Below are 116,318 nucleotides of genomic sequence, written 5' to 3' on the forward strand. Positions count from 1 at the left end.
ATGAGTAGCTCTGCTCTGGAACATTATTACATAGACACACCTTGGTCGTGCCTGGCGAGTAGTTATCGAGCAGCCTCTAGATCCTTCTCTGCACAGAGTGTCCCGAGTGGGCGTGGTTTTGTAGCTCTCTCGACAGAGCTGTGCCCCAGGCCCGCCTGCTCTAGGACTATCGAATACTGAGACTCTATAAACGACATGTACCGTGGTGAGATAAGATGATGGAAGGGATGAGGAAAGGAATGGAGGGGACACATTTAGTCTGGCAGTTTCAGCTCGAGCGAAATTTATTGGCTAAAACTATCACTGTGTAGCGTATGACGTCAAAGCCGTCATAGGCGTCATTGGGACTACGGGAGCGTCAGAGGTGGGGATAGTCAGGCCTAACGATAGACCCCTCATGCCCCTGTGCCATCCCGCGACTTATCTTCCTATCTCGCCACGGTAGCAGCGTTAGCATTGTACGCGTGGCAAGGATCAACGGCTGCAACGTCTTTTACGAAACTAAGGAGTGGTTCGTTCTAGCCTTTCCATACGATGAGCAATTAGCAGCCGCTGCTCGATGAAATGAACTATGCATTTGAGACCGGCGGGGATCCGCAAATTCCGCGATAGAGCGGGCGCGGCTGCTGAAGCGAATACGATTGGTGGCGTTCCAAGGAAAGTGTTCCTCGCATTCGTTGGATCTGGAATGTCACTCGCGCGGAACGCGGAGCTGCACGGTTCTGCTCGAGAATATTTGAGCGACGCTGCCGGATGTCCTAAAGGACATCGCTAGGGAGGAGTCGTAGCTGATCAAGGTCCGCCGGGCGTCCTCGCACCAATTCCAGAAGACGAGCTTCTGGTTCCTCGCCTCCAGGTCCATCAGCAGCAGGGAAAGGTTCTTGGCAACGGTCGCGTCGATTCTGTGCACGTGACGGCCCTCCACTACCACCGGGATCATCTCCAACTTGCCGTCACACCTAAGGGAACCATAACCACCGCGGCATACGGAGTAAATAAAGCGGTACTAGACGAGCCGGAAGGATTTACGGTCGAAATTGCAGAGTTATAAGAGACGTGTGTCTTACTCACCAGGACATGACGCACTCGCGTAGATACTCCGCGGCCGGGTAGCTCAGAGACTGTTTCGGCGATACAAACAGAATCGTCAGTCCATCGACAACGCGCTCCTCGATCAATAAGCCCGGCCTGGCCGCGAAATAGAGCAGGAGAATTAAATTTACCACGATCCCGGCAATCATCCCGTATTCCGGCCCGATCACCAAGCAACTCAGGAAAGTCACCGTCAACGGTATCAGATCGATCTCTACGGGCAGAGGTAAACATCCGGTTTATCGAACCGTGAGCACATCACCATCAGCCTCTCTTTGTTAACGGGTATCTTCTGGTCTAGAACCTTGAAAAAAATCGATTTTTGTCGAACCAGACTGGACATTGACTTTTGCACCAACAGTTCCTTTTTTTATACCTATTACGTTCGTCAACAATAATCCTATGGCAAGTAAGCAAAATTGTTTCTTGTCTGTTCTAAACAGATTAATAAAGCTAACCGTGTCCTAACAAGCCTTATTATTATATATTTACTCCTGTTACTAAACTGCGAATTTTATGCATTTAAGAAAAACAAGACTAATACGATAGTTTCATAAAAATAAATATCAAAAATTAGGAAAGTTGCAATCTTTTGCTGCGCTTGTGCGAGTCTCACCGATACTCGACTCCTCGTTGGCGATTGACTGGTTCCATGGGGGATTCCCCCAGTGGTGGGGATAAAATGTGAACAGTTACGGTAGAGATCATTGCGACAGTTACAGAGATGCGATCGGATATCTTACTTTTCGTTCTCCAGAGCACGCCGAAAATGCGGAGCTCGAACATGTAGTACATCGCGACTATAATCACAGACGCGAGCGTCGCTTTCGGGATGAACTCGAAAGTCGAGGTCAGGAGGCCGCACGCTAAAAGCACCAGGCATCCGGTGATTAAACCGCCCATCGGTGTTTTTACGCCCGACGCGTTGTTTACGGCGGTCCTTGTGAAGCTGCCCGTGGCCGGCATCGAACGGACCAGGCTACCGAAAATGTTGCAAAGTCCCAGAGCGAACATCTCCTGATTAGCATCGACCGTTTTCCCTTTCGCTGAAACAAAAAATCCGTTTCGAACGTGAGTGCCTCCGCGGATTCACCGGAGCTTCGCTGCTTTTTAGAACTTTAGCTCTTTCAACGAGCACTGTGATGCATCGATATACCTGAAAACCTCGGCACCGAACTGTCACTTACAAAGTGTACGGACAATGTTCCTCAATCTCTTGCTGTTAGCGTCATATCAACCAGTATTGCTGCAATACCGGTTCGGTAATATAACTTTTTCGTTGCTAATCATTTTTTTATGAAACTTTTACCGACGCGTTCGTGACGTTTTTCTGGTTGAAATGATACGAAACACGACACCATTTTGATCGTATTTACTCATTTAATTAACCTTAGAATAAAACCTCGATTATCCGAACTCAGTATTCATGTTCTAATCAGTTAAATATGCGTGTACAGATAATAGATCCCATTATCTAGCAATCGTTGGATTAAATCTTTACTGATATGTCTATTAAATCGTGTAATATATGTATCAGTTTAAGTGCATGGTTCCGTTAATCAATGGTTCCGGTAATCAAGACTCTCTAAATCGTCGATTGATAAGCAAATGTGCTTCGAATTATGTCATGTTCGGTCTCGTTTTAATCAGAAAAATGTCACGAATATGTTGGCGAAAGTTTCATGAAGAAATAGTTATGCCATTATTTGCAACTCGAAAATTGATTCCAATTTTTAACGCTACTCTACACAACGGGAATTTTCATGCCCGTTTTATTGGTTTTATTTTTTTTATTTTGTAGGACTCGGTTTTATTGAACTGTTTGCTCCTATTATTTTTTCCTCGCGCTTTTCACGGATTAAGTATTTTTGTTGTGTTTCATATATTTAATAAAACGTCAGCTTCCGGCATTAAATGGTGGCCTTAACTGACTTTCCTCTGCATGAAAATTATTAGCTTGAAAAGAATTGCAGCTTTTGTCAATTTAAACTTCAGTTGTTTGTTTTCGAATAAATTTTTATTGAAATCGGTTTACGTAACGGACCATTTTAAAGCGCAAGTTCGCTCTATTGATTTATGCAAATGGTTTTGTTTTCATTATTTCGCGCTGTTCATTCGACCCTGTCAAAAGTAAACACGGGGAAAAATGCGAATTCGAGCGATTCTATTGTGCGGTTCGGGAATTTTTACAAAATCCGCCAACCGAAAAAAAACCTATATCCTTTCGTGATTACGGTCGACTGCATGTCTCGCGAGTGACTCTGCACAAATTGAATGGACTGGGTTAAGAGACTTTATCTCATCCGATTTATTCCCCCTCTTTTCGATCAACTACTATCTTTTTCCGGCATTCTGACAATTTCTTGCGATAAGAGGGATTAACGGACCTGTTTCTTCTCGTTAAAATCTGCGAATTTTCGTGGTTCTTCTGTCAATTAGTAAAACACGTTTTAAGCCGAGATGTGCCGGCGCTAAAGTTAATACGATTTAAAACCGCAACTGTTTTTGTCCGAATTGAATGTCTCAAACGGCGTAACGTCGAAAGAGGGATGCGAAAATGGTTCAATCCGCCTTTGAGGAACTTACCGAAAGATTTCGCGATGGCAATACTCTCCAAAATGGCAACCAGAGACACTGATACGACGGTGCTTCCGAGTTCGCTGACCGACTCCAGGAAATTATATGTATGATTCCCGCTTGTGATGGAGAACGGTGGTGGGCCGAAAGGCGGTAAGCCTTCCGTGATGTTTCCAGTAATTTTGAAAGGTTCAATACCGTTCGAGAACAATGAATAGCTTAATATTATTCCGATGATAACGACTATGGCGTTCCTAGCCATCGACACGAGCCACAGGAACTTCTGGAACGGTGTTCCGTTCTTCTTGCCTGGCAAATTCTGTTTCAACATTTTTTAAACAAACTTTTATCTTGCTACTTCGGAAGAGAAACTTTTCATATTACAGGATTTAATCTTCAGCGTAACAGTGTATAGATCGAATCCGACAACATCTAACTTTCTTATCCGCGTGTGTCAATAAATATAATTCTTTAAGGAGAAGTAACATAAGTAAAACAAAATTGTATTCAGATTACCAAGGTGTTCTAACAAAGTTTGTGGAGTATTCTCCTGTGGAGGGATGAAAATGATTTGATGCGTTTATGGAAAAATTGAGTAGTTGCAATTGAGATCAGTAACGAAGCAAAGATAGTTTTATTTGGTTCCTGTCTTTTGGAATTGTTTCTCTAAAAAGTGATGCCTCCAGAGTAGAGTATCTTTATTATCGGAACAAAACGATGACAATCATCTTCGTGGATCGTACAATCACTGAAGGGTTAAAGACGATTTAGATAGAGTAAGCATACCTTCAAGCAGACAAGTACGATCATGGAAGAGACTCCTAGCACGGTGTCCCAAAGGGTGATCTCGTTCACGTGATCGACAACTTTGACAATGGCGTCGATGAACGAGTCGCTTCTGCCGCTCAGGCCAAGAAGCGTCCCGAGCTGAGACGTTGCAATTATTAACGCGGCCGCGTTGCTAAATCCGGAGATCACCGGCATACTAACGAATTCCACGAGGAATCCCAAGTGCAGCAATCCCATCAGCAGAATAATGCAACCGGACAAGAAACAGACGAACACCTGGGGGAAAGAACGTCCTCGTCGAACATCGTACAGTACAATTTTCGGCTTAACCCTCGCAAGGCGGATGCTTTTGACAATTTCATCTTAACTATAACTGGAATAACCAGAAATCCTTTCGAATTCCGACGCATCCATTTCGTTCTACATATTTTCTTCGAAACGAAGAAGTTCGCCTTTACTTCTTCGAGATCATCTTCTTATTGGACCTAATGCAATAACGACGCGAGCTGGCTACTGCAAAGCTAGAATCTAAATGGAACGTTTGTAACGCTGGGTCGAAATGAACCCGAGCCCCGTCATCCGAGGGTTAAACGCGAGTCGGGAGAGGGTGAAACGAATTTTCCAGCTTAAGATAAAGAGCTAGACGACGGAAAGCTCGCGGGAAAACGATGGGGAAAAAGGAGCGTGTAAGTGCACTTACGGCGACGTCCTCTCCGAGCCTTATGACGTTGTGCTGCGATAATAAGGCCATTATCGCGGTAGGACCGACGGTGATGTCTTTGCAGCTACCGAACACCAGGTAGACGAAGCATCCCATGAAACTGCTGTACAGGCCGTACTGAAGTTTTCAAAAGTTCACCTAAACGGGAATCGGTTTTTTGCGCAGCTATCGTGCCGGTTCGACAAAACGGTCCACGCACGTTCTCGACCGATTCTCAACGAATATCGCGTGAATTTCACCGGTTTCCGTGGTGTTCTTACTGTCACACACAGGCGCGCGCGCGCGCGCGAGCGCATGCACGCACAACGGAAACTGGCAAAGGTCGAACCGTTCGATTCAAACTTTGTTTCCGAGCGAGTATCGTTCTCGAACGTAGAAACTTTCCGCAGGAAAGAAAAGTTGAACGCTATTGAAAACGGGCGTACGCACCTGAGGTGGAAGTCCAGCGACAATCGCGTAAGCTATACCCTGCGGTATAGCAGTCAGACCGACTGTCACCCCTGCCAAAGTGTCCTGCAAAAGTTTGCTCCAATTGTAGACAGGCAGCCATGCCAATATCGGTATCCTCCGCAGAAGGAGCCGCTTCAGATCGATCCTCGAAGTCCCGCTTCGCCCTGGAACTCGGCAAATCGCGACGATTTATTTACAACGAATTAATTAGTTCGCAACTAATTACCGGACCGAGCCGGCCCGAAGTAATTACGCGGCCTCGCGGTCACGATTTTTCAACGGATCGCCGGAATTTTACGGCTGTTAATTCTGTCGCCTCTTTCCGGGAAGTTTGTGCATCTTGAATCGATGAAACCGTAACTTTTCTTGCGTTCGAGGGATACGATGAACACTTCGAGGAATGTTGCATGTACCTTATGGAACATGCGGATGATGTCCCCTAGAAAGTCGGTATCGTATCTACCGACGAGGACAAGCTGCACCTTGCGATTGCAGCGTTAACGGCGAATGGTAACGATATTCCTGAGCATAGATCGATCTCGTGCTGCACTCTGATTGCGGAAATACCGCGGAAGAAGAAGATGAAGATAGTACGAAGTGCTATCAAGCCGAACTTACGTTTCTCTTCGTATAGGAAATGCATTAAATCTGAACGGACGAAGCACAAAATCGAAAATGTAATATCCTTACTTGTCGACACCGGTGAGTATACTACTCCCGACATGTTTGCGAAGAAGCTGCACAATTTTCACCAACAGAAATTATAGTTTTCTCGGTTGGAATCGAGCGAGTATTTTTCGCGCTGTTACAGGTAAATGGCAGAAACGATAGAAATCGATCGCAGCGAGATAATCCTGTCTCAAAGACGAATGGAAGAGCACTCCCAGGCAAGAACAATAGACACCGGATGAGAAACGAGGAGGACTGCAATTATGTCCGAAGTAGGAGACATTGCAACATGTTGATTATCATCGGCTATAACCCGTTAGTCGTTAATGTCCTCGTGATATCAGCCTATTCGTTTGAAATTGCCAGCAACCTTATCATTTCCTTCCCATAAAACAAGACCCATTAAGCATTAGCCTGAGCGCATAGACGAGGTACGGGCGAACAATGCGCGGCTGTTCGCGTGTGGTGAAAAATAAATGCGTTTTCGGTTCACGGTGTGCACGTAAACGGGAACCGATTGCCTCGCGGACGCGAGTCGCGCCAAGGAACCTACAGCGAGGAGCAAAACCGGTAAAACCATTTTCCCAAAAAATACCTGGCAGCACTATTGACATTTCCTGACGAAAACATTCATTTAAGTTAACCATTACAGAACTGTCGACTATTTTTCACTTTGTTTCTCTAATATCGTTAATTTGTAAATACCGCGGAACGAAACGAACGAAGTATTACATTTTTTCATTCGTTTCAGAAAAACCTTAAGCACTGGGGGAACTACCCCCGTTGCTTCGCATGGAACCACTGGGTTTACGGTCGCAGCACCTGTTACGAAACATCCTGTACAAGTGTCCGAAGGTACCTACACAGCACCATAATTTTGGAGATCGCCACCGGATCACGTTCGGTCCAACGAGCCCGCGCTGCTTTCGCGATGGTCCCACCTCGCCGACTGTTCTAGATCGCGAAACCCTCACCGATCACATCGATCGGTGCTCGATGATCGGACTCGCCTGAAGGAGCCGCAGAAACCACGGACAGGTTTTCCGATAGACTGGCACGCATAACGAGCCCGCGGTTCTAATTAAGAGACGCGATGAACTCGACGACTTTTTTTTTTCTTTTTCTTTTTTGACGAACAATCGTACGCCGATAACATTTACTGGATTAACCGGATCGCTCAGATAACACAGCATTCGAAGCTGCATCGTATTGACACTACGATTCCGACTGATAACGGATCACATGACTAATCCTGATGGTAGGGTCTTGTTCAAACTCGCCCGAACTCGTGATCGGTGGTTAACAAAACGAAACGACTCGCATACCTGGACGCGACGTCTCAGATACCGGCTATTATAAATCGTGGTAGCTGGCTGGTTTTAGAGAGCCGATTGATCATTGGCTGACGGTCGGTCCGCGTCGACTCTCTTATCGCGATGTTACGAAAACGTCGGTGTAATTACCAAGAGGCGATTGATAGCCGCTATCGACACAGCAATCTCTTGATTGTACGTGTTAAAACTTCGGGACCGAATTGTCACTTATGTCGTGTACACCAGCGTACCAGTCAGACAATATTCATATAGTGGCGAAACTCGATTGTTTTTAATTATTTTTTTAAGAAGCTTTTACCGACGTATTCACACACCTTTTTTCGATTAAAACGACACCAAACACGACACAATATACCAGAACCTCGATTATCTGAACTCAGTATTCATGTTTTGATCAATTGAATATGCGTGTCCCGATAATAGAACAGTTATCTGGGCATGCTGTTAGATTAAATCTTAGATTAAAGCTACTTATGAAGAATTCAGATATTATCGGTTCGGATAATAGAGGTTCTACAAATATATCATGTTTGGGCTCATCTTAATCAGCAAAGTGTCGTCAACACTTTGAACTCAAAAATGAAAAGGTTTTCGCATTGAATCTATATTATGTCATCCGGATAGATCTAATCTCGCGGAGATAATTTTTCACAAATGTCGTGCACTTTCGCATACATATGTCAAAGCGCGCGCAAACTGTATCCGTATTTTTCGGTCTAGATTCTGCGGAGGGAAAGTCGTAAACGTTTCATGTGAAAAAAATGTGAAGTAACGAAGCATTGATTTAATCTTCCAGATCAACGATTCGACACTAATGAAGATCGATAATAGTGGACTGATGCACGACTCTAACAAGTATGGATGAGTGCATACGAACGCATTATCAAAGTACACGTTGTTTTCAGATAAAGAATCGAAATAAACCGAATTTATGGAACGGAGTCGGAGGGGCGAAGTTAAATCGAGGATACATACCTGCGAATGCCATCTGAACGGTATTAGATTAAAATTAATCAAGAATTGATAACGCGAGCCGTGCTCTCGACATCTTTGTGTGAAACCCGGTGCAGTAAAAGCGGAATGCTGAGCCGCGAAATTAGGATTGTGTGTCACTTAAAGTCACGAATCAAATGCTCCAAATGAACGTCTCTACCTGATCGTTAGATTCTTGGGTCGCTGACCTTCATCGATGTTTTTCATTATGAATTTTCCAAGGTGACAAACAGACTGTAGTATTGACGCATGTATTAATCATCTAATACATATTGACGCTTCTTCAACGTAGAACAATGTTTCAATAATCTTTTTACAGCATCCGCGAAATCTTTGGCTGTGTTTGCTCGGATCTGATCCTGCGACAAGCAATAGGAAAGCGTACGATAAATAACACAGCGTCATTGACACGGAAAACTTTCTGATTTTTGTAAAGTATGATAGGTGATCGTAAAATGGATATTTATTTTCAGCGATTCTCGATAGACTTCGCCAGCGAGTTCATTGGCGCCGGTATGTATCGATCGTTTCTAACTGAAAGAAAGTTTGTAAATGACGAACGAGACGATTTTGTATCGGAATAGAACAAAGCATTGTTGTAAGCAGCGGTGTGCGTCACGTGTCGCGATCCATTATCTTTCTATTGATTGCTCAGTTCGGAAGTCTGCGGTATTATCTATCCACACTACGATGATCATAATTCCTACCGAATCGACCGATTTATCGAATAATTGCCCACTAAATCTCATCGGCGGCTTCGCATCTTTATGCGAGGCTGCTACGGACATGAACGACCGTTATCTCTGACCGATACCGTTTCGGATGTCGCACGACAGAAGGGAGTATAATTTTAACACCGCCCCATTATCTTCTGATCTCGTGTAAATAAATAAAAGTTATACTGAATTCTCTGGCCGACTAGAGGAAGACCTCTTTAACGGCGATAAGCACTCGCTCTTCTCTTCAGATCACGAGTCAAAACTTCGTTTTTTATTATTTTGTTTTACGAGTTACATTGTTTTTCGGAATCAATCAGCTGCAAACTCGAACGGTTGGTTGTAAGAACGTCGCAATTTATAGTAGCAAAACGAAAGGCTGGGAAGAAAAAGTTTGATTCATTTATCACGGCATATATTCTGCGTTCTATAATATTACTTCGCAATAACATCGTTCACCGATAGAGGATATACACATTTACATGAATCTTCTAAAAATTCTTTGCTCGTGAATAAAATTAATTTGCAAAAATTAAAAGGTGAAACAAGTGGTAAGGAAACGGATTATTTGGTAAAGATATTTGATAGAGCATTTCAAAAAAATAGAAAAAGTAATCAGAAGCGTACTATAAAATGGTGGAGGCTATTTAAAAATTCCAAAATGTAGAAAAAAAAAATAAGAAACCCACTTCGCAGTCGGTAGGACTCGAACCTACGCTCCCAGAGGGAATCTGATTTCTAGTCAGACGCCTTAACCACTCGGCCACGACTGCTACGATTTACAGTGCCTCTTAAATTGAAGAAATGTTAATTCTGTCTGTACAACGAGTACACAGCATTAAATAATAATATAATTGACACCGATTGTCATCACGTTCCGTAGCTTTCACGTTCGCGTATAACGGTTAATCGAATCAACGAAACAGCATTTTCGCACGGAGGTTTGAAAAGAGATCGAGAAAAATGATCTAGCGACTAATAACTCGTAGAAAAACGACAACTGTTACGGAAACGAATCGAGAATTCGCCAATAAAACTCACTCAACAACGGCGTCGATTCTCCGATGCTCCTTTCGTACAGCATTGCTGCATAATCAAAAACTATATCAAGGCGGTTACGTGTGTACACTGGGGAACACAAAAGCCTCGCGTGTCCCAACGGAAAAAAAACGACGCGAGAGCATACTGTCGATAAGGCAGAGCATGATTGTTAAAGCGACTGCGGCAATGTTATCGCGAGGACGCACGCTCACAATGTCACCGGACTTTGTCGCACAAAGTTTCTATGGAATAGAGTCGTTTCGCTTTTTTTCGAATTACGATGCCCAATCATGAAATGATGCCGATTATAGACGACGCACGAGTATACATACCACGGATAATCATGATCCGGTTCTGCGAATCGTTTCCCCCGACTAAAATGGTCCGTGGGTAATTTCCTCGCAGAATAGATTATTTATAAATTGTTTGATGGAAGGCAGTATCCTGCAACTAGATTTAAACTGTGACTAATTGAGGTTGAAGTATTTTGACTCTAGAAACATTTTGGAATATGGTACTTCTATGAGAACTCGTGGTACTTATGAGTACGTTTGCCGATTTTCATGCAAAATAAAAATTATTTGCCAACAGGTCGAGAACTACATGTCCGTATTCTTCAATTATCAAAATCTATGTACTTATAAGCATTTTACTAAAATTTTACTCTTTCGAATAACTGTTTTATTAGGTTTAGGAGCAATAATGTAAATAGCTAATCTGCTGCTATATTAGAAATGGAAAATTAACAACTAACTCAAGTTAACTGTTTCCGAAGTGTGACGAAATGCGGAACAACTAAATCTGTCGTCAGGAGGCTACGGTAGATGATCTTACTTCCTACTGGTTATCGAATCGATAGCCTTGATCAAAAAGATATTGTCCCGTGTGCCGTGATTCGCGAAATAATTGTGTCAACAGATCGTCTTTTTAATCGACAGATATGACGACACCACGGTGTCCTTGCATTTCAGTGCAGCAACGAGCGCATCGTGTGGAAATATATTTACGTATTTTGCTTTGTTATCGGCCCGATGAATAAATCAGAAATTTTTTTCCTTAGCTATTGATTTTATTAAGCCGAAAAGAAAACGGATCGATGCGCGACACGGTTTCTTTTCAACGTTCTCCTCGTGCTTGAATATATCTTTTTAATAGTCATTAGCGACAAGGTACTTAGATCTTATTGATCGTTACGCCTGTTTCCTTCAACGTTAATGAATCGCTCGTATAATTAATAATATTAATAATATCATTACTCTGTTAGAACCATTGACTTTATATGTTTTTCGTGCGAAGACGCAACATATTATTTTCCAATAAAATGAGTTTTCCGAATCACTGATTGGCTGTCGTTCGATCGGGTACAGGTAAAAGTATGTCGTTATGTCCTTGCTAAAGTGTAAAATTCTGATTTCGTTACAGGCTGAATTCTATCGCGTTAGAAGTGACAGGAGAGACGCCAACATCGATATTGCAATCGAGCGACTTACTTGTATTCATTCATACATAATTACTCATTCATATACATTCGCGTAGCTCGCGGGTGTATGCCAGTATAACAAAGGTGACTGGCACTTGCACGAAAACAATGCACCTTGCCTTGTGTGAAGTGTTTTCATATATGCACGTGCCACCGAGTCGAACAATAGTTAAATCGATCTTGCTCGTTGATCACTGATATTTTAATTGGTGACATTCAAAAAACTGTAGACTGCACGTCCAATTTTGTTTTTGCGTGGCGGATAGGCTTCATAAAACATCCAGCAAAAAAAGAATACCGCACACGTGAAACAATAGGCGATTAATTCCGGAACAAGTAACCACAAACAACCTAGGAAACCCAATAAAAAGCGTAGTAATAATAAGCCATTTTCGAACTAACTTATACCGCTAATTATACACATATGCATGAAATCAATTATTCCTCGTAAAATAAACTAACATGCACTAATGCAAGAATGCAAATAAAAGACTCAAAAATTTTTATTTTGTACATTTATAGAATTTAAATTATTTTGAAAAATATTGTCAGAAAAGTAATGTCCTTGCTTCAAATATAAATTGTAGTATATATTTTCTGACTAAGAACATTTTTCAAAATTAAATTGAAATTTTCAAAACGACACTGTTTGAACCACTTCAGTTGAGAACATTGGACTGAATTATAAATAACTTCTCCTGCAAGCATAAACTGACAATAATCATGAGAATAGTTGTATAGGATAGTAAGTTGAACATTTTACAGCGTCGTAAATTTTAAAAAAAAAGCGGTAAATTATTTTTTATTCAACTTAATAAATCACGCGCGAAAAGAAAACGCTTGTTCCACAATCTACATTGTTCCGTTTCCGAAAACAACAAAAGTTACGTTCTACTACATAATAAAAACGCATCACGATTGGAAATAATTTACCGCTAACGCGCAGTTGATGCTGCAAATGGATTATTGCCGTAAGGAAAACCCATTTATCACGGACTCGATCGTCACCAGTGCTTCATTTCATGAGCTCCGAACGATTTTATTCCGATAAACGATCGAACGTAAAATAAAACGACGACTCGAAAAAAAAAGTCATAATCAAACGTACAGTACATTCCGCGTTTACGTAATCGATTGCGCAACGCCGATCGACGAGAAACCGATGCCTATATTCGAGGAAAATGCATGAAAACTCGGAGACCGTTAAATATTCTTTCCCGTATTCTTAATTAAATGCAAAACAAAATGTAACAAACATTTCATTCCTTTTCGCGCGCCCGGCAAGACTTTTTGCCCGAATTCCTTCCTCATCTTTCTTAATCCATACAAACATATTGTTTACGCTGCTGTAAGAAATAATTGAGCTCGATTATTACGTCAAGTGTTTCGAAGAAACGATCCGGTTTGCAACAAAGTGACACGGACGGCGCGCGCACAATTACGGTTTACGAGTCGTCATTTTTCTTCGGTATAAAGAATTTTCGTAACCTTGAAATTCCGTTTTTCTTTGCGGACGCGTCGATACAGGTGGACAGGAAGCGTGCCGAATTTTCGCTAGTAACAAAAAGCGAAACGACGAGGATGGGATTCGAACCCACGCGTGCAGAGCACATTGGATTAGCAGTCCAACGCCTTAACCACTCGGCCACCTCGTCCAGTGACAAGCGCTTCTTCATTGAGTCTATTTTTACTTCGCCGTGTACGTCGCATCTTTTCTCGTCAGTGCACCGTGCCCCGACGCCGCCCTTGCCCCTGACACTGTCCAAATGTCCTCAACCTTGCACGGCACAATCGATAATATTTGTTCACGGCGTGCGAAACGATTCTGTCGTTCCGACTCATTGAACGGGAACAGCCGCAACGTTCGAACGAGTGCACCGGCCAGAATCAATCTGACCGTTTCGCCAGTTCGACGTGCAGCCTGTTAATTACGTAATAAACAGTCTACCTGCCGGAGGAAATTGCTTGGTATTTATTTAAAATGTTCCGCTCAGTATTGACACGTACACTGCCGCGCAAAAATTCGAAACAGTCGTTGCCGCTCCAACCTTTTATTGCTGGTTTGTTGCTACTGATATAACGTATTTGGCGTACGAATTGATTTGTAGCCCTCCTACGAAAATTTATTGACCGTGTTTGAGCAAAAACCATCAGCCGTCACGGTACCAGCTGTGCGAAAGCCCGAATACATTCGCGCGACGTACCATCGTAAGCGTGTATGTGTACACGCTCACCGATAATAAGCGTGGTGAACTAATTGTTCTAACTTCTGAAGAAAATTCAACTTATAAACATTAAAAAAGTTATCGTCTTTTTAAGAGTGTCCGAATATTATTGCGAGTGACTGTACGCAGCTAGCTGTATTGTTTTAATAATAGGATTCAGGCAACGTGTAGAAGCTATAATTAGCACTGTTTGATTAAAAGAGAACAGCGTTTAAAAAAGGATATGCGTTTGACGGGATCGCTGCAGAATCGGGGAATCCGCATTACATACATTTGAACAGCGATTCAATAAATGCGTAATCATAAAAAGGATATACAAATATTGGGAGAGAAATATGAAACGGGGAATAACGGATTCAGATATTGCTGTAAACAGATATTGGTTTACAAGAACTTGTGAAGAATGGAAAACTAAGAGGATCGCCATCTGGAAACAATGCGAGTTCGATCCTAAATAACGGGAAATCACGTGCGTCCCGTTTACTCCTACAAATGTACATTATACATATATATTGTATATGTATGTATATCGGCCGAGAAATTCAGGATTCCTTTGATCACGAGGTTGTCTCCCGTGCCAACGCACTTAATTTCCATGAACTTCACGTATTAGCTGAAGAACGCTTTCTAATCAGCCTCGGGGTAATATTATCGCCAAACTATACGTAACGGATGATTAAGATTAAGAATTTATCAGAATAAATGGTCGAAAGAACACAATTTTACGGTACAATGTGATAGAAAACTGTTTATTTGCTTGGAAATCTGCAATTTTTCTCGCGCGTTATATCGGATTTTATTGATTCTGTATTCCGGTCGAGTACAAGTTTACAACGAAAGTTTAGTGCGCAAGAAAACGTTGCAAGAGCCGAAAAGGACTGCGATTGCGCCAATTAGATTTGCACGACATTCGAGCTCGAATTTTACACTATGCGTGCAGTTAATATTATTTATTTATCGATACCTCGTCTCGTTTTTTAACAGTCCTTTAAAAATCAAACATGAGGATTTCTTAATAAATTATCCAATAACAATAGTAACGTTATTTGTAGCCCAACAAATCGTATAGTCTACTAACTTCTTTCAAGATTATTACTCAAGGAAAAAATGATTAAGCTTCTAATTATTAAATTCCATTGACATATAACATAGTCATCTCAACTAATAAGCCAGAAAATAAGGTTGTACTTACAAATCACGTTGCTAATAAGTAGAGAGCTTACAAAATGATTTACATAAATAATCTTATGGTTAGGTATGCAGTCTACGCAACACATTCTACATTAATCTTTCATAGATCTATCAAGGACATTTCCAGGAAGTCATTGTAAGTGGGAGTTGCATTGCTAAGTACATAATTCTATTAAAAAAGAACTGTTTCATTGAAAAATTAAAAAATATAATTTGTGAAAAAACAAAACAGTTCGAAGATTTTAATCTCCAAATCTATTATAATTACAAGTACAATCAAAACTCCGGGAACTTTCTAACACTAACCAAGAAAGAAAAACCAATTTCCGAAGTGTAGCATTGTTAGCATGAGCAAGTTCCCCATCGAGAATTAATGACGAAGCGAATTATTTAGCGTATACGTGTTCAAAATTGCCTTTTATCACGACTCGGTTTTCCGACTCAAGGGAATCGAACTAACAGAGATATCCAGGAAATTCGTTAATTAATGGAAGTTGTAGGTGATTATGGCGTGTCGTGAGTTCCGTTTTCAATTTCATGCGGTCGGGGAAAAAACAGCACAGAACCTCTCTCAACTATGCATCCCTGCTGGAACTATAGGTCGGAAGTTTCACAACGAAACAGCGATTCGTTTTCCTCGATCAGGTTTTCCGTGGTCAATTATGCCCAGGAGTTTGACGTAGCGTCGAAAACCACAGCCCACGCAACCTCGTGAAATTTCCAAGAAGGCAAACTTTTGCCACAACGTATTCCGCGAACGCGACCCAAACATTCGGCGCATCGAATCGAAACCACCGATGTTGGTAAACGATCGTACCTTGGGATCGTTGATTCGCTCGATTCGCGACACAGTTACGAGACGACACATATTTTTGTCTCATTTTTTTTTTTCCCTCTTCCGCTCGATCCGATCGCGCTCCCACAACGATCGCCGGTTCACGCGAACTTCATTCGCCGCGAAACTGCGCCAGTATGCATCGCTCTGACGTAAGAGAACGGAAACGGAACGCAAGATAGGATACCCAGACGTGAACGAAACGATCTTCGGCTGGTAAATGCGCTTATCGTTAACGATCCGCGCAATTACCGGGCAAATGATGTAACATTCCGCCTGGTAAATAGTAATTAATGGTATACCGGTGAAAAAATTTTCGAAGCACTCCCCCCCGGACGATGTTGCACTTGAACTTGAATCGTTCCGCGTGCCTGCAGCGGATAGAAAAAGTGTTTGAACACTTCGATTCTCGAGGAATATTTGAGCTATGATGATTTAGTGATCATTTTTTTCTAGGATACCTGCGCATGATGTAGCAGGTGAAAAACTGAGAACACGTTTCTGAAACAATTTTTTCTTGAATCTATTACGAAGATCTATACGACTGCATAATCATTCATCAAAATTATGAGAAAAACTATTTGTGATAGCATCCGTTCATTGTAGGATCGTCCGCGTACAGTTGTATTTATGAATAAAAATTACTCAATGTTACAAGTCTAAATACGGTCGGCTCGGCTCTCCTGCTGTGAAAACAAGCGCCGAAATTTCATTAAAAATTTGTTGAACTCGTGCAGGATACGGAGCGGTTTCGTCCCTGGTACAGTTCAACTTCTGTTACGTTCGAAAACACTTTTCTTTCGCAAGAAACAGGTTTCGGGAATAAAAAGATCCGTGGCAAGCACGTGAGATGCGATACAGCGAGGATGCCCGTCACAATACCATAATGATTTGAACGCTAAAATGCTCGTTTTGGTATCGTTGGAATGTGTCCTGAATCTATGAAATATTTTTCCATCGTTGATCATACAAGAACAGGTAAAAATGCACACATAAAATTATTAAATATATTATACATAATTCGTTATTTTCATCGAAAAAGTAAAGAAAGGAAGTAAACGAGAAACAACGGAGAAGCTTTATTATCTTTCTTTTCCTTCTGTAGTAAATTCGAAATCTGCAGCATTCTGCATCGTAATCCTTTACGAAAATATTATTCACAGAAATGCTATAAATTCCCCGAATATCGTGCTGTACGTTATAATTTTAAATAACGACATGCACGAAATTAATTTGATTTTCGTTGTCGGCACACACGTATGACGCTAGTACCAAACGTGTTAATCGAAAAAGCAAAGGAAGAAAGTCAACGAGAACAGCAGAGAAACTTTATTATCTTTTCTTTATACGATTTTCAGCAAACTATAGTTCTGTAGCATATTCCATAATACTAAGCATATTATACTAATACTAAGCACGTAAGAAATAGTAAAGGAAGAAAGTCAACGAGAACATCAGAGAAACTTTATTATCTTTTCCGTATACACGAGTGACTTTTAACCAAATATTTTTAGCAAATTCCAAGTTTCTCATACAAATCTCTATTATGAAATATATTATTAAATATATTCAATATATTATTCGCTATTTTAATCGGAAAAGTAAAGGAGAAAACTACATAAGAACAGAACTAAGCAGACAAACTTTATCATGTTTCCTCGCACGATTTTCAGCAACGAATTTTTCTGTAGCAAATTCCAAAGCTTATCTGTTACATGTGCATAGTAATCTCTCACATACATACATTACTCACCGCGGTGCAGCAGCCGATAGGCGAGTAGTGTGGAAAAACGCGTCTACAATAATGATTCCATGATTTTTTGCAAATGAAGTCTGTCCGTTCTTCCCGTTTAATTGAAAAATAATGAATATGTTTTTCTGCCGAGGATCGAACCCAGTGAAACGTAAAATTTACGAGCGATGTGTTTGCGCACGCGACATCGCGAAAAGTTCCATTATTCGCGATCGGCGTTGCGGAGAACATGCGCTTCCGAACAGAATCTATTTAGTAATTCGAGTCCCGCTTAGGAAATCGGAGTAACGCGTTTTCAACAGGCCAATCTAAACGCATCGTCATCGGAATCGATTCCCGGTTCGTTTTCAATATTCCGTCGTAACGACGACATTTCGAAATCGCTCGCAAACGAACCTAATAAACGTGTTTTTCCCTAACAAGCAAAAATTGGACGATTGATATCAATTTCCAAGTGCGCGCTCGATTTTTTTTTTCTTTGCTCTACGGATTCTACGAAACGGAGGCTACAGAACGTTAAAGTCTTTCAACGTTTTACCACTGTTTTTTGTTTTGTTCGTACACTTTTCTGTTCGTCTGCTCGATTTTTAATTATTCTTTCTTTCTTGTTATATTTATTAATAGACTGCGGATTTTTGTGTAAAATAAATATCAGCCTACATCAATTGCAAATTCTTTTAAACGCTTTATGCAAATTCTTTTAATTTTTCTACTCTTTTTAAACATTATTAAGATTTTCTTCTCTTAAAATTATTAAGAGAGGAAACTACATTCTATTTGGTTTCTATTTTTTTCAATTAATTCAGGCATATTTGATTTTGTATAAATATCCGAAGTGTATTTGTCGCAAATGCATGAAATCCACAGTTCATTAATGAGGCGCATAAACAGGACTGTGATCGTTTACAGACGGTATTACTATCTGTAGATCTAACCTGTTAACCATGTGGTTTATCAACTATGAATATCTGAATAAGTCCAAATAAGGAGAAATGATAACGATCTGAAGCGATTTATTCCAAGATGAATACAATCGTGTTGTAATTTACATTCCTATGGAGATTACGATGTCATCAAATGTAAGAATCTCTAAATAAATAAATAGAAATCAAAGATACACATATAAATACAAATCACGCGTGTACCTTTCATTTCTGATTAAAAGGTTAGCAACACAAGCGTGAAAAGGCATTTATTGTCGTTAGACTAATTCAAAATGGCGCCGAGACGAGTGAACAGCTGTTCAGGATATCTTGGTAACTCTTGTAAACAAAATATTTGAAAGGCTGCTTGTAAGGAGGAAAATAAGCAAAAAGCGATAAGCGAAGATATTAATAAACGGCGTGAAATTTTTATAAAATCTGTGTGCACCGGTGGACAAAAATTGCAGAACCGAGAACAGGTTCTACTGGATCGATCACGTGCGCGTTGGCGAGAAACGAAAAGTTATCGATAAGATTTCGTAATGAAAGCCTGTAACAGTATAGGAATTGTTTATATATGTTCTGAGTCATCTAGATTCTCAATGTTTGTATCAAGAAGAAATAAGGAAAGTTAAGGAAGAAGCTACTTCAGCTATTTACTTAGAAATGATGTTAGACACGCTGCTTGCATTTATTCATTAAAGTATTCACGCTAAAATATATTTCAAAGATGAACGGAAGAAAATATTGTAGTTATTTTGAAGTGCGCTCGTGTTACAGTTTGTTTACTGAAGAGCCATAAAAAGCATAACAACATTTTTATTCTCGCTTCACCTCCGATACATGCACGTGACCCTAATCTTGACATGCTAAGCACCGAATCGATCTCTTTTGTGTATTCGAGGAAAAAATGGCTGAGAAAAAAAACACATTCAGAATTGTCATCCTCTTTCCTTCTAGAATCTTTTGTTTCTTTTTTTCGCTGCTGTTACTGTATTTTTCCATTTTTGCACAGTGTCAAATGTGGCAGTGATTCATGAATTAATTGAAATAAAAACGTCGTGTAAAAATTGATTTGCAACTAAGCATAAAGCTTGTGTTTCACCAAGCATTTGCTAAAAATATTTTCTTTAATAAACATATGAAAAATAAGTGTTTAGTGTCGACCCCTACTATAGTACAATGAATTCGCACTATTGCAACAAAGTCACTTTCACTGTTTCAGAAAAAGTGTTAAAAGAATCATAAAACTGTGAATAAAATCTGTTAAAACCGTTTCTTGTTAGCCGGTTTCTATTATAGTATAACGAATGTGTTTTCATACTATACTGGCACAAAATCGCTTTCACTTGTGAAATAAAAAGTGTTAAAAAATCCGTAAAATGCGCAAACAATAACGTTCATAATTCTGTGCATGCAACTAATGAGCATATTTTTATTTTGAGTATTGCAAACTCAAATGTACAAAATATAAATACACGGTGTGTTAATTTCTATCATTTGTCAAATAATTTATTCGGGTAATCCCCAAGACCTGAAGTCGTCGATCGAAAAGAAAAGAAAAATTCCAAAGCCCGTCCCGTCCTCCCTCCCCCTTTCCCATTATTTTGATCCTGTTCGAAAACAAGAAGGAGCGTGACAGCATGGAACAGCGTGAAGCGTGCTCTGACTCAGAAGCACGTGACAATGTTTTAGGGAGAGTAGGCGCGAGTGCGCAGGCGCGTCCGCGCAACCGCGTAAAGGCGAATTCTCGCGGCTTTCGAGCGTCTGCACTCAGGTGAGAGTTTCCCCTCGTCGAGGCACGGTGTTCGCGGTGATCGGGCCTTTATAAAGCTTTTCGTTCGTTTCCCGAAACAATTTTCCCGGAAAAAAACGCCGCCACATCACTTTTTCAAACTACCGGCGATACACCTCGCGTTCTTCCATTTTTCCACGGTTCGAGTTTCCTATTTTTATTTCGCGTGTACATCGACACCGTCCAACATCACCGCACGTGGTTTTGAACAAGTTCGAACCTGTCCCCGCGAGCTGTTCCGTTCGGGATTCAAGAATTTGTCGTTGACTCGTTAGGTGAACAGGCGATTTGTTTCTTCGGATAAACTAACGAAGAAACGGACCGGAAACGCCGCTGTCAGGTTCCAAGCGCAAGCGGCACGCCAGCAGACGCGCTACTGGCTATTATGGCTTCGAGAGGCCCGAACGTTCTGGTTCATCGTTCGATGTGATGTGACGTTACACTCGAGGTATTTTCCGTAATATTACATTATTTTGTTCCCTTTTAAGGGAATCAAACGTTCGAGATTTGTTTTTTTAATTCTTTTCCCGCTTTCGGTAATCCGTTGCGCTATCGAGTCGGACTCTTGACGAAGATTTCCAACAGAATTTAATATATTTTTTATATTTGTTTTTAGTACATTTTTATATATATATATATTCTTTTTCTTTAAACCGAAGTCACATTCTATTTTGCTGATACACAGCTACTGAAGAATACGTAGACAATAAAGTTTCTTTTTTCTTCTCAGAAACTATGAACGACAAAGGTTTAACTACTACAACCGTAAAATAAATGATAGTGAAAGGGGTTAAGTGGAATTTTTTTCATTGTATCGAGCGAGTTTAGAATGGGAATGTGGAGAGTTGAGGAGATTAGAATATACTTTGAACTGGCAGATGCAGTTATCTTGACTGTCGGAGGAGTTTTCTCGATGTTTAGAAATTGCTTATTTTCAGCTTGTCGTTAATCGAATAACCCGGACATCAAACTTGTTTTAAAGGCAGTCTCCTCAGAATTACAGTTTTTTTACGATGGCCAACAAAACACGCGTCGTGTGCTAAATGATCTCATACTATTTTGAATATGAGTTCACAATTCGGATCTCAGTCAGAACCATTTCTTTAAATCTGATTTCGAATATGTTAATTCGAAAGGTGAGAAGCGAAATGTTTCGTCGAAAAATGTTGATATTTTTCATTCACACGTGATTTGAGAACGTTTTCACGACCACTATGTAGTGTTTCAAAACTGAAGTATCCTTGTAGTGTAGAATCAAATTTAAATTCAAAGCATGCCCATCTACCAAACTTTTCACATAATTATATCACGCTATTATATTCTATAATAAAAATATATTGCAAGTTTTAAAAATAACATAATACATTTACGGTATCCCAAATCAAATAGTACCTGTATCCACTATTTTAGAAACAGAAAAAGTATATTTCCTATTTTAAAAATAAAATAGTGCATTTGCTATTTTAAAACTAAAGTAGTCAACTACTTGAATGGGAATAACGAGCCGTATGAGCATTTAACCTTAAAATACCGGCGCATTCTGCGAATGCAGAGAGGAGAGATAGAATAGTAATTAATTACCTCCGCGGCTGTAACGCTATGAAAACAATGCGGCCGTTATCTCTCAATCAAATTGTAATTTATAGTGCAGCGCTTCTTCCGACTCGTAGCGAATTACGATTTTATCCGTAGCCTTTGTAATTTCTTTTAATGTATCTCGACGGCGAATAGGTACACATTATCATTTATCGCGATAGACGTTGTTTGGATTGAAGAAAAAAAAGGGAGATGTATAGTCGTTCAGCTTCTGCATGATTCAATTTCGTTCTATGTAAAAAAGCTTAAGTCACGCTGCAACGTTGATCTCGTAATCTTAATTCAGAGCGTAATCGTAGAACCAAGACACAGTCCGGCAATTACGTTCGCAATACTTCTTCTTTGTTGTACATTTTGGAAATACTCAAAACAATATAGCCAAAATACTCAAAATAATTATACTCATTTTTAAAGCTTAATGAGTATTAAAGAAATTTTTTAATATTCATTATGCTTTAAAAATAAGTATAATTAATATAGGCACAGTAATTGGGTACCTTACCAAATGGGTTGAAAAATGGCAATCATTATTGCGCAAATAGAACAATGTCTTAATTGTCTTTGTAGAAATACGTGCAAATGATTTTACATGAAAACCATTCGCATAATTGAGAGAACATTGTGCCCGTAAAATGGTGTATGTACTGCGTTTGGACCAAAGAAAAAAGATTCTAGAGAATAGACGTTCTTTTTTTCATTTATTAATAACAACGTAACGAATGAAAACCGCGGTGATAATATTAGTTCATCGACTCGCGCGTAACACGCGTCGAAATTGCTCAGAGAAAGCATCATCCGCTTTTATGTAGGATTATAGGCCTTCTAATAAACTTTCGCACGCAGTTCGGTCTAACGCGTGATCGAAACGAATGACAAATCGAGCGAATATGGTACGACTCTTGCGATTGTCACTATTCATCGTTAATTCGCACTTTTTACTGAGCGTTCCGATGAACAAAAAAAAAATTGCAGCAAGATTTCGTGACACTAAACCTACAGAGCATTAAAACTGATTACTTTACGTCAGGGCTGCTCAACTGGTGGCTCGTGAGCCACTTGTGACTCTTTCCCCTACCTTCATCTGTCGACAAAAAATCCCCACTGCGTACGAGAGGGCCGGTGTCTTCCCAAAAGCTAGGCAGTCACAGGGGAAAGGAGAATCATAGTTGTATCCCATTTTGTCCCGTTCCGCTTCGCTCACGTTACAATTTTGCACTACATACTCGGCGAGCGAGCTTCATGGCGTCTCAAGGGGGTACCCCTCGGTAGAGGAGGGGGGAATGGCGGGAGCGTCGTGTTCCTGATTTCTCAACATTTTTTTGTTTTTAATTATTTGTTTAATGTTGCTTCAACACCAAAGGTCATTAGCAACACGGTACATTTTCTTACAATATATTATACATATTTGTATCCTTGATATACTTGGCAAGACCGGCTATATACTCCTTAGAACTTAACAGAATGGGTAAGGATCTAGGCAACTTAGCATTTTTCCTTTCATTCTCATACTTTTTGCATTCTATTCCCAACATTTTTCATTTCTCGTGAAATGAAAAATAAGACTATATTTCTCGAAAATTCTCGAGAATTTTTGATAAAATCAGAAAAATATTGGGAAACTTATAATATTTGGTATATCGTTAATAATATTTATCGAAAGGGCAAAAAACTTTAACTCGGTGTTTATTCCTGTTCAATATGTACATAACTTTAAAAACAAGGAAACAATAGACGCTGAATGTAACCGATAAATGTATTTATTGAAAACCAAGCTTTCATAAAGTGAAACATTACGCATTTGTTTCGAAATGACTACTTAAGAAGCATAATGCGTCTAATGTAGAATCAAACAATCTACTTCTTTTTTTTTTGTAACAAAATCTGTAGCCGTAGAAAAATTTCTTTCATTTTGTGTGGATGTTGGCTTTATCGTATACAGAACATCCAAATTGGGTGTACTCTTGGGTGTGCATTACCTCACATCGACATGCATTCGCAACAATTATTATAAATTTTCACATTGCAAACATGCATACGTAGGCATTGTTATGCTGCCTGTAGATATGCTTATACGTACGCGATTGATTAGTAATATGCAATTGGAGTTACCTGAAAATTCATTTCCGAAAATATGTTATGAAATAGATGAGACTCATAAGAATTTTCCTAGATTTAAATTTCTCGAGAAGGAACACTACTCGCGACGGAAAATAAGACCTGATCGAAGCCCAATCCTCGGGTCCATGCTGTGACGTAGTCGTGTACGGCTACTATTTTTTCGTGACTGACTCGACCGCGCCGAACGTACAAAACAAAACAACAGCACGTGTAAACACGGATCGCTCGGCGACTGAGGCAGCTCGAGCTTCTTGGCTCCCCTTGGCAGCCCTGCTTTACATCACTTCGTAAAAATAACGAAGTAGTTGGGACTTCGATATGCCTAAGAAAAAGAACGTATTTACTCAAGTTTTTAGCGATTGTCTTCATAGCATATGTCGAAGAAATATTTGTCATTTCCTAATAAATGAATTGTACCGTTTTAACCCCTTTGCATCATTAGTGCATATACAATTTTCCGGACCACTATCATTATTAGCTAAAGAGTAGAAATGGTGGGTGTTGTTGGAGATGAAAGTAATTCTGATTTTCTCTTATAATGCTGAAATATCAAGTTCTTTTACTTGTAGTCATTTTTGTACTTAAATATGATAAAAACAAAAATTTGGTGATAAAGGTCTTCTTTTCATATATCCTTATGATGCAAATGGGTTAATCATTAGTTCGCAAGATACTTCTTGTCCGTTGTTCCAGTAAAGTGTATTGTAGGAAGATTTCTAAAAATGCATCGAGAAAAGAACTGTTCACGCACACACATTGTTGAAGGACGACGCGACACGTTGGAAAACTGAAGCAAAAAACGTTAGAAATGAATTAAAACACCGTTTTAATCGTTAATTCGCATTGATGCTTTTTGCCCGTTGTTCCGGTGAAGAAAATTGTAGGAAGACTTTTAAAAGTGCTTCGGAAAAAACTGTTGAATACACAGAAGGACGCTGGCGACGTGCTAGAGGACTGGGAAAAAAAGTTAAAAATGAATGAACACTTCCGTCGCGTCGCTACGCTCGTGAAGAAAGTATGTACATACGTCCAGAAGAAAATAGACCTTGTTGTACACGCCGTCCGTCCAGTTCTTTTCCCCGGCACCGTTCCGTAACTGTGAGACGGCGGGCCCAACGCTCGTGTCCTGATTACGTGTCTCTTTTCCGCGGAATCGTGCGTTTTTCATTTAATGTTTACAAACGCGAGCGACAATCGTAAAAAAAATTCCTTCGCTCACACATACGCACACACGCACTTTACGTGTCGATTTAATCTCGCTGAATTAATTCGCCCGAAAACATACGGCCCAACGATCAACCGTTATCGTTCATTAATTATTCAACAGCAATGATAGTTCGTCTCTTGATTGTAAGCCGATGGGATTCATGAATGAAAAGTGATCGATCGGGTATCGTTCGATATTATTTCCGAAGCATCCCGAAACTCGGCTCGTCCTTTAAAATTGTGCAACACTCGACTCCGCGTCCGAAGAAGACCTTGGGGACTATTTATAAAATGTATTTAGTGGTTGTGCATGACTGAAAGATTCGTGACTGAAAATAGGGAAAAACGGAAAACAAAACTCCCGACCGAAAAGCCATGAAAAAGTAAAACCGCAGAGACGTAACTGTGGCCTTGACTAGCCTAATTGCCGCCGCAAATTGGATAAGATCGAGGATACCTGTGCTCAGAAAATTACTCTGAATATTTTCGACTGAACAGAGGAAAATGCAAATGGACGGAAGCCATTCGACGGGTTCTTCGAATGATACCTTTGAAACATTACGATTAGGTTCTCGGCGATCCGTCACCGCACAATTCGTGCTCCATAAACTGAACTCTCTGAGAAGTATTACAAAAATATTGTAAGTCGATCGGGCATCCGTGGTCCGAATTGATAAATTTTCACTGTTCAAATACGACAATTTCCAGACGACGATAATAAAAATAGTGAAATGTTCTGTTACACTATGGAAAGAGATATAGTTACAGGTACACTAAAAAATAACAGTAGATGTTGTATACACATGCTTATGAAATATTTATTTTTTCTGCACTAATTGTGTTCCTCCAAACGAATGAACACCCATGTTTTATTTAATGGAAAGCGTAACTCGAAGGAATTAATTCGAAAATAGTAAAACTTTTCGTAAAATTGCGAGACATAATCCTAAAATTTATTTTCGGTAAGCAGACATTCATTATTTATCATTCATTGGTTAAATATTATTTATATACCGTGGATTTTTATCCAAAACAAAAATGATTTTCACTAATTGCAAGATACAAGAGCTACATATACATTTATTTAAGTGAGCTGAAAATACTTTCTAAATTCTTTAAATGCATAAATTCCCCGCAATTTAACTATCGTAAACGTTTCTCATGTAATTCCGTAGTAAATGATTAAATTTTTCAACCAAATAATAATCATTCTACTATGCTATTAGTGTCGCGACTGACTCACATCTAAACCTATAAAAAACGTAGTAAACCCAATGGCAAATGACAACGCTTTAACCGCAACAAAGATTTAAAATGCTAATGCGAATAAAAGAGACGGTAATTTCGTAATTTTTCAATTACGAAAAGACGCAAGATTTTATCCTTTAAATTTACGATACATAATGATAGTAGTGAATGAGATTACTCAAGGAAGTTCACAGACTTATTATACCACGTTAATTGCGAAGTAAACTGGTTTCACATCTTTTGGCTGTTTAGAATTTCGATTCGGTACATTGAGCAACATTCAGATGAATTATTTAACACTTTCACGAAAATAATCGCCTCTCGGACGACGATCCTTAGATATATGCAAAACGTGTACGACATCGACCCCACCTTCCACGTTACATCAAGGTTTACGATGCAAATAAATTTTCTAAAACACTTCGATATTAATCAATTTCCATGTAATCAACTCGTCACGTGCGCTGACAATACGATGACGAATTCTAACACGTGTAGATACATACACAGAGTACTCGAGTGGTCGTTCTTTTAGAGAAGCTGACTTTCAAAATCTAAATGACAAAAAGATTGACAGTGATGAAATTCTGCACCGCATGCTTTGTAAATAAGTGTATGTAAATGATACTCCTTATAATTACAGTGTTTTGTCAACCTTCATGTACTCTTCAGTAATAGTTGCATGGCGGATCTTAGGATAATACTTCCTTTTTGCTTTACATTTGAAATCAACAAATTGTACTTCATTTGTGATTTCACATTTCAGTAAAGTCTTCTAACACCAACAAACATTATTTTACAGTATATTTTAGAGCAATTTAAAAAAAGAACTAAAATTGGTGGCTTTTCTGCTGGAGGAATTTATGAAGATTAAATGAATTGTTTGTAGAAAATATTTAAAAATATGGCTGAGATGTCTCATCAAATTTTTGGATGTTATGTGCTGTCGGTTTTAATAATGTACGTATAATTTGGTTTCCTTTACATAAAATATGTAGTGGTGATCATCACAGATGTATGACGTTGGTAGAGTAGCTATTAACAATTCAAAATCCACCAATAACGGCACGCGAGTTAAGTTTATGTTTCTTTTTCGCACGGTAGACACGTCATTGTCCACGCTGGTACTGACCTGACTCACGCATACCATTATTGTCCAGTCGTCATAGTTCACAGAGATTTTTAATCGCTAATTGTTCGAAAAGAGGTCCTCCATTGTTGCTTCGTCACCTTCTTAATAATGGTCCCGTTTTTGCTTAGTCACGAGACCCTAAAGTGACGAACAAACGTAATCAAACACCTTATCAAATACCTTACTATAGAGAATATTATGAGTATAGAAAATATTTTATTAATATTTTTTGTAATACAAATGTGAAGGCAATAGTTTTATGTATATTCTGAAATGAAAATATTATTTCACATTCTAAATTATTATGATTTTTCTGTGAAACTTTTAAAAATCTACATCTCTAGGGAAAGTATACATGAAAGAATTTTTTTTAAATCTCCAAAATTATGGAAATTGCAAAAGTTTGACAATTGCGTGGGTGGTAGAGAAACTAACCTGACGCCAGAATTTAGAAAGACTATTTCGAAGATGTTTTATGAACGATTTTTCAGCTGAATTAATTCAATCAGATTATATTAGCATATAAATTCCTTATATTAGAATTAACGATTGCACATGTTTTGTGGACATAGTTAATGTCAGCGTCATTAAAATCTTATTAAAAACTGGACTTTGTTAATGATAATGTTCTTTCTTAATGGTAACGAAAGAAGTTCTAAAATTCTTTTATCAAATGATACATTGATAAGTCTTCAGAATTCAGTGTCTTAAAATCCTAAATGTTTTAAGAGTTAATTAAATGTCTACTAAAATTGATCACGTATAATAAAATTTAGTAGACACAAGAATATTGTAAAACATTTCATAGACACAACAAAATGACGCCTAATAAATTGCTAAAAATGTGAATGGTGTACAAGTAAACAGGTTCAATTTCAAATAAAACAAACGAGAAGAATCCTACAGAGATATTCTAGGCCGGAAGAAATTAATATTGCCTAAAGCAAGAAAGTTAATCTTTCGAAGTCGGTAAACTGGACTTCCCCGTTCAGATACCATAACTCGTCAAGTCAACTTGAAGAGGCAACGGTTAAGCCCAATTGAGCCTCTCCGTGGTACAAGGAAAATACCTTCTTCTCGAGGGATTCCCCTGCAAAAATTTCCAACGACCGCAAGAAGTGAAAAATGTGAAGAGATTAAGCGACGTAAGCGTGCCACTTCCTTCTGCGAAACGAAAGAAATGAATAAATGACTAATGATAGGAGAGTACATTCCTCGGTTCGTTTCAGCACTATTGTTCGCCAGAGGTTCTGAGACGAAGTCGCCCGATCGAACTTCTCGGAACCGAGAACGCGATATGGAAATTCCTAAGGAGTCGGCAAAGTGTCTTCCTCGATCGGAGATAATTTTGCTGGTTGTATGCGTGGCCACGCGTCCGATGAATAACGGCTTATTAATCGATCAACCGATTAGATTCTCGCGAGAGCTTTCGTATTACCCGATGTGAAAACCACGACCACACAACTGCCACGTGTGCTCGTCGTTACCGGTCGTAGTTCTATGTGTGTATGTATACTGATGTATAGCGAAGCGAGAAACATGAACTGCTGAGCAGCCGGAAAAAATCTTCGGATACACGTGGTACCTGACGCACAGAGTGATTCGAGCAAAACACATAATTGCGGGTCGACAATCTTCGAGATTTTTAACGATCACCTTTTATAATTGCGTCGCGGGTGTTGCTCAGTGGACAAAAATAGCACATACAGATGTTAGTTAAAAATATTAATATCACAATATTATTTATTAATGTTGTACAAACATGAAATTATGACTTTTGTATCCGAACATTATGCGTAGGAAGGAAACACACGACGTTCTTTTTTTCACTTTTTTTGCGGCATCGATCAGCGAACGTTATAATTGCGGAGTGGAAAACACTTCCATGCGCTTCGACTCCCGCAAAGACCTCAATTGCAAATTTTGTTAATATTCCGCACGAGATAACCGACTGATAAAATCAGCAATCTGTGCTCTTCAGCCCAAATATTGCAGCTTTCATGAATCCGTAACCTACGTGGAAACTGTTAATCTAATGCTCGGCCTCAGCTTACTTAAGCCCCACCGCTCGATGATCCGACCGAGCAAGAATTTCCTTTCTTTTTGTTTTCTGCGTCGTAATGCGTAATTGTATAATATGTAAGAGTGCATTTTTTCGAATTTTCCACTTTGAATTATAGTTTGAACTCAAATCAATTCAGTTCTTTCGCGGTGTTCGCTGAAATCAAAATCGCAACAGTAACAAGAGCGGAATAAAAAAAATCAGAAATCAAACTATCGCACTCTTAATTTAAAGAAAAAATGTTAGTAGAAAAAACAAGGAATAAAAAAAGCCGATAAGAAAGTCAATACACGTGTTTCCATAAATGTGCAATTAAACGATCAAACATCGTGAACCTGCTCCCCACCATAGGGTTCTATTCCATCATTCGCAAATCTTAAGTGAATTGCATCATCTACTAGTTAATAAGTCAATTAAACGTTAACTTAACTGCGTATCCGCGTAATCGAGTCCCCCGCACCCAATGACAATCAATACCGTTACTTTGAACCGGTGAGACGCATTGAATCGTGTTTACGATTAAAATTAACGGCATTTAACGGAACTCGTCAAATGCGCGTTAATCCCGAGCTGTAGTTTCACTGTTTAAACAAGCATAATTGTTTAGATGGCGAAAGAGTCGGGAGTTTGTAAAAGTTGCACGATTGTACTTACGAAACATTTGTATGACGTTATTTATGACGATAATCGTGGGTACACTTTCGTCCATAAGTCGCCGGATTATTTACACTCTCCAACAATTTTTTTTTTACGTTTGAAAAAATAATTGAAAAATATTTCTGTTCAAACTTTGTCGAACCTACTGCGGAAATTCTTCACACGGATTCTGATTTTTAAAAAATAATTAAAAAATGCTTAGAATATTTTACGTAGATTTTATATTTGAAGAAGGAAATAGATAGGTCAAAATTGCTATACGTATGTATCTCGTGTCACTTAGATCATCTTTAGAATAGCCAGGTATCCCGACAATTTATGAACGGCATTGTATAGGTCGGCGGAAGACAGGAACGAACACTAAGAAACGTAAACAGGAAGACACCCCGGATACATGGAAGAAAAAAAGAATAATAACTCATCGAGAGTCGTGCGTGTCCGATTTTACAAACCTAAAAGAAAAGCGCTACGTTATGTGTACAACAATCAGCATAATTGTTACCGCGGAAGTAACGCTCTTGTCGGTTTTTCGTGAAACGTGTTATGAAATGTTGACGAGCCAGCGAAATTTTATGCGATGCAATTTTTCTGTTGCTTGGGAAATCATAGCTTATCCGTGCACGGATCGAAAGACGTTACACCATTAGTCATCTACTCGGTGTATGTTTTATCTAGATGCAATGGAACATCCTTATACTTTCTGAACACCGTGTGATTCCCTTTCTGCTTCTTTTTATTCGATATGATGACTTGGCAGCAAATTATTCAAAATACAAAATGTCAATCGTGACAAATAAAAGTTAAATGAAGATGTATTTTTTCGTACAATAATTTCGATAAGAGAACGTAACAATATCTTTACTATTTTCTAATGTCTTCTCAGTTTTGTGTTCCACTCATCCATTTTTGCTGTAATTGAACCTTTCCTTTATGAAACTATTTTCATATTTCAGAAAACGTCCAATGATAAATTAGTTATTTTTTTGTTCAAGAAATTTATTGCTACAGTAAAAGAATTACAGGTTTGAAGTTAGTAGTTGTAATTTTCATAGTATCAATCACCTAGACCGTGCCAGCTAAAAATATTGCAGGTAACAATTTCACAAAGATACGTACATCTTAAACAAACAGTACTTTCTCTTATAGACAGGATGATGCATTTAATTTGACGGTTGCGAACCACTCGTACACTGTTCGTCATACGTAGAAACATTGAAAATGAAAGTTGGATACGGTTTCGAGAGTACCACTCGATATGCTAATTTCTTCGTTTCTACAATCTACAGAAATTCTATGAAACGGCGTTTTTTCCTTTATTATAATGTTTCGTTCGTACATTCACACGAAAATTGCCTTGCAGGCTGACAAAATGATATGACTCCCTAAAGTCAGATCTCTAAAAAAGAACTTTACAAAAATGTAAATGAGAAATAATGCAAAATAAAAAAGAGTCTATGTCTAAAAGATGAAACGTTGCTATAGTTTCATCAGTTTTGGTGATCGTTTTTTTTTTCAGAACATTTTCGCAACGCTATTCTTTTCAAAAATGCAGGAAAACTCGGAATTTTTAAAACTTTCAGACTAGAATATACCTGGCTCTCTTGTTAGACTATGTTTTTACTCGATTTGTTCTTATTTAAATTTTTACACGGTTTTTTAACGAACGTGTGAAATGTTACGCAGTTTTGCACGGTTTTTAACTTTAACACGTTTTCCACGATGTAGAAAGATGTGCTCGGGACTCGGCTGATTTTCATAGATAAGAAAAATTGAAGCAACTCGTATTAGCACACGATTTTTTCTAGCACGTCCTACTTGCAGCGGGTGATCAAATTATTACGAAAAAATTGCACAAAGATAGCTCCTGCCATTATGATTATTGTATTGTAATGGTGTACAATATAAAATATTAAAAAGTATATTTCTAAATGCATTACCAGGCTGCAGATTTTTATGCATTTACGGAAAAATTGGCTGAGTAAAATATAAAAGCAGGAAAATATTATAATAATTTAAGGCTATCGTAATGTTTTTAATGTAACAATGTGATTAAGGGATGAAATCAAGTTTTACTTAGTTCCTGCTTTCCACGACCGCTGCAAAGTATTTTTATTTTGCACGAAGATCCGCAATCTAATTATAATTCCATTTGTTTCAAATAAGTAGTCGGTTCGAAGGTGTTCAGAATAATCTGATCGCCCCCTGTACCTTTACGCGATTGTCAACACGTTGTTCGCGCTGTAAAAGGTAGACCCCAGGTGTATTCAGGAGAGAAAAAAAAATGGAGCAACTGGAACAACAGTGAAGGCGGTGCAGCGAATAAATACAAAGATCCTTGAAAGCGCTGTTGCGAGATTCCGCACCTGGTAAAAGGTTTAACGAATCGAGGGAAAAAGAGTCCGACGCGGATAACGTCCGAGAGTCAAGGGAAAAGACTGCGTCGCCGGTGTGTGCGTGTGTGTGTGTGCGTGCGTGTAACGGGCACAGGCGAATGCACTAATCCGCTTGTTTCTATTTTTCAGGGTCGAGAAGAGTACGGGATATCGGACAATGGAGTTTGTTTGACGAGAGCGATACGCAACACCTTCAAATTGAAACACCCCTGGTAAAACTAGAGGTCCCCGAAGAACACCGTCCCGTTCCTCCCCTTGTCGGTTCTTTCTGCGCGTTTCTCCCCTCCGCGATCATGTCGAAATACAACATTCAAGAATTCGACCTCGAAACCGGTAAGCAGGTCCAACTGACCGGCTACAGCAACGCCGCTTTCGAAGATCCGCTTCGGACCGATAACAACAATCCTAATCAGACCAGCAACCTCGAGAACAGGCTCAGCAGCATCCATGTCTGCAGTAAAAACGACAAAATCGTGAACAATGACGGTGAGTCCCGAGCTTGGACGGGCCCGCTTCTCCGGCACTAGTGCCGTAGTTTCTGACCATGTGCAGGCTTGTAATTTGATGTTCGACTCTTTTTTCCACACGATTTTGATATACACGGTCCAAAAAGACACGTAAAGACACTCGGTCCACTCGTAAAGACAGCCTTTTTAATGTTAGACTATACAACTTGGATTTGTTTTTAAAGTTAGAAGAGTTAGTTTACTACATGTCGCGAGAAAGAATTTTGGAAAAATTGCAATTGGTAAAGTGCAAAATACTAAAATTTGCTTTTCACAACTTTTTATGTTCTATATTGAAAATGTTTAAAAATGCGTTTTGTAGATCTGTGACTACCATTTGAAGCGGTCTCTGAAAACACTGAAATTCAGACGAATTTTGTAAAAATAATCGTGCAACATCTCGACGAATACGGTTATTCTTATTATTTTAAAATTAGATTAGTGTCCACTAATATTCTGCCTACCGATAATCGAGCAACCCAATCGCATAGTAATCCCAGACTTAGTTTAACGACTAATTGATCGATCGCTTTGATTGATTCGCCGGCATTGCGGATTATCCGAATGAATATTTTTTGGAGCGAATGCTCGGTGGAAGCGCAAATCCATTTTCATTATCGATGTTCTCGCACCTAGTCGCATTCTCAGTCTGCGAAGCTTCCAAGAAAACTTCGTTATTGATTACAATTCATTATTGATTCGCATATCTCATTAAATAGAAAAGACATCGGCTCGTAAGATATGTTGTCGAAACGTGTGAATTATTACTTCGTTGAATCCAGTTTACACCGACTCCCCGTTTATTATTCCGAGGAATGTTTTAACAATGCGTCGATCGTTATCTTACGATTCCAGTTTAACCTGTAGTCTCATTTAATTGCACCTCGATGCATTCTGGAAATTCTTTTCCTGCGATGTAACAAACACTGAAAGTGAGTTATAATGATTGATCTTGATCCGTGACGAATTCGTAAATGCAGACAGCCAGATAAGACGAGAAATATCGTCCAGAACCGAATTCGTTGTATGTAGTCAACAATTTTAAAAATTGTATTATAACTATCGAAATGTTAGGATATTTTTCCAATTACTTAATATCCTGGTTAAGCAAATTTCAAAAAGTGAAAAATATTTAAAATTACAGATTTCTTATTAAAAGCAACGACGTTCAATTATAACCATCAATTTTTTTGAGATAGTCATCATAGATAAACAAACTAGAAATCAATATCTTCAATATTTCTCGCATAACGATACAATTGTCCTCGTCAAATGAAAAAAATACTAGTTAAAGCTGATATACCGGTAGATACATTATTTATGACTAGACTGCGAATTTTATGCATTTATAACAAAAATTAATAAGTCAAGAGCAAAACTGTAAAGATATTAAGGAATGTAAGAGTATCTGTTACAATTGACAATTTCTATGCTACATTAAAATCCGCAGTCTAATGATGTCATTACTGCAAAAACACAGATATCCTTACATTGTTAGATTTTCTTCTGTTTATGACGAAAAATTGCAAATTGTTATATTTTTTTTTGGCCGAAGTATTCTATGGTCCCCCATTGATTTCATTCTATTCAAGGACACTTGCCAGACGAAGGGGTTTGCTAAGCAAACCGTACATGTCACGGGCACTATCGTCACAGGATTAAACGTGAATCGAATCAATGGCAGTTGCATTCTTAATCGATCACTTTTTCCGCATTAGCATCACGTGCCGTCGTTTGAAACCAGTCAAACCTGTCTCACCTTGCTTTTGGACGTAATTGTCGCTGGTTATACGCCTAACCAGATGCATATACGCACGATATATAGTATACACTTTGAAAGTCAGCGCACGATGGTCATAAATTAAAATACCTCGTGACCGCAGTTTTTTAATATTTCTTTCTTTTTTTTTCCATACTTTCGAAAGCTACTGGAGAAGTCACGCGCTCCGGGTGACGTATAGATCAATATTTATGGGAAAGTTAGCCTTCCGAACATGGGAACTTGGGTCCGTCTTGACCCAGAGTTACAAACGTTCCATCTAAACTCTAATCTTCTAACTAATTCGTATAACTAATGGACTGCAGATTTTGTACATCTATAATATAATTGAATAGGTGAAATTTGAAATAGCAGGAAGACTGAAAAGATTTAGGGTTGTCAATATATCATTTGTAATATAAATTCTATTTGGTTTCTATTCCTTGCAATCGATAGAGACAAGATTTATTTTGCATGAAGATCCGCAGTCTAATAGCTATTTGCATTAGGTCCAATAACCTTGATCTCAAAGAAATAGGTCGAAAAGTATGTGAATTAAAATTGGCGAGAATCTAGCCATGGCTGCCATAAAATCGCGAAAGACATGTCCCTCGGATATGCTTTTTCAAAGTTGATTTTCGCTAGCAGATAATCGTCCGTTTCAGTTTCAGCGGGTCCTGAGAATAACTTGTTGTGCTCCCTGGGAAGGCGGTGGTTGTACCAACGGATCAAACGGTCCTGCAAGAAAAAGTTAATCTACAAAAGGCTGCCAATTGTAACGTGGTTACAAATGTATCGCAAGGACTACATAGCGAGTGATCTGGTAGCCGGTATTACCGTAGGCCTTACCGTTATACCGCAAGCGATAGCTTATGCGAACGTTGCAGGATTACCTCTACAGGTGAGGACATTGACGTTCCATCATCCTTCAACTTCACCCTTCAAATTGCACGACCTTGCGATAGAGTTCTTCCTATGACGTTGTAACTATAAACACTATTTTCTCTCGAAAATTAACTGTTTTTGCTCATGTGTTTCCTATTAATTTATAGCCACTCCTTTGTTCTGCCGAATGCATTTTCAAACTTTTAATTCGATTAAAGTCTGTCTCTTTTGTAAGCCGAAAACCATGATCTTTCTTTACCTATAACCGGGAGACATATTAATTCGCACAATACTGTGCCCTTCAATGGAAGAAACAAAAAATTTGGGACTATTACAGCGAAAGAATAACAGAATGTTATGTCAGTTTAATCTTTGATTGTTTAATGCTACGATGCTAATTGTTGGAGTATTATTTATTAAGTGGTTCGATGAAATCTATATTTACTTCTACTATCATATGCACGGTTGAATTCGAATTGGGCTAAAAGTTGAGTAAATGATGTTAGGCGGAGAAAATTGTTCATAGAACGTTTGGGATCGAAACGAGAGGAGCAAACGAAGCTATGTTTTACTTTGCAGTACGGTTTGTATTCTTCTTTCATGGCATGCTTCGTGTACACCGTCCTAGGATCCTGCAAAGATGTGCCAGTCGGACCGACAGCAATAATCGCGATCTTGACTAGGGAAACGTTGCAAAAAAGTGACTTGGGACCTGATTTCGCGGTCCTGTTAACCTTCGTGTCTGGTTGTATTTGTCTACTGATGGGTATCCTGCAATTAGGTAATTAACGAATCAAAATTTGTTAAACTTTACGGACAACAAACACTCGAGCAAAACGAACGAACTAATAGGCAAATTAGTCACTAATTCGTCTCTTCAACTAGTCACTAGAATTTGTCTAGTTTTTGAGAATCAATATTCTGAAACGTTAGGCATGCGAAAGTATAAAAACTTGTCGGATTGAATAATCATTTATTTAATATTATATTTCCGCGTGTCTTTGACCAGGTTTCCTGTTGGACTTCATCTCGGGACCAGTTTCGGTCGGTTTCACGTCAGCAGCGGCGATCATAATCGCAACGAGCCAAGTAAAGGACATCTTAGGTATTCACATCAGCGGCAGTAAATTCGTCGACGTATGGCGAAAGATATTCGAACAAATCGGTGAAACGAGACTTTGGGACACCGCTTTGGGCATCACGTGCATAATCGTTCTTCTCCTGCTTAGGGTCAGTATCCTTTCCTTTTTTTCATTTCATTATACTCTTTTCTTCGTTGACAGAACGCCTATAGCTTCGTTCGTATTTTCACTTTCTATTCTTTCTTACATTTGTTAACCTTGCGGTGCATTAGTCAATCATATTCATTTTGACGTTTCTTTAAAAAAAAAATTAAAGAGCTTCTCTTATAATTGTTTTACACAGATCACACAGACCCAATCCATGCATCGAAAGGTTGATAAATTACGATTTCATCTTTCGTTAACGTTCATAGATTATGCCATTTTTTACCAATTTTTCGACATTTTTTCAGAGGAACTGTTTCAATCTATTCTTCAAACGGCTATAGCTAAATTAATGTTACGAATTCAAACAAATCCTTTCGTACACATGTTCAAGAACGCTCATACTTAAAGAAAATGCAAAAAGAAATTGAAGAGTGTAATGGTAAAATTAAAGAGACTGGAGTGTGACGGTTCGACTTTCTGTTCTCTGCAGAAAATCAAAGACATATCGGTGACGCAAGAGGGTGCGAAGACCCCGTCGGGGATGCGAACGATCATGGAGAAATCGTTATGGTTGATCTCCACGTCCCGCAACATCCTCGTAGTCCTCGTGTGCGCGGTGATGTGTTGGTTTCTGGAAAATCATTTGGGTTCCTCGCCGGTGCAACTGACTGGCCACGTGAAACAAGGACTTCCGGAGTTTCAGCTGCCGCCATTCCAAACGATCCACAAGAACCAGACGTATAATTTCGTCGACATGGTTTCCGCCCTCGGTTCCGGGTGTATGGTCATCCCTCTGTTGAGCCTTTTAGAGACCATCTCCATCGCTAAAGTATTCAGTAAGTGTTCAGTAAGTTAGCTCGTATCAAGGCTAAAACATACCGAGAGAAACGAGAAACTGTACAAAACGAAAATTTCCTGCGTCAATTACCAGAAATAGAAGATACGTACCTAATGTGTACAAAGTAATGTAGCGTCGGTCTTGAATTCTTCCAATGTTTCAACTCTCTTTTGTATTCGTTACTAATGAAACTGTAATAGCACCATTTCATTTTTCTTACATGAAACTTTTACATACGTTTCCCTATGTAGAAACGTCTTTTTTAATTATGTCGTAAGACGTTATTGTATCATTTTATGTATCTAAAAAACACCGTATGCGTCCGATACTAGGAAAACAGTTTTCGTAGAAGCCAGCGATATATGTATACGCAGAACGATTGTTGCAGATGAAGGTAAACCAATCGATGCGACTCAGGAAATGCTGGCGTTAGGGGTGTGCAACGTCGCGTCGGCTTTTGTCTCTTCGATGCCCGTCAGCGGTGGTCTCAGCCGTGGAGCTGTAAATCATTCATCCGGTGTAAAGACTACAATCGGCGGCATATACACCGGTATTTTGGTACTCTTGTCGCTCCAGTTCCTCACCCCGTACCTCTACTTCATTCCCAACGCCGCCCTCGCAGCCATCATCATCGCCGCGGTCATCTTCATGGTGGAACTGCACGTGATCAAGCCGATCTGGCGAACAAAGAGTATGTTCTCAAATTTCATAACTCTCGTACGTTCCTTGGAATGAGAACTCAACCATTCTCTCTCTACGTCTAGATACTATGAAATGTTTGACTCCTTTCTATCTGTAAGATGCATTTCATCGAAATGCTACACTACAAATGGAACATAATTTCAAAGAATAAAACAAGAAAGACTACTTCTGAAGGACGTACGAGTGTTACCTTTTAGAGGACCCGGATAGTCACTATAATGACCAGGGACAAACTTGGAGATTTTGAGTAACATGTTGGTTGTTATATAGATTTTTCATAAAGAAAATTTAAATGTTCATTGGAAAAATGCCGGCCCTCTAAAGGTTAAAAGAGCGAGCACAACATTCAATCTGAATTTCTTTTTTCAGAAATTGATCTCATACCAGCGCTGGCCACGTTTCTATGCTGTCTATTCATAAGACTCGAGATAGGTATAGTGATTGGTATCGGTATAAACGTCCTGTTCCTACTTTACGCTTCAGCGCGGCCGTCGTTACGAGTTCATAAAAATACGGTAAGAGTTTTATTTGTTATGTTTTACAGCATGATTCGTTCAGCAATGAAGATTCGTGCGGATAAGAAATCGGCTCACGAGCCGAGTTAAACGGTGTCTAATTTATTATGGTAATAAATGTTGTCACAGAGCGTGAACGGCTGCGAGTATCTGGTTATAACGCCCGATAGAAGCCTCGTTTTTCCGAGCGTCGAGTACGTGCGAGCTGTGATCAGCAAACAGGGCACCAAGCAGGGAACCGCGGTCCCTGTGGTCATCGATTCGACGCATATCCAAGCTGCAGACTTTACGGCCGCGAAGGTACTTGTAATATAGCTTGTATTTTGCAAAAGAAAAGACCCGAGACGCGCTAATGATCATAATAGCTGTCCACCTGGACCTCCAACTACTCTAAACCAAGCATGTAAGCGCTCTTTGCCCCGAAAGTGCCCTGAATTGTCCTCGGGGACAACCTTTCGGAGCAAATGACGTCAGCGGAAGAAGAGACTCTCAGCCGAGTTAAGTTCGGCATCGACAACGATAGGAAGGTTGTCTTGCCTTGTACTCTCTGTGTAGTGTAAAACTAGCAACTTCAACTGAACACGCGAGATACTCGGCTACCCTAGGTTGACGAGATTTCATTGCTCTTGGTTTTTGTGGTGCCAACGCAGTGCCTCACGGGAAGGCGAGAGGGGGGGGGTTGCTCTTTCCTCTTCTGCTCTAAACTCATAACTAGACTGCGGATTTTATATCATAATGGGGATATTATAATAAAAGAATTTAAAAGCCTCAATATACAAATCCCAGCTTATTAAAATTATTAAAGCAACAATGAGATTTCCATTTGGCTCCTGTTCATTGTAACCGATTCAAATATTTTTTATTTTCCGCGGCCTACTCGTGACTATAGATGTATCTATCTAACTATAGATCTCAGATTATTTCTGTCGAAAAATTCGTTATAGTCAAATCTGCAATGTATATTTACACGCTATTATACATTTTTTTTTTTGCATTTACAGGGCGTCAAAAATTTAACAGAGGATTTTTCGAAACGCGGCCAACCCTTAATCTTCTACAACTTGAAACCGAGTGTTATTGAAATTTTCAAGGGCGTGAAACCGTCTGGTTTAAGATGTAGTTCCAACGAGCACGAGCTTAATGACAGCCTCAAAGGTAAACAAACCTCACAGCCTCATAGTTAAACTGCCAAACTTTTTAAGTGTCTGTGCGCGTGTCTTCGTTGAATTAATATATGCTAAAAATATCTTATTTCCTTTGCAGAACTTTCGAACGTTTCGGCAGCTACTGCGAATAGATACTAACAGCAGTCAGATGTCGATGAGAAATCCGTCCTGCAACTACTCTTCTTTTATATGTTCTAATCATCAGTATTATATTAACACGAAGACGAACGACTACATAGATCGTACTGTTTTAAGGAAAATGATGTTTATATTAGTCGTATATATTATTGTTATGCCATGTTCTGTTACCACTCTGTTTGGAAAACAGAGAAAGTCTGAACGCACTGGTTTATGTGTGCATGCAAAGCGAACAGAAACACGTTTCTCACGATTCCTTATCGATAGCCTTAAGCCACTGTTTGATCTTAATTCGACAGCAAAATGTACGTAAATGTACATATACTACATGGATATGCCTGAACATATCTACACGTGCATGTATATATATATATGGTAATAGATTTACATGTTTTTTGTACATAAAGGGGATAACAAAAGGTGGGATAAATGTTTAAAACATCACTCTAAACTATGAAAATTCGTTAGAGCAGATATCAATATTCTTGGGTTTTGTCTCTTTTTGTTGTGTAGAATCAATCCTCAAAATTTATCCCATCAGTTATTGAACACCCTATATACACTATTATACATATCTCCACTTATTTGTTAGTAACATTTTATTATCTTTGGTATGTGTTTTCTAAATGCACATCATTCGAAAAAATATTATCAGACATTGACGAACATGATTGAAGTTTACATTACACATGTCTGCATCAATCTGCTTTCTCTGAGAAATCTGTCTGTATTTAAAAAAATATTTTTTTAACAAATTTTTCGAATGAAAAAGTCCGGAATGGTTTTGTTTAAAAGACCTGACTCATGTATACTCGTTATTTTTCTCTCTCTTTGCTAGTAAATGTACCGTTTCACTTATACGGTCAGAACTCTTGCTCCCATTGCAGGTTGTGCAATGTAAAATGTTGCGTTACCGGGATACCTACAAAAAAACGGTACTTAGGTAAAATCATTTTTATTCAATAGTAAAATTTATAGTTTAGAAAGAAAATTAAATCTTACTTAGCTCTAATGTGATCAATTACTTCATTGATCACATCTTTTTTTAGTAAAGATACTGTACAACCTCCAAAACCAGCACCAGTCAAACGACTCCCTAAAACACCTTTTATCTCTCTTGCTGCTGACACCAATGTATCGAGTTCAACCGAAGAAACTTCATAATCATCTTTTAATGAGTCATGACTTTCATTCATCAATTGTCCAAGCTTAATAAAATCTCCATTCTCGAGTGCAATCACTGCATCAATTGTTCTTTGAATTTCTGTAACTACATGGCGAGCTCTTTTTATCATAGTTTCCGATACATTTTGTGATTCCAATACTGAAAAAAAACCCAAATTTAATAAAATAACACTTGTTCAATGTTAACTTTTTTTCTTACCTTTAATATCACTCATAGATGCCTCACGTAAGCTTTTTTTATTCAATTTCTTTGCAGCTTCGTAGCAACTATCTCTACGGTCACAGTATGCACTGGAACTTAACTTATGCGGAGCATTGGAATTAATAATAAGAAAAACATAGTCGTCGATTTGTGACATAGGTATTAGCTTGGTGCTAAGGTCTCTACAGTCAAGAAGAAGGGCATACCCTTCTTTTCCCATCACAGAGATAAATTGATCCATTATGCCACATGGTACATTAGCAAAATCATGCTCAACACGTTGACATGAAGAAGCCTATGAAATATTGTATATCTACTTTTACTTTGTGTCATTTTTCAGAAGAAAATTTTGGAGAATAGCAAAACTAATGCAAATTAATGTGTTGGTTGTACCTTATCTTCAAGCTTCTTTGTCTGCTTTCCAATTAATGTTTCTAAAAATGTGTATGTAGCAACTTCTAAAGCAGCAGAACTACTAAGGCCAGCCCCAACCGGTACAGATGATGCAATTACAGCATTAAAACCTGGTACATCGCCTACAAATGAACATGTAATTCAATTTCTATCAATTGAATTCTAAATTATTAGAAATGAATAAAATATCGCTCACAAAAGAAATAAGCTATGCATCCTTTCACATAGTTAGCCCATTTTGGTTCTCCTTTCTTTATGCTCTTACGAGGACTTGGTTCAAATTCAACCCAGTTTTCAGAACCAAGTGTCTCATTAATTGAAATAATCTTGCATTTATTTGTATTATTTCTTTTACCAACTATAACTGTAACCATAGGTAATGCCTAGAAATATAAATATTGATTACTATAATATTCTTGTTTATTGCTATGAATTACATATATATTTGAAAATGAAATATTTTTTTCATTTTAACAGACTATTGTAATACCAATATTACTACTATAATGATAGAATGCAATATTATGGAATACAGATATATTTAAAAAATGTATTACAGGTTTGTACATTTTTTGTTATGTAATCGAATAAACGCGATAAAGATTATCACAAATTAGATTACATATCTTTTGATATAAAACGGCATCAAATATTGAAAAAATAAATTTTATACCAGTGAAAAAATTAGTTGTAACAAATTTTCAATTGAATCGTTGAATAAATAATAGTATTATTATTGAAATAGTAAGTACAGCGAAATAATGTATTCATCAAGTAATAATATTTATATGCTGAAATAACAAGGCCAAAGAAAAATATTAAAATATCCGAAACAAATATTTTAATTGTTTGACGAGATATATATGTAAATATTCTATAATACTATATTCATTTTAACATTTCAAATTTTTACCATCGGCAAAACGAAACCTTCATTATAGTCGGTGTGCTCTCCGATCAAATTTACGCGGCCTGGCGCGCATGCACAAATGTCTGCCTTCTCAGCAAATTCTTTCGCGTAGACTTCCAAAGCCTTCGATTTAATTTCGTCCACAATAGGTATCACAGTTGCCATTTTTACCGGTCCTGAAATTTGTTTATATCTAGTACCAGTGGACTTTTATGTATTTAACAAAATTACACAATTTGTAATAATGGAAAAAATTACACTAACGTCGAAAGATGACGTTTGATTAATTCAGTAATGAAACTTGTAAAAGCGAACGGACAGTAGTAAAACTTTATACGATACAAGATACACTGATGAAGAGAGTGTCGATTGCCTTCAAGCGTTCATCATAGTACACGCAGAAATGATACTGCACGTTATCATATGAACTTTGTTTTCCCGCATACATGTGTATATATGTATTATTGTTCCGTCACAGGCGCAACCGAATTCACCCGAACACTTCATCGATATTACCCGAAGCATCCGATACGAAGTACTGTTCGAACATTTGATTTTTCCTATGTGAGAGTTGAAATTGTTTAGAAAATACATTTTAAAGGTAAATTTATATTCCGTAAACGCTGTTTTCATCGTTTGAATATACGCACCGCCGCGCCGTCAACAAACATGTTGCTGATCTATAGATCAGAGTTAAACACCTATTAGCATTAAATTATTAAACACTATTCTACTAATAATTAAACACTATTAAATTATAAACACAATTTCTACTAATAAACCTGAATTTACGAATTATTGGTAATATCGAACATGACATTAAAATGGTACGTGCAGGTACGGGAGTCCTGAGGATCTTCAAATCTATAAATAGAAAATTGCACATACAATTGTACATATATGAGCCTGCAGTGCAGAGTACTGCACATGCATATGTGACGTTTGTGCAGATTTTAAGTTTATGGCACAAGCCATACGTACATATGCCATAACCACTAATTAATAATATATAATATGAATTTAAATGTATTCAGTAAGCAATTGAACTGTTTCAGAAGAAGTATGTAATTACAAGTTGCACAACTTTTCTGTCAATTCGTTATTGAAAAAGTTTTCATTTTGAGTTAATGGTGTGGGATGGATGACTGTGCTTCCGTCGTGAGTCTATAAACATTTAAAACTGACAAAACAATCATATGCATGAATGTCGTTTTAAATCGATCAATGTTTTGTATCACTACGAATTTCTAACCTATAATCCGATTTACTTATTAAAGTAAGTTAATTGTCATCTTATGACAATAAGTTCACTCGACAATGCGATGACGGTCTCAAATCCACTTATTAAAGAACTAAAGGGTAACTAATATTATTTTCATAATTTAATATTAGCTTATCGTTGTTAGTTGTTAAAATTTTTACTGTCATTCTTTAAACTTGATAAATCAATCGTTCAATTTTAGGTTGGACACGAAAATTAACAGAATGTGACAGGGGAATTGATGACAGAAACTTAGATTTACCTTCGTTCTGTAAATGTTTAGAAAAATGTTTACAACAAGGTGTATTAATGAGCTTGACTCCTATAGGTTTCCCAAAGTTACCTGATGCTTGGTATTGGATGGAAGAGATTGCAGAAAAACATTTCAGGTTCTAAAGAATAACTTACTCATTATTTTTGATTATACTTACATATAATGTACTATATTAAACCAACTGGTTACATTGTTTCAGTTCCTCTAGCACTTATCCGTTAATGGTTGAACAAGTTAAACTAAATCCAAAAGTGCAAACATCTACTGGTCGTCTTAGGCTGTTAATTAAAACATGTTTGATGCGAAAGTGCCTTCATATGCCAATCGAAATGCTGGTACACTTCAACTACGTATAATATCGCATTGCTGACTGGTCACGAGTATACTCATGTTTTCATGTTCGAAAGTTGCTCACACAAAGAATATTGGTATTTTTAAGAGCATTTTAGATATTCTTAGTTATGTTAGTCTAGGCTGAAATTGTTAAAATACAAGGCTTTAATCTTACATTCAAATGAAGAACAGTTTCTCACTGCACAGGCTGGTGTTAATTCCAAATTGCCAGTCAGCAAGTGTTAATTACTGTGCATGATCTTGTTTAAAAAGTGTAATCATTTATTAATAAGTATCCCCTATAAAATTATTTAGGTGAGGACACCATTGATGGCTATAGATTACTATGCTAAAAACAGTATTTTAGGAGATGAAATTCTTGGTGAAATATTTTTATCTGTATTACTACAAAGTAGTAAACTAAACTTTAAATTAAATTTACGGAATTCTAGTTTTTTGGATGAGAGTTGGGACCTGCCAGAATGCATGGCGCTAGAATTAGTGCCGTGTAAAAGCTTAGGAATCTCTGTATGGTAAGAAATTGAAATTATACAAACAAATTCTTATTCCACATGACGCTTTTCTTTCTATTTCAGTTTTATCAAGGGAAAAGCATTAATAATAAATTTAGGCAAAAATTCTGTAGCTGCTGAAGATGTAAGAAGTAGATTATTTCCTTTCAAACTTTGATATAAATGAAATGAAAATGTTGATATTTAAAATATTCGTGTTGCTGTAATTCATAGTTTTATTCGCTTTGTTTTTTTTTTGTTTGCTAGGATAAAATTGAAATCGGTGACATTCTGGATGAGATAAATGGATATGCTATAACATCCAGCACTAAGGGTCAATTATCTAGAATTATGAGGAAAACTGTAGGTCAACCTGTGAGCTTATATGTAATTAAAGTACGTATTTCTGAACTAAATAGTGAACCTTAAATTATAGAACAGTACAGTTTCTTAAATATTATAATTTTTTAGCATCGCAATAAAGATACACAAGAAATATATGCTCCAATAATACATCTCATACAAAGTTCAGGTGTCGATTGTCTGAAGAAACTTCTAAAAAAGCTGAATTCAAACAAACAAGATCATGAAGAAAAATCTGATGTATCTAAGCCAATACAGAAGTCATTAAATGCAGGATTTTCGATTAAATATTGTGGTTCTATGTATATTGGTACACAAGGAGATGTTAAACAAATTGAAAGGGCAATAATCCAAGTTTTAAAATCAGAAAATTTAAAACTAGTGCCTGTTAAATTTGAATGTTTAGAAATTGGCATTAGAGTGACTCAAGAGACAGACGATAAGGTATGTATATAGAACTGTTCGTGTATACAAGTATATAATATATTAATGGTGATATTTATTTAAACGTTTAGGTGATATGCAAACAAAGTTACATGGAAATTTCTTCTTGCGGCCGTACTGTAAAAATTCCAAACTATTTTGCTTTTATCGCAGGGTAAGGTAATATTATACTCCCTTTTGTTAATAACGCATACATGTGTCATTATATTTTTACTTGTGTTTTCAGAGATACTAACTGCAGCCGAGCAACCAAATTTGATGCTTATGTCTTTCATCATCAAAATGAGCATGTGGTGCAGACTATACTACAAAGTCTGGGCCAAGGATTTCAACGTACTCATTTTGCAGTTTAATTGTTCTAATAAGAAAAACGATTCTATAGCAAATTATTTTCCATGACCTTTAAACACTTGTCCAATTTACTTATCTAGTCAATGCATTCTTTGCTTACTTTACACCTCGATTAGCTTTTCCAACCAAATCAAATTATTTTATTTTAAACATATATATGTATACACGCAAATCATATATTTTCTAAAAATATATGTAAGATTTATGGCTTTTCCAATATTTTCTTTCTAGAAAATTGTAAAATTCTCATGTGTCAATTATGTGGGGATTACTCTTTGATCTGTTCTTTGCTCTGTATAGAGATGTCTATCATTCAAACAATAACGAAAATGTATTTTCGTATGAAGATAATAACACTAGACGATGTGATAAATTTCTGCAAATTCCACTATGTATTTTGTACATATAAAATAGTCTAGAATCTTCTAATAAATTGGTTCTGTTCTATTTTATTATGTCTTCGAATTTTCTTGATAGACAAATCAACTCCGGCTTTTCTTCGCCAAACAAATAAAAGATAACTCTCTTATAGCTCAAACTTAAACATATAATGTAGTTTAACAAATGCACTGTCAATATTGCATGTGACAAGGGCGTATCATGTCCGAGTTTTAACTTTTCCAGAAACTTTTATCTCTTTGGTTGACATCGTCGTTAATTGGTAATTGATGAATATTACTATATGTCGAATCAGCCTGTATCTACGAACCCGTCCCTAAAACTTGATCTCGTTGAACCATAGTGGCTCAAAACTTTTTCAAACTTAATTTAACACAAAACTTGTTATCAATTCCTTTCTATTATTATTTTTAATGAACATACGTTGTAAACTACATAAATGAGAAAGAGATTAATAACAGTAATTTACGTAAAATACAATTGATTGAAATATGTTCCATTTTTTCCCGCAGAGGAAACGCTGAAGTACGAATGGCGGTCGCTAAATTTTTTGGATTCCGTCATTCATATAATATTTCATATTGCACGATTTAATACTTGTGTGTGACAAAATTTGACCAAGTGGCACATGTGGCATTGTATGAATATCGGGTGGCCTTGATTGCGACACCCTGTATATGCGTACGTACACACTATACAGTGTGCAGGTATAGTTCAATGTGACATTAAATCAAAATATTTGTATAGACGGTGGAAAGTGACGGTTGAAAAATGCAAAAAGAATCTCGATTGAAACAGAGTCGATAATAAATCGACCGGAGAGAAACAATCAAGGGGCATCCCGAAGGTGATCCTTGGATCGGGGTTGGGGTCGGGTTCGGGGTCGGAGTCGAGTTCCCTGGTTGCGACGTGCGCCGTAATCGTTGCGCCGTGTAACCTTCTGTCAGTCGTCGCCGGAGACCGAATACCATTCGGTGATCAGAGGAAAGATGGCTACGAACTTAGGGGTAGAGTGTCAGTACTTTTTCGAGGATGTTGTCTACCGTGTGGACAAGAAGGGCAACGTTGTGTTCGGGATCGTCATGGAAAACGACGACGAGGATTTGTCCGAGGAAAGTTCCGACAGCGAAGAGAGCCCGAAGAGAAAAAAGGGCGAGATTCGCGTGGTCTGGCATCCCTCCGGTGTCGAGGAGTTGGTCAACGCGAAGAAGGTATTCGATACTTCATAATACAATATACCAGGGACTCGTCACTGGGCGAATGATTATCGGTCCACGTAAAACGAAACCTTGTAATTTCATTCTATTATTCCTTCTTTCTCTAGTATTTATGTTTTTAAGTTTCCGAACAGCGACACCTGTCACACGAACCATATCTGCGACTGAATGTTCAATTCGAATTTGAATTCGATTTCGACGTGTAAACCGCGATCGTTAAAATATTACGGGTTTAACGAATGTTAGATATTTCATTCATAGGTATACTTGGCGGACAGAACACTTATGCCAGGGGATGTCGTGCGCCGAATGATCAAAGGGAAAGACACGCAAAGAGGATATTGTAGGGAAATCGAACTGACTGCTTGCATACAAGCGACTGGTACTAAACAGGTCCTTACAAATATTAGGAGCGAGGATTTAGTTCCTTTAGAAGTATGTAATCTGTCAATGGTACAGTGACAGCTTTTGGCCATATACGTTCTTGTTAATAATTTCTGTTTGCAGGAGTTTGCGACAGATATAGCTGTTTGCATGGATTCGTGGGTCGGTGGAATTAAAATGGCACACTTTAAATTATGGCTCGCTACGCCAGACGGATCCCGTTGTGTTGTGAACGAAATGGATTCTCGTGTCTTAGGACAGTTAGAAGAGAAACGAGACAGCGTAAGCATTTGAACAATGTTTAAACGATTTCTTGACATTAGACATACAATGAAAATCTTTTAGGATAACGACTTTCCTCATTCCTCCGAGTTTTACCCTGGTCAATGTTTGTGGGGACCAGTTCACTGCCTAGAAGATGCACAGTGGATTACATGTACAAAAGAAATGAAAGCGAAAAGAAAAACTAAGCCATTGAAAATGACAAAAGTAACTGTCGAAAAGGTAGAGACAGATTGGGTAGGAGTACATTGGCAGTGCAGAGCCTATTCGAAGGATGGTGCTTGGTCGGATCAAGCGCAACCAAAGTTCGTAGTGGAAGGAGAAAACTTGAAAAAATTGAAATTATTAAATGTATTTGAACCTTCAACTGTACAAGTGGGAGATCGAAATTTCTATGTAATTAAAGGTGATGAAAGTGTCATTACACGAGAACAATGGAGGAAGCTGCAAAGAGGTGTTTTTCCAGTTCCTAAGCATAGTCCAAAGAAAACACGTCCAAACATTAGTATCACAAAACCAGTTGAAGACAAAAAGAAGGATAAGGACAAGGACAAGGATAAAGATAACGAGCAACAGACATTAGAGGAGAATGCTCAAAATAATATTAATAACCTACAAAATGTGACAAGCAATAACACCCTAATGCCTCCAGCACAAAACCAAAATACTGAAAGTTCAGACGATTGGGATACAGAAGACACAGGTTCGCAAAGCGACACTGCTTCGGTAAGGCTTCTTGCGACCTTTTGCATTGTTCCAGAATCAGCGGATGTAATAAACAACTTTGTGTACACAGGTATCTAGTGGTTGTTCCAGTATGTGTTCTATGGGCAAGAAGAAAAAGGGTCCAGCTTTAATGACTAAAGTTTTGAAAAAGAAAAAACTGTGCAAAGCAAAGAAGAAAATTCCACCGGTCCCACTTATTCCAGGAACTAAAATCGTGGTAGAAACATTATCTACTAATACAAAAGCTAATGTTGTATGGCAAGATGGCTCGGTAGAATTCGGTACTGTACTAAACAAATTTTGTTGATTACTGTGGGAACCCGAAAATGTTGGGTCGGGACGGGTCGAGAATTTTATTCGGGCTCGGAACGGGTTACCCGACGTTTTCGAATTCTCTTACATAATTATATATAACACGTTCAATCTCTACCGTTATATTTATTTAGGTATTCCATCGACGCAACTTTACCCAATTCATCACTTAGATGATAAAGAGTTCTTCCCAGGTGATTTTGTAGTCGATCAAAAGGAAGAATCGAGAATGTATGGTGTAGTTCAAAGCGTTGATCACCAAGGTAGAACAGCGAAAATAAAATGGTTCAAAACGTATACTTCTAGTCAAAGCCCACAGTAAGTAATCGTTTCTATGCCCGCAACTGGAATTTAAAAAATTTCGTGGAAAACGATATTAATCTGCGTAAATATTTGTTAGACCAATTTTGATAGAAGAACGCGAGGTCAGTGTATACGATTTGAAGGATCATCCAGATTTTCAGTACAGACCTGGCACGTTAGTAATTCGAATAGCCAATTTCGAAGGAGAAGACGCTGGATGCACTGCTGGTCAAGTGCTAGATAATTATCCAGAAGGTCGAGTTAAAGTGTGGTGGGTTGATGGGCACGTAAGTATGTGTTGGCCTCAAGATCTGTACAAGGTAGGCGAGTATGACAGTGACGAAGGTGAATTATGGGATGACGTGTCGTCGGACGCATCGTGGGAAACAGAATTGGAGGATTGTTTCATCGCCGACACTGACGGAACAGAACAAACGGAGTTAGTAAATATAAAGCCGAAATTGGCCGCGCACATTGAGAAAGCCCGAATCGCGATGTCCAGGCTGGAAGAAATCTTCACCCAGAACCCATCGCTTCAGACGACCGAAGTCATGAGGAAATTATTAGAAGTATATAAAGATTGTCGATACATGGACAAACTTATGGGTACTTCCTTTTTTCACGAAAGCCATTTCCAAGGATTATTGGAAAGAGTTCGAGAACGTGGTCGAGCAAACGTGGCGCAACGTATGGCGGATCAAGTAACAAGATTATTTACTCATAAACCCGGCGAATCCGAGGAAAACATGGAAAAGAATGATACAGAAAATAGCGAGAAAGTAATTACAGTAACGGATATGACAGAATCTGTCGATAATAAGAACAACGAAGACACTGATAAACAACACCAGGACGAGAAAGTTGAAGAATCGAGCGATCGATTGTTCATCAATGTCAATCCAAATCCAGAAGATTCTGGACTATATTCTGCTGATAATTCGAAAAAAGAATCCGGTTCGAGTGAGTCGAGTGGAGAATTTCTGCTTAGTGAGGATGCAAACAACGTGCACGATCGTTCAACAGAGAAACCCGAAGCGCACAAAGCTACGAAAACGCAGACACACGTAACTAGTTCTCGTGTGGCAGGTTCTCAAGTCTGTGTGAAATTGTGCACCTTGATAAAGGCTCAACTTGTCCTGGCACACGCAGAAGTTTCCAAGAGATTTGGATTATCGAAAATGTCGTTGTCCGATGCTGAGAAGGGTTCGTCTCCTCTGAAAAAGCAGAAGAAGGAAGAAGAGACACGTATAGAATTAGTACAGGAGCCGTCTGAATCTTCTGTAGAGATTCCACCACCGATATATGCAGAAGGAGAAGGATTTTCTATAGAGGAAACGGCCCCGGATAGTCATAAATTTAAATTAACTATGTTCCAACCTACAGATCCCACAAACTTTTTCCGCACTGTATCCAAAGAATTAAAACTCTTGAAGAGTTCGCTTCCACCAGGTATATGGGTGAAAGGATTCGAAGATAGGATAGATTTATACTCGGTAATGTTTCGTGGACCGGAAAAAACACCATACGAGGACGGTCTCTTCCTGTTTGATTTCCAATTGTCCGCCGATTACCCGGTCGCTCCTCCGCTCTGTCATTATATATCCTATTGTAACGATAGATTAAATCCCAATCTCTACGAAGATGGTAAAGTATGCGTGAGTCTGCTTGGAACGTGGTCTGGTCGTGGAACGGAAGTATGGACAAGTTCTTCTACATTATTGCAAGTTATAGTCTCAATTCAGGGCCTTATTCTAGTACCCGAACCGTATTTCAACGAAGCCGGGTTCGAGAAACAGAAGGGCTCCCAAGAAGGAAGAGAGAATTCGAGGATGTATAATGAAATGGTTGTGCTGAAGTTAGTTCAAGCCCAGACCAAACTCCTACAACACCCACCAGCTATTTTCAAAGACATCATTGTCGAGCATTTCAAGAGACACTCGAAGAAATTTTTACAGAGGTTAGACTTGTGGATGGAAATTTCAGAACAACACAACAATCAACATCCACTGTCTCCGGTAACACCCACTACGTTTAAACAGATATCAGACGTTGGTACGTCGTAATCATTTTCTCATTCCTTCTTGTTACCTGTATATTAACCCTCGTACGATCTTCATTTAAAATAACATTAAGGATATTCATGGTCACTTCTGACCACTTAGATTAAATGAAAAGGAAACACATTCAGAATTTAGTATTTTAGTTTTTTGTCTCTAGTAATAGTGAAATCAGATAATTATAATTTGAATTTTATTTAATGGTAATTTTTTACCACAAAGACCAACAACAACAACAATGTAACAATTTGTAACAATTTTTGTTTCGTGAAAACGATATTTGTTTCGGGAAACATTTTTCTTGCCATTTCTTCAAAAGCAAAAATAATTCCTATCAAAAACCAATTATACAAAAAAAAATTTTAAGTGGACAGAAATGACTCACAGAACGCGTGAGGGTTAATGTAACAGTCCATAAAGTAATAGTCTTTTTCTTCCTTTAGACGACAAGATTCTCCCGGAATTTCCGTTGATACCGGCATCTAGAGGTTTTTGCATAACGCTCCGTAAAACCTTGGCCACGTTTAGAGAAGTACTGTTCAAGGAAGGCATCTTTGAAAGCGGCACCAGTGTAGAAAACAGTGAAATGACGAAGGAACAAACAAACAGTACTAAGCATGAGTGTAATGAACCATGTAAAGTCACTGATGGTAGCGTGAAGGATTGTGACAACAATAAAAAGAGCAGCAATTCGCAAGATAGTAGCAACAAATTAACACCGAATGGTAGCCTGTCCAAGGACATTGTTTCATCTTCCTCGACGAATATTTCCACTACGCCATTAAGCGAAACGAAGAAAAACAGCTCGGATCGTACCATCAGCTAGCCACAAGGTAAACCTAAGTTTAAACCTAAAAATTTAGTATGTAGAACGTACCCGACTATGCGGTAATATATTCAATTAATTTATTCCACACACACACATTACATATATATGTATATATATATATATGTATGTATGTATGTAATATATATTATATATACATATGTTTAAAAAAAGTATGTTCAATGATAATTGCGGTATCTATTTATTAAATTATTAACACTATTATTAACGAATGATAACATTGTAACAGAAACGCCGCTGTCTTTGCTCCGCAGCTAGGAATATACTTGTTACTCTGAAGTAATCACAATAGTAACATAACTGAATACATTCTTACGAGTACGGCACGAGAGCTTTCGAAGATCTTTGCTCTTGCGTAGAAAATATTGCAAACTTGCAGAATATATTATGAAATAAATTTATAATGTTATATGGTATATTATACAAATGGAACGTTACATATAATGTATAACAATATAAATATTAACTAATGATAAATTAATATTTTGTCTGGAGATAAAAGAATTGGAGGTCGCAGCTTTAACGTGTATTAATTTCACGGGTACACGTGAAACGAAAGTATCCATGTAAGTACATGCGTTGCTCGTATTTAGATCTCCAATACGTGTAACGTTTACTACATGGCTACCTTGCGTATTTAGAGATTCCTATTTCACGTTTGTTAATATATTCGTATTTTAATTTGTTTCTTTTTTAGTACATAGATACCTGTGTATTTACATATAAGGCAGTAACTTGCAGTAATAAAATAAGGGTTTACATATTTCTAGGTTGCAGATAATAATAACGTTTATAAATCGTATTTAACTAACTGACACTCTCGGGACGGGTGAACAAAATGTCAAGTGTGAAGCTTAGAAAGACAATGTGCGTCGAAACCGAACTCGAGAGCTGGAAACATAAAAGCAAACGTTGTGGCATTAATTGATACAGGATTTTTTTATTTTCAATTTTATTTGCGGCTTCCTTTATCACGAGGTTCTGTTCGGATTATCAGAGTTGTCCCGAGAGTATTAACTATTAAAAAGTTCCCAATCGGGAAACACCGCATTGAGCTTGCCGATGCTGCTGACATCATTACACATTTAATTAGAAGTTCTTTAACTTGCGAGTATTTGGTTACCAGCATCTTTCACCATTGGACAAATTAAAATACGAATCTGTTGGTACACGTGTATTTGTATATCCGTTAAATAGAGATTTCTAAATACGCAGATACCCGTGCATTAAAAACTATACGGATTCCATCACGGATACGCTTAACATGTGTGAAATAGAGACCTCTGAAAAGAATACATAGAATACCACATGCATTTAGTTATGTATAATTCTGCAATGGGGATAGAGCGTTCGTTGAAAACGCAATAACAACTCGACTGATTTAGTAAACAGGAGGTAGGGGCGGAAACAATCTCGGGTATTGAAAAGACAAAAATGAATTGTCACTTTGTTAAAAAAAAAGAAAAAAAAGAGAAAAAGAAAAATTAATAAAAATTAAGAGAAAGGTAACATGGCTGGTAGCAATACGTCAACATAAAAAGAGCCAACATAAGAAATACATCGCAATAGTGTTTAAGGGACACAATAATAATAGATATTAATTTCGAATGCATTTCAGTGAGCATACTAAGAGTAACAGCATCACCAATTCGACCTTTTTGGTACGGCAGAGACATCCACGAAGTGCAATTCAATGGCCGAAACTCTAGGGACGACGAAATTGTATATCGTCACGTTGAATTCTTTTCTATGGTCGCATTGATAACATCTTGTTGACCGGTTACAAGCTATATACACGTGTTTTCATGCACAAACTTTGTAGCCTGGCCTAAACACTTATGTTTTGTAATTATTGAAGGCCAAAATCTGTAAGATTTCAATGTATTATTATTTATTGTGTGGGATAATGTTTACTCGATTATTTCACCCGATTACGAAAATAGTCAGTGACACGCGTTAATTTTTGCATAAAACAGCTGATCAGGAAGGTTTCAATAATGTGCGAACAAAGAAGTATATATATGAACACAAATTATCGGATGGGAATGCATAATCTACCGAATACGCATGAATGCCAAATTAAATATACTGAAGACAAATTACAACAGTTATAAAAAAGGAAAAGAAATCAGTAAATTTTAGTATTTGGTGACCGTGAACTAAAATCTGCAGTCGTACCGAAAAGGTTAATTAAAAAAGACTCATTGACCTTCAACTACTTTAAAGTCATTATGCCATCCACTAAATACAGTATTTCAAGTGAAATTGCGAAGTGACTTTGATTGAAACTAGATTATAGCTTAGACAGAAAGATCCATATTTAGATGAGAACCTGTAACAACTAAGTCCAATGTTAGAGACACTTCTAACGTAGCTTGTAAAGTCTAGCGAGAAATTACCTTAGAGATGCTCTATTACCTAAAGTACAGTTTCATTTATCAATGCTTTTTTTCGTACATTTGTAGGGAATTAAGTGTCATTATGACTCTTGCTGAGCTTTCTTTTGATATGTTATGAATAAAAGTATAATAACGAACTGTACTTATAGTATTATCACAACAATTGCAGAAAGCATGAGTACTTACCCTGTGACACGAGCGTTTTACAATATTATTATTTATTTTTTTATTTAATTCCATACACCTTAGCTCTGCAAATTCCAAAACCGGGCACATATAATTGAAATCAGAAAGTTCATTATGAAAAGATACTGAATGCAACGAAGAATCTATGAATGATCACTGTGTTAAGACAAAAGCACTTTGTTTTATTTTGTTACGCGATTATTAGTATATATCATTATTACATTGTATTTATTTATTACCTCGAAACCTAAGAATTTATTAATTTAGAATAATTATTTATGTAACCGGTTGTTCATATTGTTAAGATTCTGAATGATTTCGTGTACAGATTATTTTTCATTTTAAGTAACGTTTATTTCTAAATGCTTTTGTATATCAATTGATAACATTTGTCATGCATTTTTTGATTTACACACTAAATATTTATATATTAATAAATAAATGATTATGCAGTTTTTGTTATCAGATAGAGGTCGATAGTATACATGTATTGAAATGTGTATACAGTGTTGTAACCCATAATTTGAAACATTAATGCACGGGTCTGTGTTTAATGTATACGTATAAACAAGCCAGTTTCAAATTACACTGTTTCAGCAGAATTAAACAATTTGTTTCTATCATATAAACCCAGAAGTAAACGCGAGATGTGAATGTAAACAAATGGAGTATGACCAGGTATACTGTAGATGTATTTATATATGTACACACAAAGTTGTTTTTCAACTATTGAAAAATAAAAGAAGTTGTTTTTACGGAAACTTACAATGAACGAACTTGTACGGGATAGTATAATTATTGGTCTTGAACATTTTCTGAGAATACTGTGTATGAAATATTTAAATGCAGTATTACATTTCCTTTATTATACCAAAACAATTTTCTTAACAATTCTATCTCGAATGAATTGAATCTATTGTACTCTCAAGTCAAATATCGTGTAGATTGTAACGTCAGAGAACTCCTTTAAAATGCAATAACTTTGGAATTGTCATGATAATGGGACTTACAATCAGTTGTGGCAGTTAGGTGGCAACTTGGTTAAAACACTAAGTACATGTATTTATTCGCGCGAAGATTTCTTCGAAAATATAATGGTGCTGAATAGAAACAAATGAGGAAAAATTATGAGGAGGGGGTGGAGGGAGAGTGATGGAGAAACTTCAACCTGTTCGAGCTTGCAAACGCTGTACGCGTCTTTTTCTTTTCACCAATCCTCGAGACCATAAGGGACAACGCGAGGGCGCACGATGTATTGTATTACGCACCTATAACTATTTAAACTTTTATATTGTTCACTGTATTATGATGAAAAAGTAATGGACTGTTTGGCAAAACTCGCTTGCCAAGATAACATAGCATACTATTAAAAACTATTCGTTCAATTCAATTTTTGTCTTGATAAGATGAAAGCATTGATAATGCTTTCATTCTAATATAGTGAAACATATAAAAATTTAAATTTTGTTCGCGGTGGTTTAAACATTCAAGCCGCTTATATATGTTCGAACTAGAGATGTAAATATAAAGTTCAAACTAAGTTTGAAAGCTATCAAGTTACTTAGTTACCTAAAATCAAAGATTTTGAAAGTTGATTAGTATTTGGGATGAAAAAGAATTAGTTTGATAAGAATTTATAGTAGCATATAATATACTGTCGAAGTATTAGAGAAGATTAAACAAAATCCAAGTAAATATTTTAAATCGGCAGATATATAAATACGATCGCTTAATATATATAGTTCATGATAAGAATAATATCCGAATAGTTAGAAAAATATTTGGTAGAATTCCAAATTCGAGCTTTTGAATTTTTACAACACTAGTTTGAACATTAAGGCGCTTGAGCGGGCTCGAGTTTTAAGCCGTTAACATTGGTTTAAATACCCATCACTAAATTATGTCATACCAATGAAATTACAGTTTCCATATAAGAAACAAAGAGAGAGAGAGAGAGAGAGAGAGAGAGAGAGAGAAATTGAGAGATTGAGAGAAAGAAAGGAAGTGAGAGAATGTATTAAAGTAAAAAATAGAGTGATTAGACGAACAAAGTAAAGAAAGGAAAAAAATACGAGTGCTGCTGCATCAGGCGGATCAGATTGTTATGTGAAACACGATGTTTTAGAATGCCTTGTATATATATATACATGCTGTATATGCCAGTTGTTTCTATTTGTATTATTACGGTAATTATGTATTTGCAAATCTACAGAAGCTCTTATTTTCACGATATTTGCGTTGAATAATGTTGTTTGAAATACAAAGAATGTATTGATTGTCAAAAATTAATATATAATGCTGATACCAACAATTTTAAATATTATCCTTTGAAATTGAAATTTCACTTGTTTTTAAAGTACTTTGGCTGCGATAAATCATTTATATTATATAAATTTAAACTAATATTCAAGTAACCATTTCGAAAGATTATAGTAACAAAACTAGGAGAGTATTAGTTACATACGATGTTCCTTCTAAATTGCTTTATACTATGTACTCAGGATATATGTTATAAATAGGGTATGTTTATGTAATATACTGCCATAGTACAGTAAAAGGTCTTTGATTTCACATTTGATTCGAGGGTCCTTTTTGTGAGTTTGACATCCACCGAAATGGTATCACGACGATCATGTAACCGGCTGACATTTGTAACTTTGTTCTCTTGATTTTGAATTGAATAAAAAGTCCATATGCAATTAAGAGATATATATTATAATTGACCGTGAATCTTTTCTGTTCAATAGATCCCACTCCTACTCACCCGATTCTTCAACCTGCACCCCCCCGCACGATTAAATACCAGCTGCTTTTTGGATATCCAGTTTTTTTAAATATTTATTATAAATTTGTACAAACATATGTTTATCCTTGTATTATAAATCCATTGAAACGAAACCAAGCTGTTTTATGTATATATATATATACAAATATATAAACTTTTAAATGTTATGGATGTAATATACACGTAAAATTACGTAATACTCGAATTATACAGTTAAATATCCTCTTGCAAAAAGAAATATAATCGATAAGCAAAAACTACTAAAGTCCGTGAAGTATGTCGATTACATTACAAGTCCTAGTAGAGCTACATAGTGAGTATACTTTTCTTTATCTCTTACGAGAACAGATAAGATGCATTTTCCACCTGTTATCAGATACACCTTATCAAACCGTTGATTCACAGCGGATTCACGTTCATATCGCTTTGGTGTCCTAACGCGATTTCACCTTACTCACACAATTATTTCTGTCCCGAAGTGGTTTTTAATTTCGTTAATCTTGAAGGTTTTCATCTATTTGATGAAAAAATGTGTTCGAAAAAGTTTTTGTGCTACTTTACTATAGGTCTACGTAAGTAAACACATGAATTTTTGTGGTGTTTAACAATTAATAATCGTATACGATCAATTTACACCAAAACTAGTCGACAATATCTCTACAAAGTGCGAAATTAAGTATATCTTTACTACAATTGTATAAATTACTAATAAATTTTATTTTAACACAATAGTATTATCGACAATGTTTTTCTATATAGCACAGAATTTATAAGCTGCATAGTACAAAAATTCATATTATGATACAAATCACTTCATATTAATCAAATGACTTTAAACAGTGATCGCAGGACTTTTTATGGATGAAGTAGAAGCGAGGCGTAAAATTTTAAGGGGTCGGAAAACAATTAATCGACGTTACTACTGTAAGTGAAACATATATGAATATAATTAAAAGAAGAGTGACAGCGAATATAATAATAAGTATGTTGAATGTTTTAGGGGGAACTGCTATTCCAGCGTGGTCTATAGTTGTATTAATAGGAATTGGTATGCTGCTTGCTGGCGGTGGACTTTGCGTAGTGCTACAAAAATTTGTGGTTGACAATGCTGACACCGGAGAAGGACATATGTATACACCTGCTTTGCAAAATGATGCTTAAAATTAAGGATATACCAAAACTTGGGTATAGGTAAAAAAAAAAAAAGATTTTATATGAACACAGTAACAATGTGTTATTGATTCCAAAACATTCGAGACGATGTGACCAGTAGGTCATTGAGTGATGCTTTCATTTAACAATCATGTAAAAAACATAAAATAAACGTCAGCATATTTTGATTTTTTATAAAAAAAAAATCATTTGAATTAACTGGTAATACATGCTTCAGTGAAATATGATTTTATGAATTCTTCCTGTCATCCTAAACAGTGTTAGTATAACTCCGCCCTTGATTATCAAGTATTTTAATCTTTTTAATTGATTATCGAAATTAAATAATATCGCTTGTCTAATTGTACCTTTCGTACTACTTTTTATTCTTTTACTAGCTCAAAATTGTGAATTATTATGTCTCATAAATTACACATTAATTAAATACGGTTATATCGTTATCGAAAGATTCGCAAGTTACAATAAACATCATTCAATTGGACAATACGATCGGAAATCAGTTACAATTGGCTTTGTACAATCGGATAAAAGAAAATTATTAATTTTCGAGCTTGTTAGATTAGTAATTCATTATATATATTATACATTGGTAGTTAATTATTATTCGGTATGAAAAGAGAAATAATTCTATTTAAAATTCTCTGCGGTGATACTTGTCAGAATCGAAATAAGATGTCACAACAACACGATTATTGAATTTTCGTCCTGTAAGTGTTTGCTGTGCTTTCTGGCAATCGATCACGCTATTAAATTCGACGAATACCTGAAAAAAAAAACAGCAACAATGTTAAAAAAAATATGTTTTATATTTAATAAAAAACTGTGTAAGGAAATTGTGTATACATTATTGTAAAACTTACTTTTCCACATCCAGGTACATCGACACCTTCTATAGGCCTTGGTATCTCCACTGATCGAACTACGCCATATTTGTTACATTCTTCTTTAATGTCCTCTAGAATGTCTTCATATTCTTCTTCTTCCATTAGTTCCTCGGGAGTTACCATGTTCAGTAAGCAAAGCACCTACGTACATTATTCGAACAATTCTTATAACATTCGAAATTTGATTAAAACAAAGTATATTTGAAATTGATTATGTTACCTCAGTTGCTGGTCCACTGGTGCCCACCATAGACAGTCCAGGCACCTGAATTTGTACTGGTGCTTGTGCACCGATCATAGGATTTTTGGCACCTACGCTAGCCCGTTGAACGATCAGTTTCTTATCTCCCAGCTGCATCCCATTTAATCCAGCAATTGCTTGGTCAGTCATTGACACATCAACATACTCGCAGAATGCGTAACCCTTGGACAGACCTGTAGCTGAATCCTTTACTAGATTGAATGCTCTTAGTTGTCCAAAGCTCATCAATAACTCCTTCACCTGCGTTACGAAAATAACATTACTTATTTACTTATGTTGCTGTAAGATCATCTAGAACAGCTTAGACTATGCAACTCCTTTTTGTAATTAGCTCAATCTTAACCCTCAGAAAGTGGACAGTTTTTAAGGCTTCATAAACGATGACATCTAGACCAATTTAGATCGTTATTTATTCATTTATTATATATGCATCCTTATTAACCTTTAGAGGGCCTCAGTGGCCAGGGATAAACTTCGGAATTTTGCGTAACATGTTTGTTGTATATACAGGGTGTCCCGCATGCCGTGGACGACCGATTGAGAAGTAATTCTATACGCAAAAGTAAGTCGAAAAGAAAGAAAAATGAATTTCGCAAGCTTAGAAATGGGTTCGCAAGCTTTAGCATATGCAGGAAGTAGAATTGGTAGGTCATGACCAGACGCATCAGCTGATTCCTATCTAATACAGTCTTGTTCCGATATAGAACGAAGATTCGGGACCGGCTGTCACTGTATATCGGATCAGGTGTGCTATTCGGCTTAACTTTTACCCCCCTCTGCGGTTGTATTATCAATACTGGGACACCCTGTATATATAAATTTTTCGTAAAGAAAATTCAAATCTTCCAGGGAAAAATGCCAGTCTTCTAAAAGTTAAAGCTAGTACGAATAGATAACAATCTAAATTAGCTGTCAGAAAAGCTAAATGAAGACTTTGAAAAGCCCGGTCAAGATAGAACCAGGCCCTCGCCCCGTCTGAGGATTGTTAATGCTCATTTCTTTTCTATTAATGTGCGGCGATTATAACTATTAATTGCAAACATGTAATATAATCAAACTATTATCATATGCTTTCAAATTATGAAAGGACAAGTTTAAATTAGAATTTATGGAGATGATTCTTTATTGTATCGATGCGTTGATGGAAGTTGCATAATCCAATGGTAAAGAATTCAGTATGAAAGGATAGATGTGTTATATCTCGCCTATTTGATTTCCATTTAACATCTTCACACAATATCTTTCTTACATACAAAAGTTTTACTCCAGTCTGGAACAGATTTTTGTCAATATTTCGAACAGAACACTCTTGCTCTTCAAACGCGGAATTCTCCCACACTCATTTTGATTCTCTCTTCAGAAAGAAGTGTACCTTAAATTTACTTACGTTTTTCCATTTCCCTGAAGTACTGAAAACTCTAAAGCAGAGATAACAGCATGTTGCATTTAATGAAGATTTACTATTGTTACCGGAATTTGGTATTTCCGAGTAACACCGTGATGCACACGGCTCAATATAATGGATGTTTTATAAGCGTTTCAATTAGTTTATCAAAGCATATGTAGATACAGCCTTATCCTGTATAGATTAAAACATTACATACATAAACCACGAAGTATGTACACGGTTTAATCAAGACATTCCAGGCACCTCTATGAATATACCTCAATAAGAACTATATCATTGTGAAGAAAACTAGATTTGAATTTAGCTTAAACATTATAACCACCTGGGAGACTAAGCCACTTTTTTCAAGTGACTACAGAAGTTTCATACATTTATAAAGATTTTACCGTTTAATCCCTTCTATCTAATTCCCTAATAGCACCATTCATACTCATGTGAGCAAGCAACACGCTATTATCAATAAAAAAAACTATCGAATTAGAAAACGCACCATTTGTATAGAAGGACCAAAATCTTCAAAAAAGGGGCTGCAAAAGTCGCATAAGCCCAATACGAAGGCATGAAAATGATATAAGTACTTGCCTCGAGGGACAGGGCTAGCCTCTCTCCAGGCAGTGTGGTATTTTGTCATGTTCAGTAGTAGTAGTAGTAGTGGTAGAAGTAGTGGTAGAAGTAGTGGTAGTGGTAAGCAAATGCTTTTGATCGGCGCGACCCTAAGCTAAGAAATGGGGAGAAAGGGCACTGGTATCAGTCCACAGTTACTATACAATAACCAAATGGTTATACTTGTTTGTTTGTTTCTTTTTTTTTCTTTTGTTTTGATTATTATTTCAATAACGTATCACTGTAAGAACACAGCATTAACTTTTCCGACGTTCAAGATAATCACATTTTTATCGACTTTGATTTTCTTACTTTCTCTTGGCACTTTGTCTTTGTACAAATGCACATTACTGATACTTATAAACACATATAAGTTCATTCGTGTAACCTGTAAATGTATCAAGGCACAAGGACGAAGAGCTGTAAAGCCTGAAAAGCCTGTAAAGAAAACAGCTGCAAGAGAAAAGATACTCCTGAAAAGAATAGATGCCAAAGGACTTGGAGCTGTTACCAGATGCACATAAGATTTATGTGTTGACCCTGTAATCCCATTAAACAAAAAAAAAATGGAACCGATGCACTTGAAAAAACGTTGATTTATCTCTTGTGGTCCTAAAAAATCTGTTTCGGATGCAAATACCATAGCAGGAGAACAGACTGATTCTGTAAATGTGTTCTAGATATGTAGGAATGCAAAGAACCTTTATTACTGAAGAGAATCCTTCGCACCTAACAATTCTCAATTTCCATAATTATTCCAAATGCAACTACTCTCCACTCCTACCCTTCCCTTTACAATGTCTGATTTGATATTCATGTCGGAAGTTCCTGAGTGTAAAGAAAAAACGGTATTTCGTATTCCCTTGGCTGGGTCCACGATGATCTTCAAAAAACTGTAAATAAACGCGACTGCTGCAACCGCATGCCACCTGAATGCTGCAACACCACTAACAACCAATTCCCTATCTGCTAACGAATAATGACGATTCGAGGAGAGATGAACTTTCCAAGGGACAATAGAGTTCGACACCGCCAAATCTTGGCCAGAGACACAAATGGAATTGCAACCTGACTCAACTATAGTTTAAATAACACCTAGTCGACGCTGGAATCCAATGGATACACATACGTACCTCTATGGCATTTGGATAGTTGACACATCTTCGCAAGTTTTGAACTCCGCTAAATAGCTAAATACCTATGTTATAATTTAATCCTTTGGTATATCTCACAATGCTGAGAACTAGCATATAGTTAAAGTAATCCTACAGCATTGTTATACTGCGGCGCAATCGATTTAATCTCTGATGTCTTTCAAACGTATTCTGTATATTCTACACTTTGTGTTTGCGATTTCGATCAAGCAAAATAGATTAACTCAAATATCGACATCAGTGACTAAAAATTGCATCCAAAGGTGTGCAATAAACAAAATATTATGTCACGGATTTGCCTACATACCTGTTCTTCGTTCAAATAATTGGGTAAACCACCAATGAAGATCTTGTGTGGAGAATCTGAAATCATGAAAAGTTACATTGTAAAATTTTTCTATGAATGGTGAAAAACAATTTTTTTTTAAGTATGTAACATATATGTATAAGAAGTATGTATAAAACATACCGGGAACCGTACCTGGCACGTTCATGCTTGGATTATCTGTCATTCCTGGCATTGGTTGGTAGTCATGTGGTCTTCTTATTTTCAAACTTTGCCCCTTAAAATTGATGCCATCAAACGCCATGGCTTGTGTCGTTTCGTCTATCGAACGAAACTAAAAAAGAATGAGATAAGTACTTTGTAATGTGAAGACATTTGAAAAGCATAATAATTTCATTTTCAAGCAAAGATTTATACCTCTAGGAAAGCAAAGTTTTTGTCTAAATTGATCTGACACGCTAATACTGGATTTCCAGCAGCCTGTGCAAGTCCAGAAAGATGCATTTGTTGATTGAAAAACTCCATCATTTCTTCTTCAGTCACACCAAATGGAATGTTTCCTACGTAAAGTCTTCTTGCTTGTCGAGTGATTGTACTACCAACTACTGGTACAGCTGCTTGAGGTGTGTCAGCTACTATATTTGCTGGTATTTGTCCAGCAGCTTGCATTGCTTTATACTGTTCGAATGATAGTTTCGGTATTATTTCAGAAGTTAAATTACAGCTTGAATATATTAACATGTTGACTGCCATGGTGGTCGCTACTGACCAGTACATGCTGTGGTGGTCGTAGCTGACCGATGCAATTGAACTTGATAAAAATGCGTAAAATTCGCAAATAATAACGTTTATAATTTTGTGAATGCAATTAATATTAAAATAGTGCTTTAAAATAATAAATCTACATGCGGCCATGTCAGTTATGTTATCATTGGTATTATAAACTCAAATATATATATAAATATATGTGATTCTAACATGGGCAATTTCACTCCAGCACTGAAGGCAAAACCAGCAAAACACGCTCTGCAGTCAACGTGTTAATATGTTAGAAACATTTACCTGCAAAGGAGTAATGTGCTCAAATCCAGGTGGTGGAACATCCCAGTAAAGCGATGGCTTTCTCCTTCTAGAACTACGATTTTTTTTGGGTGAACTACTTCTTTTCCTATCTCTTCGATCTTTTGATCGTGAACGCGAACGTTTCCTACGTTCTCTACTACGAGATCTGTGTCTCCTATCACGATCTCTGTCCCTGTCCCTATCCTTGTCTCGGTCTTGACGATCTCGATCTACAAAAAATATACAAAATTGATCATTCTTAGCAATAATAACAGATTTATGTTATTTGAAAAAATATAAAATTTTATAAAACTGTTTCTGATATACTTTCATTCTAGAATCGTGTTATTCATCACACACGTTTAAATAATTAATGTAGTTATTGCCTATGGCCTATATACATCACTTGTAGTGTGTATATATATATATATATATATGTATACTATATGCATATATATATACATATATATTATATGCATTCTCAATATCTGAATTACAGAAATTAAATTACTACAAAAATAATACGGTTTTTAAATGTAATATGATAAGCGATAAAGGGAACCTTAAAGGATACAAAACTCTTAATATATGATGAAAAGTATACCCATAAGTACAATCTTCCTAGATGCTTGTTTATCAGGTTAACGATAAATTCACAGAATCTCGTGAAGAATGACTGGACGTTGCTCGGTTTACGTTGAAATTAATTCTGAATGACTTGCGAACAAGAATTTCGTTCTTTTTGACGAAAAAATTGTAATGAAAATTGTCTGAAGGTATGTTTATCACTTTCACGAATGCGTTTCTCCGGCCATTGCAATCACCGACTTATTTACCTGGCTGCAACGCGGGAACAGTGGCGAAGAGCATAGTGTTCTTGGAAATATTTAGAATGCTTACCTCCATTGTAATCTTCGCCCATTCTAGTATTAATGAGCTACAACCACGTATTTTCTTTCAAGAAACAATATTGTACGAGTAACAATGGGATTAGCAAATGTCAACGCGTCTTAAAACAAATTTTTATTCTGAAATGGCGATAGGCTAGGTAGATGTGGCTAGTGAATTGTAATACTAATGCCAGCATCTACTGCGAGATGGCGTGAAACGCGACCAGAATTGATCTCTCTTTACAATATCGGAGAGGAAATTTCCGACAGAAAAATATAGAAAAACACCGTAATTTTTATTAAATCTACCATTCAATTGCTTAGTGCATTATGCTAAATTAATATCGTATATTGGTAATTTTCAATTATGATGTTCCTGACTGCTATTTAAAAGAGGGTTCATTTTACTAACTCGAAAAGAGCTCGTATTCATTCCTTTCCTATTGGAGAGATAATATAACTTGCTCGATAAATCATCTAGAATTGTTTAAAAACGTTGTCGTTGAAACGATCGAACTATCATATGATTCAAGATTTAAATACGCATGTCATCCTAGAAAAAATCTTAGCTCGACTGCAATTCATTTTTTTACACTCTACTTATACATGTTTTTATACTTGCCCTTCGTATGCAAGTGTACATGACTCGTGTAAGGTTGTGGGCACGTGCCACAAAGCAACGTAGAGTCAAAGAGGACATGAGAGGCTCACGCCCGGGATTTCGGCGTTCCCGATACAGTGCTGCCCCCTACTCTGATTTTTAGTATGGAACAAAACCATGTCGACTTCTCAGCACGGAACAGAACCATGTCTACTTTTTGCATGGAACAGTCGGCAAAACAGTCTTACGTAGTTGATCAGCAACTGGTCAGTTCATTGATCAGCTCAAATTAATATTCAGGATGGTCACTTTTAAACTTCGATATGAAATCTGTATTTGTTCGAATTTTTCCGGATTTTCCATTTTTTACAACTAGAGTTTGCAACTACAAAATTGGAGAAAAATAAAATACGTATCATTACAATTAATATTATTCTTAATTTATATTAATTAGAGATTTTGTACACAAGATTTACATGTTAGTTACATATTTCATATAAAACAATTAAGCTGTACGTTCTAATCCTGGTTAAAAAAATAATGTGCGTTCAGTTTTATGCTAAAAGACGGACCGGTTCTGTTCCAGGAAAGACGACACGGTTCTGTGTCATGCTTAAAGACTGACCGGTTCTGTGCTATGCTAAAGCGACGATGTCACGAAAGTGGGAACGCCGAAACCCCGGGCGTGAGCACTCTCATTCCTCTCTGTTATTTTCGTACGGAAAACTCTCCGTGTAATTCTCCTGACACCCGTCGAAAGATAGGAAGAGAGTGAACAACTACATACATGCATATTTTGTTCAATGGCGTGCATGTCAAAGTAGTACAAATTGAACATAGATACACCGATTGACAATCGAATTTATTGTTAAAATGTTACTCGCGTTCATTTAAAAATGTCTCAGATAAGCCTGCGACGGAAAAAAATGTGTAATGTGTAGATCTATTTTCTATCTGTGATAACATGAGCAGTAAGAAAATATTGGGAGAACGTTTAAGAGAGGCAGCCAGTGTTGGCGATGCAGATGCGGTTCAAGAATTGCTTAATCTGGGAGCCGATGTTAATGCACGATATAACGATAATGGATGGTATTTGTCTGACTATTTGTGACACTGTAGTCATATCGTTGTAACTGTTATAAATCTATAAAACGTATTTATTAATTCGAGCACAATATTTTCACTCTTATCGAATGGAAACAACTTTGGATTTTAAACACCCTAACAATCCTACAATATATAATTTTCTTTCAAGGACTGCTTTGCACTGGGCATGTAAATATGATTATGAAGATATAGTTGCTCTACTTTTGAAGAACGGAGCAGATAAGAATATTAAATCTTACTTTGGAGCAGTTCCAAAATATCTGTGCACTAATCCACAAATTTTGAAACTTTTGGAAACATCGGTTGATTCTCAATCAGCATTAAACGATGCAACAATGCATAATGCTATATTACAATATTTGAAAAATGATCTTGGGCAAGGAAATGTAGATTCAGGAACACATAGAATAGGGAGCAATGGTTTATACACAAATGGTGAGAAACACTTGTTATCGATCTCTCTTTGTATACTTTAATCATGTTGTTCTAATACATTTTGCATTTCAGAATTAGTGTTAAAGATTCGTATCGCTGATGCTCTTGATCCAGACTTCATAGAAGTCGAATTACCTCACAACGATCTGACCTATCAAACATTAATTGAAGTATGTTGCCAAGAATTAAACATTGAATGTAACCAGAATGTAAAGTTAAGAAAACTGCCCAATACTAAGTTAAGGAAAGACAAAGACGTTCAACGACTTCAGAATTTCCAAGAAATCGAGGTTGTTACTAACAATGTGAATTCACACAAGTATATGCAAAACACGAACAGTGTTTCAAATAACATTCCAACAGTGCCAGCAAATGGATATCAAAGTATTTCTGAGAAAGACCAAACTATTTTATATTAATCATTATGGTTTCTGCATTTTCCCTCATACACATATTAAGACTACATATATAATGTTTAATAGAAACACATTATGTATAAGCAAGAGTGGAACTCTTAAAATGCAATAATGAAATATTTCAAGTACATATAACAGGATAGCGAGTAGAAAAATAATTTTTCAACTTTATTTACTAGATTTAATAAAGTAATACAAAAATTATTACAATTTCTTATTAACATTCTCGTTTTCAATTTTCGCTTTTTCTTTCTTTTATGATAACATCGCCCTCTGGAGTAACAGTTACATCTGTATCTTCAATAATAGTACTTAATTCATCAGTCACGTCGTGGTATGCTTTTGGCCTCTTAGGTTGTACCACTGGTGTTTTAACAGAATTTTTATTTCCTGTAAAGTTAAGAAAAATTAAGAAAAAATCCGAAAAGAATTTTAATCATAATTTTTATGCACATAAGCCACAAAACTTACTTAATGAGGTGTAGATAGGAAGAGCAAGACTTTTAGCTGTTTTCAGACGAATAGAACGTATATTAATCCATCCTCCTGGATAATTTTTAGACAAATGATTACATGCTGCACACACATTTTCTAAAATTTCTTTCTCTGTCATAGACGTATGTCCAATTTGAACAATATGTGTATCCCCAGATGAATGTAATTGCATAGGAGTCTTCTTTAAAGCATACTCTAGTTCATGCTTCAAATCTTTACTTTGCACTCTGATAGAAGTGGGTAATTTTCTTTTTTTGTGAAACTCTTTCCCCAATAAATGAGACAAATGACCAGCAATTTTTCCATCTACTAGAAAATGGTCATAGCTGCCCACAAGCTTCCTCTTTAATTCATATTGGTCGTACTCCGTTTTCACTTGGTTCAATGATATTACTCTTTTTATGTTTGTGCAGCCATGTTTGCGTAATAATTCCTCGTAATGATCTACTGTGATGTCATTGTCTTGTCGTTTGCCTCTTCCTAAATCGCCTACAAAAAGCGCTACTTCGTCGTCTGGTGTAACTATCGAATGTGGTAGTAGTCTGAAAGAGAAATTATGAGCTGCGATTACCTTTTATTATAATGGACCTATATGTTATAAACACATAGTTACATCATTCTTGAAAGATATAATCATGATTCCTCATAAGGATCCATTGGTTATTAAAAAATATAATCATCTGTGCGTACAATAGAGACGAAACAAAAATAGTTTCCTTCAAACATATTAGAAATTGATTTAAAAAATAATTACAATTATAGACTTACATCCTCATGTGTCTTCTCGGTGTTTTTGGTACTTTTATGCATGTTACTTGCATAAATACTGGATGGCACTCTCCGTCAAATAAAGCATTTTTATTTTTCAGCTCTTCGGTCAAATGAAAAATGGCACCTATACATTGTCGTATGTGTTCTTTCGATAAGTCTTTGCTATCTACTTCCCTCTGTTCCTTTAATTTTACATTCTTCATAATTACATTCAGAGTTGCCAGATGCAGGGGCAAAATGGCCGCTTACAGTGGGATAACGTGACATGACGTAGGAGTATGGAGTAGTACATAGAGGGGAGAAATGATGGTATTTTTGTTTGTGGGAGAGATGTCCCCTACGCTCGCAAGCTGATGGCCAATTAGACAGATGTACATATACAAAGTGCTCCAAATCATTCCCGAGGTCATTTGAAGTAACTTTCTCCTTTGCGAAAATGATCAATGAAAAACACGAATTAATCAGAGCACTGGTCCCGCTGAGCATAACTATACAACAACCGTAATTCATACGATTAACAGTAACCAATGATATGATCGTATTATAAATTGGCAGCCATCTTTCGTCGGTCAATTATTGAATCCAACCATTCGATTGTAATGGTTAAATGCAAGAAGTCTTAATATACGCTAGAATTATAATGGATAAATTATAATATTGAATAAAAGTGCAGATTCCGGACGGACGTTTCTCTGCGAGGAACTTCGCCAGCAATGTTACGATATCTTCTAGAAATATAATAATCTAAGCCTATTTGAAAAGAATTGAAATATCATCTGTTTGAAACTTGAAATAGTCAAGAATCGCATAACATTTTGTCAGTGTTGGGGGTAACGTTCGCAACTTACTGCACCGAGGACCGTCACACTTGGTTAACCAAGACAATCGAGATCAACGATCAGTTGCAGCGCACGTCAAAGGTAGCCTTGTCGATCGTTGACCGGAATTATTCCTTTCTGCGAAGCTCCTTTGTTCTTCCCCTGTTTCCTTTAGTTCTTACCTAACAACGACAACCTAAATTCTTCTATTTTGTCGCCGCCGTGTAACTCGTTGCATTTGCATTTGTATATAGTTATCGTGAAGCGATTCGCAAAGAACAAGAAACAGAGTTCCGCAAAGAATAGGAACGGAGTGAAGACCGAGTGCCGATATGCTTCGCTTAGTACTTGCTACGAACCATCCTAGAAATACTGGAAACTACAATGCTCAGAACACCGCGATATATTCGAGTGTTGCTATATCTGTGTATCGGCTGGTCGATATTTTGCGCGATCTTTTTCACTTTTCCGAGCTACCTTCGCGAAAGGATCACGGCGAAATTCGTCGCGAAACAATCAGAGTATCCGAAGGAGATACTAAACGTTACGAGAATTATGCTACCGAGAGAACGAAACTTCAGCGACGAACAGGTACGTTCGCGTTTTTGTTAGTACATTTTGTTGCTTTCTATTCCTTTCGCGCGTTCATTGTCAAGAAATTTTCGGTGATCCTCGTTTAAAAATTTTTTTAATCGATCCTCGGCCAATCTTCGATACGATTCGGCCCGAACGGGTTGCCATCATCAAGGAGCGAAATACACCATCGCAATCGTGTAACTAATCGGTGACCAATGCGAGTCAATGCTTATTAATTAAGTGTCACTAGTATGAGATTTTCTGCTTACTAAATCACTAATTCGTGTCTTCTATCGTATCAGATTGGTAATATGACTTCGCTTGGAAGGTGGCTCTTGTCTTCTGAGGGGAGTTTACCACCACCGAGGATTAATACAAAAAAGGGGCCTTTTTTAATTTTAATTTGGATGCATGGGAAATTCTTGGAACGCAGGCACATCAAACGTTTTACGAACAAAAAGTTAATAAAATAGCGACGTCACGTTCATAGAGAATAGAGTAGTATAAGGAATTTAACAATGCGGATATGCGTTAAATCCTACGTCGAGCAAATGCAGCGAAAGGTAATACGGAAAAGACTGTTTTCAGGTATTCGCCATGGGAAAATTGCTCGGTAACGGAGTGCATGTTGTCGTACCGGTCGAAAGACATAGCTACAGCGGATGCAGTAATATTTCATTTACACTTGACGAAAGCCGTGTCGGATTTGCCACTTAGAAAACGGCGGGAACAAAGATGGATCTTTTTGACCGACGAATCACCGATGCATACTTTCCTCTACGGGAACCAACAAATTTCAGACTATAACGGTCTGTTCAACTGGTCAATGACTTATCGAATGGACAGTGATATTCCGGTACCGTACGGACGAGTAATATCGAGATCGCATGCAAATGTTGAATATGATAATTTTACGAAAGACTTTTTGAAGAAAACCAAAAGGAAACTGATTGCCGTGATGGGTAGTAACTGTGCTGGAACCAACAACAGATGGAGTTACGTGAGCGAACTTAAAACGATTCTCCGTGACGATCTAGATATATATGGAAAATGCTTGAATGGCAACGTAACCGCGTGCCCGGGCCATTTCGACAGCGATTGTCGTGGTCTGAATGTTTACAAATTTTATTTAGCTTTCGAGAATTCGAATTGTAAAGAGTATGTGACGGAGAAGGTATTTTGGAATGCCTACCAAAAACTAGCGATCCCGATAATAATGGGCACATCCAAGAAAGATTGCGAACGGTTATTACCACCCCATTCGTTCCTACATGTCTCTGATTTTGCTAATCCAGCGACTTTAGTCAATTATGTTCGATACCTAGATCGTCATGATGACAAGTATCTCGAGTACCACGAATGGCGTAAATATTATAAAGTAATTAATGAGCACGGTTATTTCGGGAGCATTTCACGACATTACTGTCGCGTTTGCGAGGCTCTACATTATAATTCTGGTATTTTTAAGGTTTACGAAAATATGCAGTCATTTTGGAATAGAAATCGTGACTGCGTCCTTTGATATTTCTCAAATACGTTATTTTAATTGTTATTATTATATAAAATTGTAATATAGCAGATCGAATAAAACATCTTTTATAGCTCACTGAAACATATACAAATAACATCGTAAATAGACATATTGATACGCTAGGCTGTTATCTCCTATCACAAACTTTTTCAAAGATATTCCAGCCCTTGATTAACAATGTATAATAAGTATAAAGTATGTTTCAGGAATTTTGTCTTAATAAAAGGTTAGTGTATATTCGTAGTAAGATGTAGAAAACAATATCCAGGCTTTTCATATTACCATACAATAGTAAGTGCGGCCTTACATAATGGCAATTTAGAAATTTTTAATCATTTGGCATATTATATAACGTTATGATAAGGTTATAATTAATTTGAAACAATTTCTTACATTTTACAGAACGTGTGATGCAATGCGTGTTAACGCCAGGTGTTGCATGTAATAAATTCGCATATTATACATTACGCAATACAAAATAATTCTTTATAAACATGTTGACAAGATTTGTTAATGTTTTCTTAATGATATTGTCAGGTTAGAATGTTCCGATCTGTATATGTTGCGCGGCATAGTACAATAAAAAATGCTCAATTCATGTTACATAAAGAAATCCAGCAATGTTTTTCTATCCTTACAAGACAAGGTCATAAAAGTGATTGTGGCAGAGTCTTTTATCGGAAAATTTCTGACAAAGTCTATCATTCAATATGTACGCACGGTACTATATCTATAAAATTGTGCCACGTTACAACACTATTTAAACAGCGTCAATTTTTATCAAAATTCCGGTACGTTATTCCTTCGGCATTGCATTATACAACGCATTGCGTTGAACCGTCTCCAGCCATGGATTTGAAGTGTTTCAAAGGGCACACCGATCAGTATGACGGCATAACTATCGATTCAAATGAAGAGTCTTGCGAACCAGAAGTGTTTTCACGACGCCTTGCAAGTATGCAATATAACGTTTATTAATAGAAAATTAGAAAATGCTTTTCTTTTGATCAAACTTTTACTATTTATTATTGTTATAATATTAATTTATAACATCTATAAATTCTCTGCTATTTAAAATGTACATAAGTATTCTAGGCTAATGTTTTTATTCTAACTATAACTTTATAATAGTTTCATTACAAGAATGGATAAAGGAAAATAAGCGCACAATTTGGTTTCGTGTACATTTACCACATTCTGAATGGGTACCAATACTTGTCAAAGGAGGATTTAAATTCCATCATGCACGGGATGAGTACGTTACATTGTACCAATGGATGGTTAAAGACCAGGAATGCAATGTTCCACATTATGCTCACACTAATCTAGGTGTTGGAGCATTTGTGTATAATGAGGAAACTAAAGAAATTTTAGTTATTAAGGAGAAATATACATATAAAAGACCATTTTGGAAACTACCGGGTGGATATGTAGATCCAGGTATAAACATCTATATTTTATTAATAAATGTTAAGCCTGACAATTAATAATTGTTTATGTAATTGTATTAGGTGAAGATTTAGAAACAGCTGTGAAAAGAGAAGTTCTAGAAGAAACTGGTATTCAAACTACTTTTAAATGTTTGATCGGTTTTAGACATGGTCATAATTTTGCATTCAACTGTTCCGATATATATATCATTTCTTATCTAACTCCCAATGATTTTAAAATTAATAAATGTGATAGAGAAATTTCTGAATGTCAATGGATGAAGGTAATTCAATGTTTTCCATTGTGTACATGAGATTTTAATGTGTGTTACTATTATTTTTTATTATTTTCACAGTTATCAGAGTATGTGGAACACCCAGAAGTACACACGAATAACAAATTAGTTGCAAGAAAAATGTTGGAATTTTTTGACCATAAAATAGGTTTTACCGTGGAGTATGCGCGACATCCTACTTTAAAGAAACCTATATCCATGTACACTATGTCAAAAGTCGACTAAGCACAATAGTAATTAATCGAAAACAATTTGGTACTTGAGTGGACTCAGTGCTATAGAATCACTATAAAAGACAACTTTTATACTTTGCATACGAACGAATAATATGGAATTAAAAATTATTTAAAAAACGCAACGAATTAAGATTTTCTGAAGTATATCAAAATTGTAGTTATATACATACATGAACTGTGAAATATAATGTAAGAACTGTTTTCAAATATGTAGTATATGTAAATATTTTAAATATAATGTAACAAAAAAGCGATATTGATTAATTTAGATAACCGTAGTAAAATTAACGTCTCTATGTTAACATACAGAATATTTACTTTGATCAAAATAATTAGCGACCATATGTGATTCTTCAAAAAATCGATTCTGTGGGCAAAAAGATCGATCTTTTCCACCTCGATTCATCCAATCGAACATCCAAATACTACTTACTACCACCGCTAGTGATGGGCATTATCGACTAATATCAACTATCGACTAATTACTATTTAGTTACTACATACTATCGAATATTTAGTCGATAGTTTTTAGTCGACTGAAATTTCGTTTTAGTGGTTACGTCTAGATTGCGGGCTATAGTCTATGCCTACGTATATCACATATATAGTTTATATCGCATAAATAGCAATAAGATTTTAACATCTAATATGAATTAAAGTATTTCGCATAAATAGCAATAAGATTTTAACATCTAATATGAATTAAAGTATTGAAATATCTATTACATATTTCATTACTTGCATATTTGCACGTCCTGTCATAATCATGTATTTCTAACCTTTTCGTTTCATCGTGTGACACTGACATTTGAAATTTCAAGATGGCGACGTGTAAAACAGTCGACTGAAAATAGTAACCCAACCACTACTAAATTCAGTCGATAGTTTAAAAAATCAGTCGACTGAAAATAGTAGTTGGCTACTATCGATTTAGTCGATAGTTTTTAGTCGATGGTGTCCATCACTACCACCAGCTACCACCTATCCTCTCTGGCTACCACAGATTATACGTAATCTATGACAGTCCAACGCGGCGAGTTTGAAAAGAACGTGATCAGCGCTCCCTGGTTTCACGATCTGTAATCTTCGGATAGTTTTAGATTTTGATAAGAATGCCTGTAGTCCGTACCACGTATCTGTATTGTCATACTGTGGTCAACGAGTAACAAATATAACAGGAAAATGGAAGAACACATATTTATTTAAGGTGATACATCACTTTGTTGGTCTGTTTTTTTTTAACAGAACGTCTGATTTTTTCTGTAAGATGATTTAAGGGCGCTTATTAAGGACGAATCGTGCATAGGGAACTGTTCAACCCACGATAGATTAACACTTTCACGATGAGTAAAATGTACACAACCGCAAACCTTTCTGACAAGGAGTTAAAAGAACAAGGAAACCGTCTTTTCAATCTTCACAAGTACGAAGACGCGGCGTGCTGCTACACTAAAGCAATCGTGAGTGTTGTTATGAATACCGTATACAAACAAATTACGATGTTGCATTTGATTTATGCAGATTAAAAATCCATCTCAAGCACTGTATTTCACAAATCGAGCTCTGTGTCATCTGAAGCTTAAACGATGGGAATCATCCTGCCAAGATTGCAGACGAGCTCTTGACATAGATCCGTGTTTGGTAAAAGGACATTTTTTCCTTGGTCTCGCACTGGTGGAATTGGAACTGTTCGATGAAGCTGTTAAACATTTGCAGAGAGGTATTTATGTGTATGCTTCATTAGCAAATTTTATGTTTATCGATTCTTGGACATTAGATCACCATATGGTAGTAACAGAATCAATTACAATCCCTTTTTTAATATTTTTATACTATTGTGTATAGCTTGGTTTAACCATCTACGCTAAAATAACATTCTATATGTTTCAAATATACCTAGTATTTTAATATTAGACTTTATTAAGTTTGAGCAGGTTTGTTGATTGCTAGTGCAATGAATAGTTTTAAGAACGGAGTAGTTTTACGTAGAATATAATTTCTACTTGATAGAAATACATTGATACTTGTTACATTGGTAATGGAAGAAGACGCGAATCAAATAAGTTGAGTTATATATGGTATATTTTTAATGAGATTATTGGTGTTATGGATATTCTTTCCTATGATACCCATACTGTAAAGTCGTTGAAATTGTATTCCATGTTCTTACATATTTTGAATAATGATTGTTTAGCTGTGGATTTGGCCAAGGAACAAAAATTAAACTATGGAGACGAGATGACAAGTATTCTGAGGCAAGCGAGGAAGCGTCGATTCGAATTAAGGGAAGAGCAAAGGATAGCACAAGATATTGAATTACAATCGTATCTACATCAATTGATAGTGGAGGATGCTGAACGAAGCATTGCTACATTGAAAGAACAAGAAGCAACGAAAGATACAAATGGAAAAACTGAAGGGGAAGCCGCATCTGGTACGTTCGCAAGAAACAAAGAAGAAATAGAAGAAAAAAGAGACACGTGTATGGCCCGTCTCAATGACTTATTTGAAAAAGTGGACGAACGAAGAAGGGTAAGTAGACACATCTCTTCTCTTTTTATGCCTTTTGATTATGCTTAAATAAAAATAATAATGGTCTATTTGTGATTTTTATGAACGTATTGAATAGAAGAGGGAAGTACCTGATTATTTATGTGGAAAAATTAGTTTTGAAATTTTGCAAGAACCGGTAATTACACCAAGTGGAATTACATACGAGAGAAAAGACATAGAAGAACATTTACAAAGGGTGGGACATTTCGATCCAGTTACTAGAGTTCGTTTAACTCAAGATCAGTTGATCCCAAACTTAGCAATGAAAGAAGTAGTAGACACGTTCCTGCAAGAAAACGAGTGGGCATTATATTATTAAAATGTATAGTTAGGTTACTGCCGTATTTTTATGATGAGATGTTCTTTTTTACTTTAATTGAATATATCCAAGTCATTATCATTATAAAATTCGTTAAAAAACTTATAAACGTATTGTGTAGAAACAAAATTTATTACTTTAAAAATTTTCTAAAGTATTTGTGTATTATTTGTAAAAAAAAACGCAGCACAGTGCCCATAAATGGGATTTTAGAAGATATAGGTCAGACCATATGAATCGTATGAATATCAATTATGTATATTATAATTGTGTATCTCTTTTTCCCATAAATGATAAATAAAGTAATTTATTTTGTGACACATACAATATAACTTTTGATTTATTATACAAATACTTTTTAGAAAGCGATATATATATATATATACATATATATGGTAAGTAAATAATAATTTACATGATATCTTCTCAATTATTTACTTGCATTAATGAAATTACTGTACTTACACAGTTTTATTTTTTAGTACATCACATATCTATTGGTTAGAAAATTAAAAAAGTGTATGTTAGAAATATACAAATATACATTAATTTTGACACTATGTAAGCAACTATCTATTTGAAGAAGTGATTTAATGTAATGAGACTAGCGACTCCAGCGACTATAGGTGGCACATAATATTGATAAAATTGTGGTCGGGATGCTGCTCCCATTGAAAGTATAATCCACCCTACAAAATATAATACACTGGCTAATACTTGTGATCGAATTTCCTGATACTTAGTAGGAATTTGTAACCAGCCTGATGTACTGCATGCTACTAAGACTATCCAGCTTTGATGTAGCAAAGGATCTTCAGTAGTCAATTGAAAGGTGACATAACTGAAGTCGTCATAACTGTTGCCATAACTGAAATAAATATTTTTTTTATATATATACATTGGTGTATAATATCCGCGAAACATATAATTTAATATTGTGTAAAAACAAACCTGAAATTTTTTGCCCAAATTAGAACAGACGGTACAGCCGGAATAGCAGTAAAACACCAAAGTAAGAAAAGAATAATATGATTGAATATTTTTTGTCTAGTATCTTCGCGCTCTTCAGAATCACTTTTCTTAGATCCGAAAAATGGTATGTAAGCCATGAAAAGTTCTTCTAAAAAATCTTCGTACATTTTCGTTAGATTCAAAAAATACAGAAATACTGATATTAACATAGCTAAAGCTCCGCAAGTCGCGGGAATTATGGACAGTACAAGAATCGCTGTGAAAAAGGGTAATTGATTTAATCCTCCAAGTAGCCAATCTGAACATGTTGTTGAAAATGCAATAGCTCGTGCTAAAAATCTAAAACAATTTACAAATTTACTTCTATATAATGGAATCAAAATATACACGTAGGTATAATGAATAGATAATTAAACCGTTTTACCTCACAGCAATACCATGAGCCACTGAAGCCAAAAATAGAATTGAACAGCACAGTCCAATGGTGAATACACATAGAAGTGCTGTAGCAACCAAACACTCGAACAGTAGACCGTAATAATACGAAAGGAATACAGTAACTACTATAATTGGAAGTTGTTCTCGACCTTGATTAATTCTTATTGAAAGGAGTACTAAAAGTAAACTAATAATCGTTGTGTATAATAAGTACCAGCGATCTCTGACTATAACGGAAAGTTGATCTATAATACCACCTTCCTGAATATTGAGTGTATAAGAACACGCTTGATTTAATGTTAATCTCAAATATGAAGAGACATTAGAATGTTTATAGTTAGTTTGAATTTTCATTGTTTTCGGCCCGTTATCTCTGAAAACATAAATCAGTGTTACTTACGCTTTAGTAACTATTAAAGAATTTATATCATATATTTGTACTTACACATCCGTGAAAAATTGAATTTGCGTAGCGCCGATACTCCACGGCTCGTATAATTCAACAATTGCTTCGATATTTTTCGTTGCGTCTGTACATTCAGAAACTATCAATTCGGTTGTTATAACTTTTATATTGCTATCAATAGTAGCATAGTACCTCACATCCCCAATACTTGACTTTTTAATTTGGGGTCTTACAAGTAAAGTGTTCAATAAAGGTATATTTTTCTTAATGGGTATATATCTTGTTTCACGAGAATGTAAATCGACATTTACCAAAACATGTTCATCTAAATCATTTGGAGTAATTCTTACTACAATATGTGTTACACCAGGATATTTCACTTCATTAAGATTTAAGTCAATAATTTTTCTTTGGCGATACAGACGATCTGGTAGAAGTAGTGTTCTATTTGTCAAATTCCAACCCCAAGTACTAAAAGATAAATAATCTATTAATATATATTTTACTTTATTCAAAAATTACTTTATTTGTAAATAGAGAATGTAATTACCAAACTCTCGATTGTCCTTGTATACTGGATGCTGTACAAGCGAATAACCAGTCTCTAGATTCCAAGTTTGTAGTGTCAATAGTTAATTCGTCTGGTTGCCCGGTCAGTCTAATCATAAGATAAATGGAAGATGTTCTTTTCGATAAATTTTTGCTGCTCCATGTATACTGCCTTCGAATATCTTCTATCCACTCACCACCAGGTTCAAAATGTACCGTTTCTTTAGGGTAATACAATTTTTTTCCGTAAGTACGCTATAAATTAACTCTATTAGAAACATTACATGCAAATACAGAAATAATTCAAAGAATTTCTTACATGATGAAAATGATACTTTAAAGCTTGCATCCTTTCTTGAGTGTTCGAAGAAATTCTAGGTGGCCTTTGAGAAACACTAACAGAGTCGAATAATGAACGCACAATAGCGAGAACTAATTGCTTACACCAAAGAATGCTCAAGTGGTCTGTAGATTTCCACACAGTTGGTATACTTGTAGAAAGAACATTAATGTCTGCTGTAGAATCTAAAAGTTGTGATGTGGTCACAAGCGTATCTCTTGGTCCACCACCTATTGATATAACGTTTATTCCTGCATCTTTAATTTCATTTAAACGCTTCTCTAAATTATAATAATAATTGGCGAAAGTTCTGTCTAATACCAATGTAGGCATATGAGGAGTAGCTAAAGTAATAATGATATTTGTCACACTGGTATTTGTGTTAGAAGCTAATAAGACAGAACCTTTAGCAATGACTCCACCCTAAAATGGCGAACGGATTTCTTAGAATGTCTGTTATAAAATTTATACAATTGCTGCACTTACCATCGAATGTCCAATAAGTATAACATTTTCCACATTAGTCTTGTATAAACTCAAAATCTTTTGTATACAATGTGATACGTACAAGGTTTCGTCCATTAATACACCTTGAATTAGTAATTCATTAATTACTAAACAAATATAGAAATTTTTTACAAATACAATACAATCCTATTTATCCGGTCCCAAAACAGGACCCGACCTGATCCGGATGACCAGAAATCCGGAAAATTCGTTAACAACATAACACAAATACATTTTATGTATTTCATTTGTTGCACATTTTATATGTATACTTTTACACCGATATTGGTAGTATGAAGCAAAAGACATATATACTAACTATAAGTTTAATTTAATTAGGATGTTGTGAAAAGTCTGCCAGTCTCTTTTGTGTCGGATTTGAGTGACGTTTATGTGCTACAGGGTCTTATGGACGCTTTACCATCATGAGTTCAGTCGATTCCGAGTTGTAGACTCAGGATATTAATTAATTAGTAGATTAAAAAGACAGGGATTATGTTTGACAATCCGGATTAATGGGATCCGGATTAACAGAGTTCTACTGTATAAGTAAGTATTAAATAATTATCTGTAAAAAAGGTTCCATTTGTAATTATATATTATACCTCCGTATAAAGCAGAATAATCCTTGCCTAATGAAACTGTGAAGTAGTCAAAGTAAAATGGAGTTCTGTCTTTTAAACCCTTCCTTAAACTCACTGATGCAAGAGATCTTACTAAAGGAAAAAAACATACATATGTTATAGATAATATAAAAATCTAAAATAGTGTTGCAAACAATATAAATTTTATGACACAATTATAAAAACCTTGCTCATGAGATCCAGCATTTCCTGGTATAAAAAGGACTGGTATTCCTGAGAAATACATTCTTCTATGTTTTTCCGTAACAAAACCTTCTCCGTATGCGTACAGTCCATACCTAGGATATCGTTCTTCTATTTTGTTATCCAAAGAAATTCTCTGATGACAATAACAAGATTTATGTGTTAGATATATGAAATGAATTAAATATAAAACAGATATACGTGTTAGATAATATTAATTATTATAATTGCAAATTTCATACATAGATATTGCCAAAAATAATTGTTTACATGTAAACTTCTAAATTTTACTTGTCATATCCAAAGTTTTTATAGTCTATAGAGTGATGTAACTTAGTTAAATCAGTTAGTTTAATCAGCGAAAGGATACACTTAAATAAATTAAACTAATATTCATTCATTTTAGTTTAATTGCATTGAAATTTCAAACTCTTTTTACGTACCACATACTGTGGATATTCAAACATATAAGTCATATCGCAAGTATTTTCTTCGAAATCCGTAATATAACGAGCAACTCCAAGAATGTAGAATAAAAGAAATAACATTAAAAATGAAAAACACGCGCAATAGACAAATATAGACCTAAACTGGACCATTTTCATTATTTTGTTCGGGAGCTCATATATAAAAACGATCAAAAATTAAATAATTTTGAAGGAAGACCCATTACTTGGCGCGACAAATAAATAAAGCGTAAATACGAGGTTTTCTTTTTATAATGCATTGGTCATATTATGTTCTAATTCAAAGAAATAATATAATGACTACTGAACAAAAGTAGTTGTTGAGTATTATTATGGTTAAGTTGTGACATTACGACACTGTGAAAACGAAATTGGTTATACACAGTTATATGTACATATCACGTGTACTATGTATATACACGTCTACTGCGCATCCCGTTTGCTTCGCTATGAAACAAATATATTTAAAAAATCCAATCCATAATAATAAAAAATAACGTTAACATCCGTAAAACTGTTTATGGTTAGTAATGTACAAATCGATATTATTAAACATCAATTACTTGATTTTACAATGTTAACTGTCTGAGAGACAATAATATTTACAATTTTTTAACCTGTAGGGATTAGATGTTTTAAAAATACAAAATTAATTTTGTGTTACTATGTAGGTGGGCACAGTACATATTTTCATGTGAACGAGAATAAAATGTTTCTATCGAAGCTCGTGAGAACATCATGAACTTTCAAGTGAAAGGATGTTTTCAGTCACAGAAAGAAATATCACCTCAGGCTTGTAGTGACATACATATAGATACTTTCGTACAATTGTAATGAAGAAGGGAAGAATAATAAAATACGAATTATTAAACAAAGTATATTTGTTTACTAATTAAAGAAACATGATTATATAGATATACAAAATTTATTGCGCGTTTCGACATGTACATATATTTTTATAAAAGTTGGAATAAGATAACAATGAAGGGGATAGGGTATCTTTCGTAGAGTATCATGTTTTTTTTCGATTTTATATGTCCTTTAAAATTCCATTTCTAGATTCATGGCCTATTTTTTTATAAAATAGACTTTATTACATAATTATCATAAATAATTAGTTTTCGTTGTTCTAGATGTGCTTTTTGTATGTAACATTATATTTTTTTAAACAAATTTTCAAACCAATTCTTTTAACATTACATTTTCTTTTCATTAAATCAAGTTTGAAGACATACAGAATCACAAAGTCATTGTATCAGAGCATATAAAGTTATCTATGTGGTTTAGAGTAATCGTATAAAGTTAGTCTTTCTTCTGAAAATGAAGTGTAACTAACACAGTTTATTCAACAGCATCTTCCTTTGATACACTGAATGGTTCTGCTACAACTTCTGCTCCACTATCAGCGATTACAACATCCTTGGTGGGTCTATCTCTAGTGTCAGTGTTTACACTTTCAATCTTTCGTACTACGTCCTATAAAATTATTTGTAAATAAATGTTACATACAAAGTAAATGTGTGAGATACCTTAATACATTTTAAGATTACTATAACATACCATTCCTTTGATTACTTTGCCAAAGACAACGTGTCTGCCATCGAGCCACGGAGTTTGCTTCACAGTAATGAAGAATTGAGAACCATTGGTGTCTTTTCCAGCATTTGCCATAGACAACCATCCAGCTCCATAATGCTTTAACTTGAAGTTTTCATCTTCAAAACGGTTTCCATAAATGCTATGCCCTAGAAATGAAAATGAACATTAAACTTTTAGTTATCATTCCATTAAACAAATTACTTTGATTTTATGGAGTTCGGTGGTCGATATGCTAATATAATGAACATTAAATTTACTTTAAGAAAAAACAAAAACATACCACCAGTTCCATCTCCTCTTGTGAAGTCTCCTCCTTGAATCATAAATTCACGAATAACTCTATGGAATTTGCTATCCTTGTATCCTTCTCCTCGAGGTTTCTTAGCCAATTCTACAAAGTTTTTCACGGTTTTTGGTACAGTCTTCCCAAAAAGACCAATTTCAACTCTCCCTTCAGGTTTTCCATCTATGGTGATATCGAACCACACCTGCATACACAAATTAATTAATTTTTAAATCTTAAAAATAAGTTTTTATAGATACTCCTTTTACTCTTCTCCCTCATATTTTCACGAATTTGATACATTACGAGTTTACGAGTAAACTTCAAATATTATTTCTCAGTCAGAAATAAAGACATCCATCGTTTTACAATACAATAAATCTTGTTTCTTTTACGGAACTTTATTTTTATCTACTTTGTTCGGAAACAGAAATTCTTTGTTACCGCGGCCGCTATTTCGTGACATGTGATTTATTTACCTTATCCGTTACTTTCGGGCCCTTTTTATCGTCGGCATCGCTACTCGAACAGAAGACTGATACCGCGAGACCCACTAATAAAAGTAATCTCATTGTTTATTAAAAAGATTTTAGTTTTAACAAGAAGCAACCGGACAAAGGCAACCGGACGACTGCGCTCTGTCAGAATGGAACACAGTTGGAACGTGAATCCTTCGCGCAGGCGTACACGGTAGAAATGTGTGATCCGTTGATTGGTTACATTCACCCCACGCAGTAACGTAGATACAAACAATTTTTATAAGTGTAATATATTCTATACACATTTGTAAGTATATTTATGAATTATTACACCAGAGTACATTATCGTTTTTTTTTAACATTTTTGCAGAAACTTTTGTACATCTATAAAAGTCCTAGTTAAGGTGATAGATAGTTACTTTATGGAATAACTAGTAAAACAAAGAGAAAAAATATTACCTACGTATTTGTTCCTTTCTAATACACGTGGCATTGCTTTCGTAACATACTTGGAAACCAATTTTATTTCTTATCATTTATGACTGCTACGTGTTCAGTTATCAGAATTGGAAATGTAATATTTTTCTTAATATTTCAAAAACTATATGGTGTGGAAAAAAATCGTACACTCTTTAATGAAAAATTCATCTACAGTGGTTCATACTGAAATTTATCCACTATTTTCAATTACTCATTTATCTTACTAAAGTACAATTATTATCATTATAGAAACATTCTAACTTTATTGTCTTATTAATAAGGAAAATAATAATAGAAGCACCAGACATATGTTATATCAATAGTCCTCATTCTTAACCATGTAAAGGTATACTGAGATTTTTCATAGCTGTACAGCAAAATTGTCTAAATAAATAAATGGTTTATTTAAGAAAGTCATTTCTATTCGATAAAAAATATAGTTTAATACTGTAAAGAAATCGTGCTGGATTGTTTTCAGTATGAGCTACTGTATATAAAAAATTTCCTAAATATCAATTTGTTTCAAAAATATATTCAAAAAAGATTAATCTTGTACAAATATTTTTTTACAAATTGTTATTTCATGTTTGTTGATATAAACCATAATTTAATGTAATTATAACAGTTCGAAATCTTTAACTATATACAGAAAGTTGAACAATTATATGATATTACGGCTAATTATATTATTAGGTCTTTGATCTTAATTACTTTTCGGATGTTAAAATTGCCGCGCAGGGTGCAATGGTTCGCGTAGTTGATGTTCGCTCGGTGCAAATAGTACGATAGCAAAATCATTAAACTTTAAAATATAGTGAAAAGCGTACGTAATTGACAGATGTTCCCAATTATTTCTCAGTACTGATGAGTATTAAAAGCTTGTAAAAATTTGGTAACTTTGAAAGATTATTATAAAAATTACCTGAGTATCGTACAAATAACAAACATCAGTTGAAAAAAAAAAATACAATTTTACAGATGTCCGTTTCAAAGATTAACGTTAATTGCATTATGCATGAAGAGCTTTATCGTACTTGAGATGCACATACTGAAATGAATAAAACGGTTAGTCTATTCTGATACAATTTAAAGGATGTCTTTTCATCCCACATAATTCATTGCTATAACCTGTCGCTCGTTTTTGTTCGGTCGTTGTACGATTCAGTCAGTATTAGACTATATAGAAAGATGACAAATACAAACGGACATGCAGTGAGAAAATGTGCGAGTAATAAACTACAAAGGTTAATGCAAATTTATAGTTTTAAATTTTGATTTAATATAAAAGGAATTAGACAGAATTCGATTCTTTATAGGTACACGGATTTTTGCTGTCTTAATTGTAACACACATAGTACGATTACAGTATTACACATTAATCTATATAGAAGATCATAAATTATCAGTACTGTTTGAGTAGAAACATTATGTTAAGAATTGATTACATCTGACTATATTGTAACGAATAGGTGCAAATGAGGTGAAAATGAGTAGGTGCAATTTGAAACAGTAAAAACATTAGAAGAATTTAAAAGTACTGTTATATTATTAAGAAAGAAAATAAATTTCTATTTCACTCCAGTTTGTTGCTTAGTAGTTTGTTGTTTAATAATTAAAAATTATATTGTGGTAGAATGGTTTTATAGAACATGAATAATTTTTAAATTCGTAACAAAAAAAAAAAATATATTCTTCTGTCAAATTTGAAGGGAAAATTGTTCGCCATCTTGCAAATTCAAATTTTGTTGTACTCGGAAGTGTCAACAGTAGGTTCGACTTTCGGATTCGAAGCGCGCATTTAAACTCCGTGAGCCGTTTTGTTTTTTCAAATTTGAACATGTTTTTCTCTAACACGCATTAGAGAATATTCATTAATCGTTAATCGACGTTAACAGTTTTCTTTAATACGTTTCTTAATAATGCAGTGCGAATTCGTGTTCAATCATGTATTACAAATTACGCATAACTTTCACATGCGTTGATTTAAAAAATATTTTTCATTTGTGAACATGTTTCGATTTATCGTGTTCATTCTTTAACTTTTAATTGTTAATATCTCAAAAACAAAAAGTCCAAAACAAAACGACGAGACTTTTTAATTTATTGTATTTTCGCAAGAAATTTTCATGTCTCAAACAATTTTTGGTACATACTATATATTATTGGATGATATTAAAATTTTTTCTATGTTTTGCAGATCATAAAATTCCAGAAACGCTCGAAAGGGAAAATGATGAAAGCTGACATGTACAATATATGAGTAATAGTTGAATTTCACTAGAAGAAGACGTTAGTGAACATATGAAATTGAAATAGCTACGAAATACTCAAATTAGTCACAACATAGGGGTATTTACTTGATTGCAGACTTATTCCAATAGTACGAAGAGATCGATTTTCTTAAATTTTTATACGTGTCAAACAAAAATGCTTATTTACGTAACCACAAATTTTACGGAGTCGATGAAAATTTACTTTCGATCTTTACTCTTGTGAAGCTTACTTCAAGTGATAAGTGAAGCCAACCGGTGTCGCATGTACTAGAAATAAACAGAAATTATTTTAAAGCGTTTTGAAAGACTGTCATGGACATTCAAAATACAGAGGTGTGTATTCTTTTACGGATATTATTTGAAAATGCTTAAGATTATTCTATTATAACACGATAAACAGTAATGATAATACTATTGTACTTGTTGAATTTTCTCGATTATCAAATGATTGTGCATTTTCTTGTTGCTTATGAAAAATTCATTGTACGTCTTCTAGATAAGGATGCGATAGTCTTAATTTGAATATTCTCGTAATTTCAGTGAATATGATTTTAACAATAATTTGAAAAATGACACGATATAATTGTTAATAAGCAAGACGCAGCCTCTGTGTCAACTAAACGTTTCCAAACAATTTATTAATTTCCTTTTGTTTTTACTCCAATTTCGAAGATGGAAAATGACACGGTTCAACCAGGAGAAACTCAAACCGACTTTATTAAGGAAGAATTAAATTTCAACGTAGACCCAAATGATCCTCTCACAAAAGCAACATTAAGTGATCATCCTCCCGAAGAATGGATAGATATTCTAGGAAACGGGCAACTTAAAAAAAAGGTAGTGAAACAAGGAAAAAGTGGTACTCGACCCAATAGATCCGATATATGTGTACTGAAAATTGTTGGGAAATTAAAAGATGATACGGTTGTTGAAAAATACGAGGATCTCAAAATTCAATTAGGAGATGTTGAAGTGATTCAGGTATTTATAATCATGTTCACATTATGATTCGTTTACAAAAAGCTATAAAAAAACTTACAAAAGGTTTCAGCATAAAATTATCATAATTCAAGGACATTCTTGTAGTATAACATTATTCTTGAATGGTTTATTACATTTTATAATAGGGATTAGATCTAGCGATTGCTCTTATGGATGTAGATGAAGTTGCTGAAATAGAAGTAGATCCAAGATTTGCTTATGGTCATGTAGGGAAACTACCAAATATACCACCCAATGCAACTATTTTCTATACAGTCGAATTGAAATCTACTGAAATGGAAGAAGAAATCGAAACGCTTAGCGTTAACCAAAGGAAAGAGATTGGGTCAGTACCTCTAGTGTTTACGAAACTGTGAATATCTATGCAATATTATATTTTTGTATTTAAATTTGGCTAAATTAAAATACAATAGAATTCTGATTTTTTATTAACAGTTTTAGCACTTATAATAATCAAATTTTGATCCTTTTATGATTTTTGTTCTGTTAAAGGAATAAAAAACGAGAACGTGGAAACTGGTGGTTTGCTCGGGACGAACCAATGCTAGCAATTCAATGTTACAGAAGAGCATTAGAATTTTTATTACCAGCAGAAAATCGCTCTTCGTATCAAACCGAGACAGACGATTCTGCTACTGATGCAGAGTTACAAGCATTGTTGGAAGATTCTATGAAGGTATATAACAATTTAGCAGCTGCACAAATGAAGACACAAGCATATGAAGCAGCATTGAAAAGTGTAGAAAGTGTTTTAAGTTGTCAACCACGAAATGTAAAAGCACTTTTCAGGAAAGGTATTATTAATAACTATTTAAACTTGTACATTATAAACTTTATACTATGAATACGTATATGTGTATATGATGTAATGTAATATATATGTATTTTGTTGTAGGAAAAATTCTGCATTATAAAGGAGAACATACATTGGCATATCAAACATTATTGCAAGCAGCAAAGCTAGAACCAGAAACAAAGGCTATTCAAGTGGAAGTAGCTATCTTGAAAGAAAAGATTACCAAAGATGCTCAGCATGAAAAGAGTGTATACCGCAAAATGTTTGCTACACACAAAAATAATAATGCGTCCTTAAAGAAGGAAGAGAGTAAAAGTAAAACCATATCAAATATTTCATGGAGCATAATTGGCGGAACAACTGCAGCAGTAGCAGGATTTCTTTTATACAGATTTGTTTTGTGAAAAAGGGACGAGGAATAAATGAAATGTAGAAAGTGAATGGACCTGAAAACTAACAATACAATCTAAAAATCTAATAATACACAAGGGAAATATTATAAAATGTACTAATACACAGTTGACATTGTTAATGAATTATGTTCATAAAAATGCGAATATAAAACAAGTAAGCTGTAAAAAATTGGTGCTTAAATAATATGTCAAATATCAGAAAAGGTCATAAAATTGATCATACTATCTTTGTTCAGTTTGTATTTATATCTTATATTGTATATTAATTTGTTATATTAATTATTGTATAAAATTTTTCTTTATTTCTGTGAATCGGGTATTTGGACTATTTATATGCAAGACGGGAAAAAGAAATATTTAATGTTAAACATGTACATGTTGTGAGTAATGTATACTTCTTGTAAATCAAGTTTCTGTACACTTTTGTCGATACTATACATATACTTTTCAGTAGAAGATTGTTTCAAATTTCAATACTGCAATACTATTTATAATCGGAATTAAACTGGAATAAAATATTCTTAATTAAATACTAAGAAGAATTATGAATAAGTATAATTTTTTAAATGCACATTCAATTTCAACAAACAGGAACTATTATAAATCGTATCACATTTTTGTTTTAATTATCGAGCCATTATTATTTACACTAACAGAAATCTTGGTCGATTTCGTGTTAACGTGTATATCATATATACATTTCTAAGTCGGAATATTTATAAAGAAAATGTGTGTAAACGATTCGAAGAATAACCAAGTATTCTCTTGAATGCAATTAAAGGTTTAAAAATGATGGAAACGAGTGGTTTAAGTAATTATCTATTGGTGTCGTATCTACTTTGTTAATATTCGAATCCAAAAAAAGTGACGTTCCTTCGACAGTTCCGAACGATAATTCAGAATAATTTGAATTTTCAAAGAAATGTTGATCTGCATTTAAAATGCCATGATGAAATTCCAAATCTTGATAGTTATTAAGATTCAACATTTCATTAGAATTCGTTTCAAATTGATCTATAAGATCGTTCATTGTTGAAGTCTTTGGACTGGTAACTTCTACTGTAACAATCTGCTCCGCATTAATATCTACCAATGAAAGAACTTGAGAAGCAGAATCGGTCGTAGGTAATAAATTTGTGAGTTCTAACGACAAAATTGAGTTCTCGCAAAGATCATTAGAGTTTGGCAGTGTTTGTAATTCAAACTGTGAATCAATATGTTCATTAATGATATTCGTTTTTGTTGAAGACAGAATTTTTTCGCTTGTTACTGTATCGAATACTTCCTTGACTTTTAATTTTTTCGGCTTTAGTTCTTTTGGTATTTCTGGTACTGGAACGAGATGACCATCTTCTGTTTTCATGAGTTTTACGACCTGTCGAATATGTAAATTTATTTTAAATGTCTTAGATAAATATTAGAAGAGAAACGATTAAAGTTTAATTAGATTCACCTTCTTCTTCTTTACAGACACAATTCTATGACAAGTTTCCATATGACGAGTAAGATGATGCGATCTCTTAAAAGCAGTACTACACTGCATACAAGCAAATGGTCGATGTTGTTGATGAGATAATTTATGTCTCTTTAATAAACTGTTTCGTTTAAATGCTTTACCACATTCATCGCATACAAATTGCCTTTCTTTATTATGTACATAAAGAACATGATCATTAAGAATACTGATGCTAGTAAAAGTTTTACCACACTGTTCGCATACAATATTCCTCTGTTCTATGTGTAACTGTTTATGCCTACCCAAATCTGATTTTCTTGCACATTGAAATGTGCAGCCATATATATTGCAGATAAACCTTTTTTCTCCTTTATGTATACGTCTAACGTGTTGATCAAGTGCTCGTTGTGAGATTAAATTTTTCGAACAAATTGAGCAAGTAAAAATGTCTGCTATAGTTATATCTTTTTTCACTTTACTGAGATGCAAAGTAGATTCCAAATGACGAGAGTAATCGTCCTTTTTAACAAAAGTATGTCTACAGTCAGTGCAGAAGTAAATGCCTACAACAAAAAGAATTTCTTATGAATATCGCTAATACATATATTTCACATTTAAATTTTAGAAACTCACCGCTGTTTGAGATTTTACTGTGAGTTAGCTTTGAAGAATGTACTATTTTGTAATGTTCGTGAGCTTTCTTTTTAGAAGCAAACGTAACATCACACTTTGAACATTTGTGATTATCATGGTTTTGTATATGTAGGAGATAAGTTTGTTCGATGCTAAATGATTGCAAGCATCGATTACATTTAAATTTCTTTATACAGTGTTGTTCTTTATGTTTCGTGTCATCTTCATCTGGTTGTAACATTTTTCCACAATCTGAACAAACTTTTCCATTTTCATAGCTATGTTTTGCTCGATGGCGATTTAATAAAGTACGCTTAGGAAAACTGCGAGGACACACATCGCAAGAATGTGGATACTTTGTTACTCTTTCCCCATGCGAACGAAATAGATGTATTTCAAGATGTTTGCGTCTGGCAAATTTTGCATTACAATAAGAACAGTTATTTTTTTGATGGCCCTCTAAATGTCGATCCAAATGTCTTTTGTATCTAAATGTCATTGAACATTGGCTGCACGATTTGAGTTGATTATTCAATGCATCCGGTCCGCTGATTTTATTTTTGCTTTTATTAGTCACTGTCGTAACTTTAGTTTCTGGATCGTTATTTTCATCGTTCAAACTTTCATTATTAATTTCTGTACTATAAGATTTATCTCTAACCTGTGAAAAAACATACACTTTTTAAAAATAAAAATTTTGTACAAATTAATACTTAAAATTATACATTTTTGTAATTGATTAACGATTACATCTTTATTAGTTATTATTTTTTACTTTATTGAATCATCGTAAAACAAAAACATTAAATCGTCACTTATCTTAAAAAATTTGAATACAAAAGAATTATATGTTGTTCCTAAATGATTTTTGTACTACGAACTTTAACGCACAACACTGTACTATCTTTTTATGAAATCTTTGTTAAGAAATCTTACCTGGCTTTCTGAATGAAGCGACAATACTTTACATGGATGATTTTTATTATCTGACATTATGAACGGAATTTCAAATGATGAGTGTAATAACTCATCCGATAATTGTATTATAGAATTATGGAATATTTTCACTGCTATAATTGAAAATAATTAACTATACTAAGGCTTTTACGAAAGAAACACACTTGTATATAACCTCAAAAAAATGAGCACGGACATAAAAAATTAATATGGAGTGCATTCATCAAGTTCTTGATAAATTCATGCTAAATTACAATTCATGATACAGCAGTGATATGCGTTTTTTCTTGTATAGAATTTTAATTAGCACTTATAATTTTTAAATTCACCAACATGGCCCATGAAACGTAACTATTCTACTGTACTTCTATTCTGATTGGTCGTTAAATGCAAATTTACTCATTAAAATGCCCTTAAAGCGTGGTTTGTTTGTTGTGTATTCAATCATACTGTATACAAATACACCACAGACTTGGGATCTTACTTAGTTAATGGTCCTATAGATAACTATTGAATTATATCATAAACTTAATTTTTATTAATAAATGATGGTTGAAAGTTTACATTGTTTTCGGAAACCGATTGAGTGCATTATCGAGATCAACCCATGTATACAATATAAATAAAATAATCGGTTAATATAAAAAACAACGTTATAGCTTGTTGACAATTATTTGCCACATCTAAGCCTCATTTATTATTAACATTCTCATAATGAAAAAGATCATTAATCGAATAAAAATGTTTTCAAGTCGGTTCAAGCATTTTGTTTCCCAATCTCATCACACGGGGGCGCAACGTATCCGGTGACACAAAAGCGCCATCCTAAGTAACTAGGCGCAAGTAGATTAAGAACTAGATTAATTATTTTCAGTTATTTTTATTGTATACAGGTTAGCAAGTTGGCTACAGTGTGTCGTTCGGAGGAAAATACAATTCAAAAAATACACCTTTTTACATTAGCGAAGTGGTGGACAAAGTTTATTTCAATCACTGCGCATCATCTCAGAAAGGTGTTGATGTTATTTTTTTAACCGGAGGCATGAAAAATATAATTGTGCATGATGGTTATAAGTTGGAGTCAAGTTATATTAACTTCATTTGTCATCAACATGACAGTAGTATCACAGACGAGGTATAGGATAGACCTATCATCCAATATATTTTTGTGGCCCACATTTTTGGGGTCACGTAACCCCATTACCATTTTCGTGTCACATCTTGTATTACCAATTCGAACTAAAATTTGTTGACAGCATCCGCAGTGATAGGAATTAAAATCAACAAATAGCTGTATATAGTCACTGCAGTCTCCCGAATACGAGAAAATAAACGAATAATTCTAAAAACCTCTGATTTTTTGAACAGTCGATATCTCAGAACATGAGACATGAAGCCCCATAAGATGATAGGACTATCCTTATACCTCGTCTGTGGTAGTATTCTGGAGGAAGGATCTACTACTACTAGGATAGTCCCACATAAGAGTCGGGGTATGCGTAATGCATTTTCTCATGGAAAAAGAAGTCTGAATACAATAATACTTAATGATAACATAAATCAAAGTTGTTATGAACTAATATTCTACATAAAATGAGAGTGACAAAACTACAATTTTTCAATTTACAGCGATCTGCGAATAATGACGCATAATTTAAATAGTCTACCTAAATCATGTAAAAGAGTACTGATAGTACACATAAATATGTATAATCTCTTTTACTATCGCTTATATTTTTACTTTTTGCATCGTAAAAGTGAACATTGACCGACAAAAAGAAAATTAGAAACGCGCAAAAAATGTTTCCCACTGTTCTAGATCAATGTTATCTTGGGAGTGGTGTCTAAAATGTTGGGTGTTACATGGCATGTTGAAAACGCGTAAAGTTGTTTCGCGTTCTTTCTGCAAGGCAATATTTGCCACGAGTCAAGAGACTGTTAGGAACGTTAAATTGTTTAGCCGGTGTTAACGGCAGTTTCGCAAACGACCTGCCCGCGAAAATCGACGCATAGATCAGAAGTTGCGGTCATGTTTTTACGACAAAACGACTAGACGATGGAGTAACGAACCGTTCAAGGCCGCGCGCGTCTTGTAACAATTTGAACCAGGTGTTATTGTAACACCAATTTCCTCGATGCTTGCATAACAATTGCGTAGTCCGCGTTGGTACATTATTTACAACCTATTCAAATTATAGAGAGCAGAAAACGATTTTCATGCAACTCCTTCCCCTTGCAATTTTTATTTTGCATGAAGTTCCGCAGTCCGACGACAACTTTCACAAACCATTATTCATTTTCGAGATTGCGATACTTTGAAACCTCTGTGAAACATTAAAAAATGTTTTCGCTAATGAACCTTCCACAGATTTGAAGATTGAAGCGTCCTCTTTACAGCGACACTTTGAAAATTGACGTACAATTCTTCCCCCACTGTTTCATGGAACAGGTAAGGTGTACAGAATATCTACCATAAAAAAACTCACTCTTTGTACAATTTTCGTCCCACCGTAATTTCACAGGCATCGCGCCGTCCGACATCGGGCTACAACTATTGTTGCAGTTTGTTCTCGACGAAGCCGCAGCGTTTTCTTCGGGCGAGAAGAATAAATCGGATCCGGTTCCGTGTACGACACACGTATCGGGTTATATCGAGACTGCATAATTTATTACGAAAACAGCTAAATACCGGTGCATCCAACCGGAATACGTACGTTCCGCTCAGCTGTACACGTAATGAAGAGGAACATCCGCGCGAGCGGAGGATGGCTGGCGATCGTCCTCTGATTTTCTCGGTAAACGACGCGTCCTTTGTCAGTAGACTGCGGATGTTTACGCAAATTCGCATTTTTATATTTAAGTATACGCGTGCGCGCGCGGAGAAACTGGAATTAGATAAATCGTTTCGAGAAGCGTCTCACGGCACAACTACACCGACATCTTTGTAGGCTATAAACGCGCCTACATCCTCCGACTATTTATCATTCGCGACTATTTCCCTGCCGACAAACGGAATTACAGTCATGAGAATTTCCCTATAACTACAAGATTCCATGAAGGTTTACGACGATGCAGATTTAACATACAATTAACAGCCGACATGTTACCGAGAATAAGTCGACGGTAGAGGGGTTGGTCAGCAAGACGTACAATAGACTTTGCAAGGAACGCTGTGTTTTCAAGTACACGTTGCGGGGATATCCCATCAAAAGTGAAACATGCAAAATCAAATTTTACAATGCTCTGTCACACCCTTTACACCCTAAAACTTTTTTCCACATTTATATTTATCTTTTTATTATCTATTCTCATACCTTATAGTTTTCTCTGGAGCTGAGTTTATTTGCTTCATTTTTCACGAGGCATTTGCCTCGCTTTACTTTCCATTCATTCTTATTTTATACCACTGCGAAACGTGTCTGTAAAATTGTTGAGCAGTGTAATGAATACAATGAAAAATAGAGTGAAATCGTTCGCATAATTGTCTTTCAGAGTGCAAATGTTTCGTACGAGTTCCATTTCAATTTAGTAGAAATATCAACATGAGAAAAGAAATCAAGAGAGTAACAGAAATGTAATAGTAGCGATGATAATATGGTAGCGAAATAAAATACATTATAGCGATGAACATTTAAAACCTGTTAATGCACGAATGACAAAAATTACATTTTTATGAAGATATATAAAAATTGTGTTTATTTGCAAACGAAAGTTTTGTTGATTTGGGTAAATCTCCAACGGCACGCGCGACGGGAATCGCGTTAATAAGTTTCATCGGATCCTTTGGAAAGTTAGGCTCGGCCGAATATTTTAAAAATTCTATGAATTTAAAATTGCAACTGGCCAGGAATTGGCGATCGTAACGTAGAATACGTTTCCATAGAATTCGACTCTCACCGACTTTCTCGATTGACGTTTCCCAGCTTTTGGGTACTCCTTCATTAAAATAATTATTTCGGAAATTTCCACGTGCCCGCGGAGAGACCGAAGAACGCCGTTGACTTACTTCTTATAAAGAATTATTATATAACGCGACAAAATTGATTAGAGACCTCGAACAGAGACCTCTACTATGTAGAATATCTGCCCGTTCGCCATCTCTCTTTACAAATCGATACCTCCGCCATTTCGACGCATTGCAGAAGCGAAATATAGATCATCAATAAAAGTTTCAATTTTCATAATGTCCATTTCATAATTCCACGACTATACCGAAATATATATACATATACGTATACCGACTTTGTGCAAATTAAGATTTTAATTTTCTTCATTCGAACGTAAAATTTCACCGAGATTCGCACTTTGTTGAACTTTTTAACGCGTTCGTGGACTATAAATACGCAAAGATGCTTCACCCCGGTTGCGTGTAGTTCGGCTCCGCGTTTAAGAATAATTTATTTGCCGGACGGATTCAAGCGTTTGTAACATCGGGGGATCGGACGCTAATAAGTATCCTTATTATCATTATAAATAATAACATCGTTAGACTGCCGGCAATCGAGCACACCGTGAAAATCGCGTTTCTACGCGCGCGTTCCAGCAGGCTGCGATCACGCGCCAAATTGTGCAATGCTTCTGCCTCTTTTTCTCTCCTTCTCCGTTTCTTTCTTGTCCTCCTCCACCGCCTCCTTCTCTTCTTCTTCTTCCCTTTCGATGCAATCCATCGTTCAAACGGATGACAACTCGCGCAAACGGCCGGTACACCGTTATCTAACGGCGCGAAGCGGCGTTACGTCACGGGCGTGCTTGAAAATCAATGGTTTTATAAAATTGCGTCAACCGTGTAATGTTCTCGATTATACACGCTTACGGTTTCATATCGTCACCGAAGTCGCCGCGGCGCGGATTCACGGTCTCGACTCGTTTAGAAACGGGACGTGTATTCGTATTCCCTCACTGTATAGCCGCCCGTTCCGAGACAGCTGACGTTATTTATACGGACTGACAAACGCGATTTTGCAACGGCCCAGTGCTCGCCGAATAAAAATTCACCGACACCCCGGCCGGACTCGTCTACCAAATCTGTCGATAATTACTAGACTGCGGATCTTCATGCGAAACAGAAATTGTCTGCGTCAGTTGTAGTGTAAAAACTGTCACTTATTTTATGAAAACACAATAGACAATACTGTATCAGTGTACTAGACTCGATAAAGGATAATTTTGCTGCGTTAAATAATTTTCTATTTCATCCTCCACATCGAAGACAATTCAATTTTGATATTACAGATAGGGATCGCATAAAAAAAATATTCAGAAACTTCATAAACAGTTATAACAAATAATTTTTTACAACATATTAAAGAACATTTTTTTTATGCGGTGGAGAGGGACCGCATAAAAAAAGTCTCACTTGGAAAGTATGTCAAAGATTTACGAAATAGCGAGAAAGTGCTTTCCAAATGAAATAAATAATGAAATTGCACATGGAAAGATTTAATTTTTTTTTTAAATTTAATTTCTCACTTTAAACACGGAGAAATTTTCAAAATGTACATCATTCAATATTACTCGTCGTAGTCCAAAACGCGCATCTTCTTGTGATGAGAACGTTACAAGGGTGTTATAATGCCAACACCGTTGGCATTCATATATCGCATAAAAGAAAATCGCACAAAATAAAATTCGCATAGAAAAGGACCGCACAAAAACAGGTTTGACTGGACAGCAAAGTCTTGATCTAACAATAAGCCGAGCGGAGCTACACGATCTTAGTCAGTTTGCCTATCCCCTCCACTGGAAAAATATTTCATTTTATTGATAGGGATCCTAAGTTTAGTCAGTTTAGAATTCTATAATGAAGAATGCTAGAATGTACCACGTGTATTTTAAGCACTGCGGAAACCTATTAGTCAACAAGCAGAGATATTTACGGGCTTCCGAGATAATTCGTTCGGCGCGTGGGTCGTCCGGAATGGCAAAGAAAGTCAGACTCTGTCGCAGAGAGGAGAAATTTGCCGAACACCTTTTTTTTTTAGAGGAAGAAAGTCCATTGTATGGTCCTGGACTTGCAGATTAGTTTTGAAGGGACACATTTTTATATAAATGATACATGAGTCTTTCAACGCGAAACCACTTTTTCGAAACTGTTGTCACGATGTCTCTAGTTGACCAACCGGCTTGAAATTTGAGAGAATCCAAATTTGTAGAATCCGCCGTTTTTTCAACATGCTACAACAGAATTTAGACGATTTAAACAATTAATTTAGTACGGTTTAAGTTAATAGTGTCTATGCCCCTCAGCTTTTTTCTATATTTAACACTATTATTTTTAGAGTGACCCTGAATCAAAAATTGCTTCAACTAGTAGAAACAACAGTGGACTTGCAACATTACTAATTCAGAACAAACGCCAGCGATGTAGGAACGCTGCATGTTCTCATACCGTACATTGTCGGTGATTCTTTTTTCTAGAACGGTAAATTATAATCGTTGCATCTTTACTTTCTCCCGTAATGGCCGAACATTTATATTTGAAGGGAATTCGTGAGAAGCGTGTAAACGAAGGAAAAGAGCGCGGCGCGGCCGACGTTTACTCTCTCGTAATCGACATTTCTGCAGCGAAATTTTATCAATCGGTGCACGTATACCTAGAAAATTCAGTTTTTTTTTCTTCTGCGTGACAGCGGGCTTGGCAAGAACCTGTTGTAAATCCTCGGATATGACGTTTGACCCGAGTCAGGATTCATTTGAATTTTCGATTCGATTTTGAGAACCGGTCCCGAACGAGAAAAACTGGTTTATTTGTCTAGGCCTCGACAAGACGAATTTCGGGGAATTTTAAAAATAGAATCTCTGCATATTAAATTGTCGATTTTTATAATGTATGGCCTACGGAAATGCTCGCAAAACACAAGGCGGAGTGGAACTCGATGTAAATGTAATTTGTGCTTAACGAAAGTGTATGCGCATTCATCGCAGTGCAACATTATTTATTTAACATTTCTTTTTTTTCGTAATTGTTGCTACCAAATTTTCGTTTTTATTCTAATCGATCTATTTATAAAAGGAGATTATCATACTATATATTCCTAAATAAATATTGGTAAAAGATCATAACAATGGGCCATAAATAGCCCAATTAGAAGATCGTCATATATCATACTCTTTGCATTGCTGTTTTTTTAATTTTAAATTGAAGAGGCAACGCACATTTTTGAAAATATTCTCTCAACGCTGCCTCTCCTAAATTAACTTTGTTATTTATATTTCTATATTCATCCAAACATATCCGTTATAACTATTCCCGTTCAGTCCAATTCGAGAACAATCCGTTCGCGAGCGATGCAAGGTTTTCTCCCCGGTTTTGTTCATTTTAATTCTCGTCCGGCCTTGCATTTCTATAACGCAGTTTGTCGACCAATTTCAGCAATTCGAAATGGCAATTGACGCATAAGGTAGAAAGCAAATACCGCAGAAGAAATGGTAAAATCTCGGCGCAGCTTCAGGCAACCTTAACCCTGATTAATCTCCAGCCTTTGCGGCGTGAATTGACTGAAAGAATTTGAACTAATTTCTACTATTGAAAAGAAAATGAGTTTTCACTCGGGAGAAAATTTAAGCGAGAAACATCGACAGCGACATATATTAGTTAAGCAAACGAGTGTAAATAAGTTGTACAATTTAATTTTCATCATTTTTTAAATTATATACATCAAACGCCTGTAAATATGTGTGCAAAACCCTAACGCAAACAGTTCACCGGTTTGTTTTGAAAAAAATTCCTGGTGAAAAAGAATTGTAAACGTAGCGTACCGGTACTTTTTTGGAGCATACTCGAAGTCGCCGCGATTCGCGTTCAACGTCTGCCCGATGATTCAGCTCAGCGACTTTTTATAGAGCTTTTATTATCGGCGGGGAACACCTGCGCTACACGACTCGGAGTCTAATGATCTGCAGGTACAAGGTTGTGGGTATACACAGGGAAAGTGTATCCATGAAATGGGTGACCCTGCGCGTAGAATTAGAACACAGCCACCGTCAGCATTTCGTAATTACGTGTTGCGTTTGACACTGGAATTTCGCTGACGCAGCGGACGGTGTCTTCATTCAACGATTCTGCGGTGTCCTTTGATCCGCGGCCGAACGCGACAGTTAGGCGCGAAAGCTTTTCCGATCGTCTGGCAATGCTCCTGCATAACCATGGCTATTAATTTCGCGATATTAACCGTCGCGAGTACAATCGCATAATTCGAATCTGATCCGGAATTGATTCGATCGTGTGCTGGTGTGGTTGTGCAGATAGTGTTAACTAGTGTTTAGTAAATGTTTCGACACTGTTGTAGTAGAATCTGATAGGAAATCTGTGACTAATTAAATCGCTCTTCTCAATTCGCCATCATTAGATTTTATGCACTTATGTCGAAACTAAGTAGGCGAAACTTGAAACAAGTTACCAAAATTATTAACCCTTATTGGGCCCGATGCGGCACTTTTATGCTAATCATTCGACTGCGGATCTTTATGCAAAATAAAAACTTTCTAACTGAATTGCAGGAAACTGGGTTGAAATAAAAATTTAATTTCTTTTTAATTATGTTTAATAGATTGAAAATAATATAACAGTATCTTTAAATTCATCTAATGTTGTTACTGTTCTAAATTACACCTACTCATTTTTGTCATAAATGCATAACATCCGTAGTGTACTAATCATTATTTAATGTGTAACTATTAATGATAGAATCTCACCACGCTTCTATCTATGGACATGAATATTAAATGTAATTTAATCGAATCATTGCATTCTTACAGTACATTTTGAAGGTCCACTTAAGGGGTGAAAGGAAGAAACGAATTTTTAAGATTCGAGTATCTTGTGATTGATGCAGAGAATTTTTATTTTGCATAAAGATCCGCAGTCTGGTCGTCGTAAACAGAAGTAATTGAGCAAATGAAATAAATGTATTTTATGTTCGCGATTAATCATTTTATTAATCTGTGCGAGGGTCGAAGAAGCGGAGGACGTGCACGATGTCACGTTCACTATCATCGTAAACGAGTCGTTCAGAGATCCTTAATCCTGAAAATAATGTGTCCTTGCGAAGCATGAGCTGGTGACACTGATTGAAACGGGGAGGGGAGAGATTCCTAGATTCAGCCAGTCGAAAGTAGCATCGGATTAGAAGCAGCAGCGTCGTCTTGTGTTTACGAGTGAAACAAACCGAGATAATACTCGTCGGAAAGTATGGCAATCCTGAAAACACAATAAAAGTTCAATTGCAATCGCTTGCGACGAGTCATGAACGTATAGAGGGATCTATTACCACGCGAACAAATAAATTAGCAAAAAAAGTATTGTTCTTTAATTGTTTTAACTTTTCTAGGTCTAGTTTCCAATACAAATATAAATTCAATAGAAGCAGAATTATAAATAGGGAAATAAAAGCTACTTGTAAAATAATTATATAAATTTTTTATGAATGTTACATGCGAAACAACGATAGCGATTCTATAGTTCCTCAAAGATCTTATTTTCTACAAGCGAAACGACAGTTCGACAATTTTCTACGATAGTTGGACAACAGTTCGAAGTATGTTAGTGTCAAGGTGGTTTCGATAGAATCGAAAGTGGACGATAAACCGTTATTCGATCTCCGAATGATTTGCGTTAGGGTTCCAGCGCGCACGCGGTCTTCGAAGAAGGTGAATGACACTACATAAAGTTGCCATTAGGGGATAGCTGGTAATTACGATCACGTGTTCTCGCTTAGATTGCCACGGGAAGTTTCATTCGAAAGGGACTATCCGAATGGTTTAACGTTCCATTGCCTTAAACGTAAAGACGTTGTTTTTTTAACGAAATCTTTTTAGAAGATCGTCGACCGGATGCACCTGAACGAGATGGAAGAACCTAATCTTCAAATTTCTAATAAATCATGTCGACCTTGCCTACGTTCATTACCGAGCAGTTCCGACTACGTAGATCCCGCGAGCGTCACTTCCTAGCGCAGAATTCCAAAGTGGCGACGATCGACGTCAAAAGTCGGGTACATCTTCGTTGAGCAGAAAAATGTTAGAAATCCGAAGACTGCTTGTCGGAAATGTGTTTTTTAAACTCGTTAGTCCACCCGTCGACCGGGCTTCCGTATGACAGTGAACAGTTTCCGGCACGGTAGGGAAGAGCCCATAGAAGAAAGAGCCTCTGGGTGATCCGCGAGGAATGTGGAAAAGGGATCGACGTAGGCGCGATAGTATCCAGCCGGTGATTATGGCTGGCGATTCCTCGAAGCGAGAACGCAAGGACCGACCGATCCTTCGGAATGGCAGGAACGCGTTGTCGTCTTCTTTTGCTAGCTGCAGCAGCAGCAGCAGCAGCAGCAGCAGCAACCAGTGAAGATTGCGCAACGGCGAGCCGTGTGTCTCGAGTTCTGTTCCTCGGCGTTGCTCGAGCACCGAGCATAGGGGAAACACGCGTTGACTAATGCACGAAGATGCATCTCTCCCGGGTTACAACGCCGGCCCCTGACTGTCGTTCAGCATGGATATTATGAAACAAGGATGTCTACGGCGGAAAGCGGGTCAGCGTACGGTTCGTTTATCTCGTGGCTGGTTCCTGGATCATTTCACCTCGCCGCTGCCGCTCTGCTCGCTGCTTCTGCTCCTCTTCTATCGCTCGACTTATCGAAAATGTCGCGATCGAACCGTCGCGCCGCGCCGGCGAACTAAATTGAATCCCGAACGGTCCCGCGTGCGTCGCGATTTATCGTATGACAGGTCGCACCACGACGATTCCCGACGATCGCCTAACCGATCGTACGCGCGATCCGCTGCCCGAGCGCCGCACAGCGGGCAATTTGGACGAAATCGGATTCAAAATCAAAGAACTTTCGATAGAAATGAGGTGGAGCGATGAAATGTTTTTTAAATTAAAGCTGAAACTTTGTAGAATATGGGAAAAATAGGGAGATCATTGCCATCCAATCATTTCAACGAAAAAATGACTTCATTAGTTTTTGTCACAAAAATCGATTTTTTGCAAAATCCTGAGGTCGTAGACAAATTTTGAGACCAGATTTGAAATCAGCGTGAAAAAATCTATGGGAAATGATGTATAGCATGTTAAACAAAAATTTCTTCCGCGCGTGGTATTGGAAAAACTAAAATTTTCTTGAATTTGTGCGCGTTTAACGAATTTTCTCGAGGTTAAAAAACGTTCGTACCACAATCTCTCTATTTTTCCCACATTCTACAAAGTTGCAGCTTTCATTTCCAAAAAATTTCATCGCTCTACCTCATTCCTATCGAAAGTTCCTTGATGTTGAATCCGATTTCGTCCAAATTGCCCACTGTGCGCCGCACACCTGGGCAAATAGTCCAGGTGGAAAAGATTAGCAGATACACAGTCGGGGAGAAAAATAAGTGAACAGTTAGTGGAAATAGGTAAAAATGAAGTTTAGTCGAGTTAACATGACTGTTATAAACTTAAGTTTTATTTATTATGTATCCTTACAGTGTGTAGGTTATTTTAACGAATAATTGAAGTTCATATTTACATCTTTGTGCAAACACGCCGTACCATAACGGAAATGACATCTATTTATCAGGAGACAAACATAAGTGGACACTCAATGAAATGCGTAATAAATGAAACACATAACAAAATTAATACTTGGTATCGCCGCCTTTTCCTTGCATTACTGCTTCCAGACGTCCAGGAATACTTTGTATTAACTTTTCAATGTAGTCGTTACTAATTTTTTCATATTCAGAGTGAATATTGAATGAATACTCAAACTTCATATTTACCTGTTTCCATTAACTGTCCACTTATTCTTGTCCCCGACTGTATCTTCTATTTGAACGTGTTCTAAAATTGCACAAATATCTGCAAATATTGCACAAGAAACGGGAATTATCTATAGAAATAGAAAAAAACACCGGGCACCGTTTTTGAAACCATCGAGGAAATCGTTGTTTTATTTAACTGCACAGCAGCTATAAACAATCCAATGGTCTCGTTTCGTCGTAGATTCGCGCGATCGTATCTGTTATACATCGCGATTATCGTTCTGTATCGGACGCAGCTGCGCGATCCATCATATAGGATAAATTATATGTTGCATCGGGTTTCAGTAAAGGTCTGGGATGCGAGAGTGAAAATCTAATCGCGTCTGGCCAGGAAGCTTGCCCGGCACCGTAAACGTTCCATAATTTCCCCCGTGATCACGCGAAAAAGGGCGCGCTCGAGAAAATTCGCCGATTAATGAGAGTCCCCGATCCAGGAAGCATGATCGAAGCTAAACCGCGATGATACTTCAGCCGGTTCAACTTCACTTTCTCTATCGCGATCGGGGAAAACGACGACCACAGTTAATCGTCGACATTGAGACGGAAAACTTTTTATAATTTTAGCTCTTAACAACTACACCGTGATGATAGGAAAGAATCTATTTTTTCATCGAATTTTCATAAGTACGCAGGGTGGTTCACGCGATTGTTTCCTTGTCACAGGGGAAAAATGAATAAAGTGTACTGAAATAGTAATTTATTTCTCTTTTCAGTGGTTTTATTGAGTCGTCAGAAATGTGTGGATATTCTTAAATTCTTTTAAGGGCCCGGGATAGTCCGGGATAGATGTGACTTTTTCAGAGTCAGCAAGTCAGCACAGCCTTCAAACACAGACTTAAGATCCGTCTTGGTCTTGATCCGACGGGTCCTAAGTCTCTGACTAAACTTGCCACATTTTTTGCTCTGCATTATCGATATTATGAATTCTGACGCCAGAAACGTGCTTCAAGTTTTTCGCTTTACTTCGCAGAGAATCAAGACAAAATATAGCTCAATTTTATTCTAATATTTTCTAGCACGCGCTACTCTCGGTTTCATCCAGAAAACTCATCCAACGGCATAAAAATGCTCGGACTCCGCGGCATGCGCATCGTCAATTTTTGGCCTACTTCTAACGCTTATATTACCAAATGTCTGCATAATCTCGGCAGCTCATGACCAGCGCGCGCTAGATTGAACCTTCCTCTTTCGAATGAGCCTTTTCCCGGCGAAAAATATTCTCATATAAGGACGAAAAGTTGAGGCACGTAAAACCATTTTTTGTCGGTAACATAGTCACTCTACCTTATCGCGAATCTACGAAGACCGAGCGCTTAATCTTGCGCCGTTTAAAATTGCGCCTACCTATTTTCAGTATCAGTACATATACAGAATTTACCGTGATCGCGTTATGATTGCTGATCGGACGCTTTTTGCCGGGCCAGCGGCGCGATGTATCGCGTATCGTCACTTTTTTTTTTTCAGTCACTGCGCGTTCTTTCATCTGTCCCGGCTGTGCGAACGAAGAGGATTAGCACAGAGACGTGACGATCCGCTCGTCGGGCCCGTATGCTGCTCACACACGAACATTGCTCATTGAGTAACACTCGCGCCTCACTCTCGCTATTGATACGAGCACGGTATTTGACACACTGACACAGAATTCGACTTATGGCTCTGTGGTTCCTCGTCACCAACCGGGAGGGAAATGTTTTGAAATAAAAAGAGACGCGAGAGCCACCTTCGATAGTCCGGCTCGAGATCGTGGCGCTTTCAAAATTAATTAATTAAGTAACCGCGTATTTGCAACTTTGCGACTCGAGCGATCTTAATGCTGTAGAGGGACGATTACGAAATATAATAAATGTAAGATTTTATATTAAATTGCTTCAAATATTCAACATTTATATTTTAATTAAACTCCGTTTGATGGTACCTCATTTTTCCTTCCAAACCTCGAGGGGCTTCATTGAAATGAATACTGTTCAATTAATCTAGGCGCATTTTGAAAATTTATACGGGCACGGTGTGCGAAACGTATTGATTTAACATGAAATTGATTCGCGCATTTAACGTTTATAACTAATTCAGGCGCAATTTCAAAATTTATAGAGAGATGATGTATGCGATATATCGCATTTAATTGATTTATGTATTTGAAATTTAGATTTTAATGAATGCCGTACATGAAATTAATCTGGGCACTTCTTTAAAATTTACAGAGGAACAATGTATGGAACATATTGATTTTAAAATTGATTTGCATATTTATGTGTGAACACGCTCATTATACGAAAATAGTAATTATCCTGTGCTATTCGAATTAATATCTAAAAATACTTTGAGACGAGACTGAAATAAAAGATTGAAGTCTTTTTTAGAAATTTTTGCGACACAACGTAAGTGTATGCGATACTTCAAAAATCAGGCTACACAGTTCAGAGGTGGATCATTATATCCATCGTTTGTTTATGATCAAATAATTTAATTGTTTTGAATCTTTTGCCAGTCTGAATCGTGATCCGCTAGTGAAGTGTAGAAGGTTATATAATTTCGCGAAGAACTTCGCGGGTTAAATAAATTTGTACTTTCCATTCTTCCCACGCGTGTACACGTACTTCACGATTTTTTCACGCGTCTCTGTTTCCCGACACGTTATTAGAATGCGGAAACCTTCGGCGCAATGCGTAGCCATTCTATAATACATCGTACGTAACTGGACACTGATTTTTAATCGATTCTAGCGTTTCCATTTTGGGAAACGTAAGCCGATGTGCTCCGATATACAGAAATTATTCAGCGCGTCACGTAACCGATGACATAATTGGGAAAGCGGTGGAAATCGCGAAAAGTTCGATCGAAAATACGTAATACTATTTTTTCACACAAGGTCTCTTATCTGTGATAACCGACTTCGCGCGGTTCATGCTGTCGAACGCATAACGCGTCTGCCTACAACTTACCGTTTCTACTTCCTAAATACTAATCTCTACGTTCCATTCGAGTTTTCAAAGACCATTGTCTCAGACACGAACCTCCGTGCGGATAAATGTTTTCCAGTTTTTCCACTTGTTTTTTTCTTATGTACGCATTTGTATTTTTCTGCGAATACATTAATATTCATTCCTGAAAGTTGGCAAATTATGATTGGAGGGTACGAAATCCTAATCAAGGCATGGGGTACCCTGTACTGCCTATCTGTAAAACTCGGAAATGGGCGTTGAACTTTTTCAATATACCGCGGCAGGAAGTTTTATAGTAAAGAGACCAAATAATACGTCCAAACTCGAGCGCAGGTTTGGCCCGAGCACAGCCAAGCGGCTCGAGTGTATTAGTATCATTGAAAAACTTGTACAAGAATATAAGATCCAAGGATTTATAACCTCGAGGAACTATTACTTTTAGAATGTGCCGTGAAAGTGAATTTACTAGAGAAAATAATACCTAAATCCGGTACACTGTTCAACCGCAGACAACGGCGCCCTGTTCACTGAATAATTATAAACCAAGTTCTCCTAATGCTGCCACGTCGAATTTACAACGACACGATTAATATTAGGACACTCTTCAAAAAGGGATAACATTATAAAAATTGTACCAGACGATTTGATATTCGTCGAGCAGCCGGAATGATCGAGTCTATTAGAGGATGCGCGAAAGAAATTTTGAAAAAATTGCTGTTGGTCGTAATCGCGGAGGAGACTATACTGGAGATTCTTTCGTACAATTTTTTTCCTACAGCAAAAAGAATACAAGAATACACCAGTTCCAGCTTATGAAAATCAACAAAGGAACAAAGAAATTTCTCTTCGGCTTCTGCTTCTTGCATCTTCGATTTCGCATAAAGGTCCGCAGTTTGATCGTCGGAGATGACTCGATCACGGTATTCGCGAGTTCCGCCAAGAGCGAGATCACCAATCGATAATTAATAGATTGTGGATTCTTACAATCGATGAATAAAATTTTCATTTTGCATAAAGATCGGCAGTCCAATAAATTAATATACCGTCGACTGGTGACGATGGCGGAACGACGGGATTTTCATGCTGGTCGCCCATCGAACGACGAATATAAGTTGCAAAGCGGCAGGCTTTTTGCCAGGAATAGCCAGAAGATTAGTCGAACGCGTCTGTTTCTCTTCGCAGAATTCTTTTCCTTCTTTTTTACCCGACACACATCACGGCTCGCTGTTGTTCCGCCGGTGAAACGAGAGGGAAGAGAGCCGGTAACTCTCTTTCTCTTTCTCTCCCTCCCTCTTTCTCTCTCCTCCTCCCTTTCTCTCTCTCTCTCTCTCTCTCTCTCTCTCTCTCTCTCTTTCTCTCACGGCAACACTTTCACTGCGTGTCCCGTGACTCTGATCCCCTTGCTTCCCTCTTCGCTCTTGTCCTCGTTACGATACACCGGTCCACGCGAAAGTTTCGTCCATCGGTGGCCACCTGGTTCGCGGCGGTGGAAGCGGACAAAAGTTTCCTGGCCGCTGTGGAATGAGGAAAAATAGCGGCTGGCTGTTTTCAAGATCAGCATCGGCATCGGCATCGGCATCAGCGATCGGCGGATTCGGAAGCTCGCAAACCGAGACCGGTCGACTTCCTAGACGAATCGACTCCTCGTGGCCCACCTTCGAGACACGTTCCCGCATCCAACCGTTTCCGCTTTCGATTTTTAATTGTAATTAGGTGGCCAGCTTTCTGCTATCGCAGATGTACACTCCGACCAGAACGCGTCGGCGATATCTCTGCAACAAATTACTGTATCTCGAAGAAATGCGATGTGAACAGGAAGTACGTTCCAGTACGCTCTCATGCTGGATTAATGAAACTGGAAACAAATGGATTCTGTAAATGAATGTCTTGAAGATTTAGATACACATCCCATAAAAATGTTTGGTCTACTTGTCTTCTACTTATTCTCCTTGTTCCTCTATTAAACAAACTGATGCAATAATAAGGTTTCTGCTACTTAGAACATGCGCGCTAATTGCCAGGCTGACTGCCGAAGGCCCACGTTAACAAACTGCTTGGAAATGCTTAAAATAATATCAACATCTTGAAAGTTTTTTAACGACGCAAGTAACTAAATAATCGTATGAAACAAATGAAAATTCGTCGATTTGTCTCATCATCATTCGCAAGACAAATTAATCTTGCTTAATTAGGGTCACAACATAATCGCATCCGAGGAATATAATTTTTCGGTTGGTTTTAACATTGATAACGATATATATTTTATCAAGCGGAAGGTGTGAATAATTACTGGCGGATTTTTTGCGTAATTACTTATAAGAACCGTGCGATAGTCGAGGAAGTATAATTCGGAAGACATTTTCGTCTTCACCTGGAAAAACCATCGATTCGCATAATAAGTTTCTACTTAATTCCTGTTCTTACAGATTATTCCGCAAAATGCGAAGTTGCATGAGCGCCGGCAGTTTGTCCATAATGATTCATTTATTAATTAGTTACTCACGAACACGATTAAAGAGCAGTAAAGTAGGTTTTGATTTATTCGACGTGCAATTGAATTTCAGAATCTTCGAGGAAACATAGCAGAAAATTATTCATCGTATCTTCCTTCGTGCTGTTACTAGACTGAGAGACTCCATTTAGGGTACCTGTAAACATAGTACGTAAAAATCACTGACACGCTGTTATTCTAAATGTAAAATTTCATTCATTCTTGCCTATTCTATTTCTGGCATACAGTGGATCCAAAAAGTATTTAGAAACTAAATAACAGATTTTCGAAAATCTATCAATATTTGAACTATGATGATTCCATGAGAAAAAATAGTACAACAATAAATTTGGACTCATTTTAAAGCTCGAAGCCTCTACTTAATGAACGAACTTTCATTTTTTTGTTATGCTACAAATTGAATCGCCTGTAAAAGCAACTTAAACAGATTAATATATTATAACGGAGAAACGATTGGAACATCGATATGTATCGCCTAATCACGTAATATCTCGGAAAAGCGGATCTCGAGGATAACGTTCCACGCCGACGAACCTCAAAACGTTTGTATCGAGTGGCATGTTCCGGCCACATGGAGTCTAAAAGTTATCTAAACATTACGTGAAAAAATTGCGTCGTTGTTGTAATTTTCATAAGCGATCTTAAACTCGATAAGAAAACGGGACGTTTCGCTTTCTCGACGATGGCACTCGTTGTTTTGCATAATTTTTAGTTTTAAATTCTCTGTTTGGATTTTTTTCTTTCAGTACGCATTGACAACAACGCGCTTTTGCGATACGCGAGTCATGAACAAGACGTTCTCTCCTCTACAATGGTTTTTGTTATTTTCGTTGGAGTAATCGAGTGAAAGAGCAAGTGAATTAAGAGGCACGATGAATGATTCACTCCCGAGGTACTTCATAATTAGCGGACTATCAGCCAAAGTCAGGTTTTCCCGAGTTCCACGTTGGAGAAGAAAGGCAAATCAACGCGAAGAAGAACTTTCGTTTTCATAGGAAGTTGTTGCAACGTGTCTTGTAAATTTTTGCAGATTCGACGAGCGTTCTCGACAAAACTCCGCGCGCAGAGATTGACGAACGGTTGGAACGGCAAGAATCTTGCTAACGATCCACCGCCGCGCCGGTTATGCGAAATATTCCGAATCAATGTTTATAAAGATGGTGATCGCGCAAGAATCATTTCCGGTCCAGCAGCGAAGCCAAAGTTTCTCTGTCGACGAAAGTAGAATTGCAAGTATTTCGGTTTCCTGTTTGGCGGGGAGGAGGGGGTGGGGGGTCAAGGTCACGGCATGCTTTCATCTCCGAAATGTAATGGACGACCGTGGAGGGACCATCGCGTCCCATTTTGTCCGAGCACGGGCCCCCTTTAGGTCCGTTCGTTGATGCTTCCTATCCTTTCTTGTCTTCTTCGACCTCTTTTCGTCTCGTCGGTTTCGTTTCTCCTCTCAGGTAGAAATCTTTCGTTCCTCCATCCTCCTCTTTAATTCTTTTATCAGTCGGATTTGATAACAGCTTTGTTTTAAGATAAAATACTGGTGTTCTCCATGTGCTGTTCGAATTAATACGAACGTAACATTATTTGAGACTTTTCTGGGTGGTCCAATTGTTATTAGTAAACTTATTATTAGGTTCATCAGTTGACTGAGAAATGGTGAGACTGTACAGAAAATGCTGGGGATTGTTTTTAAGTTGTACGCTTCATATTGGATGATTTTCAAGCATACTTAAAAAAAATCGCGGACTCTTTACGAAAAGAAATCCAACAACTTGTAAAACGGGGAGAATTGTAAAAAATTGTGGTAGCATGTGGTGTTACAATTAATTAATAATACTGTTAGTTTAAAATTGCATCGCTTGTGTTTTATTTCCAAATCGGACACGAGCAGTCATCTAATATATGGCGGCAATTGTTGGGACTAGAATATAACATATATGTTAATAAATAGGTACTGTTTGGTATACAAAATGTTAATATAAACGTTCAGTAAGTAAATATTGTCATGGAGCCCTTGACCGTAACTATGGACATCAGTCCAAAGAAGAGAAACTAAATAATTCCCGTATGAACCGATTCTTGTTTCTTAAATCATCAACTTGTTCTACTTGATTCGAACGGTAAATGGTGATTGCTGATCTTTGTACAAATTCTTGTATAGTATTATAATATTTTACTTAAAATAAAGTTGATTTTATGCATTCATGACGGAAATCAATATGATATGATAGATTTTCATTCCCAGATAGTCAGAATATCCTTTTAACACTCCCGACTGCCATAAAAATCTCATAAAACCAAAGTAATCTAACCAATGAAGTAAACATTGAAATGTCAAGATTGGATCTACGGACCTCCAAAAGTGCCTATTTCACGTATAAAAATAATAAGAATGCGTTTATTCAGATTTTTGGCATTTACGAGTGCATCTTTACAATCTTAACAATCGTCAAACTAAAGACCATGGGAGTCTGCAATTTTGACGGGTTCCATATTCCACGTTTGGAAAACGAAAGGTATATATGTATATGAACTTGTTTCAAGATACTTAGGCTTGAACGGGGCCGAGGAGGACCGCTGGGAATTGATCCTGAAGAACGTTGGAAAGAGCGTTTGGAATTTCTGCGTTGTTTTATTCGAGCGACAGAACGGTTGGTTGGTCAGTCGATCTCGGCTTCCTCCCCGATAAAAATCGATATCTATCCTTCCATATCGAGACTTTCTTGCCGGCTGAGACTCTGACCCGATCGCGGCTCGCAGGAAAATTTAGATGGGGAAAGGCCGCCACACAACCGTAGTCCGATGAAATTGCCGGTGAACGGTGGAAGAGACGTTCGGTTAGGCGATCCTTTCGACGATCACATGACAATTACGACACTCTATTCTGATCGACGGGATTCTCCGTTCGCCGGTTCTCAGAACTTTTCTGATCCCCGGCTCATGCCGGCCGTTCCTCCTTCCTCGAAGCCGGCTGGGCTCCCCGCCTCGTTTCCTCGCGTTTCCCTCTCTCTTATTCGATTTGACGAGGCTGAAAAAAAAAGCCGACGGAACAATGAACGCGATGCTCGCATCGATGCATCTTAAACTATGCCTCGAATGCTGGCGACTAATCTCCGACGGGACCATAATTTAGGCTGCAGCGGGGAGCGCGCCTAACGCAACCTACATTGCTCCTTTACGCACAGTATGTTCTAGAACAGGGCAAGCCTATTGTTGCACATGAAATTGTCCGCTTTTAACAGTAACGTCGAACGAGCATCATCTTCTTCTAAACGAAACTTCGCGTTCTTCATTTATAAGTGTGTGATCTCTGGACTGGGGACCTCTATGCGAAGTAGAACTTGTTTGCAACGTTTACAACAATAAAGGTTATTTCTTTAATCGTTTTAATAAGTTGATGAATAGTACATCGATGCTCGCCAATTCTCGTAATGTGTTTCCTGTTTTAAATCGCGTCTCGCTTTTGTCGTAGATGCATAGAATTCCCAGTTTAGTTATCGCCATTTTTGAATCTCTTTGTCAAAAAGTGTCCTCATGGAACAAATATTAACTTGAGAAGGCTGGAAAAATGTGACAGAACAATGAATGATGCGCACATCGATGCATCTCGTACTGTTTCCTCCGCTAAGGACTAATCTTCGTCAAGACTATAATTTATGCTTGAAGCATGCCTAACGCAACCATCTTTCGATCCTTTACGCACAGTTTATTCTAGAATATAATAGAAGCGTCCACCTTTCTGCTGAAATGAACATGATAACAAAAGAATAGAATTTCTTTTCGAAAGGAAATTGGTAATATTCGTACTGAACAGGTTCTGCTTGAAATCTTCATAACGAGTCTGACTCGATATTGTGTAGCAACGGGATAATTCATAAAAATGCATAAAGGTTCGCTAGGAATGATGTTCCGCTCGATGTCACTAGGACATCGCGGGGTCCATTGTTCCAGGGTCTTCGGCAGCTACATTTCCAATATCGGATCGCACGCAGAAAGCTCTACTGTCCTTTCGCACTATCTTTTTACCGAACGAATTTATTGTATTTGTAGTTTCTTTGTTCTCCCGTTCTTCCCCGAAGTCTAGAAAGTATGACTTAATATACCCTGGCCATGGAATCGTCCAGACGTAATTTTAGCTTCTCCGTGAAGTAATCGAGAGACAAAAATTTGCATAAACATGCGCAATTCCGTAATAATTAAAACCTGTCTGCACCATTGTGAACTAAGATCTCCGCTCCAAATTAACATAATTCCAAGCTGGAACCCGAAGGTAGCTAAACTATGTTTCACTTCAAGCATTCGCCTGCAAACCAATTTGAAATCTTCCCTCCTCCACGCGACCACCGAATTTTTAATTAAGCTCGACAGAAATTAATTTTTATATCGAATCACAAGAGTCGTTTGCATGCACCGATGCTGTTGCAATAACGCAAACACGAATGAAAAACAAACTGCACCGAAAACATAATTTTCTCTTAATGAAGTGTCAACGATTGCTAATTGTGGAAGTACATTCAGAAACAATGACGGTCACACATTATATCTCACATGGACGAAAAACATATTTTTCGTACTGCGGCTCTAACAGTTTGATCATACACTGTACATCCAGAATTTCGACAGAATCAAAACGTTCATGCGCCTTCGTCTCGACGTAGCAGAATTCATCCTGTTTTCCAAGATACAGAAAACCTTGCTGGAACGCAATGGTCGCAAAACTGTATTTCGCTATGTCACATTCTTTCGAATCAATTTTAAGTCTTCCCTGTTCCATGCGAGCACACCCCGAGCATTTTCATTTAATCATCGAAGAAATCAATTTTTATATAATCTGAATTTTCTTCACGCGGAATTGAAGGAATAACAATTTGTATAAATATATATGTACAATTTAATATTTCCTGTTCCACGCAACCACTATATTTTCACCGAATCGCGAAAGAAACTTATTTATATAATTTCAGTTTTCTTCACGAGCAATTGGGAGAATACAAATTTGTATATAGTTGTACAATGTTGAAAGGATCAACCTTTGTGTATAATTCATTTTGTCTCGCAAGATACGTACAACGCAGAGGCTGCAGGCCTGTTGGCAGGTTGGGAGGTACCTGCTGAGTGTTCCACTTTGTGGCATTTTTTCAATTTCTAATCTTCCCTGCTCCGCACAACCTCAACATCTTCATTGAATCACGAAAGAAACCATTTCTGTAAATAATCTCAACTTTCTCATGGGTAATCGGGGAAACGGACATTTTGATGCGTGCACAAGCTCACGAAAGTATTCGAACGCCCTTTGAAACAGTATAACTCTTTTAAAATGGGATCAAACGACCTGACCTTTTTTGAGCAATTAGAAGAATCGGTTTTCCAAATGATGTGCAAAAAAGGTTTTGAAAAAATTGCAATTGGTAAGAATTACATGAGAAAACAAAAATGGCACTTTTTACAACTTTTTTATTTGAGCTTGCAATAAAAATTAAAAATATGCGTTCTGTAGATCTATGTTAGTGACACACATGCTGAAAATGTCATCGAAATCGATTAATATACACGCGAGCTACAAATAGTTAAAAGTGGTGAAGTAGTTTTTCACGACCTTTGGTCTTTCGATGCGTGCCGTTTTTATCAGCGTCAACCGATTTCGATGAAATTTTCAGTACGTGTATAACCAAGACAGGTCTACAAAATGCATATTTCAAAATTTTCATTACGGGCTCAAATAAAAAAGTTTTGGAAAGCGTCTTTCCTATTTGCTCTTACAACTCGCAGCAATTGCGACCTTTTCAAAATCTTTTTTGCACGTTGTTCGGTAAACCAATTCTTCTGATTGCTCAAGAAAAGTCTGGTCGTTTGATGCAATTTCAAAAGAGTTATACGGCTTTAAAGGGTGTTCGAATATTTTCTACAATGTTGACAGGATCAGACCGTTCCAGCGCTCCTTTGTCAACTGGATTGCTATGCTTCACCGTAGCACAATTCACGTTGTCTCGCAAGATACAGAGAGGCTGCAGGCC

At 36.6% G+C, this 116,318-nt stretch overlaps 15 protein-coding genes, 1 long non-coding RNA gene and 2 other non-coding genes across 40 annotated transcripts; 9 read left to right on the top strand and 9 right to left on the bottom strand.

Annotated features, from left to right (window-relative positions):
• Positions 1-266: 266 nt before the first annotated feature.
• LOC143355278 (sodium-independent sulfate anion transporter) lies at positions 267-16,226 on the bottom strand. 6 transcript variants are annotated; one of them, XM_076789973.1, is made up of 8 exons: positions 16,096-16,226; positions 5,609-5,793; positions 5,159-5,296; positions 4,456-4,734; positions 3,679-3,988; positions 1,836-2,138; positions 1,072-1,306; positions 267-959 (listed from the first exon to the last, which is right to left on the bottom strand). In XM_076789973.1, exons 1-8 carry the CDS (start codon positions 16,157-16,159, stop codon positions 692-694), a joined length of 1,782 nt encoding a protein of 593 aa, XP_076646088.1. In that variant the 5' UTR covers positions 16,160-16,226; the 3' UTR covers positions 267-691. The 6 variants fall into 6 exon arrangements, with proteins under 6 accessions (XP_076646088.1, XP_076646091.1, XP_076646089.1 ...); XM_076789976.1 differs by lacking the exon at positions 16,096-16,226 and adding an exon at positions 10,715-10,782; XM_076789974.1 differs by lacking the exon at positions 16,096-16,226 and adding an exon at positions 10,383-10,594.
• Trnas-aga (transfer RNA serine (anticodon AGA)) lies at positions 10,033-10,114 on the bottom strand. Its single transcript has one exon. It is a non-coding gene; the product is annotated as a tRNA-Ser (tRNA).
• Trnas-gcu (transfer RNA serine (anticodon GCU)) lies at positions 13,436-13,517 on the bottom strand. Its single transcript has one exon. It is a non-coding gene; the product is annotated as a tRNA-Ser (tRNA).
• Positions 16,227-20,547: 4,321 nt separating the features above from the next.
• LOC143355280 (sodium-independent sulfate anion transporter) lies at positions 20,548-40,832 on the top strand. Its single transcript, XM_076789979.1, has 11 exons — positions 20,548-21,032; positions 33,126-33,482; positions 35,927-36,162; positions 36,726-36,927; positions 37,156-37,376; positions 37,866-38,211; positions 38,602-38,904; positions 39,285-39,430; positions 39,560-39,730; positions 40,432-40,585; positions 40,694-40,832. Exons 2-11 carry the CDS (start codon positions 33,290-33,292, stop codon positions 40,732-40,734), a joined length of 2,013 nt encoding a protein of 670 aa, XP_076646094.1. The 5' UTR covers positions 20,548-21,032; positions 33,126-33,289; the 3' UTR covers positions 40,735-40,832.
• A 483-nt stretch (positions 40,833-41,315) lies between these two features.
• LOC143355282 (galactokinase) lies at positions 41,316-43,854 on the bottom strand. 4 transcript variants are annotated; one of them, XM_076789984.1, is made up of 7 exons: positions 43,710-43,854; positions 43,449-43,621; positions 42,732-42,918; positions 42,515-42,657; positions 42,119-42,416; positions 41,737-42,058; positions 41,316-41,656 (listed from the first exon to the last, which is right to left on the bottom strand). In XM_076789984.1, exons 2-7 carry the CDS (start codon positions 43,608-43,610, stop codon positions 41,590-41,592), a joined length of 1,179 nt encoding a protein of 392 aa, XP_076646099.1. In that variant the 5' UTR covers positions 43,611-43,621; positions 43,710-43,854; the 3' UTR covers positions 41,316-41,589. The 4 variants fall into 4 exon arrangements, with proteins under 4 accessions (XP_076646099.1, XP_076646098.1, XP_076646101.1 ...); XM_076789983.1 differs by having other exon boundaries at positions 43,449-43,638; positions 43,710-43,851; XM_076789986.1 differs by having other exon boundaries at positions 43,704-43,849.
• A 74-nt stretch (positions 43,855-43,928) lies between these two features.
• On the top strand, positions 43,929-47,430 carry LOC143355281 (uncharacterized). Of its 2 annotated transcripts, XM_076789981.1 has the most exons (10): positions 43,929-44,046; positions 44,501-44,804; positions 44,909-45,095; positions 45,180-45,315; positions 45,629-45,846; positions 45,910-45,970; positions 46,093-46,221; positions 46,297-46,632; positions 46,704-46,786; positions 46,859-47,430. In XM_076789981.1, the coding sequence occupies exons 2-10, from the start codon at positions 44,741-44,743 to the stop codon at positions 46,983-46,985; spliced, it is 1,341 nt and encodes a 446-aa protein (XP_076646096.1). In that variant the 5' UTR covers positions 43,929-44,046; positions 44,501-44,740; the 3' UTR covers positions 46,986-47,430. The 2 variants fall into 2 exon arrangements, with proteins under 2 accessions (XP_076646096.1, XP_076646095.1); XM_076789980.1 differs by lacking the exon at positions 43,929-44,046 and having other exon boundaries at positions 44,127-44,804.
• Positions 47,431-48,030: 600 nt separating this feature from the next.
• Positions 48,031-58,956, top strand: LOC143355283 ((E3-independent) E2 ubiquitin-conjugating enzyme UBE2O). Of its 4 annotated transcripts, none has more exons than XM_076789990.1 (9): positions 48,031-48,593; positions 48,861-49,034; positions 49,107-49,265; positions 49,329-49,991; positions 50,062-50,272; positions 50,438-50,621; positions 50,704-52,658; positions 53,107-53,496; positions 58,843-58,956. In XM_076789990.1, the coding sequence occupies exons 1-8, from the start codon at positions 48,372-48,374 to the stop codon at positions 53,487-53,489; spliced, it is 3,951 nt and encodes a 1,316-aa protein (XP_076646105.1). In that variant the 5' UTR covers positions 48,031-48,371; the 3' UTR covers positions 53,490-53,496; positions 58,843-58,956. The 4 variants fall into 4 exon arrangements, with proteins under 4 accessions (XP_076646105.1, XP_076646103.1, XP_076646104.1 ...); XM_076789988.1 differs by lacking the exon at positions 58,843-58,956 and adding an exon at positions 53,740-58,798; XM_076789989.1 differs by lacking the exon at positions 58,843-58,956 and adding an exon at positions 55,129-58,798.
• A 307-nt stretch (positions 58,957-59,263) lies between these two features.
• Positions 59,264-60,306, top strand: Hoka (hoka). Its single transcript, XM_076789994.1, has 3 exons — positions 59,264-59,452; positions 59,721-59,804; positions 59,881-60,306. Exons 1-3 carry the CDS (start codon positions 59,410-59,412, stop codon positions 60,039-60,041), a joined length of 288 nt encoding a protein of 95 aa, XP_076646109.1. The 5' UTR covers positions 59,264-59,409; the 3' UTR covers positions 60,042-60,306.
• U2af50 (U2 small nuclear riboprotein auxiliary factor 50) lies at positions 60,230-66,782 on the bottom strand. 3 transcript variants are annotated; one of them, XM_076789992.1, is made up of 8 exons: positions 66,613-66,782; positions 65,713-65,942; positions 65,068-65,328; positions 64,846-64,984; positions 64,672-64,727; positions 61,158-61,439; positions 60,914-61,078; positions 60,230-60,816 (listed from the first exon to the last, which is right to left on the bottom strand). In XM_076789992.1, exons 1-8 carry the CDS (start codon positions 66,632-66,634, stop codon positions 60,685-60,687), a joined length of 1,287 nt encoding a protein of 428 aa, XP_076646107.1. In that variant the 5' UTR covers positions 66,635-66,782; the 3' UTR covers positions 60,230-60,684. The 3 variants fall into 3 exon arrangements, with proteins under 3 accessions (XP_076646107.1, XP_076646106.1, XP_076646108.1); XM_076789991.1 differs by having other exon boundaries at positions 64,834-64,984; XM_076789993.1 differs by lacking the exon at positions 66,613-66,782 and adding an exon at positions 66,317-66,553 and having other exon boundaries at positions 64,834-64,984.
• Positions 66,783-67,913: 1,131 nt separating this feature from the next.
• Positions 67,914-69,363, top strand: LOC143355289 (ankyrin repeat domain-containing protein 40). The gene is made up of 3 exons (XM_076789998.1): positions 67,914-68,292; positions 68,459-68,745; positions 68,818-69,363. The coding sequence occupies exons 1-3, from the start codon at positions 68,168-68,170 to the stop codon at positions 69,162-69,164; spliced, it is 759 nt and encodes a 252-aa protein (XP_076646113.1). The 5' UTR covers positions 67,914-68,167; the 3' UTR covers positions 69,165-69,363.
• On the bottom strand, positions 69,309-70,630 carry LOC143355288 (ribosomal L1 domain-containing protein 1). The gene is made up of 3 exons (XM_076789997.1): positions 70,425-70,630; positions 69,633-70,198; positions 69,309-69,551 (listed from the first exon to the last, which is right to left on the bottom strand). Exons 1-3 carry the CDS (start codon positions 70,628-70,630, stop codon positions 69,394-69,396), a joined length of 930 nt encoding a protein of 309 aa, XP_076646112.1. The 3' UTR covers positions 69,309-69,393.
• Positions 70,631-71,244: 614 nt separating this feature from the next.
• LOC143355287 (uncharacterized) lies at positions 71,245-75,568 on the top strand. Of its 4 annotated transcripts, XM_076789996.1 has the most exons (5): positions 73,354-73,643; positions 73,755-74,307; positions 74,484-74,792; positions 74,864-75,066; positions 75,139-75,568. In XM_076789996.1, the coding sequence occupies exons 2-5, from the start codon at positions 73,896-73,898 to the stop codon at positions 75,301-75,303; spliced, it is 1,089 nt and encodes a 362-aa protein (XP_076646111.1). In that variant the 5' UTR covers positions 73,354-73,643; positions 73,755-73,895; the 3' UTR covers positions 75,304-75,568. The 4 variants fall into 4 exon arrangements, 1 of the variants encoding a protein (XP_076646111.1); XR_013082471.1 differs by lacking the exons at positions 74,484-74,792; positions 74,864-75,066; positions 75,139-75,568 and adding exons at positions 71,245-71,347; positions 72,124-72,281 and having other exon boundaries at positions 72,410-73,643; positions 73,755-73,894; XR_013082470.1 differs by lacking the exons at positions 74,484-74,792; positions 74,864-75,066; positions 75,139-75,568 and adding exons at positions 71,625-71,836; positions 72,124-72,281 and having other exon boundaries at positions 72,410-73,643; positions 73,755-73,894.
• Positions 75,569-76,369: 801 nt separating this feature from the next.
• On the top strand, positions 76,370-78,475 carry Stub1 (STIP1 homology and U-box containing protein 1). Of its 2 annotated transcripts, none has more exons than XM_076790006.1 (5): positions 76,370-76,521; positions 76,582-76,774; positions 76,836-77,034; positions 77,509-77,846; positions 77,944-78,475. In XM_076790006.1, exons 2-5 carry the CDS (start codon positions 76,658-76,660, stop codon positions 78,184-78,186), a joined length of 897 nt encoding a protein of 298 aa, XP_076646121.1. In that variant the 5' UTR covers positions 76,370-76,521; positions 76,582-76,657; the 3' UTR covers positions 78,187-78,475. The 2 variants fall into 2 exon arrangements, with proteins under 2 accessions (XP_076646121.1, XP_076646122.1); XM_076790007.1 differs by having other exon boundaries at positions 76,391-76,521; positions 76,592-76,774.
• A 132-nt stretch (positions 78,476-78,607) lies between these two features.
• Pgap1 (GPI inositol-deacylase) lies at positions 78,608-83,085 on the bottom strand. 2 transcript variants are annotated; one of them, XM_076789999.1, is made up of 10 exons: positions 82,669-83,085; positions 82,208-82,361; positions 82,004-82,114; positions 81,378-81,481; positions 80,871-81,314; positions 80,553-80,806; positions 80,042-80,473; positions 79,583-79,969; positions 79,138-79,497; positions 78,608-79,054 (listed from the first exon to the last, which is right to left on the bottom strand). In XM_076789999.1, exons 1-10 carry the CDS (start codon positions 82,828-82,830, stop codon positions 78,760-78,762), a joined length of 2,703 nt encoding a protein of 900 aa, XP_076646114.1. In that variant the 5' UTR covers positions 82,831-83,085; the 3' UTR covers positions 78,608-78,759. The 2 variants fall into 2 exon arrangements, with proteins under 2 accessions (XP_076646114.1, XP_076646115.1); XM_076790000.1 differs by lacking the exons at positions 82,004-82,114; positions 82,208-82,361; positions 82,669-83,085 and adding an exon at positions 81,577-81,890 and having other exon boundaries at positions 81,378-81,545.
• Positions 81,833-83,784, top strand: LOC143355295 (uncharacterized). Of its 2 annotated transcripts, none has more exons than XR_013082473.1 (2): positions 81,833-81,947; positions 83,364-83,784. It is a non-coding gene; the product is annotated as an uncharacterized LOC143355295 (long non-coding RNA). The 2 variants fall into 2 exon arrangements; XR_013082472.1 differs by lacking the exon at positions 81,833-81,947 and adding an exon at positions 83,126-83,215.
• Positions 83,599-85,237, bottom strand: Ppib (peptidylprolyl isomerase B (cyclophilin B)). Its single transcript, XM_076790008.1, has 4 exons — positions 85,054-85,237; positions 84,572-84,779; positions 84,253-84,437; positions 83,599-84,168 (listed from the first exon to the last, which is right to left on the bottom strand). The coding sequence occupies exons 1-4, from the start codon at positions 85,144-85,146 to the stop codon at positions 84,034-84,036; spliced, it is 621 nt and encodes a 206-aa protein (XP_076646123.1). The 5' UTR covers positions 85,147-85,237; the 3' UTR covers positions 83,599-84,033.
• An 857-nt stretch (positions 85,238-86,094) lies between these two features.
• On the top strand, positions 86,095-90,045 carry LOC143355292 (peptidyl-prolyl cis-trans isomerase FKBP8). 2 transcript variants are annotated; one of them, XM_076790004.1, is made up of 6 exons: positions 86,095-86,598; positions 87,731-88,139; positions 88,479-88,787; positions 88,934-89,133; positions 89,301-89,602; positions 89,704-90,045. In XM_076790004.1, the coding sequence occupies exons 2-6, from the start codon at positions 88,119-88,121 to the stop codon at positions 90,006-90,008; spliced, it is 1,137 nt and encodes a 378-aa protein (XP_076646119.1). In that variant the 5' UTR covers positions 86,095-86,598; positions 87,731-88,118; the 3' UTR covers positions 90,009-90,045. The 2 variants fall into 2 exon arrangements, with proteins under 2 accessions (XP_076646119.1, XP_076646120.1); XM_076790005.1 differs by lacking the exon at positions 86,095-86,598 and having other exon boundaries at positions 87,561-87,822; positions 87,901-88,139.
• Positions 90,046-90,357: 312 nt separating this feature from the next.
• Positions 90,358-93,512, bottom strand: LOC143355291 (uncharacterized). Of its 2 annotated transcripts, XM_076790001.1 has the most exons (5): positions 93,260-93,512; positions 93,043-93,176; positions 92,107-92,767; positions 91,471-92,036; positions 90,358-91,392 (listed from the first exon to the last, which is right to left on the bottom strand). In XM_076790001.1, the coding sequence occupies exons 1-5, from the start codon at positions 93,285-93,287 to the stop codon at positions 90,793-90,795; spliced, it is 1,989 nt and encodes a 662-aa protein (XP_076646116.1). In that variant the 5' UTR covers positions 93,288-93,512; the 3' UTR covers positions 90,358-90,792. The 2 variants fall into 2 exon arrangements, with proteins under 2 accessions (XP_076646116.1, XP_076646117.1); XM_076790002.1 differs by having other exon boundaries at positions 93,043-93,512.
• Positions 93,513-116,318: the final 22,806 nt, after the last annotated feature.

Source organism: Halictus rubicundus, chromosome 6 (assembly GCF_050948215.1).
Source record: "Halictus rubicundus isolate RS-2024b chromosome 6, iyHalRubi1_principal, whole genome shotgun sequence".
In the NCBI taxonomy this organism is placed as follows: domain Eukaryota; kingdom Metazoa; phylum Arthropoda; class Insecta; order Hymenoptera; family Halictidae; genus Halictus; species Halictus rubicundus.

Bases quoted from the DNA above. Each gene is read 5' to 3' on its own strand.
- LOC143355292 (XM_076790004.1), top strand. From the start codon at position 88,119: ATGGACATTCAAAATACAGAG. The intron at 88,140-88,478 runs GTGTGTATTCTT...CCAATTTCGAAG, and splicing joins TGGACATTCAAAATACAGAG to ATGGAAAATGACACGGTTCA. The intron at 89,603-89,703 runs GTATTATTAATA...ATTTTGTTGTAG, and splicing joins AAAAGCACTTTTCAGGAAAG to GAAAAATTCTGCATTATAAA.
- LOC143355288 (XM_076789997.1), bottom strand. From the start codon at position 70,630: ATGAAGAATGTAAAATTAAAGGAACAGAGGGAAGTAGATAGCAAAGAC. The intron at 70,199-70,424 runs GTAAGTCTATAA...TTTCTCTTTCAG, and splicing joins CCGAGAAGACACATGAGGAT to ACTACTACCACATTCGATAG. The intron at 69,552-69,632 runs GTAAGTTTTGTG...TTAACTTTACAG, and splicing joins TCCTATCTACACCTCATTAA to GAAATAAAAATTCTGTTAAA.
- LOC143355281 (XM_076789981.1), top strand. From the start codon at position 44,741: ATGACAATAAGTTCACTCGACAATGCGATGACGGTCTCAAATCCACTT. The intron at 45,847-45,909 runs GTAAGAAATTGA...TTTCTATTTCAG, and splicing joins AGCTTAGGAATCTCTGTATG to TTTTATCAAGGGAAAAGCAT. The intron at 46,222-46,296 runs GTACGTATTTCT...ATAATTTTTTAG, and splicing joins TGAGCTTATATGTAATTAAA to CATCGCAATAAAGATACACA.
- Ppib (XM_076790008.1), bottom strand. From the start codon at position 85,146: ATGAGATTACTTTTATTAGTGGGTCTCGCGGTATCAGTCTTCTGTTCG. The intron at 84,780-85,053 runs GTAAATAAATCA...TTGTGTATGCAG, and splicing joins GCCCGAAAGTAACGGATAAG to GTGTGGTTCGATATCACCAT. The intron at 84,169-84,252 runs GTATGTTATAGT...ATAATTTTATAG, and splicing joins GCAAAGTAATCAAAGGAATG to GACGTAGTACGAAAGATTGA.
- LOC143355278 (XM_076789973.1), bottom strand. From the start codon at position 16,159: ATGAGACAAAAATATGTGTCGTCTCGTAACTGTGTCGCGAATCGAGCG. The intron at 5,297-5,608 runs GTGCGTACGCCC...TGAAAACTTCAG, and splicing joins TCGCTGGACTTCCACCTCAG to TACGGCCTGTACAGCAGTTT. The intron at 4,735-5,158 runs GTAAGTGCACTT...TCTTTCCCCCAG, and splicing joins GGCTCGGAGAGGACGTCGCC to GTGTTCGTCTGTTTCTTGTC.
- LOC143355287 (XM_076789996.1), top strand. From the start codon at position 73,896: ATGTTCCGATCTGTATATGTTGCGCGGCATAGTACAATAAAAAATGCT. The intron at 74,793-74,863 runs GTATAAACATCT...TAATTGTATTAG, and splicing joins GGGTGGATATGTAGATCCAG to GTGAAGATTTAGAAACAGCT. The intron at 75,067-75,138 runs GTAATTCAATGT...TTATTTTCACAG, and splicing joins CTGAATGTCAATGGATGAAG to TTATCAGAGTATGTGGAACA.
- LOC143355289 (XM_076789998.1), top strand. From the start codon at position 68,168: ATGAGCAGTAAGAAAATATTGGGAGAACGTTTAAGAGAGGCAGCCAGT. The intron at 68,293-68,458 runs GTATTTGTCTGA...TTTTCTTTCAAG, and splicing joins CGATATAACGATAATGGATG to GACTGCTTTGCACTGGGCAT. The intron at 68,746-68,817 runs GTGAGAAACACT...TTTGCATTTCAG, and splicing joins CAATGGTTTATACACAAATG to AATTAGTGTTAAAGATTCGT.
- Pgap1 (XM_076789999.1), bottom strand. From the start codon at position 82,830: ATGAAAATGGTCCAGTTTAGGTCTATATTTGTCTATTGCGCGTGTTTT. The intron at 81,482-82,003 runs GTATAATATATA...TACTAATTCAAG, and splicing joins TTATTCTGCTTTATACGGAG to GTGTATTAATGGACGAAACC. The intron at 79,055-79,137 runs GTTTGTTTTTAC...TATTTATTTCAG, and splicing joins ATTTGGGCAAAAAATTTCAG to TTATGGCAACAGTTATGACG.
- U2af50 (XM_076789991.1), bottom strand. From the start codon at position 66,634: ATGGGCGAAGATTACAATGGAG. The intron at 65,329-65,712 runs GTAAATGTTTCT...TCATTCGAACAG, and splicing joins AGCACATTACTCCTTTGCAG to TATAAAGCAATGCAAGCTGC. The intron at 64,985-65,067 runs GTATAAATCTTT...ATTCTTTTTTAG, and splicing joins AAAACTTTGCTTTCCTAGAG to TTTCGTTCGATAGACGAAAC.
- LOC143355291 (XM_076790001.1), bottom strand. From the start codon at position 93,287: ATGAATGCACTCCATATTAATTTTTTAT. The intron at 93,177-93,259 runs GTCCGTGCTCAT...TTTCAATTATAG, and splicing joins ACTCCATATTAATTTTTTAT to CAGTGAAAATATTCCATAAT. The intron at 92,037-92,106 runs GTGAGTTTCTAA...TTTTTGTTGTAG, and splicing joins CAGTAAAATCTCAAACAGCG to GCATTTACTTCTGCACTGAC.
- Stub1 (XM_076790006.1), top strand. From the start codon at position 76,658: ATGAGTAAAATGTACACAACCGCAAACCTTTCTGACAAGGAGTTAAAA. The intron at 77,035-77,508 runs GTATTTATGTGT...ATGATTGTTTAG, and splicing joins TGTTAAACATTTGCAGAGAG to CTGTGGATTTGGCCAAGGAA. The intron at 77,847-77,943 runs GTAAGTAGACAC...CGTATTGAATAG, and splicing joins AAGTGGACGAACGAAGAAGG to AAGAGGGAAGTACCTGATTA.
- LOC143355282 (XM_076789984.1), bottom strand. From the start codon at position 43,610: ATGGCAACTGTGATACCTATTGTGGACGAAATTAAATCGAAGGCTTTG. The intron at 42,919-43,448 runs GTAAAAATTTGA...TTATATTTCTAG, and splicing joins AAGGTTTCGTTTTGCCGATG to GCATTACCTATGGTTACAGT. The intron at 42,658-42,731 runs GTGAGCGATATT...GTTCATTTGTAG, and splicing joins ATGCATAGCTTATTTCTTTT to GCGATGTACCAGGTTTTAAT.
- Hoka (XM_076789994.1), top strand. From the start codon at position 59,410: ATGTGTTCGAAAAAGTTTTTGTGCTACTTTACTATAGGTCTAC. The intron at 59,453-59,720 runs GTAAGTAAACAC...GACTTTAAACAG, and splicing joins CTACTTTACTATAGGTCTAC to TGATCGCAGGACTTTTTATG. The intron at 59,805-59,880 runs GTAAGTGAAACA...TGAATGTTTTAG, and splicing joins AATTAATCGACGTTACTACT to GGGGAACTGCTATTCCAGCG.
- LOC143355280 (XM_076789979.1), top strand. From the start codon at position 33,290: ATGTCGAAATACAACATTCAAGAATTCGACCTCGAAACCGGTAAGCAG. The intron at 36,928-37,155 runs GTAATTAACGAA...GTCTTTGACCAG, and splicing joins GATGGGTATCCTGCAATTAG to GTTTCCTGTTGGACTTCATC. The intron at 38,212-38,601 runs GTAAGTGTTCAG...CGATTGTTGCAG, and splicing joins CTCCATCGCTAAAGTATTCA to ATGAAGGTAAACCAATCGAT.
- LOC143355283 (XM_076789990.1), top strand. From the start codon at position 48,372: ATGGCTACGAACTTAGGGGTAGAGTGTCAGTACTTTTTCGAGGATGTT. The intron at 50,273-50,437 runs GTACTGTACTAA...ATATTTATTTAG, and splicing joins AGATGGCTCGGTAGAATTCG to GTATTCCATCGACGCAACTT. The intron at 52,659-53,106 runs GTACGTCGTAAT...TTCTTCCTTTAG, and splicing joins TAAACAGATATCAGACGTTG to ACGACAAGATTCTCCCGGAA.